Source organism: Nerophis ophidion, linkage group LG23 (assembly GCF_033978795.1).
Source record: "Nerophis ophidion isolate RoL-2023_Sa linkage group LG23, RoL_Noph_v1.0, whole genome shotgun sequence".
Taxonomy (NCBI): Eukaryota; Metazoa; Chordata; class Actinopteri; order Syngnathiformes; family Syngnathidae; genus Nerophis; species Nerophis ophidion.
This window is the reverse complement of record NC_084633.1, coordinates 43,239,957-43,361,553: the sequence shown is the minus strand read 5'-3', so window position 1 is coordinate 43,361,553 and position 121,597 is coordinate 43,239,957. Positions and strand designations below refer to the sequence as shown.

Genomic DNA, 121,597 nt, shown 5'->3' with positions numbered 1-121,597 from the left:
ACCATAACTCAACCTGTACTACTATCATAAGTCAACGTTACTATCATAACTCGAACCTGTACTACTATCATGAAGTCAACTTAACTACTACCATAACTCAACCTGTACTACTATCATAAGTCAACTTAACACCTACTCATAACTCAACCTGTACTACTATCATAAGTCAACTTAACGACTACCATAACTCAACCTGTACTACTATCATAAGTCAACTTAACGACTACCATAACTCAACCTGTACTACTATCATAAGTCAACTCAACTACTACCATAACTCAACTCTGTACTACTATCATAAGTCAACTTAACGACTACCATAACTCAACCTGTACTACTATCATAAGTCAACTTAACTACTACCATAACTCAACCTGTACTACTATCATAAGTCAACTTAACGACTACCATAACTCAACCTTGTACTACTATCATAAGTCAACTTTAACGACTACCATAACTCAACCTGTACTACTATCATAAGTCAACTTAACTACTACCATAACTCAACCTGTACTACTATCATAAGTCAACTTAACTACTACCATAGGTCAACTGTACTACTATCATAAGTCAACTTACTACTACCATAACTCAACCTGTACTACTATCATAAGTCAACTTAACTACTACCATAACTCAACCTGTACTACTATCATAAGTTAACTTTACTATCATAACTCAACCTGTACTACTATCATAAGTCAACTTAACTACTACCATAACTCAACCTGTATTACTATCATAAGTCAACTTAACTACTACCATAACTCAACCTGTACTACTATCATAAGTCAACTTAACTACTACATAACTCAACCTGTACTACTATCATAAGTCAACTTAACTACTACCATAACTCAACCTGTACTACTATCATAAGTCAACTTAACTACTACCATAACTCAACCTGTACTACTATCATAAGTTAACTTACTATCATAACTCAACCTGTACTACTATCATAAGTCAACTTAACGACTACCATAACTCAACCTGTACTACTATCATAAGTCAACTTAACTACTACCATAACTCAACCTGTACTACTATCATAAGTCAACTTAACTACTACCATAACTCAACCTGTACTACTATCATAAGTCAACTTAACTACTACCATAACTCAACCTGTACTACTATCATAAGTCACTTAACTACTACCCATAACTCAACCTGTACTACTATCATAAGTAACTTACTATCATAACTCAACCTGTACTACTATCATAAGTCAACTTAACGACTACCATAACTCAACCTGTACTACTATCATAAATCAACTTAACTACTACCATAACTCAACCTGTACTACTATCATAAGTCAACTTAACGACTACCATAACTCAACCTGTACTACTATCATAAGTCAACTTAACTACTACCATAACTCAACCTGTACTACTATCATAAGTCAACTTAACTACTACCATAACTCAACCTGTACTACTATCATAAGTCAACTTAACTACTACCATAACTCAACCTGTACTACTATCATAAGTCAACTTAACTACTACCATAACACAACCTGTACTACTATCATAAGTCAACTTAACTACTACCATAACTCAACCTGTACTACTATCATAAGTTAACTTTACTATCATAACTCAACCTGTACTACTATCATAAGTCAACTTAACTACTACCATAACTCAACCTGTACTACTATCATAAATCAACTTAACTACTACCATAACTCAACCTGTACTACTATCATAAGTCAACTTAACGACTACCATAACTCAACCTGTACTACTATCATAAATCAACTTAACTACTACCATAACTCAACCTGTACTACTATCATAAGTCAACTTAACTACTACCATAACTCAACCTGTACTACTATCATAAGTCAACTTAACTACTACCATAACTCAACCTGTACTACTATCATAAGTTAACTTTACTATCATAACTCAACCTGTACTACTATCATAAGTCAACTTAACGACTACCATAACTCAACTGTACTACTATCATAAATCAACTTAACTACTACCATAACTCAACCTGTACTACTATCATAAGTCAACTTAACTACTACCATAACTCAACCTGTACTACTATCATAAGTCAACTTAACTACTACCATTACTCAACCTGTACTACTATCATAAGTCAACTTAACGACTACCATAACTCAACCTGTACTACTATCATAAGTCAACTTAACTACTACCATAACTCAACCTGTACTACTATCATAAGTCAACTTAACTACTACATAACTCAACCTGTACTACTATCATAAGTCAACTTAACTACTACCATAACTCAACCTGTACTACTATCATAAGTCAACTTAACTACTACCATAACTCAACCTGTACTACTATCATAAGTCAACTTAACTACTACCATAACTCAACCTGTACTACTATCATAAGTTAACTTTACTATCATAACTCAACCTGTACTACTATCATAAGTCAACTTAACGACTACCATAACTCAACCTGTACTACTATCATAAATCAACTTAACTACTACCATAACTCAACCTGTACTACTATCATAAGTCAACTTAACGACTACCATAACTCAACCTGTACTACTATCATAAATCAACTTAACTACTACCATAACTCAACCTGTACTACTATCATAAGTCAACTTAACTACTACCATAACTCAACCTGTACTACTATCATAAGTCAACTTAACGACTACCATAACTCAACCTGTACTACTATCATAATCAACTTAACTACTACCATAACTCAACCTGTACCACTATCATAAGTCAACTTAACGACTACCATAACTCAACCTGTACTACTATCATAAGTCAACTTAACTACTACCATAACTCAACCTGTACTACTATCATAAGTCAACTTAACTACTACCATAACTCAACCTGTACTACTATCATAAGTTAACTTTACTATCATAACTCAACCTGTACTACTATCATAAGTCAACTTAACGACTACCATAACTCAACCTGTACTACTATCATAAATCAACTTAACTACTACCATAACTCAACCTGTACTACTATCATAAGTCAACTTAACGACTACCATAACTCAACCTGTACTACTATCATAAATCAACTTAACTACTACCATAACTCAACCTGTACTACTATCATAGTCAACTTAACTACTACCATAACTCAACCTGTACTACTATCATAAGTCAACTTAACGACTACCATAACTCAACCTGTACTACTATCATAAATCAACTTAACTACTACCATAACTCAACCTGTACTACTATCATGAGTCAACTTAACGACTACCATAACTCAACCTGTACTACTATCATAAATCAACTTAACTACTACCATAACTCAACCTGTACTACTATCATAAGTCAACTTAACTACTACCATAACTCAACCTGTACTACTATCATAAAGTCAACTTAACGACTACCATAACTCAACCTGTACTACTATCATAAGTCAACTTAACTACTACCATAACTCAACCTGTACTACTATCATAGTCAACTTTACTATCATAACTCAACCTGTACTACTATCATAAGTCAACTTAACTACTACCATAACTCAACTTGTACTACTATCATAAGTCAACTTAACTATTACCATAGGTCAACCTGTACTACTATCATAAGTCAACTTAACTACTACCATAACTCAACCTGTACTACTATCATAAGTCAACTTAACACCTACCATAACTCAACCTGTACTACTATCATAAGTCAACTTAACTATTACCATAGGTCAACCTGTACTACTATCATAAGTCAACTTAACTACTACCATAACTCAACCTGTATTACTATCATAAGTCAACTTAACTACTACCATAACTCAACCTGTACTACTATCATAAGTCAACTTAACGACTACCATAACTCAACCTGCACTACTATCATAAGTCAACTTAACTACTACCATAACTCAACCTGTACTACTATCATAAGTCAACTTAACTACTACCATAACTCAACTTGTACTACTATCATAAGTCAACTTAACTATTACCATAGGTCAACCTGTACTACTATCATAAGTCAACTTAACTACTACCATAACTCAACCTGTACTACTATCATAAGTCAACTTAACTACTACCATAACTCAACCTGTACTACTATCATAAGTCAACTTAACACCTACCATAACTCAACCTGTACTACTATCATAAGTCAACTTAACGACTACCATAACTCAACCTGCACTACTATCATAAGTCAACTTAACTACTACCATAACTCAACCTGTACTACTATCATAAGTCAACTTAACGACTACCATAACTCAACCTGTACTACAATCATAAGTCAACTTAACTACTACCATGACTCAACCTGTACTACTATCATAAGTCAACTTAACTACTACCATAACTCAACCTGTACTACTATCATAAGTCAACTTAACTACTACCATAACTCAACCTGTACTACTATCATAAGTCAACTTAACTACTACCATAACTCAACTTGTACTACTATCATAAGTCAACTTAACTATTACCATAGGTCAACCTGTACTACTATCATAAGTCAACTTAACTACTACCATAACTCAACCTGTACTACTATCATAAGTCAACTTTACTATCATAACTCAACTTGTACTACTATCATAAGTCAACTTAACTACTACCATAACTCAACCTGTACTACTATCATAAGTCAACTTAACACCTACCATAACTCAACCTGTACTACTATCATAAGTCAACTTAACGACTACCATAACTCAATCTGTACTACTATCATAAGTCAACTTAACGACTACCATAACTCAACCTGTACTACTATCATAAGTCAACTCAACTACTACCATAACTCAACCTGTACTACTATCATAAGTCAACTTAACGACTACCATAACTCAACCTGTACTACTATCATAAGTCAACTTAACGACTACCATAACTCAACCTGTACTACTATCATAAGTCAACTCAACTACTACCATAACTCAACCTGTACTACTATCATAAGTCAACTTAACTACGACCATAACTCAACCTGTACTACTATCATAAGTCAACTTAACTACTACCATAACTCAACCTGTACTACTATCATAAGTCAACTTAACTACTACCATAGGTCAACCTGTACTACTATCATAAGTCAACTTAACTACTACCATAACTCAACCTGTACTACTATCATAAGTCAACTTAACTACTACCATAACCCAACCTGTACTACTATCATAAGTCAACTTAACGACTACCATAACTCAACCTGTACTACTATCATAAGTCAACTTAACTACTACCATAACTCAACCTGTACTACTATCATAAGTCAACTTAACTACTACCATAACTCAACCTGTACTACTATCATAAGTCAACTTAACTACTACCATAACTCAACCTGTACTACTATCATAAGTCAACTTAACTACTACCATAACTCAACCTGTACTACTATCATAAGTCAACTTAACTACTACCATAACTCAACCTGTACTACTATCATAAGTTAACTTTACTATCATAACTCAACCTGTACTACTATCATAAGTCAACTTAACGACTACCATAACTCAACCTGTACTACTATCATAAGTCAACTTAACTACTACCATAACTCAACCTGTACTACTATCATAAGTCAACTTAACTACTACCATAACTCAACCTGTACTACTATCATAAGTCAACTTAACTACTACCATAACTCAACCTGTACTACTATCATAAGTCAACTTAACTACTACCATACTCAACCTGTACTACTATCATAAGTTAACTTACTATCATAACTCAACCTGTACTACTATCATAAGTCAACTTAACGACTACCATAACTCAACCTGTACTACTATCATAAATCAACTTAACTACTACCATAACTCAACCTGTACTACTATCATAAGTCAACTTAACGACTACCATAACTCAACCTGTACTACTATCATAAGTCAACTTAACTACTACCATAACTCAACCTGTACTACTATCATAAGTCAACTTAACTACTACCATAACTCAACCTGTACTACTAACATAAGTCAACTTAACTACTACCATAACTCAACCTGTACTACTATCATAAGTCAACTTAACTACTACCATAACTCAACCTGTACTACTATCATAAGTCAACTTAACTACTACCATAACTCAACCTGTACTACTATCATAAGTTAACTTTACTATCATAACTCAACCTGTACTACTATCATAAGTCAACTTAACGACTACCATAACTCAACCTGTACTACTATCATAAATCAACTTAACTACTACCATAACTCAACCTGTACTACTATCATAAGTCAACTTAACGACTACCATAACTCAACCTGTACTACTATCATAAATCAACTTAACTACTACCATAACTCAACCTGTACTACTATCATAAGTCAACTTAACTACTACCATAACTCAACCTGTACTACTATCATAAGTCAACTTAACTACTACCATAACTCAACCTGTACTACTATCATAAGTTAACTTTACTATCATAACTCAACCTGTACTACTATCATAAGTCAACTTAACGACTACCATAACTCAACCTGTATTACTATCATAAATCAACTTAACTACTACCATAACTCAACCTGTACTACTATCATAAGTCAACTTAACGACTACCATAACTCAACCTGTACTACTATCATAAGTCAACTTAACTACTACCATAACTCAACCTGTACTACTATCATAAGTCAACTTAACTACTACCATAACTCAACCTGTACTACTATCATAAGTCAACTTAACTACTACCATAACTCAACCTGTACTACTATCATAAGTCAACTTAACTACTACCATAACTCAACCTGTACTACTATCATAAGTCAACTTAACTACTACCATAACTCAACCTGTACTACTATCATAAGTTAACTTTACTATCATAACTCAACCTGCACTACTATCATAAGTCAACTTAACGACTACCATAACTCAACCTGTACTACTATCATAAATCAACTTAACTACTACCATAACTCAACCTGTACTACTATCATAAGTCAACTTAACGACTACCATAACTCAACCTGTACTACTATCATAAATCAACTTAACTACTACCATAACTCAACCTGTACTACTATCATAAGTCAACTTAACTACTACCATAACTCAACCTGTACTACTATCATAAGTCAACTTAACGACTACCATAACTCAACCTGTACTACTATCATAAATCAACTTAACTACTACCATAACTCAACCTGTACTACTATCATAAGTCAACTTAACTACTACCATAACTCAACCTGTACTACTATCATAAGTCAACTTAACTACTACCATAACTCAACCTGTACTACTATCATAAGTCAACTTAACTACTACCATAACTCAACCTGTACTACTATCATAAGTTAACTTTACTATCATAACTCAACCTGTACTACTATCATAAGTCAACTTAACGACTACCATAACTCAACCTGTACTACTATCATAAATCAACTTAACTACTACCATAACTCAACCTGTACTACTCTCATAAGTCAACTTAACGACTACCATAACTCAACCTGTACTACTATCATAAATCAACTTAACTACTACCATAACTCAACCTGTACTACTATCATAAGTCAACTTAACTACTACCATAACTCAACCTGTACTACTATCATAAGTCAACTTAACGACTACCATAATTCAACCTGTACTACTATCATAAGTCAACTTAACTACTACCATAACTCAACCTGTACTACTATCATAAGTCAACTTAACTACTACCATAACTCAACCTGTACTACTATCATAAGTCAACTTAACTACTACCATAACTCAACCTGTACTACTATCATAAGTCAACTTAACTACTACCATAACTCAACATGTACTACTATCATAAGTCAACTTAACTACTACCATAACTCAACCTGTACTACTATCATAAGTCAACTTAACTACTACCATAACTCAACCTGTACTACTATCATAAGTCAACTTAACTACTACCATAACTCAACCTGTACTACTATCATAAGTCAACTTAACTACTACCATAACTCAACCTGTACTACTATCATAAGTCAACTTAACGACTACCATAACTCAACCTGTACTACTATCATAAGTCAACTTAACTACTACCATAACTCAACCTGTACTACTATCATAAATCAACTTAACTACTACCATAACTCAACCTGTACTACTATCATAAGTCAACTTAACTACTACCATAACTCAACCTGTACTACTATCATAAGTCAACTTAACTACTACCATAACTCAACATGTACTACTATCATAAGTCAACTTAACTACTACCATAACTCAACCTGTACTACTATCATAAGTCAACTTAACTACTACCATAACTCAACCTGTACTACTATCATAAGTCAACTTAACTACTACCATAACTCAACCTGTACTACTATCATAAGTCAACTTAACTACTACCATAACTCAACCTGTACTACTATCATAAGTCAACTTAACGACTACCATAACTCAACCTGTACTACTATCATAAGTCAACTTAACTACTACCATAACTCAACCTGTACTACTATCATAAATCAACTTAACTACTACCATAACTCAACCTGTACTACTATCATAAGTCAACTTAACTACTACCATAACTCAACCTGTACTACTATCATAAGTCAACTTAACTACTACCATAACTCAACCTGTACTACTATCATAAGTCAACTTAACTACTACCATAACTCAACCTGCACTACTATCATAAGTCAACTTAACTACTACCATAACTCAACCTGTACTACTATCATAAGTCAACATAAGTCAACTTAACACCTACCATAACTCAACCTGTACTACTATCATAAGTCAACTTAACTACTACCACAACCTGTACTACTATCATAAGTCAACTTAACTACTACCATAACTCAACCTGTACTACTATCATAAGTCAACTTAACTACTACCATAACTCAACCTGTACTACTATCATAAGTCAACTTAACTACTACCATAACTCAACCTGTACTACTATCATAAGTCAACTTAACTACTACCATAACTCAACCTGTACTACTATCATAAGTCAACTTAACTACTACCATAACTCAACCTGTACTACTATCATAAATCAACTTAACTACTACCATAACTCAACCTGTACTACTATCATAAGTCAACTTAACTACTACTATAAGTCATGTTTCCTTTGATGTAAAGGTTGCAGAGCACTGTCATTAATGAAGGCATTTATATAATTTACATATTAGTTTTACATTTGTTCATACTTTGAGTACACATAAATCCCTCTCAGTTCATATTTACTGGTTCACATCCGAATCATCTTCCATCCATCCATCCATTTTCTACCGCTTATTCCCTTTCGGGGTCGCGGGGGGCGCTGGCGCCTATCTCAGCTACAATCGGGCGGAAGGCGGGGTACACCCTGGACAAGTCGCCACCTCATCACAGGGCCAACACAGATAGACAGACAACATTCACACTCACATTCACACACTAGGGACCATTTAGTGTTGCCAATCAACCTATCCCCAGGTGCATGTCTTTGGAGGTGGGAGGAAGCCGGAGTACCCGGAGGGAACCCACGCATTCACGGGGAGAACATGCAAACTCCACACAGAAAGATCCCGAGCCTGGATTTGAACCCAGGACTGCAGGACCTTCGTATTGTGAGGCAGACGCACTAACCCCTCTGCCACCGTGAAGCCATCTGAATCATCTTCTGGAAGCATTTTATTATTTACTTTATACATCATTTGAGCAGTGGTGTTTTATACAAGATCATTTAATTTAAAAATTTGACTTTTGAAGTAATGTTGCTGGGAAGTATAATAAATGAAAAAAGAGGGGGAGATACAGGCAGTGATTTAATAAATGTCTGTCAAAAGAACCCCAAACAATTGAAAAATGTGAACAAAATATCTGATTATTACAATTTGGAACAAATTTAAATCCTTGAGAAGATTCGTCACCAAAAAAAGAAAACTTACAGAAAAAATTTAATTTAAAAAAATGATTATTAGTAATAAAAACACTAGTATATGTACATATCATGTATAATTGTGTGTGTATACACTTTGGAGGTGTAAGAGAACAACAATAATATGATTATTAGTAATAAAAGACACTTGTATATGTACATATCATGTATAATTGTGTGTGTATACACTTTGGAGGTGTAAGAGAACAACAATAATATGATTATTAGTAATAAAAGACACTTGTGTATGTACATATCATGTATAATTGTGTGTGTGTATACACTTTGGAGGTGTAAGAGAACAACAATAATATGATTATTAGTATAAAAGACACTTGTATATGTACATATCATGTATAATTGTGTGTGTATACACTTTGGAGGTGTAAGAGAACAACAATAATATGATTATTAGTAATAAAAGACACTTGTGTATGTACATATCATGTATAATTGTGTGTGTATACACTTTGGAGGTGTAAGAGAACAACAATAATATGATTATTAGTAATAAAAGACACTTGTGTATGTACATATCATGTATAATTGTGTGTGTATACACTTTGGAGGTGTAAGAGAACAACAATAATATGATTATTAGTAATAAAAGACACTAGTATATGTACATATCATGTATAATTGTGTGTGTATACACTTTGGAGGTGTAAGAGAACAACAATAATATGATTATTAGTAATAAAAGACACTTGTGTATGTACATATCATGTATAATTGTGTGTGTGTATACACTTTGGAGGTGTAAGAGAACAACAATAATATGATTATTAGTAATAAAAGACACTTGTGTATGTACATATCATGTATAATTGTGTGTGTGTATACACTTTGGAGGTGTAAGAGAACAACAATAATATGATTATTAGTAATAAAGACACTTGTATATGTACATATCATGTATAATTGTGTGTGTATACACTTTGGAGGTGTAAGAGAACAACAATATATGATTATTAGTAATAAAAGACACTTGTGTATGTACATATCATGTATAATTGTGTGTGTATACACTTTGGAGGTGTAAGAGAACAACAATAATATGATTATTAGTAATAAAAGACACTTGTGTATGTACATATCATGTATAATTGTGTGTGTATACACTTTGGAGGTGTAAGAGAACAACAATAATATGATTATTAGTAATAAAAGACACTTGTGTATGTACATATCATGTATAATTGTGTGTGTATACACTTTGGAGGTGTAAGAGAACAACAATAATATGATTATTAGTAATAAAAGACACTAGTATATGTACATATCATGTATAATTGTGTGTGTATACACTTTGGAGGTGTAAGAGAACAACAATAATATGATTATTAGTAATAAAAGACACTTGTGTATGTACATATCATGTATAATTGTGTGTGTATACACTTTGGAGGTGTAAGAGAACAACAATAATATGATTATTAGTAATAAAAGACACTTGTATATGTACATATCATGTATAATTGTGTGCGTATACACTTTGGAGGTGTAAGAGAACAACAATAATATGATTATTAGTAATAAAAGACACTTGTGTATGTACATATCATGTATAATTGTGTGTGTATACACTTTGGAGGTGTAAGAGAACAACAATAATATGATTATTAGTAATAAAAGACACTTGTGTATGTACATATCATGTATAATTGTGTGTGTATACACTTTGGAGGTGTAAGAGAACAACAATAATATGATTATTAGTAATAAAGACACTTGTGTATGTACATATCATGTATAATTGTGTGTGTATACACTTTGGAGGTGTAAGAGAACAACAATAATATGATTATTAGTAATAAAAGACACTAGTATATGTACATATCATGTATAATTGTGTGTGTATACACTTTGGAGGTGTAAGAGAACAACAATAATATGATTATTAGTAATAAAAGACACTTGTATATGTACATATCATGTATAATTGTGTGTGTATACACTTTGGAGGTGTAAGAGAACAACAATAATATGATTTTTAGTAATAAAAGACACTTGTGTATGTACATATCATGTATAATTGTGTGTGTATACACTTTGGAGGTGTAGGAGAACAACAATAATATGATTATTAGTAATAAAAGACACTTGTGTATGTACATATCATGTATAATTGTGTGTGTATACACTTTGGAGGTGTAAGAGAACAACAATAATATGATTATTAGTAATAAAAGACACTTGTGTATGTACATATCATGTATAATTGTGTGTGTATACACTTTGGAGGTGTAAGAGAACAACAATAATATGATTATTAGTAATAAAAGACACTTGTATATGTACATATCATGTATAATTGTGTGTGTATACACTTTGGAGGTGTAAGAGAACAACAATAATATGATTATTAGTAATAAAAGACACTTGTATATGTACATATCATGTATAATTGTGTTTGTATACACTTTGGAGGTGTAAGAGAACAACAATAATATGATTATTAGTAATAAAAGACACTAGTATATGTACATATCATGTATAATTGTGTGTGTATACACTTTGGAGGTGTAAGAGAACAACAATAATATGATTATTAGTAATAAAAGACACTTGTGTATGTACATATCATGTATAATTGTGTGTGTATACACTTTGGAGGTGTAAGAGAACAACAATAATATGATTATTAGTAATAAAAGACACTAGTATATGTACATATCATGTATAATTGTGTGTGTATACACTTTGGAGGTGTAAGAGAACAACAATAATATGATTATTAGTGATAAAAGACATTTGTGTATGTACATATCATGTATAATTGTGTGTGTATACACTTTGGAGGTGTAAGAGAACAACAATAATATGATTATTAGTAATAAAAGACACTTGTGTATGTACATATCATGTATAATTGTGTGTGTATACACTTTGGAGGTGTAAGAGAACAACAATAATATGATTATTAGTAATAAAAGACACTAGTATATGTACATATCATGTATAATTGTGTGTGTATACACTTTGGAGGTGTAAGAGAACAACAATAATATGATTATTAGTAATAAAAGACACTTGTGTACGTACATATCATGTATAATTGTGTGTGTGTACACTTTGGAGGTGTAAGAGAACAACAATAATATGATTATTAGTAATAAAAGACACTAGTATATGTACATATCATGTATAATTGTGTGTGTATACACTTTGGAGGTGTAAGAGAACAACAATAATATGATTATTAGTGATAAAAGACATTTGTGTATGTACATATCATGTATAATTGTGTGTGTATACACTTTGGAGGTGTAAGAGAACAACAATAATATGATTATTAGTAATAAAAGACACTAGTATATGTACATATCATGTATAATTGTGTGTGTATACACTTTGGAGGTGTAAGAGAACAACAATAATATGATTATTAGTAATAAAAGACACTTGTGTATGTACATATCATGTATAATTGTGTGTGTATACACTTTGGAGGTGTAAGAGAACAACAATAATATGATTATTAGTAATAAAAGACACTTGTATATGTACATATCATGTATAATTGTGTGTGTGTATACACTTTGGAGGTGTAAGAGAACAACAATAATATGATTATTAGTAATAAAAGACACTTGTATATGTACATATCATGTATAATTGTGTGTGTATACACTTTGGAGGTGTAAGAGAACAACAATAATATGATTATTAGTAATAAAAGACACTTGTGTATGTACATATCATGTATAATTGTGTGTGTATACACTTTGGAGGTGTAAGAGAACAACAATAATATGATTATTAGTAATAAAAGACACTTGTGTATGTACATATCATGTATAATTGTGTGTGTATACACTTTGGAGGTGTAAGAGAACAACAATAATATGATTATTAGTAATAAAAGACACTTGTGTATGTACATATCATGTATAATTGTGTGTGTATACACTTTGGAGGTGTAAGAGAACAACAATAATATGATTATTAGTAATAAAAGACACTAGTATATGTACATATCATGTATAATTGTGTGTGTATACACTTTGGAGGTGTAAGAGAACAACAATAATATGATTATTAGTAATAAAAGACACTTGTATATGTACATATCATGTATAATTGTGTGTGTATACACTTTGGAGGTGTAAGAGAACAACAATAATATGATTTTTAGTAATAAAAGACACTTGTGTATGTACATATCATGTATAATTGTGTGTGTGTATACACTTTGGAGGTGTAAGAGAACAACAATAATATGATTATTAGTAATAAAAGACACTTGTATATGTACATATCATGTATAATTGTGTGTGTATACACTTTGGAGGTGTAAGAGAACAACAATAATATGATTATTAGTAATAAAAGACACTTGTGTATGTACATATCATGTATAATTGTGTGTGTATACACTTTGGAGGTGTAAGAGAACAACAATAATATGATTATTAGTAATAAAAGACACTTGTGTATGTACATATCATGTATAATTGTGTGTGTATACACTTTGGAGGTGTAAGAGAACAACAATAATATGATTATTAGTAATAAAAGACACTAGTATATGTACATATCATGTATAATTGTGTGTGTATACACTTTGGAGGTGTAAGAGAACAACAATAATATGATTATTAGTAATAAAAGACACTAGTATATGTACATATCATGTATAATTGTGTGTGTATACACTTTGGAGGTGTAAGAGAACACAATAATATGATTATTAGTAATAAAAGACACTTGTATATGTACATATCATGTATAATTGTGTTTGTATACACTTTGGAGGTGTAAGAGAACAACAATAATATGATTATTAGTAATAAAAGACACTAGTATATGTACATATCATGTATAATTGTGTGTGTATACACTTTGGAGGTGTAAGAGAACAACAATAATATGATTTTTAGTAATAAAAGACACTTGTGTATGTACATATCATGTATAATTGTGTGCGTATACACTTTGGAGGTGTAAGAGAACAACAATAATATGATTATTAGTAATAAAAGACACTAGTATATGTACATATCATGTATAATTGTGTGTGTATACACTTTGGAGGTGTAAGAGAACAACAATAATATGATTTTTAGTAATAAAAGACACTTGTGTATGTACATATCATGTATAATTGTGTGCGTATACACTTTGGAGGTGTAAGAGAACAACAATAATATGATTTTTAGTAATAAAAGACACTTGTGTATGTACATATCATGTATAATTGTGTGTGTATACACTTTGGAGGTGTAAGAGAACAACAATAATATGATTATTAGTAATAAAAGACACTAGTATATGTACATATCATGTATAATTGTGTGTGTATACACTTTGGAGGTGTAAGAGAACAACAATAATATGATTATTAGTAATAAAAGACACTTGTGTATGTACATATCATGTATAATTGTGTGTGTATACACTTTGGAGGTGTAAGAGAACAACAATAATATGATTATTAGTAATAAAAGACACTTGTGTATGTACATATCATGTATAATTGTGTGTGTATACACTTTGGAGGTGTAAGAGAACAACAATAATATGATTATTAGTAATAAAAGACACTTGTGTATGTACATATCATGTATAATTGTGTGTGTATACACTTTGGAGGTGTAAGAGAACAACAATAATATGATTATTAGTAATAAAAGACACTAGTATATGTACATATCATGTATAATTGTGTGTGTATACACTTTGGAGGTGTAAGAGAACAACAATAATATGATTATTAGTAATAAAAGACACTTGTGTATGTACATATCATGTATAATTGTGTGTGTATACACTTTGGAGGTGTAAGAGAACAACAATAATATGATTATTAGTAATAAAAGACACTTGTGTATGTACATATCATGTATAATTGTGTGTGTATACACTTTGGAGGTGTAAGAGAACAACAATAATATGATTATTAGTAATAAAAGACACTAGTATATGTACATATCATGTATAATTGTGTGTGTATACACTTTGGAGGTGTAAGAGAACAACAATAATATGATTATTAGTAATAAAAGACACTTGTATATGTACATATCATGTATAATTGTGTGTGTATACACTTTGGAGGTGTAAGAGAACAACAATAATATGATTTTTAGTAATAAAAGACACTTGTGTATGTACATATCATGTATAATTGTGTGTGTGTATACACTTTGGAGGTGTAAGAGAACAACAATAATATGATTATTAGTAATAAAAGACACTTGTATATGTACATATCATGTATAATTGTGTGTGTATACACTTTGGAGGTGTAAGAGAACAACAATAATATGATTATTAGTAATAAAAGACACTTGTGTATGTACATATCATGTATAATTGTGTGTGTATACACTTTGGAGGTGTAAGAGAACAACAATAATATGATTATTAGTAATAAAAGACACTTGTGTATGTACATATCATGTATAATTGTGTGTGTATACACTTTGGAGGTGTAAGAGAACAACAATAATATGATTATTAGTAATAAAAGACACTAGTATATGTACATATCATGTATAATTGTGTGTGTATACACTTTGGAGGTGTAAGAGAACAACAATAATATGATTATTAGTAATAAAAGACACTAGTATATGTACATATCATGTATAATTGTGTGTGTATACACTTTGGAGGTGTAAGAGAACAACAATAATATGATTATTAGTAATAAAAGACACTTGTATATGTACATATCATGTATAATTGTGTTTGTATACACTTTGGAGGTGTAAGAGAACAACAATAATATGATTATTAGTAATAAAAGACACTAGTATATGTACATATCATGTATAATTGTGTGTGTATACACTTTGGAGGTGTAAGAGAACAACAATAATATGATTTTTAGTAATAAAAGACACTTGTGTATGTACATATCATGTATAATTGTGTGCGTATACACTTTGGAGGTGTAAGAGAACAACAATAATATGATTATTAGTAATAAAAGACACTAGTATATGTACATATCATGTATAATTGTGTGTGTATACACTTTGGAGGTGTAAGAGAACAACAATAATATGATTTTTAGTAATAAAAGACACTTGTGTATGTACATATCATGTATAATTGTGTGCGTATACACTTTGGAGGTGTAAGAGAACAACAATAATATGATTTTTAGTAATAAAAGACACTTGTGTATGTACATATCATGTATAATTGTGTGTGTATACACTTTGGAGGTGTAAGAGAACAACAATAATATGATTATTAGTAATAAAAGACACTAGTATATGTACATATCATGTATAATTGTGTGTGTATACACTTTGGAGGTGTAAGAGAACAACAATAATATGATTATTAGTAATAAAAGACACTTGTGTATGTACATATCATGTATAATTGTGTGTGTATACACTTTGGAGGTGTAAGAGAACAACAATAATATGATTATTAGTAATAAAAGACACTTGTGTATGTACATATCATGTATAATTGTGTGTGTATACACTTTGGAGGTGTAAGAGAACAACAATAATATGATTATTAGTAATAAAAGACACTTGTGTATGTACATATCATGTATAATTGTGTGTGTATACACTTTGGAGGTGTAAGAGAACAACAATAATATGATTATTAGTAATAAAAGACACTAGTATATGTACATATCATGTATAATTGTGTGTGTATACACTTTGGAGGTGTAAGAGAACAACAATAATATGATTATTAGTAATAAAAGACACTTGTGTATGTACATATCATGTATAATTGTGTGTGTATACACTTTGGAGGTGTAAGAGAACAACAATAATATGATTATTAGTAATAAAAGACACTTGTGTATGTACATATCATGTATAATTGTGTGTGTATACACTTTGGAGGTGTAAGAGAACAACAATAATATGATTATTAGTAATAAAAGACACTTGTGTATGTACATATCATGTATAATTGTGTGTGTATACACTTTGGAGGTGTAAGAGAACAACAATAATATGATTATTAGTAATAAAAGACACTAGTATATGTACATATCATGTATAATTGTGTGTGTATACACTTTGGAGGTGTAAGAGAACAACAATAATATGATTATTAGTAATAAAAGACACTTGTATATGTACATATCATGTATAATTGTGTGTGTATACACTTTGGAGGTGTAAGAGAACAACAATAATATGATTTTTAGTAATAAAAGACACTTGTGTATGTACATATCATGTATAATTGTGTGTGTGTATACACTTTGGAGGTGTAAGAGAACAACAATAATATGATTATTAGTAATAAAAGACACTTGTATATGTACATATCATGTATAATTGTGTGTGTATACACTTTGGAGGTGTAAGAGAACAACAATAATATGATTATTAGTAATAAAAGACACTTGTGTATGTACATATCATGTATAATTGTGTGTGTATACACTTTGGAGGTGTAAGAGAACAACAATAATATGATTATTAGTAATAAAAGACACTTGTGTATGTACATATCATGTATAATTGTGTGTGTATACACTTTGGAGGTGTAAGAGAACAACAATAATATGATTATTAGTAATAAAAGACACTAGTATATGTACATATCATGTATAATTGTGTGTGTATACACTTTGGAGGTGTAAGAGAACAACAATAATATGATTATTAGTAATAAAAGACACTAGTATATGTACATATCATGTATAATTGTGTGTGTATACACTTTGGAGGTGTAAGAGAACAACAATAATATGATTATTAGTAATAAAAGACACTTGTATATGTACATATCATGTATAATTGTGTTTGTATACACTTTGGAGGTGTAAGAGAACAACAATAATATGATTATTAGTAATAAAAGACACTAGTATATGTACATATCATGTATAATTGTGTGTGTATACACTTTGGAGGTGTAAGAGAACAACAATAATATGATTTTTAGTAATAAAAGACACTTGTGTATGTACATATCATGTATAATTGTGTGCGTATACACTTTGGAGGTGTAAGAGAACAACAATAATATGATTATTAGTAATAAAAGACACTAGTATATGTACATATCATGTATAATTGTGTGTGTATACACTTTGGAGGTGTAAGAGAACAACAATAATATGATTTTTAGTAATAAAAGACACTTGTGTATGTACATATCATGTATAATTGTGTGCGTATACACTTTGGAGGTGTAAGAGAACAACAATAATATGATTTTTAGTAATAAAAGACACTTGTGTATGTACATATCATGTATAATTGTGTGTGTATACACTTTGGAGGTGTAAGAGAACAACAATAATATGATTATTAGTAATAAAAGACACTAGTATATGTACATATCATGTATAATTGTGTGTGTATACACTTTGGAGGTGTAAGAGAACAACAATAATATGATTATTAGTAATAAAAGACACTTGTATATGTACATATCATGTATAATTGTGTTTGTATACACTTTGGAGGTGTAAGAGAACAACAATAATATGATTATTAGTAATAAAAGACACTTGTGTATGTACATATCATGTATAATTGTGTGTGTATACACTTTGGAGGTGTAAGAGAACAACAATAATATGATTATTAGTAATAAAAGACACTTGTGTATGTACATATCATGTATAATTGTGTGTGTATACACTTTGGAGGTGTAAGAGAACAACAATAATATGATTATTAGTAATAAAAGACACTTGTGTACGTACATATCATGTATAATTGTGTGTGTGTACACTTTGGAGGTGTAAGAGAACAACAATAATATGATTATTAGTAATAAAAGACACTAGTATATGTACATATCATGTATAATTGTGTGTGTATACACTTTGGAGGTGTAAGAGAACAACAATAATATGATTATTAGTAATAAAAGACACTAGTATATGTACATATCATGTATAATTGTGTGTGTATACACTTTGGAGGTGTAAGAGAACAACAATAATATGATTATTAGTAATAAAAGACACTTGTGTACGTACATATCATGTATAATTGTGTGTGTGTACACTTTGGAGGTGTAAGAGAACAACAATAATATGATTATTAGTAATAAAAGACACTAGTATATGTACATATCATGTATAATTGTGTGTGTATACACTTTGGAGGTGTAAGAGAACAACAATAATATGATTATTAGTGATAAAAGACATTTGTGTATGTACATATCGTGTATAATTGTGTGTGTATACACTTTGGAGGTGTAAGAGAACAACAATAATATGATTATTAGTAATAAAAGACACTAGTATATGTACATATCATGTATAATTGTGTGTGTATACACTTTGGAGGTGTAAGAGAACAACAATAATATGATTATTAGTAATAAAAGACACTTGTGTATGTACATATCATGTATAATTGTGTGTGTATACACTTTGGAGGTGTAAGAGAACAACAATAATATGATTATTAGTAATAAAAGACACTTGTGTATGTACATATCATGTATAATTGTGTGTGTATACACTTTGGAGGTGTAAGAGAACAACAATAATATGATTATTAGTAATAAAAGACACTTGTATATGTACATATCATGTATAATTGTGTGTGTATACACTTTGGAGGTGTAAGAGAACAACAATAATATGATTTTTAGTAATAAAAGACACTTGTGTATGTACATATCATGTATAATTGTGTGTGTATACACTTTGGAGGTGTAGGAGAACAACAATAATATGATTATTAGTAATAAAAGACACTTGTGTATGTACATATCATGTATAATTGTGTGTGTATACACTTTGGAGGTGTAAGAGAACAACAATAATATGATTATTAGTAATAAAAGACACTTGTGTATGTACATATCATGTATAATTGTGTGTGTGTATACACTTTGGAGGTGTAAGAGAACAACAATAATATGATTATTAGTAATAAAAGACACTTGTATATGTACATATCATGTATAATTGTGTGTGTATACACTTTGGAGGTGTAAGAGAACAACAATAATATGATTATTAGTAATAAAAGACACTTGTGTATGTACATATCATGTATAATTGTGTGTGTATACACTTTGGAGGTGTAAGAGAACAACAATAATATGATTATTAGTAATAAAAGACACTTGTGTATGTACATATCATGTATAATTGTGTGTGTATACACTTTGGAGGTGTAAGAGAACAACAATAATATGATTATTAGTAATAAAAGACACTAGTATATGTACATATCATGTATAATTGTGTGTGTATACACTTTGGAGGTGTAAGAGAACAACAATAATATGATTATTAGTAATAAAAGACACTAGTATATGTACATATCATGTATAATTGTGTGTGTATACACTTTGGAGGTGTAAGAGAACAACAATAATATGATTATTAGTAATAAAAGACACTAGTATATGTACATATCATGTATAATTGTGTTTGTATACACTTTGGAGGTGTAAGAGAACAACAATAATATGATTATTAGTAATAAAAGACACTAGTATATGTACATATCATGTATAATTGTGTGTGTATACCCTTTGGAGGTGTAAGAGAACAACAATAATATGATTATTAGTAATAAAAGACACTTGTATATGTACATATCATGTATAATTGTGTGTGTATACACTTTGGAGGTGTAAGAGAACAACAATAATATGATTATTAGTAATAAAAGACACTTGTGTATGTACATATCATGTATAATTGTGTGTGTATACACTTTGGAGGTGTAAGAGAACAACAATAATATGATTATTAGTAATAAAAGACACTTGTATATGTACATATCATGTATAATTGTGTGTGTATACACTTTGGAGGTGTAAGAGAACAACAATAATATGATTATTAGTAATAAAAGACACTAGTATATGTACATATCATGTATAATTGTGTGTGTATACACTTTGGAGGTGTAAGAGAACAACAATAATATGATTATTAGTAATAAAAGACACTAGTATATGTACATATCATGTATAATTGTGTGTGTATACACTTTGGAGGTGTAAGAGAACAACAATAATATGATTATTAGTAATAAAAGACACTTGTGTATGTACATATCATGTATAATTGTGTGTGTATACACTTTGGAGGTGTAAGAGAACAACAATAATATGATTATTAGTAATAAAAGACACTTGTATATGTACATATCATGTATAATTGTGTGTGTATACACTTTGGAGGTGTATACACCTCCAAACAGACTCCGGTGTGGCAGAGACCCAGCAGCTGGTCTCCATGGCCAAAAGGCTCCCGGGAGGCAGATCCAGAAGTCCCCCAAAAAAGCACCACAGAGGTCACGAAAGTGCCACCCCTTGTCACACAGTCCCGAAGGGTCCTGGACCAAAAAGTAAAAAAAAATATAATAACACATGAAAACAAGAGGGAAACACAAAAGGATGACACAAGAGCACAGAGATCCTGCCAACAGCAGCCACTACAGCAGCGCCATCTTGGGAAAAAAAAAAAAAAAGCTCACATGTGAATCGTTTGAATACTGCAAACTTCAATACAGTAACACCTCATTTGTGTTTTATGTTCTGCAGACGTCCAGCAGGTGTCAGCAGAGAGTCAAGAAGAGATTCCCTCTAAGCAGCAGGAGTGGAGCTCCAGTGTGGGACAGAAGGAGCTACAGGCCCCCTCCCACATTAAAGAGGAAGAGGAGGAACTGTGGAAGCAGCTTCAAAGGTTGGTGGAGGATAATGATGAAGATGAAGCTCAGTCCTTACAGCTTCATCACAGTCAAAGTGAGGAGAACAGAGGGGCGGAGCTTGTAAGTCAACACATCACAGAAGCTGATGGAGAGCATTGTGAAGATATAAAGTCACAACCAGACAGCATCTTTGCTCCACTGTCAGACATGGACCACACGATGTCACACTCTTCTGATCACAGTGACCACATCCAAGAACCTTTGGAGAGTAAAAATTACTTTAAAGGTGATACGAGACATCACACTAACAACAAACACTTTGACTGCTCTGAATGTGGGAAATCATTTAGACTGAAGACTGATTTTACAAGACACATGAGAATACATACTGGAGAGAAACCTTTTACTTGCTCTGTTTGTAAAAAAAAGTTTCTCCACAAAGCAACACATGACCACACACATGAGAACACACACTGGAGAGAAACCTTTTACTTCCTCTGTTTGTAAGAAGAGTTTCTCCGTTAAGCCTGCCATGACCAGACACATGAGAACACACACTGGAGAGAAACCGTTTACTTGCTCTGTTTGTAAGAAGAGTTTCTCCAGAAAGTATAACATGTCCTCACACATGAGAACACATACTGGAGAGAAACCTTTGTCTTGCTCTGTTTGTAAGAAGCGTTTCTCCACGAAGCAACATATGATCACACACATGAGAACACATACTGGAGAGAAACCTTTTACTTGCTCTGTTTGTAAGAAGTGTTTCTCCAGAAAGCCTGACATCTCCACACACATGAGAACACACACTGGAGAGAAACCTTTTACTTGCTCTGTTTGTAAGAAGACTTTCTCCACAAAGTCTAACATGTCCTCACACATGAGAACACATACTGGAGGGAAACCTTTTACTTGCCCTGTTTGTAAGAAGCATTTCTCCACAAATCTTGTCATGACCAGACACATGAGAACACACACTGGAGAGAAACCATTTAGTTGCACTGTGTGTGATAAGATGTTCTGGCATAAGTATCAGGTCAGTAAACACAAGTGTGTAACAGTCATGGAAGCTGCAGGGATTTAAAAACACTTAGTGATTGTGCTAAATGTACTTTAAAAACACAGCATGTATAATATGAATGTATATTTGATGTTGTATGTAGTGCCTCTCATCTTCTACTGTTAAATATAAAGGCCTACTGAAAGCCACTACTAGCCACCACGCAGTCTGATAGTTTATATATCAATGATGAAATATTAACATTGCAACACATGCCAATACGGCCTTTTTAGTTTACTAAATTGCAATTTGAAAGGAGAACATTATCGCCAGACATATGTAAGAGTCAATATATACCTTGATATTGCAGAAAAAAGCCCATATGTTTTTTTAACGGATTTCCGAACTCTAAAAGGGTGAATTTGGCGATTTAAACGCCTTTCAATTGTTCGCTGTCGGAGCAATGACCTTTCACCTGTGACGTTACAACGGGAAGCAATCCACTATTTTCTCAAACACATTACACACACAAGTCAAATCAGCTCTGTTATTTATTTTTTTTTTACTACTGTTTTCCGTCCCTTGGAGACATCATGCCTCGTCGGTGTGTTGTCGGAGGGTGTAACAACACGATCAGGGACGGATTCAAGTTGACTTACGTGGCGTGTGCATCGATTAGCATGGCATGCTAATCGATGCTAACATGCTATTTAGGCTAGCTGTATGTACATATTGCATCGTTATGCCTCATTTGTAACTATATTTGCATCCAGCCTTTCCCTCCACCCACATTTAATGTCAAACAAACACATACCAATCGACGGATTCAAGTACACCAGTGGTCAAAAGATGCGAAAGTCCCTTGTTTGTTCTGCACATTTTACCGACGACAGCTATGCTACGACAGATGGCACAGAGATGTGTGGATATCCTGCGACACTCAAAGTAGATGCATTTCCAACGATAAAGTCTACGAAATCCCAAAGGTGAGTTTTGTTGATGTTATTGACTTATGTGCTAATCAGACATATTTGGTCACGGCATGACTGCCAGCTAATTGATGCTAACATGCTATTTAGGCTAGCTGTATGTACATTTGTAGCTATATTTGCCTGCAGCCTTTCCCTCCACCCACATTTAATGCCAAACAAACACTTACCAATCGACGGATTTAAGTTGCTCCAGTGGTCAAAAGATGCAATCGTCGGTTAGAAGGTGATCGCCGAATAGCTTACATAGCTATTCACTCAAAAGCTTCAGTTTCTTCTTCAATTTCGTTTTCGCTATCTGACTCCACACTCCACACAGTTTTTTCTTCAATACTTTCATACTCCAACCATCCGTTTCAATACATGCGTAATCTGTTGAATCGCTTAAGCCGCTGAAATCCGAATCTGAATCTGAGCTAATGTCGCTATATCTTGCTGGTCTGTCCGCCATGTTTGATTGTATTGGCATCACTATGTGACGTCACAGGAAAATGGACGGTGGATTTACAGATAGCGAAAATCAGGCACTTTTAAGCCTTTTTTCGGGACATTCCATGATTGGAAAAATTTGGAAAAAAACTTAGAAAAATAAAATAAGCCACTGGGAACTGATTTTTGTTGGTTTTAACTCTTCTGAAATTGTGATAATGTTACCCTTTTATATGAATGTATATTTGATGATGTATGTAGTGCTTCTCATCTTCTACTGTTATATGTTGTCCTGGAGTTTTTAAGTTGTGTGCATGTATTGAATATCATGTATGTAGCTACTAATTTATTTGATTTTCTCATTGTCATCTTTATTTCACAAAATGTGGACTCTAGTAGATTAGCAGCATTGTTACATCATGGATGTTAACTACTGCAAAACATCAACAAAGAAGAAAAAGGTTAGCAACACATCACTGAACTTTAGAGTCACCGTGACTGGAGTTGCTTGTTTTTATTGCTGCATTTGTACTTATTTCACCTCACATCTTCACTTTCAACCCTAAAGTCTTTTTCAAATATATTGTTGTATGCTTCTAAGATTGATGTTTACTATGTGTGTGTAGTCTGTGGAAAGGGTTGTTGTCCCTTGTGGATCCATTTGTTCACCTGAACAGATACAACAACATCATCATCATCATCATTATCAAAATACAGATTTAAGCACTGTATTAGCGTGCCTCTTGTAGTACTCCAACTCGCCACACTGAGAAGTGGGGGCAGTGGTGAGCTAGCAGATGCATGTTGCTATCATGTTTTATCAGCGAGGAAGACAGCATTTGTGTTTACTTTTTTGTCAGATCCAAGTTGTATTGCTCCGCTGAATAAATGAATCACTATGGCTGCCAATATGGAGGATTTTATTTACACACACATATATATATATATATATATATATATATATATGTATATTTAAAGGCCTACTGAAATGAGATTTTCTTATCTTAACGATGTGTCATACTTGATCATTTCGCGATATTGCCATATTTTTGCTGAAAGGATTTAGTAGAGAACATCCACGATAAAGTTTGCAACTTTTGCTTGCTAACAGAAAAGCCTTGCCACTACCGGAAGTCGCAGACGATGACGTCACATGTTGATGGCTCCTCACATCCTCACATTGATTTTAATGGGAGCCTCCAACAAAAATAGCTATTCGGACCGAGAAAATTACAATTTCCCCATTAATTTGAGCGAGGATGAAAGATTCGTGTTTGAGTATATTAATAACCAAGGACAAGAAAAAAAAAATAAGTTAAAAAAAAATCCGATTGCATTGGGACGGATTCAGATGTTTTTAAACACATGGACTTGGATAATTCTGGGAAATCCCTTATCTTTCTATTGTGTTGCTAGTGTTTTATTGAGTTTAACAGTACCTGATAGTCGGATGTGTGTGTTCACGGGTGTGTTGACGCCAGTGTCTCAGGGAAGTCGACGGCTGCTTTATGGGCGGCACAAGCTGACCTAAGAAGAGACTTTTTACCACAATTTTCTCACCGAAACCTGCTGGTTGACATTCGTGGCGCAGTGGTAGAGTGGCCGTGCACAACTTGAGGGTCCCTGGTTCGATCCCCACCTAGTACCAACCTTGTCACGTCCGTTGTGTCCTGAGCAAGACACTTCACCCTTGCTCCTGATGGGTGCTGGTTAGCGCCTTGCATGGCAGCTCCCGCCATCAGTGTATGAATGTGTGTGTGAATGGGTAAATGTGGAAGTAGTGTCAAAGCGCTTTGAGTACCTTGAAGGTAGAAAAGCGCTATACAAGTACAACCCAATTATCCATGTTCGCTGTGATCCATAGTAAAGTTTCACCTCCAGGATTTTTAAACAAGGAATCACTGTGTGTTTGTGTGGCTAAAGGCTAAAGTTTCCCAACTCCATCTTTCTACTTTGACTTCTGCAATACTAATTGAACAAATTGCAAAAGATTCAGCAACACAGATCTCCAAAATACTGTGTAATTATGCGATTAAAGCAGACGACTTTTAGCTGTGTGTGTGTGTGTGTGTGTGTGTGTGTGCAGCGCTCATATTTCCTAACAGCCTGTGACGTCAAGCGTACACGTCATCATTACGCGACGTTTTCAAGAAAAAACTCCCGGGAAATTTAAATTGCAATTTAGTAAACTAAAGCGGCCGTATTGGCATGTGTTGCAATGTTAATATTTCATCATTGATATATAAACTATCAGACTGCGTGGTGGCTAGTAGTGGCTTTCAGTAGGCCTTTAGGTCGGGGTCTGATCATGACTAGTCATTGATATCGACACCAACATCGCCCCCTTGTGGTGGAAAATTATAACAGTCATAACTTCCTTCCACATTCTCCAATCTTCCTGATTTGTTTTATGGTGGGTGAAGATCATCGTCATTCTACATCCTGTACGCAAATTCAAAATGACTTTTTTCATACTCAGCACATTTTCTAACAGAATCTTGTTAATATGCTCAATAAGGTTCTATTCAAATGTAATACAAGTAATACGTAAGACTTTATTTGCACACTTAAGGAGATAAGTTTCCAGGTAAAAAGGATTGTTTATCAATTTATTTTCCATGAATTAATTTAGATCCAGAACACACATTGTTATATATCTTATTATATTATAATCATTACTATAATTGAATGTAAGTTTGTGTAAAATATTTTCACACAACAAAGTGTGAATACATGTTGTAAAGTGTGGGGTTGAGTTATAATTGATATAATACAATTAGGTATGGCAAATGCATTTTGTTTACTTGCCAACTATTCAAATTATATTTAATATACATATTTATATAATGTCATGTAATATGACTTCAACATTATTTTTGTTAAAATAAGAGTTTATTTGCTAACCAGTTCTACTTCTGAGTATTTATTTTATTTTGTTATTGAACAATTAAACACACATAAACAATGTTTAGACACATTAAGGTACTTTCAATACAATATGAGTGTCAGGCCTTGACATGGATTGAGTGTGCTCCTTCGACGCAGCGGGATTACAGGACGAGCCAGGTGTGAATTCAGGTACATGTTTTTATTCAAACACTCTAATCAAAAATAATCAAACTAAGGGCGCTCACAAAGAGGAAGAAACTTGGCTAAACAGTACAAACGTGAAACAAAAACACCTGCTCAAGGGCATGAAAGAAAATTTAACTATAAACTTAAACAGCACGATGGCAAGACTAAAGACATGAAACAAAAGAGTGCCCTTTGGCATAAATATATAAACTTACTCGGCATGGAACTGTGGACAGGGCGTAAAGGTTTGGACAGCATGGGTAGGGTGCGTGTGAGTGTGAAGATCCCAGGACGAAGACAAGAAAAAGAGTGACTTAAATAGCTGTGACTATTAGTGAAAACAGGTGTGAGGCTGAGAACAGGGATGTGACAGGTGAAAACTAATGAGGTTGGCATGGAAACAAACAAAACCAGGAAGTGCAAAACGTGACTGATTGTCCAAAATCAAAAACATAACATGACAAAACAAAACATGATCCATAGGTGTGACAATGAGTCAATGTTTTTTCAATATTTTACTCAGCAATATAAAAAAAACATCACCATCCATCCATCCATCTTCTTACGCTTATCCGAGGTCGGGTCGCGGGGGCAACAGCCTAAGCAGGGAAACCCAGACTTCCCTCTCCCCAGCCACTTCGTCTAGCTCTTCCCGGGGGATCCCGAGGCGTTCCCAGGCCAGCCGAGAGACATAGTCTTCCCAACGTGTCCTGGGTCTTCCCCGTGGCCTCCTACCGGTTGGACGTGCCCTAAACACCTCCCTAGGGAGGCGTTCGGGTGGCATCCTGACCAGATGCCCGAACCACCTCATCTGGCTCCTCTCCATGTGGAGGAGCAGCGGCTTTACTTTGAGTTCCTCCCGGATGACAGAGCTTCTCACCCTATCTCTAAGGGAGAGACCCGCCACACGGCGGAGGAAACTCATTTCGGCCGCTTGTACCCGTGATCTTATCCTTTCGGTCATGACCCAAAGCTCATGACCATAGGTGAGGATGGGAACGTAGATCGACCGGTAAATTGAGAGCTTTGCCTTCCTGCTCAGCTCCTTCTTCACCACAACGGATCGGTACAACGTCCGCATTACTGAAGACGCCGCACCGATCCGCCTGTCGATCTCACCATCCACTCTTCCCTCACTCGTGAACAAGACTCCTAGGTACTTGAACTCCTCCACTTGGGGCAGGGTCTCCTCCCCAACCCGGAGATGGCACTCCACCCTTTTCCGGGCGAGAACCATGGACTCGGACTTGGAGGTGCTGATTCTCATTCCGGTCGCTTCACACTCGGCTGCAAACCGATCCAGTGAGAGCTGAAGATCCCGGTCAGATGAAGCCATCAGGACTACATCATCTGCAAAAAGCAGAGACCTAATCCTGCGGTCACCAAACAGGAACCCCTCAGCGCCTTGACTGTGCCTACAAATTCTGTCCATAAAAGTTATGAACAGAATCGGTGACAAAGGACAGCCTTGGCGGAGTCCAACCCTCACTGGAAATGTGTTCGACTTACTGCCGGCAATGCGGACCAAGCTCTGGCACTGATCGTACAGGGAGCGGACCGCCACAATAACAGAGTCCGATACCCCATACTCTCTGAGCACTCCCCACAGGACTTCCCGAGGGACACGGTCCAATGCCTTCTCCAAGTCCACAAAGCACATGTAGACTGGTTGGGCAAACTCCCATGCACCCTCAAGAACCCTGCCGAGAGTATAGAGCTGGTCCACAGTTCCACGACCAGGACGAAAACCACACTGTTCCTCTTGAATCCGAGGTTCGACTATCTGGCGTAGCCTCCTCTCCAGTACACCTGAAAACCTTACCGGGAAGGCTGAGGAGTGTGATCCTACGATAGTTGGAACACACCCTCCGGTCCCCCTTCTTAAAGAGAGGAACCACCACCCCGGTCTGCCAATCCAGAGGTACCGCCCCCGATGTCCACGCGATGCTGCAAAGTCTTGTCAACCAAGACAGCCCCACAGCATCCAGAGCCTTAAGGAACTCCGGGCGGCTCTCATCCAGCCCTGGGGCCTTGCCACCAAGGAGCTTTTTAACTACCTCTGGGACCTCAGCCCCAGAAATACGAGAGTCCACCACAGATTCCCCAGGCACTGCTTCCTCATAGGAAGACGTGTTGGTGGGATTGAGGAGGTCTTCGAAGTATTCCTTCCACCTATCCACAACATCCACAGTTGAGGTCAGCAGAACACCATCCGCACCATACACGGTGTTGATAGTGCACTGCTTCCCCTTCCTGAGGCGGCGGACGGTGGTCCAGAATCGCTTCGAAGCCGTCCGGAAGTCGTTTTCCATGGCTTCCCCGAACTCCTCCCATGTCCGAGTTTTTGCCTCCGCTTCCGCTGAAGCTGCACACCGCTTGGCCTGTCGGTACCTGTCCACTGCCTCCGGAGTCCTATGAGCCAAAAGGACCCGATAGGACTCCTTCTTCAGCTTGAGGGCATCCCTCACCGCTGGTGTCCACCAAGAGGTTTTAGGATTGCCGCCCCGACAGGCACCAACTACCTTGCGGCCACAGCTCCGATCTGCCCCCTCGACAATTGAGGTGCGGAACATGGTCCACTCGGACACAATGTCCCGCACCTCCCTCGTGACATGTTCAAAGTTCTTCCGGAGGTGGGAATTGAAACTTTGTCTGACAGGAGACTCTGCCAGACGTTCCCAGCAGACCCTCACAATGCGTTTGGGCCTCCCAGGTCTGTCCGGCATCCTCCCCCACCATCGCAGCCAACTCACCACCAGGTGGTGATCGGTAGAAAGCTCCGCCCCTCTCTCCACCCGAGTGTCCAAAACATATTATTGTACATGTTATACTGTACAATTGAATAAATCAGAAACTGATGACATAGTGCTGTATTTTACTTCTTTATCTTTTTTTCAACCAAAAATGCTTTGCTCTGATTTACTTGAATTAAAAAAATGTTCCCAGGGGGTACATCACTGAAAAAAGGTTGAGAACCACTGTTGTAGTAATTTGCTCCCTGGCCCCCAAAGTCCTAGTGGCAGGTGCTAACCACCGACAGGCAATCAGCCTAATTCTTACCTGTATGATAAGGCTATGGAACGCCTCTACCTTGGAAGTCTGGTGTTCACTCGACAGCATGGCGATATCTTTCAGCAGGGACTTGTTGTTGACAACCTCCTCCAGTTTCACTGCTGAGCGTGAGACTAAACATACATTTAAAATAGAACAATGTTTATACAAAATGTTCCAGTCAACTTGAAAACTGGTTATCTATTCACAAGTTTATCTGAATTTTTTGACTTTCAAAAGATCCATCCATCCATTTTTCTACCACTTATTCCCTTTGGGTTTGCGGGGGGAGCTGGTGCCTACCTCAGCTACAATCGGGCGGAAGGCGGCGTACAGCCTGTACAAGTCGCCACCTCAACGCAGGGCACTTTCAAAAGATGTGCAGTAAAATATTGCTATTCCCTCACTGCTTTCGGGCAACTTATTTGCCTACTTACTTGGTTTGAGACATTTCTTTTGCATACTTCTACCGTGCAGTTGTCCAAGAGCACAAATTGGGAAGAGGTGGCCATGGTCCTTGTGGATGTTCTGAATGTGTCTCTCCACAGACTTCCACTAAGCAACCAGAAGTTCCCCCTCTCCAGGCGGTGTAGACGCTGCACTCCCATGCTGTTCAGCACTTGCCAGAAGATCCGCCAGCCAAGAGAATGCCAGCAGATAGCAGGATGTTGCCCGCGGCATAAGGGCCAATGTTTGGCTGGCTGCTCCACCTACTCCTCCGGTCACATGATGTACATTGTATGGTCATGATCAGCTGTGTACCGTTCCAATCCCAAGAAGGGCTTATGTCCTGGCTGCCACAGGCTGGACAGTGACACCACTTGACGAGACTCTGGAGGCACGACTCAAAGATGATGTACTTCGGTACCTTGTGGGCGCCCTCTTCCCGCATCTTGGGAGTACGTGTGGGATCTGGCGGCCCGTCAGATTGACACGGATCCGACGTCGATGACCCACTCGGCACGTAGCTGACATCGGAAGAACCACTATCAGAAGGACTTGATGCTGGTCCTTCATCAAACAATGCAGGAGGTGGTCGTAGCTTGGCTTGCATTCCAGACACACCTGGAGATGCTATGTTGGGCTGCATCTCGGGGCTGCTGCACTTGACGATGGGACTTCACTAACCCTGGCTGGCCCAGCTCTAACCCTCTCGAGGATCTCTGGGGTCACCTGCTGTCCTAGCAATAAAATAAAACACAAGTTGTTTTATATAATCTGTTAAATTTGAACTAGAATCACATACTAATTATTATCTTTGAATCCACTGCTTTCCACCAACAACTTTCTTCTTCGTAGTCTCCATTATTAATTGAACAAGTTGCAAAAGATTCAGCAACACAGATGTCCAAAATACTCTGTAATTACGCGTTGAACAGAGACGACTATTAGCCGTGTGTGGACGTGAGCCAAGATGTCCCCAACAATTTGTGACGTCACGCGCACGCGTAATCATAAACGTCATCATTCCGCCACGTTTTAACTCCGCGGGAAATTTAAAATTGCAATTTAGTAAACTAAAAAGGCCGTATTGGCATGTGTTGCAATGTTAATATTTCATCATTGATATATAAACTATCAGACTGCGTGGTGGGTAGAAGTGGCTTTCAGTAGGCCTTTAAAGATGTTCTGTGAAAAACTCTAACAAAATAATGCACAATGAAGAAAAACAATTAATGTGCTCAGTTTGTAATAAAATATTTTCTGTGAAAAACTTGATAAACAAAAGTATGCGGATTGGAGAATAAACATTCAAAAGCTCAGTTTGTAAACAAGGATTCTCTGCGAATAATCTATTGATAACAGATTAAAAAAATACACACAGAAGTAAAAACATTATTGTGCTCAGTTCGTAATAAAATAGTCTTTGTGAAAAAACTTGATGAACAAAATAATGCACACTGAAGAAAAAACAATGTACTCAGTTTGTGATAAAAGATGCTCTGTAAAAAAAAGTGCTAACAAACAAAAGAATGCACACTCGGGAAAAACCATTAATGTACTCAGTTTGTGAAAAAGGATTCTGCGTGAAGAAACTTTTGATAACAGACAAAATAATACAAACTAAAGAAAAACCATTAAAGTGCTCGGTTTGTAATAAAAGATGCTCTGGAAAAAAACATGATAACAAGCAAAATAATGTACACTGGAGAAACACTCATGTGCTCAGTTTGTAAAAAAAAGGATTATCTGTGAAGAAACTATTGATAACAAATAAAACAAATTACACACTGAGTAAAACCATAAATGTGCTTAGTTTGTAATAAAAATATTATCTGTGAAGAAACGTATGATAACAGACAAAAAATTACACAAAGTAGAAAAACCATTAATGTGCTCAGTTTGTAATAAAAGACTCTGTGAATAAAATTTAGCTAACAAACAAAATAATACACACTGGAGAAAAACATTAATGTGCTCAGTTTGTAATCAAATGTTATCTGTGAAGAAAGTCTTGATAACAGAAAAAATTATGCACACTGAAGAAAAACCATTAATGTGCTCAGTTTGTTACAAAGATGCTGTGTAAACAAAACTTGATAAACAAACAAATTCACACAGGAGAAAAACACATTAATGAGCTCAGTTTGTAATACAAGATTCTGTGTTGAAGACTTTAAGATTCTATGCACACATGGAGACAAACCATTAATGTGCTCAGTTTGTGAAAAAAAAAAAAAAAAAGATGCTCTAAGAAAAACTTGATAAACAAAAGAATGCACACTGGAAAATCAAGTGCTCAGTTTGTAAACAAAGATTCTCTGTGAAGAATCTATTAATAACAGATTAGAGAAATTCTAAAGGAATCATAATTAAAGGGAGAGAGTATAAATTGGCCAGATGTGGATGACATTTTAGTCTTCCTCTGGCACCCAACATACTCTCTTCCTAAATGAATGCACTCATTTGAACGGTAGGGTCTATTATCAGGATATAAAATCAACATCGGTAAAACTCAACTCCTCTCGTATAATTATAACCCAGAAGCAGTGAAATTATGTACAAAAATCACACACAAAGGAATATTTTCTTATATTGTTTTTTTAATCTCTATAGTTCAAGTTTTACTTAGCTATTGTCTCCATCCAAAATGGATGGAGACTATATATATATATATATATATATATATATATATATATATATATATATATATATATATATATATATTTATTTATACCCCCTGATATGTCTTTTAAATACCTGGGCCTCATTTTATCAAAATATATAACAACATTATCAGTATAAAATGATCTACCCATACATAAGAAAATAAAAGATGACATAGCACGATGGAACTTAATTCCTTTTTTTCGCCTTAGCTGTAGAAATGATTGTATTAAAAGGAATGCACTTCCAAGACTGCTGTACCGATTTCAAACTCTGGCAATAGAGATCAACAAAAAATAATTCACCTTCATGTAGTGTAATGAAAGATTAAAAAATGCTCAGTTTTGAAACTATTAAAGGGGAACATTATCAGCAGACCTATGTAAGCGTCAATATATACCTTGATGGTGCAGAAAAAAGACCATATATTTTTTTTACCGATTTCCGAACTCTAAATGGGTAAATTTTGGCGAATTAAACGCCTTTTTGTTTATTGCGCTGGAGGCGATGACGTCAGAATGTGACGTCGCCGAGGTAATACAGCCGCCATTTTCATTTTCAACACATTACAAATACCAGGTCTCAGCTCTGTTATTTTCCTTTTTTTCGACTATTTTTTGGAACCTTGGAGACATCATGCCTCGTCGGTGTGTTGTCGGAGGGTGTAACAACACTAACAGGGAGGGATTCAAGTTGCACCACTGGCCCGAAGATGCCAAAGTGTCTGCCGCCAGACCCCCATTGAATGTGCCAGAGTGTCTCCACATTTTACCGGCGATGACAGACATGGCACAGAGATGTATGGATAACCTGCAGATGCATTTGCAACGATAGTCAACGAAATCACAAAGGTGAGTTTTGTTGATGTTGTTGACAAATGTGCTAATCAGACATTTTTGGTCGCGGCATGACTGCCAGCTAATCGATGCTAACATGCTATTTACTGGCGGTTGTAAAGCAGACATGGCACAGAGATGTATGGATAACCTGCAAATGCATTTGCAACGATAAAGTCAACGAAATCATAAAGGTGAGTTTTGTTGATGTTGACTGCCAGCTAATCGATGCTAACATGCTATGCTAATCGATGCTAACATGCTATTTACCGGCGGTGCTAAAGCAGACATGGCACAGAGATGTATGGATAACCTGCAGATGCATTTGCAACTATATTACGTTTCCTTCCACCCACATTTTATGCGAAAAAAACACTTACCAAGTTGCTCCAGTGTCACAAGATGCGAAAGTCCTGATCGTTTGGTCCGCACATTTTACCGGCAATGCTAACGCAGCTACTCGGCCATGCTATGGCTATGAATAGCGTCAATAGCTATTTGCTCAATAGCTTCAGTTTCTTCTTCAATACTTTCATACTCCAACCATCTGTTTCAATACATGCGTAATCTGTTGAATCGCTTAAATCGCTGAAATCCGAGTGTGAATCCGAGCTAATGTCGCTATATCTTGCTGTGGTATTCCCATTGTTTGTTTACATTGGCAGCACTGTGTGACGTCACAGGGAAATGGACAGTGGTTTCGAAGATAGCGAAAATAAGGCAATTTAAAGCTTTATTTAGGGATATTCCAAGACCGGTAAAATTTTGAGTAAAACTTCAAAAAATACAACAAGCCCCTGGGAACTGATTTTTATTGTTTTAACCCTTTTGAAATTGTGATAATGTTCCCCTTTAAAAGGACACATTTAAAAAAAAAAACAAGACTTCTATCAATATCTGCAGTTGCGGCATTTTGTTAATATGAAGGTGAAACATGTAACAAAGACAAGCATTTGTTTCATTGAACTATTTACAAAAGCATATAATTCAGAAACTATTGATAGAAGTGTTTCATGCTTGTATAAGAAATCATATTCAACTTTATATATTAAAACAAAATGGGAGAAGGAAGGAGGGATAACTACATCTGAGGAAGAATGGACAATGAAAAGGAGATATCAATGGACTTGTAGCAGCTCACCCAAGTGGAGAGTTTGGCTGGGAAAGTTTTATTCCACCTTCTCAGAAGTCTCAGTATGATAACAACTCCCCTGCCTGTTGGACAAATTGTGGGAATCTAAAGGCAAACCACTAGCATGTTTTCTGGGACTGCTCTGCCATAAAGGACTATTGGAAAGAGATACACCAAGCTCTACAGGATATTTTCAAATCACCCCTTGAAAGTAACATTCTGTTTTTCACACATCGCACCTCAGGATTGGCTGAAAAAAGAGAAATACTTCAAGAATATCCTACTAGTGTGTCTGCCTCACAATACGAAGGTCCTGAGTAGTCAGGGTTCAATCCCGGGCTCAGGATCTTTCTGTGGGGAGTTTGCATGTTCTCCCCGTGAATGCGTGGGTTCCCTCCAGGTACTCCGGTTTCCTCCCACCTCCAAAGACATGCACCTGGGGATAGGCCCCTCCCACCTCCAAAGACATGCACCTGGGGATAGGCCCCTCCCACCTCCAAAGACATGTACCTGGGGATAGGCCCCTCCCACCTCCAAAGACATGCACCTGGGGATAGGCCCCTCCCACCTCCAAAGACATGCACCTGGGGATAGGTTGATTGGCAACACTGAATGGTCCCTAGTGTGTGAATGTTGTCTGTCTATCTGTGTTGGCCCTGCGATGAGACGGCGACTTGTCCAGGGTGTACAACGCCTTCCGCCCGATTGTAGCTGAGGTAGGCAGCAGCGCCCCCCGCGACCCCAAAGGGGAATAAGCGGTAGAAAATGGATGGATGTTACTCTTTATAGTTAACTAATTAGAAAATTAAAAAAATATTTACTGAGTCAGCTGCTAGTTCACATTTTGTGGAGTCATTTTGCTACCTGTCAAGGAGGGAATTTGTTCTTAAATATATATAAATAATCCTTCATATTGCCAGCCATAGTGATTAATTTATTAATGAAAAGAACATTAAAACTTGAATCTGACAAAAAAGTAAAGACAAATGCTGTCTTCCTCGCTGATAAAACATGATAAAAACATGCAACTGCTAGCCCCCACTTCTCACAATGTGGCGAGGTGGAGTACTACAAGAGGCACTCTAATATGGTACTTAAATCTATATTTTTAGTCTTATTATCGAGGAATATTGAGGTCACACTTATATTAAAAAAAGTAATGTTAAAGTTTCATCCAGTATTCTGATGATGATGATGACGATGACGATGAATCTGTGTCCGAACTTAGGGTCCAAATTTTTTTAACAATGTTATTAATTCATACTTTTAATTGGAAAATAACATCAATAAAGTGCAATGGAGAAAATGTGTTGGAAAAAAAAATAAAAAATAAGATGACCTCTCTTTAACAATGGGAAAATAGAATAAAAATTTAGCAACATATATAATATTCAATAAATGCACACAACTTAAAAAGTCATTCCAGGACAACATATAAGAGTAGAAGATAAGAAGCACAACATTGAACATAAAATATACGTTCATATTAATCATGCTGTGTTTTTAAAGTACATTTAGCACAATCACCGTTTGAGTGTTTTTACATCCCTGCAGCTTCCATGACTGTTACACACTTGTGTTTACTGACCTGATACTTAAACCTGATTGTTTTATCACACAAACGGTTTCTCTCCATTGTGTGTTCTCATGTGTTTGGTCACACATTGCTTTCTGGAGAAACTCTTCTTACAAACAGGGCAAGTAAAAGGTTTCTCTCCAGTATGTATTCTCATGTGTGTGGTCATGTCAGGCTTCATGGAGAAACTCTTCTTACAAACAGAGCAAGGAAAAGGTTTCTCACCAGTGTGTGTCCTCATGTGTGTGGTCATGTGTTGCCATCTGGAGAAACTCTTCTTACAAACAGAGCAAATAAAAGGTTTCTCTCCAGTGTGTGTTCTCATGTGTGTGGTCATGTATTGCTTTCTGGAGAAACTCTTCTTGCAAACAGGGCAAGTAAAAGGTTTCTCTCCAGTATGTATTCTCATGTGTGTGGTCATGTCAGGCTTCATGGAGAAACTCTTCTTACAAACAGAGCAAGGAAAAGGTTTCTCTCCAGTGTGTGTCCTCATGTGTGTGGTCATGTGTTGCTTTCTGATGAAGCTCTTCTTACAGACAGAGCAAGTGAAAGGTTTCTCACCTGTGTGTATTTTCATGTGTAATGTCATGATACTCTTAGCGTTGAATCTTTTAGCACAAATTGAGCAAGCAAAAGGTTTCTCTCCAGTATGTGTTCTCATGTGTGTGGTCATGTCATTCTTTCTGGGGAAACTCTTCTTACAAACAGAGCAAGTAAAAGGTTTCTCTCCAGTATGTATTGTCATGTGTGTGGTCATGTATTGCTTTCTGGAGAAACTCTTCTTACAAACAGGGCAAGTATAAGGTTTCTCTCCAGTATGTGTTCTCATGTGTACTGTAAAATTACTCTTATGTCTAAAAGATTTTTCACATTCAGAGCAGTCAAAGTGTTTGTTGTTAGTGTGATGTCTCGTATCACCTTCAGAGTCATTTTTACTCTTCAAAGGTTTTTGGATGTGGTCACTGTGATCAGAAGAGTCTGACATCATGTGGTCCATGTCTGACAGTGGAGCAAAGATGCTGTCTGGTTCTGACTTTATATCATCTTCGTCATTAACCTCCTCCAACCTTGGAAGCTGCTCCCACAGTTCCTCTTCTTCCTCTATATGAGTGGGCTCGAGCTTCTTCTGTCCCACACTGGAGCTCCACTCCTGCTGCTTGGAGGGAATCTCTTCATGACTCTCTGCTGACACCTGCTGGACGTCTGCAGAACATAGAACACAAATGAGGTGTTACTTATTGAAGTTTGCAGTATTCAAACTATTCACAGGTGAGTTAGGCCAAATAGACAGCACTCCACGTTATGCATTTATTTAGTTTACCTTTTCTTTGGCCCACCCCTATAAAGTTATTCATTTTCTCCACCTACATTAAAAAGACAGCATCCATCTATATCTTGAAAAACAAAAACAATGATGTGTGTGGTGTTTGAGAACAGTTTGTAAGAGCTTGACAGTAAAACTTTTCATGAACTTTAACTCACCTTAATGTGCTGGACGTCTTTGATCATTATGATTTTGGTTTAGAGCAGGGGTCTCAAACATGCGGCCCGCGGGCAAAATTGCGTTCCGCGAAACGTTATTATGCGGCGCGCCCTTTGATGTGACAATTTTATGTTGGTGCGGCCCATGAATTTAATCTGAACGGCGCTTGATAGGTCATGCTTGCCCACGTCCCCAATTTTCCCGGGAGACCCCTGAATTTCAGGGCACCAATTCTCTCGAAGCCCCTGTCAATTTTTACCAGATCAACAATATTCAGGGAGTGCAATAAAGGCACTGCCTTTAGCGCCCCCTATATCCTGAATTGACAGCGTTCAAGCCCAATTAGAATAGAATAGAATATAATAGACTTTATTGTCATTATATTTGCATATAACGAGATTAAAGACTCCAACTTGAGTGGCGGTTGTGGGAACAAATATGGGGTGAAATAAATAACACAAGGGGTAATAAAGGAAAAACTAACAATTGAAATAAACAGACTACTATCCAATAAAAATAACAAGCAATCCTGTACAATATACAGCACACTGTAGAAATACAAAATACTGTACAATATACAGAACAAGACATGAGTACGGAAGTAATAAATAACAATCAGTATTGCACAGTAGGGTATTAGGGCATGATATTGTACAGGAGTGAATTATTATTATTATTAGAAGTTAGAGTTTAACATGGTGACAGCTCTGGAGAAGAAGCTGTCTCTGAGCCTCTTTGTTCTGGCTCTGATGCACCTGTAGCGCCTGCCTGATGGTAGCAGGTGGAACAGGTGGTAGCCAGGGTGTGTGCTGTCTTTGGTGATGGTTTTTGCTTTCTTGAGGCAACGGGAGTTATGTAAATGCTTCAGGGAGGGCAGGGGGCAGCCGATGATTTTTTGTGCAGACTTTATGACCCTCTAATTCGCCTGTTTGTCTGCTTCAGTGCAGCTGGCGTACCACACTGTTATGCAGAGTGGTCCAGAGTCCAGAAGAAAGCAAATTTTGTATTTCATTTGGAAGTCAAGGCGCTATAGTCTGGAGGAAAGCTGGAGAGGAGCAAAATCCAAGTTGCTTGAAATCCAGTGTGTTCCCACAGTCAGCAATGGTTTGGGGAGCCATGTCAGCTGCTGGTTTTTGTCCACTGTGTTTAATCAAGTCTAGAGTCAATGCAGCTGTGTACCAAGAGCACTCCATGCTTCCATCTGTTGTAAAGCTCTATGGAGATGATGACTTCATCTTCCAGCATGATCTGCCAGAACCAGCAGTAACTGGTGTACTGACCATGGCATTACTGTCCGCGATTGGCCTGCCAACTCCCCTGACCTGAACCCCTTAGAGAATTTGTGGGGTATTGTGAAGAAGAAGCTGTAAGACACCAGACCCAATAATGCAAATGAGTTTAAGGCCACTAGTGAAGCATCCTGAGCATCCATAACACCTCAGCAATGCCACAGGCCGATTGCCTCCATGCCACGCCGCATTGATGCAGTAATCCATGCGAAAGGATTCCCAACCAAGTACTTAGTGCATTATTTGACATTTTCAAATATTTGATTTTGTTTTGCTGTTATATTTTTTTTTTACTTGGTCCGAGGAAATATTCAAATTTTTTGAGATAGGATTTTTGAGTTTTCTTAAGCTGTATGCCATAATCAGCAATATTAAAATAATAAAAGGATTGCAATATTTCAGTTGATGTGTAATGCATCCAGAATGTCTGACATTTCCATGTTTTTGGTTTCATTACAGAAAATAATTTTCTGAGACAATCCTATACATATACATATACATATATATATATATATACGTATATATATATATATATACATACATAAGAGAGAGAGACATAGGTATTGTAATAACTTGAAGTAAATAATGAAGATTGAAAACCAATTACAAAAAACAGAATCCCAAACAAATTTACTAAAAGCTTACCTTTTTTAATTTGGCATAGTATGTATATATTATTAATGTTGTAAATAAACTCTTAATACATCTAGAACAGGGGTGGGCAACCCGCAGCTCCGGAGCCGCATGCAGCTCTTTGGCCACCCTGATGTAGCTCAGCTGCATAATCACCGACCCCCCTGGTTATTTCGGGAGGTTTCCTTATTTTGGTGCATCTCCCGGACATCAACCGGGGCTAATAGTCTCCGATTTTCAGTCGGACAACAATATTGAGGGTGTGCCGTGATGGCTTTACTTTTAACATCCTCTGCGAACAGAACAGAACGTGTGTCGCTTGAGGTGGGTGGGGTTGGGGGGCAGGGTTTGGTGCTAGCGGGGTGTATAATGTAGCCACGAAAAGTCACGGATGCATGGGATTATGGGTATTTGTTCTGTTCTGTTTATGTTGTGTTACTGTGAGAATGTCCTCCCGAAATGTGTTTGTCATTCTTGTATAATCTTGTATAATGTTGAGCTTACTTGGACTGTGATGAAGCTGTGAGGACTCAGGTGGTTTGTCTTCATGCTCTTCAGTCTTCACAGAGACAACAGTCAGTGGAAACTTGCTGACATCAGCCTCCTCCTGCCCTACAGGACACTCTCCCTCCTGACTGATCCACACTTCCTCCTCTTCCTCTTTCATGTGGGGGGGCTGTGGATCCTCCCCTTCCTCTTTAATGTGAGGGGGCTGCTGGACGTCTGTTGGGTAAATAAGTAAATAAGATAAAGAGAGTATAGAAATAGTTTTGAACTGACACTGTTAACACAATGACATGATTTGTGTTCTTTTGTGTATTGTGTTAAAAGTGTGTAGCAAAACAACCAATAAAAACACTGGAAATACCTACTTTTTTCCTAAAAATTATTCAAAAGTGGTAGTGAGTACACAAACAGACTCGGAAATTTGATGGGGGGCAATTTGAAAAGTTTGTATAAGTGTGAGGCAGCATTGATTGAAGCATTCTTAACTTCACTGATGTAAAGTGGGTAAATATTTAATTCTGTACACGGTCTGTTAAACCTACTCTTTATCTCTAAACTTAACCATAATATTATAATGACATTGTCATTACCATAACTTCAATATCATGGAAATAAAAAAATATATAATTCCAAAATCACAAAAAAAAAAAAAAAAACATTCATGGTATGTTTTTGTTATCATGCAACATACTTTCTTGAGGTCATTTTGTTGGCTGGGCCAAAATGAACTTTTACCAAAACATGTTTTACTATGTGCTGTTTTATGGAGTATCTCCATCAACAATTCCTCTTTAGGAATTGGAGACCATCTACGACACGCTGAAGGAAAGTCAGTCACCTTTATGTTCTTTTAATAAAACAAGTGTTGACTACTTTGGTTACTGAAAATAAATGTTTACTTTCACTTATTGATGCATGTAGGTCAGAATCATGACGTGAAATAATTAGATTTGATTACAGTATAAAATATATTTGGTGAGTGTGTGAGTTTAGTGTAAACATGTTGATACAGGTTTACATCTTCTTGGGGACTGGAACACAGATATGTCCTGAAAGGATGCACCCATTTTTAAAACCTTCACTAAGCTGTGCCACCAACATTGTCTCACTTAGCTCATTAAGCAAACTACCAGGGTGAGTGAGTCCTTTTAAACCTTCATAGACCTCCTTGTTACTTCTGACCAGTCTCAAATCACCACGAGTGGAACTACTGTATGTGGCGGCTTAAGTGATCATTCCATCATTTTCTGTACCCATGAACAACAGAACCGAGGCTAACGGCCACAAAACAAGAGAAGCTAGAATCCTCAAGACCAAGACTAGCAAGGCTTTCAATGACAAACTGCCGAAATAAGACTTGCCTCGGTACTTGCAAGTACACAGGTCTTTGGGTCAATTCCTAACCTCAGAAAAGTAAATAACTTCACACTCAAAGTGGGCGACAATATTATAACAAACAAAAATTAGATTAACTTTCTTGGCTGCATCGTAGAGACTAATCTCTCCAGTGAAAAAATGACTACTCAGGTAGTCAAAGAATCAACCGACAAATTATAATCTTACTAATGTTGTCCGATACCAATATTTTGGTACCGAGACCTGTACAAAAATGTATTTTGATACTTTTCTAAAAAAAAGGGATCACAGAAAAGTGCTTTATTGGCTTTCTTAAAATAACATTTTTTTTGGGGTACATTAAACATGTTTCCTATTGCAAGTTTGTGAACATACTGGACAACTTGTCTTTTAGTAGTAAGTATATAAAGAAAAACTCCTAATTTAGTCTGTTGACATATGCAGTAACATATTGTGTCATTTATATTCTATTATTATTAGGTCAAAATTATTAAGGACATGTGGTAAAATATGGATTATTAATTTACTTGTTCATTAACTGTAAATATCTGCTTATTTTCTGTTTTAACATGTTCTACCTACACTTCTGTTAAAATGTAATAATCACTTATGTTTCTGTTGTTTGGATACTTTACATTAGTTTTGGATGATACCATAAATGTGGGTATCAATCTGATACCAAGTAGTTACAGGATCATATATTGGTCATATTCAAAGTCCTCATGTGTCCAGTGACATATTTCCTGAGTTTATAAACATAATATAAATAAATACAAATAAAAAAACGGAAGAAGATGTGATGGCAAAACATTTTGATGTAAACATAGAAGTAGTACTTTTTAGAGGCGGTTTAGTACCGAATATGATTAATGCAGTTGAGATGGGGTCCAACACCCCCCGCGACCCCAAACGTGACAAGCAGTAGAAAATGGATGGATGGATAGTATCACGGTACTTTACCAATACCGGCATTCCATTCACCCTTACTTCTTATATAGTAGGATCACCCCGCTGGTGGGTAGAAATACACTTAAGACTCTAACACAAGCACTCATTTAAAGGCCTACTGAAAGCCACTACTAGCGACCACACAGTCTGATAGTTTATATATCAATGATGAAATATTAACATTGCAACACATGCCAATACGGACGGTTTAGTTTACTAAATTGCAATTTTAAATTTCCTGCGGAGTTTATTGGTGAAAACGTCAAGGAAATATTAGCGGTGCACCACACACAGCTAAAAGTTGTCTGCTTTAACGGCATAATTACACAGTATTTTGGACATGTGTGTTGCTGAATCTTTTGCAATTTGTTCAATTAATAATGGAGAAGTCAAAGTAGAAAGATGGAGTTGGGAAGCTTTAACCTTTAGCCACACAAACACACGGTGATTCCTTGTTTAAAATTCCCGGAGGTGAAACTTTACTATGGATCAGAGCGGTCAAGCAAACATGGATCCCGACCAAATGTCAACCAGCAGGTTTCGGTGAGAAAATTGTGGTTAAAAAGTCACTTCTTACCGGAGATCAGCTGAGCTTGTGCCGTCCATAAAGCTGCCGTCGACTTCCCTCAGAGACTGGCCTCAAGACACCCGTGGACACACCCCTCCAACTATCAGGTAATATTAAACTCACTAATACGTCACTTCCTGTTCACGAGAAAGGACACAAAAGAAAAAGGCTCCGCTTTTGCTACCGGACTTTTTATTTATTCTGAAGATTTTGACCACTGATTTGCGATCACAGCCACAGGAGAGTCACCTGGCATCCTTGACCTCATTTTGGTCAGTTGTGAGGCACTGATACGCTGAAATGAGGCAAGTTGGAAGAGCCGTTTGCCTCAAGCCATCGGCGCCTTACCGCAGCTCAAAGCGGTTGCCTAGCAACCAAAAGCTACGGCGAGTTTACAGCTGTTTTAAAGTGCTTCCAACGTCGCAGTGTTATAAGTTGACAGACTAACACCTGAAATCGATCTGTGAACAACGCAATGCACGCATTGTTGGAACAAACAAGTTAAACGTGCTGCAAGTTGCTAAAGTAACTGCCGTTTAAGACACAAGAGGCAATGACGTCATCGATCTGCCACAATGCCAAAAGTTAAAGAGAAGACTGAAACCCAAAACCTTCGGTGTCAGCCGACACAGGACACAACTGGGACCAAGATTTGAGACTGGAAACAGGACATGATGGGAATCAAGAAGGAGTACTACTAAAAATACTCAATGAATTAAAAGAAGATTGGAAAGAAATGAAAGAAGAAATGAAAGAAATAAAAAAAGCAATGGAAGAACACAAATAAGATGTGAAAAGTCTGCAAACTCAAATCATCACCAGAAAAAATGAAGTCTCTGATATGTGCCAACAATTGAAGACCTTTCAAGAAGATATGCGCCACCAAATGAAGACCCTTCAAGAAGACAACTCCATGCTGTGGAATATCATAGATGAAATGGAGCAGGATAAACGAATGAATGATATCATGGTGACAGGGCACCGAATTAAACCAAGATCCTATGCAAAGGCTGTGAATAATGAAGGTGAACCAGATGAAATGGACCTTGTCTCGGCAGAACAGCAAGTGGTCAACTTTCTGCAATCAAAGGAAATTGAAATCGACATTATTACCATCGAAACATGCATCCCACTGAACAGAAGAGACAACAACGCCACTCCAGTCGTGCTCGTGAAACTCGTAAACAGAACATCTACAATGGCATTGCTGAGACAGGGAAAGAAGCTGAAGGGAACAAATGTGTACATGAATGAGCATCTCACTAAACATAATGCTGGAATCGCCAAGAAAGCACGCAACTTGAGAAAGCAGGGAAAAATCCAGGGAACTTGGAGCGCCAACTGTAAAATCTACATCGAGCTGGATGGAGGTCCAGAAGCAAGAGTAATTGTTGTCAATGACATCAAAGACCTGGACAAATTTGAAGTTTACACAGCTTCCACAACAACGATGATAATGGACTCTGACAGAAAACAAGCACCTAAATTCAACATCAACACTACTACGCTGCAAGGGACGACTAAAAAAGAAGACCTAGATTCAGGACTGCATCCATCTACACTTATAGACATTATTGAAACGACATCAAAGATTGTTGAGCAAGGAAATATGGAACTACAAAACTTCTGCAACAAAGAGCACAAAAACAAGGATTTGGAAAACGATATAGATCCAGATACAATTTTTTTCCCCCACATTAGTAATAATTGTTTTTATTACAAAGATGAGCAATACAATAGCATCCTTAAAAGTGATAACAAATTGTCAATTGTTCATTTTAATAGCAGAAGCTTGTATGCAAACTACAACAACATTAAGAACTTTTTGAAATACATCAAAAAACCCTTCAAAGTGATCGCCGTCACAGAAACATGGATTGATGATAAAAAAAGGAATAGATTTTGATCTGGAAAGATATGAACTAAACTACATCAACAGAGCCAACAAAAATGAAGGAGGAGTAGTTGTGTATGTGATGAAGAACCCGAACCTCAAAGTGGTAAAAAACATGTCATTTGCTATAGATAATATCTTAGAATGTATTACCATTGTAATATGTCAGGAAAATAGCAAAAACATAGTAATCAGTTGTATATATAGATCACCTAAGTCAAGTATAGAAACATTTGAAGAATGGATCAAGGCAACTTACATGGACAATGGTCAAAAAATAATTTTCTTATGCGGTGACTTTAACATTGACTTATTGAACCCTAACAAGCAAAGGTCTATTGATGACTTCATTGATACAATGTACAGCATCAGTTTATATCCTAAAATCACAAAGCCAAGCAGCATCACAGGACACTGTGCCACACTTATTGATCATATCTTTACCAATGATTTTGATAATAACACCACAAGTGGTCTACTTATAACCAACAATTGTGATCATCTGCCAGTTTTTACAATATATGATGGAAACTGCAAAAGAACATGGAAGACAAAAGGACATTTCAAAGACTGTGCACAGAGAAGAGGATGATTGCTTTCAAAATGGAGCAACAAAAGCAGGATTGGGACAATGTGTACAATGAAGAAGAGGTTGATGAAGCATACGAACATTTCTTAAACAAGTTCATAATACTTTATGACAAACATTGTCCATGGAGACAACTCAGTAGTAAACTTAGAAAGAATAATCAACCATGGATGACAAAAGGATTAAACAATGCTTGTAAGAAGAAGAATACGCTATATAGAAAATGTATAGTACAAAGAACTACAGAGGCAGAAGTTAAGTACAAAAAGTATAAAAACAAGTTAACAAACATACTACGATCATGTAGAAAAGAATATTACATAAGAGCAACATGGGGCATTCTCAATAGCATTATTAAAAATGGCACTAAGAGGGATTACCCCCAATACTTCTTAGATCAGGAGTGTCAAACTCAAATACAGAGTGGGCCAAAATTTAAAACTGAACAAATCCGCGGGCCAAGGTTGAACACATTGCCTTTTAATAGGGACCCAAACAAGTTTTGCAATGAATATTAAACAAGCAAGGCTTAAATATGGCAGCATGGTGGAACAGGGGTTAGTGCATCTGCCTCACAATACGAAGGTCCTGAGTAATCCTGGGTTCTTTCTGTGTGGAGTTTGCATGTTCTCCCTGTGACTGCGTGGGTTCCCTCCGGGTACTCAGGCTTCCTCCCATGGAACAGGCAGAGCTTATATAACGTAATAGTGCAAAATCAACTTTTAAAAAACAAAGGAAAAAACATCAGTGGTATATTAAATAGAATTTAACTTAAAAAATGTATCCCTCTTTTCTATTTGCAGCCTTCTGAGGTAAATACCAACATTAACTTTTTCCACAGGCTAATAAATTTGAAAATAAAATTAAAATGAGGTGGGCGGGGATTTGGTGGTATATTGTAGAGTTGGTGCTGCAAAGGGTTCTTGGTATTTGTTCTGTTGTGTTTATGTTGTGTTACGGTGCGGGTGTTCTCCCGAAATATGTTTTGTTATTCTTGTTTGGTGTGGGTTCACAGTGTGGCGCATATTTGTAACAGTGTTAAAGTTGTTTATACGGCCACCCTCAGTGTGACCTGTATGGCTGTTGGCCAAGTATGTGTGTGTGAAAGCCGCATATATTATGTGACTTGGCCAGCACGCTGTTTATATGGAGGAAAAGAGGACATGACGGCATGTTGTAGAGGACGCTAAAGGCATCGCCTTTAAAGCACGCTACCAATATTGTTGTCCGGGTGCAAATCAGGAAAATGGTTGCCCAGAGAGATTTTCGAGAAGGGCACTAAACTTCGGGAGTCTCCCGGGAAAATCGGGAGGGTTGGCAAGTATGAGTATTAGCGGTGAATGTGGTGTTACCGGCGGGCCAGCTCTAATGTTAATTTGATATTGCCTCAAGGGCCAAATGAAATTAAACGGCGGGCCAATGTTTGGCCCGCGGGCCAGAGTTTCACACCCATGTCTTAGATGGAAATAAACATAATGACAACATAAAGGAAGTAGTCGAAAGCTTTAATAACTACTTTGTAAATATTGGACCAAAATTGGAAGAAAGGATTCCAGACCCAGTTTCAATTGAGGACTATAATGATACCATAGAGCGAAATCCCAACTCCATGTTCCTCAGAAATGTGACACAGGAGGAAATAGTTGAAATCGTGAAAAAATGTAAATCAAAGTCTTCAACTGATTGTAATGGAATTGATATGGATACGATAAAAAAGGTTATTGATGAGATCTCAGGACCATTAATGTATATTAGTAACCTATCATTTCAAACAGGTACATTTCCAAACAAAATGAAAATAGCTAAAGTTGCACCAATTTATAAGACTGGAGATAAACATCTATTTACAAATTATAGACCTGTTTCTTTACTTCCACAAATTTCTAAAATCATTGAAAAACTGTTCAATAAAAGATTAGAGAGTTTCATAAATAAAAATAGAATACTCGAAGAGAACCAATATGGATACAGAGCAAATGTTTCAACTTCAAAGGCTTTAATTGAAATCACAGAAGAAATTACCAATGCAATAGATAGTAAAAAATGTGCAGCAGCAGTGTTTATGGATCTAACTAAAGCATTTGACACAATTAATCACAATATTTTAATCAAAAAACTGGAACGATATGGCATCAGAGGGTTAGTCTTCAATTGGATAAGAAGTTATCTAACGAACAGGAAACAATACGTGAAACTAGGCGAACACACTTCTACAACACTAAATATATCCTGTGGTGTACCTCAGGGATCAATACTAGAACCTAAATTATTCAATCTCTATATAAATGACGTTTGTAAAGTTACAAGAGATGTAAAGTTAGTATTATTTGCGGATGAAACAACAGCGTTTTGTTCAGGAGAGAACACACAGAAGATAATACAAATAATAACAGAAGAAATGAACAAATTAAAAAAATGGTTTGACAAAAACAGACTATCATTGAATCTCAGTAAAACTAAAATAATGCTATTTGGTAACAGTAGAAAAGAAGTGTCAAACACAAATACAAATAGACGGAATAGAAATTGAAAGAGTAAATGAAACCAAATTTCTAGGTATAATGATTGATGATAAACTGAACTGGAAATCTCATGTAAAAAATATACAACATAAAAGTAACAAGAAATACGTCAATAATGTATAAAGCCAAAATATGTTCTGGACCAAAAATCACTTCATATTCTCTTTCTGCTCACTAGTGTTACCATATCTGAGTTACTGTGTAGAAATATGGGGAAATAACTACAAAAGTACACTTCATTCATTAACTGTGTTACAAAAAAGATCAGTTAGAATAATACATCATGTTGGATATAGACAACATACAAACCCTTTATTTATTGAATCAAAGATACTGAAATTCCACCACATAGTGAAATTGCAAACAGATAAAATTATACACAAAGCAAACTATAACCTGCTTCCCAAGAATATACAACGATTCTTCTCAACAAAAGAGAAATATAATCTTAGAGCAAAATGTAATTTAAAACATTTGTATGCACGTACAACACTTAAGACCTTCAGTATATCAGTATGTGGAATTAAATGATGGAATGGATTAAGCAAAGCAATCAAACAATGTACTAATATCATCCACTTCAAGAAACTCTTCAAACCTAAAGTGTTTACAAAGTAGAAAGAAAAAGAACCATGATAATAAACATTCTGATTTTATTCACCCATTCATTCTCAAAATAATCGTACTTATCTCATCGTATGGAATAAAACTTACTTCACCAATTATTTATTTATTTTTATTGTGATTACTTATTACTTATGGAGTATACATTGTGAATACATTGAGAACAGGAAGTGAACAAAAGTTTTAGCAACTGTTATGTAAAGAAAAGGGGTAAGCTCTGCTTCTTCCTACTCCTTTTCGAACATGTTGAAAAGAGAAACTGGAAATTGTGATGTATCATGTTGTATGTGTGATGTATCATGTCATATGTGTGATGTATCATGTTGTATGTGTGATGTATCATGTTGTATACATGCATGTGTGATGTATCATGTTGTATGTGTGATGTATCATGTTGTATGTGTGATATATCATGTTGTATGCATGCATGTGTGATGTATCATGTTGTATGTGTGATGTATCATGTTGTATACATGCATGTGTGATGTATCATGTTGTATGTGTGATGTATCATGTTGTATGTGTGATGTATCATGTTGTATACATGCATGTGTGATGTATCATGTTGTATGTGTGATGTATCATGTTGTATGCTTGCATGTTCCAAATAAACTCAAACTCAACTCACTAAAACACTAGCAACACAATAGAAAGATAAGGGATTTCCCAGAATTATCCTAGTAAATGTGTCTAAAAACATCTGAATCAGTCCCAATGCAATAACCTTTTTTTTTTAACTTGATTTTTTTTTTTTCTTTTCTAGTCCGTCGCTATCAATATCCTCAAACACAAATCTTTCATCCTCGCTCATATTAATGGGGAAATTGTCATTTTCTCAGTCCGAACAGCTCTTGCTGCTGGAGGCTCCCAGTAAAAAGAGTGTGAGGTTGTGAGGAGCCCCCACACTTGTGACATCATTGTCTGCGACATCCGGTAAAGGCAAGGCTTTTTTGTCAGCACCAAAAGTTGCGAACTTTATCGTGGATGTTCTCTACTAAATTCTTTCAGCAAAAATATGTCAATATCGCAAAATGATCAAGTATGACACAGAATGGACCTGCTATCCCCGTTTGAATAAGAAAATCTCATTTCAGTAGGCTTTTAACCCCACTTTGACTACGGAGTTCATGTTTGGTACCGTGAGGCCTTAAAAGCCCTGAAAAACAAACTCCAGACAGCCCAAAACCAAATGATTGGGCTTCTGCTTAACCGTCCATCTCGGGCTCACCTTTCAGCCAACCATTTCCTTAACATGGGGAGGCTCTTGGTGGCCGACAGAGTACATCTTCTTGCAGTTGGTCTGGTGTACAAGATACACCATACCACTAAAATACCCATGTACCTGTCTAGATACTTCAAAATATATTCACCATTATAACACCAGAGGTAGTTGTACAAATCACATTCAACCTAGATCTCACTCCAAAAAAGGTTCTAATGTGTTTGCCTGCCATACCACCAACATGTGGAAGTCCCTATCAAAAAGAAACATATTACTGCTTGCGGCTACTCGTAACTGGGAATAAACATAGCCTTTTATCTATTTGAAATTATATTTGCATGTATTTTCTTGCAGTATATTTGTATTTTAAATGGTACTTTCTACATAGTACTGTGTGAGTTCAAATATATATTTCAACTGAAAGCATCTCAGGCTTTCTTGTAGCAGTGAATGTGTACCGTGATGAAAGTGTACCCTTTCCTATGCAAACTTCTCATAACTCCTTCAATCAATCAATCACACATTGTTACAAACTGAGAGGAACATCAACCTCAAACTGTCCCCTTTTCGTGAAGAATCTAAGTCAGGGGTCTCAAACTCAATTTACCTGGGGGCCACTGGATGCAGAAACCGGGTGAGGCTGGGCTGCAAGAAAACATTTCTTAAAAAATCCAACATGCACTTTTTAATGAATTCACCTTCTTTGAATGGCTTTCCCGCCCTCGTAACATACTTGCCAACTGTGGCGATCTCTCCGGGAAACACCCGAATATCAGTGCCCCTCCCGACAATCCCCCGGGGCAAGCATTCTCCCGGTTTTAACCTGGACAACAATATTAAGGGCGTGTCGCGATGTCACAGTCTTTAGCGTCCTCTACAACCTGCCGTCTCGTCCGCCTTTCCACCATGGCGCACATTAGTAACAGTGTTAAAGTTGTTTATACGGCCACCCTCAGTGTGACCTGTATGGCTGTTGATCAACTATGTCTTGCAGTTGTTTACTGCATCTACAGAAGCCAAATACGGCATGTGGCTGGGCTGGCACGCTGTTTGTACAGGTTGTAGAGGATGCTAAAAGCAGTTCCTCCACGGTGCCCCCTTAATATTGTTATTTTGGATGAAATTCGGGAGAATGATTACCTCAGGAGGGGCACTGAAGAATTGGGAGTCTCCCGGAAGAATCAAGAGTATGCAAGTACACCGCTGTTAGGCGCCGTTCATATAAAACACGCGGGCCGCACTAACATTAATTTTTCATATTAATCAATCAATCAATCAATCAATGTTTATTTATATAGCCCCAAATCACAAATGTCTCAAAGGACTGCACAAATCATTACGACTACAACATCCTCGGAAGAACCCACAAAAGGGCAAGGAAAACTCACACCCAGTGGGCAGGGAGAATTCACATCCAGTGGGACGCCAGTGACAATGCTGACTATGAGAAACCTTGGAAAGGACCTCAGATGTGGGCAACCCCCCCCTCTAGGGGACCAAAAGCAATGGATGTGGAGCGGGTCTAACATGATACTGTGAAAGTTCAATCCATGGTGGCTCCAACACAGCCGCAAGAGTTCAGTTCAAAACGGATCCAAGACAGCAGCGAGAGTCCCGTCCACAGGAGACCATCTCAAGCGGATCAGCAGCGTAGAGATGTCCCCAACCGATACAGGCGAGCGGTCCATCCTGGGTCCCGACGAGCGGTCCATCCTGGGTCTCGACTCTGGACAGCCAGCACTTCATCCATGGTTATCGGACCGGACCCCCTCCACAAGGGAGGGGGGGACATAGGAGAAAGAAAAGAAGCGGCAGATCAACTGGTCTAAAAAGGAGGTCTATTTAAAGGCTAGAGTATACAGATGAGTTTTAAGGTGAGACTTAAATGCTTCTACTGAGGTAGCATCTCGAACTGTTACCGGGAGGGCATTCCAGAGTACTGGAGCCCGAACGGGTGCGGGCCGCAAAATAACGTCTCGCGTGCCGTGTTTGAGATCCCTGATCTAAATCAAAGCATTGCATCATCCCCACAAGACAAAGCATCTTCCTACTGAAGAAGTGTTAATAATGAAATGTAAAGTTAGTAAAGATGTGAGAGTAAGAAGTAAACAAACCTGTTCTGTGTAACACAACTTGACGTTTCTTGAAAACAGCGTCCAGTAGTTGATGTTGTCGCTCCTTCTCCTCTTTTGTAAGACAAAGTTCCTCCTCATACTTTGCTATAGTTCTTTCGCACATTTTCACACAATCACAACACTTTTCTCACACATTTGATCTCTACTTAGCGACGTGTTGATAACGTCCGCGTCTCTTTGTTAGCAGCTAACAAGCTAAGCTAACTAGCGAGCTAAGCTAACTAACAAGCAAAGATAGCACGAGAAGCGGCACAGTGCTTCTAGCGCATCGATACGACTTTATCCTTAAAGAAAGAATCAAAGATGTATTTTATACGACGTAAATATTTCAAACTGGATAACAAATAATAAGACTGTCTTTCTCCGTCCATGTGCTGCACACTTGACGTTACAAGGCAGTACTGCTCTCTTCTGCTGCTTTCCGTTTACACCGGAAGCTGGGAATGACGTCACAGCCGAGTTAACGAAGAGGTAGCTCTATATAAGATATTGCCTGCTGTCACTGTTACCATGCTTTTATAACCTGTAATATTTATTTGAACAGCAATGTGATACAAACGAGTGTCTTGTTTTTCAAAAATAAATTCAAAGTATATCAAACACAGCTTTAATGTTGGGGTTCAGTGGCGCCCCCGTGCGACATTCATTGCAATGACAAGAGTGAAAGTGCTAGAAATTGTAGCGATATTACTGCCTGATTCCACGTGTTTTTATTGTGGTTCCCTTTTACTCCTAGATAATCTATGTTCATACAAAACATTGATAAAACATTCAAATATCACAGAACGTGATGTCGCACGAACCAGAGGTGTGGACTCGAGTCACATGAATTGGACTCGAGTCGGACTCGAGTCATAAATTTGATGACTTTAGACTCGACTTGACCACATTTAAAAAGACTTGCAACTCGACTTAGACTTTAACATCAATGACTTGTGACTTGACATGACTTGCTACTTTCCCCGAAACCCAAAGATTAAAAAGTTATTCAGGAGCGCTCCGTATCTTTCATTTAGTATTTGTGTGTGTCTGCGTGTTGTTCCCGTCAGCTTGTATGCTCTCAGTACAACAGCCAATCACATTGCAGGTCAGCTTGTATGCTCTCAGTACAACAGCCAATCACATTGCAGGTCAGCTTGTATGCTCTCAGTACAACAGCCAATCACATTAGTACTGTTGTTTTGCTCCCACAGCACTCATCCAATCACATTGCAGGTCAGCTTGTATGCTCAGTACAACAGCCAATCACATTGCAGGTCAGCTTGTATGCTCTCAGTACAACAGCCAATCACATTGCAAGTCAGCTTGTATGCTCTCAGTACAACAGCCAATCACATTGCAGGTCAGCTTGTATGCTCTCAGTACAACAGCCAATCACATTAGTACTGTTGTTTTGCTCCCACAGCACTCATCCAATCACATTGCAGGTCAGCTTGTATGCTCAGTACAACAGCCAATCACATTGCAGGTCAGCTTGTATGCTCTCAGTACAACAGCCAATCACATTGCAAGTCAGCTTGTATGCTCTCAGTACAACAGCCAATCACATTGCAGGTCAGCTTGTATGCTCTCAGTACAACAGCCAATCACATTAGTACTGTTGTTTTGCTCCCACAGCACTCATCCAATCACATTGCAGGTCAGCTTGTATGCTCTCAGTACAACAGCCAATCACATTGCAGGTCAGCTTGTATGCTCTCAGTACAACAGCCAATCAAATTAGTACTGTTGTTTTGCTCCCACAGCACTCATCCAATCACATTGCAGGTCAGCTTGTATGCTCTCAGTACAACAGCCAATCACATTAGTACTGTTGTTTTGCTCCCACAGCACTCATCCAATCACATTGCAGGTCAGCTTGTACGCTCTCAGTACAACATCCAATCACATTAGTACTGTTGTTTTGCTCCCACAGCACTCATCCAATCACATTGCAGGTCAGGTTGTATGCTCTCAGTACAACAGCCAATCACATTGCAGGTCAGCTTGTATGCTCTCAGTACAACAGCCAATCACATTGCAAGTCAGCTTGTATGCTCTCAGTACAACAGCCAATCACATTGCAGGTCAGCTTGTATGCTCTCAGTACAACAGCCAATCACATTGCAGGTCAGCTTGTATGCTCTCAGTACAACAGCCAATCACATTAGTACTGTTGTTTTGCTCCCACAGCACTCATCCAATCAAATTGCAGGAAAACCAAGGAAGAATAATTCTTAAACAACGCGCCATTGAGAAAAAAAATATGCCAACGTTGGTTTCGTCCGGGTATAAAAACTACGACTTGGTCAACAAAAAACGAATTGCCGTATGCAAAACATGCAGTTCGAATATGTAGACGCAACAACTTCCAATTTCGTTCGACATTTGAAGATGCACAAAGAAGGGTAAGTTTTGATTGTAAGCTAAAGTTTATTGGCTGAGTAATGTGACTTTTATTTGCTGTGTAGTTAAATGAGTGAGGCTGTAAACTCACTGCTAACGTTATAACCATAGTCATCTTATAAGTAGACGCGGTATAGAGCACTTCTGCTACTGGCGCTGAGGAGACGAGACGCGCGTCGCCATCTTGGAGTGGTGATCCGCTTCACTCAGTGCAATTAATTTGTCAGGAGCAATGAACAGTCGGCCTCCATCTTGGAGTGGTGATCCGCTCCACTCAGTGCAATTAATTTGGCAGGAGCAATGAACAGTCGGCCTCCATCTTGGAGTGGTGATCCGCTTCACTCAGTGCAATTAATTTGGCAGGAGCAATGAACAGTCGGCCTCCATCTTGGAGTGGTGATCCGCTCCACTCAGTGCAATTAATTTGGCAGGAGCAATGAACAGTCGGCCTCCATCTTGGAGTGGTGATCCGCTCCACTCAGTGCAATTAATTTGGCAGGAGCAATGAACAGTCGGCGCATTTAATTAATCTTACCTCACTAAAAACCACTGATTTTCGTCATACGTGTAACTATGATAAAAGGACACATGTTTTGGTGTGTTTTATTATTCATAGTTTGCTTAACAGTAACAGAATATTTGTATATGCTATAAGTGACCAGACGTCCAAGATCAATACTGGGAATATAATCCCAGAGAAGGGGAAAAAAACATATGCATGTACATATGTATATACATGCATATGTTCTACATAAAAAAATGTATGAATACATTAGATATCTATGTATCTTACGGACCTATAGACTATCTCTGTTGCTGCAGCAGCAGGGAGTTCATTCTGTCTTGGCATTTTGTATTGATATTCTATTATATTCTTCCCCTAAATGATCATGTTTTCAGTGATTGTTTTATATGTATTTTTTATGTATGTCACTTTGGATAAATGCGTCTGCCAAATACTTCAACATAAACATATATTAACACGCCGAGTCATACCAAAGACTATAAAAATGGGACTCATTACCTCCCTGCTTGGCACTCAGCATCAAGGGTTGGAATTGGGGGTTAAATCGCCCAAAATGTTTCCCGGGCGCCCACTGCACCCCTAACCTCCCAGGGGGTGAACAAGGGGATGGGTCAAATGCGGAAGACAGATTTCACCATACCTAGTGTGTGTGTGACAATCATTGCTACTTTAACTTTAACCTGTAAGTTTTTATATCAGCTAAAACCACCAATCTGTTTGACTGGATTCAGAATAAAACTAAATTCTGTTGTACCCAACAATGTTAGTATTTGAATATTGTTACTTGAAAACTTATTCCTGGTTACATACATACTGTTAAGAAAGTATTGTCTTAGATTTTGCCTAAAATGAGAATGCATCATAATCATTGGCAACTGGTGAATTTTGTTTTAGGTGGGGCTGAAAGTTTGTAAAGCAAATACCTGTAGGGGCGTCATCCTCCTCCAGAAGATTTCTTTGTTATTTTCACATACAAATATTGAAGATCTTTGCTCCTTCACAACTCTGTTGTAATATTCTTTTCACAAAATACAACCATCCATCCATCCATTTTCTACTGCTTATTCCCTTTGGGTAGCGGGGGGCACTGGTGCCTATCTCAGCTACAATCAGGCGGAAGGCAATAGTACGTTAATGTTAAATCTTACTTGTGAAAAGTAATCCCCCAATTCCTATTTTCAACAGTCCGCTAATATTAACAGGAAAACGCTGAACACCGCCCGGCCTCTTTGTTTTCTACCTGTCAACTGTCAGTTTAAGCTGCTCGCCAGCTCCTCATCACCACTTCAAGATGGCGGCCAAATTGCTCGCGTCACAGCAGCCAATGCGGCGTCTACTTATAAGATGTCTCTGGTTATAACGTCATTGCAAACACGACAATCTGTTGCATTCACTGCAGTTTGCTACCATATTCATACTTTTTGTAAAGTGATTTTTTTCAAGCAGGGTTGCATGAGGTACCTACACATAGTGTTACGTTAGTCAGTGTATCACAAACTGTAACGTAAGGTTATACGGTGGTCAGCAGCACCGCATATTTTAGCCACCTACAAAAAGACAAACATAGTCAAATAAAGGTCAGTTAAAATGTACCCTATATTAAGAATATGTGTACAGATTGCTTTTGCATAGGGCCCTGAAATCTAAACAGTACATTGTTCATTGTTATTTTCATGTATTTGTTATGTTTTTCATGTGTACGCAGACATAAACACACAAACAGAATGAGATGAGATCAATGACATAAGGTAAGAACAGGATAGAAACTGCTGTGGAACTAACTAGCTACAATGCAATATGACATGGAAATACAATGTTAACACTTTGTTTACAAATAAGTACAGTTCAACTTGTTTTTCCAAATGTGTTTATTCTGTAAAGCAATGAGTTAAATGTTTAAAATGACTGGTTAATAGTGTTATTATGAATTGCAAGGTCAGCACTATTTTTTTTCCTGCAATTTCAAATGCACTTGGTTTTAATAAATAAATACAGCATTTTAAAAACATACATAATCTGTGTAAATGTATTAGTCTGTGATTAAAATGACCTGAAAGGACTCGAAACTCAAAATGCAGGACTTGGGACTTGACTTGAGACTTTCCAGTCTTGACTTTGGACTTGACTCGGGACTTGCCTGTCTTGACTCGAGAGTTGAGGGCAAAGACTTGAGACTTACTTGTGACTTGCAAAACAATGACTTGGTCCCACCTCTGGCATGAACTCTGACATAAAACCAATTGTAAGTCCAGGAAGTGACGTACTCTTCGCGCATGCGTGGATCGATCGTGTCGTGAATTTATATCAATTTTTAAAAAGTGTGAAACATTTGCTCTCATACACAAAAGTGTCTTTCTTAAAGTGAAATCCAAATTCTAACATTGTGTTAATGATTTGAATTTATTAATTCAATCTTGGAAGATTGTACAAAATAGAAAAAGCCCTTATTATATTTACTGAAATAATTTAAGTGTATCATTTATTTATATATATTTTATTTTAATCTTATTCGAATGGTCTCTCATATTTACTTTTACTTTCTTTAACGGGTTTTGTTTGTAAGAGGATTGGATTTAATGTGATGTTTTTTATATTGCTGAGTAAAATATTGAAAAAACATTGACTCATATTGTATTGAAAGTACCTTAATGTGTCCAAACATTGTTTATGTGTGTTTAATTGTTCAATAACAAAATAAAATAAATACTCAGAAGTAGAACTGGTTAGCAAATAAACTCTTATTTTAACATAAATAATGTTGAAGTCATATTACATGACATTATACAAATATGTATATTAAATATAATTTGAATAGTTGGCAAGTAAACAAAATGCATTTGCCATACCTAATTGTATTATATCAATTATAACTCAACCGCACACATTACAACATGTATTCACACTTTGTTGTGTGAAAATATTTTACACAAACTTACATTCAATTATAGTAATGATTATAATATAATAAGATATATAACAATGTGTGTTCTGGATCTAAATTAATGCATGGAAAATAAATTGATAAACAATCAATCTTTTTAGCGAGGTGGCATCTTTTTTACCTGGAAACTTATCTACTTAAGTGTGCAAATAAAGTCTTACGTATTACTTGTATTACATTTGAATAGAACCTTATTGAGCATATTAACAAGATTCTGTTAGAAAATGTGTTGAGTATGAAAAATGTCATTTTGAATTTGCGTACAGGATGTAGAATGACAATGATCTTCACCCACCATAAAACAAATCAGGAAGATTGGAGCATGTGGAAGGAAGTTATGACTGTTATCATTTTCCACCACAAGGGGGCGATGTTGGTGTCGATATCAATGACTAGACGATCAGACCCCGACCTAAAGGCCTACTGAAAGCCACTACTAGCCACCACACAGTCTGATAGTTTATATATCAATGATGAAATATTAACATTGCAACACATGCCAATACGGCCGCTTTAGTTTACTAAATTGCAATTTTACATTTGCGGAATGATGACGTATACGCGTTACGTTAAGGACTGTAAGGAAATATTAGCGCAGCGCACACACACAGCTAAAAGTTGTCTGCTTTAATCGCATGATTACAGATAATTTTGGACATCTGTGTTGCTGAATCTTTTGCAATTTGTTCATTTAATAATGGAGTCTATAGAGAAGAATGCTGTTGGTGGAAAGCGGTGGATTGCAGCTGTCTTTAGCACCGAGACACAGCCGGTGTTTCTTTGTTTGTTGTGAAGCAGAGCGGTCAAGTGAACATGTTTTCTCTACGTCGACCAGCAAGTTTTTGGATGGGAAAATTGTGATATATATCTTACTGAAGACATCAGTGGATTATTTGTCGTCCTGCAGCAGCTGTGAGCCTGGCTCCTCGGCTTCTCTCTTAGACTCGAGGTATGCCTTTACAATCTTTAAAACCTCACTAAAACACTATTAAAACAATAAGCAGATAAGGGATCTTCCAGAATTATCCTAGTAAATGTGTCTAATTACATCTGAAACGCTCACACTGCCATCGCCCGGAGCTGGTTCGCAGCCGAGTGTGAAGCGACCGGAATGAGAATCAGCACCTCCAAGTCCGAGTCCATGGTTCTCGCCCGGAAAAGGGTGGAGTGCCATCTCCGGGTTGGGGAGGAGACCCTGCCCCAAGTGGAGGAGTTCAAGTACCTAGGAGTCTTGTTCACGAGTGAGGGAAGAGTGGATCGTGAGATCGACAGGCGGATCGGTGCGGCGTCTTCAGTAATGCGGACGTTGTACCGATCCGTTGTGGTGAAGAAGGAGCTGAGCCGGAAGGCAAAGCTCTCAATTTACCGGTCGATCTACGTTCCCATCTTCACCTATGGTCATGAGCTTTGGGTCATGACCGAAAGAATAAGATCACGGGTACAAGCGGCCCAAATGAGTTTCCTCCGCCGTGTGGCGGGTCTCTCCCTTAGAGATAGGGTGAGAAGCTCTGCCATCCGGGAGGAACTCAAAGTAAAGCCGCTGCCCCTCTACATCGAGAGGAGCCAGATGAGGTGGTTCGGGCATCTGGTCAGGATGCCATCCGAACGCCTCCCTAGGAAGGTGTTTAGGGCACGTCCAACCGGTAGGAGGCCACGGGGAAGACCCAGGACACGTTGGGAAGACTATGTCTCCCGGCTGGCCTGGGAACGCCTCGGGATCCCCCGGGAAGAGCTAGACGAAGTGGCTGGGGAGAGGGAAGTCTGGGTTTCCCTGCTTAGGCTGTTGCCCCCGCGACCCGACCTCGGATAAGCGGAAGATGATGGATGGAATATATCACTATGTGTGTAATGAATTGATATAATATGTAAGTTCCACGTTCTGAATATAATTACTGAAATAAATCAACTTTTTCATGATATTCTAATAATATGAACAGCACCTGTATATATAATGACAGACACATGACTGATGTTAAAAAAGTAGGACAATGGCCAATAGGGCTGGCCGATAAAACTAGACACATAACTTAAGTGGGGGGAGGGGGCACCAGACTTTTGAATAGGGAACGTGCGCCCTCCTGTGGACTTCTGCTGCAACTGCACACACAACAAATTATTTATTTCCAAGTGTGCCTTATTTAGTGTCTCAGACTTCCAATTCCTCCTTTACATGTTTAGTGTCTAAGTATTAATTAAACAACTGTTTAATATACAAATATTAAAAACATGTTTAGTGTACAAATATTAAATACATGTTTAGTGTATAATTTAAAAAAAAGTATATATATATATATATATAGAGAGAGAGAGAGAGAGAGACCAGACTTGTGAAGAGGGAATGTGCGCCCTCCTGTGGACTTCTGCTGCAACTGCACACACAAAGAACTACATTACTTCCAAGTGTGCCTTATTTAGTGTCCCAGACTTCCAATTCCTCCTTTACATGTTTAGTGTATAAGTATTAACTAAACAACTGTTTAATATATGAATATTAAAAACTTGTTTAGTGTATAAATTATACATATATATATATATATATATATATATATATATATATATATATATATTGTACTGTGCTGGTTTGAAATAAATGTTTCAATTCAATTCAAACATTTAATTTATACGCTACACATATATTTAATATTTATACACTGAACAAGTTTTTATATTGATATAATAAACAGTTGTTTGTTTAATACTTATATACTAAACATGTAAAGGAGGAATTGGAAGTCTGGGACACTAAATAAGGCACACTTGGAATTAATGAATTTCTTTGTGTGTGCAGTTGCAGCAGAAGTCCACAGGAGGGCGCATGTTTCCTCTTCATAAGTCTGGTCTCTCTCTCTCTCTCATATATATATATATATATATATATATACCAGCACAGTACAACTAAACATAGATGTTTTTTTTTTTTTTACATTTTGGCAGAGATATTTATGCAAGGCTTGAAAAAGGGGTTGGATGAAGCAGATGCTTATAATAGTCCAACCCCTCTCACTCATTCCACATTCAACATAAATATAATACAAGAACAATACTCTATAAACAAAAACAAGAAAAACTCCTGTAAAACAACAATACTATGAGACAAGACAAGACGAGACAAGACACACACACACACACACACACACACACACACACACACACACACACACACACACACACACACACACGCACACACACACACACACACCTCTCTCCCATGGCTCTGTGCTGAGGGCATCACTCTCTTTCCTCCTCGTACTTCTTCAGTACTTCTTTTTGAAACAGTGTTTTGAATTGAATCATGCTAGAACACATTTTTAAGTTGTCCCCTAAGTTGTTCCACAGAGTGACTCCACACACTGAAATGCACATTGATTTGAAAGTGGTTCTACATTTAGGCAAATATAATTTGTTGTTTCCTCTTAAACTGTAACTATGGTGATCATCTCTATCATGGAATAGGTTCTGTAAATTGGATGGTAGCGAGTTTTGGGATGCACTAAACATCATTTGAGCAGTTTTAATGTTGATCACATGGTTCAGTTTAAGTCCATAAATAGTGGATTTGATTGATGTCTGTAGTGAACATTGGACACAATCCTGATGGCCTTTTTCTGCAGAGTGACTAAAGGTTGTAGATGTGATTTATAACAATTTCCCCAGACTCCAACACAATAGTTTAAATATGACATAATAAATGAATGAAACAATAACAACAGAGCATTGGTGTTCAATAAATGACATGATCTCCTCATCATTCCAACACATTTAGCAACGTTTGCCCTCAGGTAACTTATATGAGGTTTCCATGAGATATGTTCATCTACTATTACTCCTAAGAAGGAATTTTGTTGAACATATTCTATTGGTGTATCATCAATAACAATCCTAATTGGTATATTACTTTTGCAATTGCTAAAGAGCATTATTTTGGTCTTCTTTAAATTCAGAGACAATTTGTTTGTATTAAACCAAGTTTTTAGCTTCATCATCTCCTCAGTTACAGAAGTCAGAAGTTGCTTCACGTGGTCACCTGCACATGTAATTGTTGTATCGTCAGCAAAGAGGATGAACTCCAGCAGTGTTGATACTTGACATATTTTGTTGATATATATAATGAATAGTGTGGGTCCCAGTATGGACCCCTGGGGGACTCCACAGTTATGTTCATGAGTGTAGATTGATGTTGGTCCATCTGAACAATCTGCTGTCTCTCATTTAAGTCGCTCTCCAGCCATTTCCCTGCCAATCCCCTTATGCCGTAGTTTTCCAGTTTATTTACCAAAATCTGGTGGTCAATGGTATCGAAAGCCTTTTGCAGGTCAATAAAAATTCCTATAACAAATTTGTTCTTCTCCATGCCATTATTAATGTTCTCTATTAACCCTTGTGTGGTGTTCATATTGTTGTTACTCAGCCAGTGTTTGTGGGTCTGATGGACCCGCTGCATTTTGTGACTTTTAGTGTCTCACATTCAAACATTTTATGTTAAATTACTGAACAGATGTTTACCTTATCCCAATTACAAGGAGTATAAACAATACATATGGTTAATATTTGCCCTTTACCTTTGTTATGGCACATTTATAACGTATTATTTTAAACATAATAAAAAAAAAATTATTAAAATCAAGATATGAGTGGAAACAAATTTGCAAGTGAAGCAAGCTTTTTAGAAACTACTGACTTTTATTTTTTTGAACTTGAAATGTAAGCCATTCAGGTGCACAACACAAGCTGAACAACATGAACACAGAGTAAACATAGCAGTGAAGACAACACATTGAACACATGGCCTGTAGCCACTAGCCTATACAACACTTGAGGGGCAGAGCTTTACTGTGTGTGTGTGTTGCAGATATACGTGTTGTTTTCCTCTCCATCTTGGGTCCGCACACTTCTTCTTGTTGCTGGTGTTCACAACCCAGAATAATGAAAAGATCAGGAATTTTACTAAGACTTCTGTCTCTCTTTAAGAAGACATGAGTGGCAGACATGTATCAACAGCATCACACACTTACTTCAGGCTCTGCAGACAGGCCACCAGCATTCTCCTCCTGAATCCTCCTCACCATGGCTGCAGAGGCTGGGGTTCTGGGGACATAATCTCTTCTCTCCATTTGTGGTCTCACCAATGCCATTCCCAGATCCTCAAGAAAGGGCCGTCTTTTCTGGAGCTTCACTCGTTTCCACTCTGGGTTCAGTGCCATCCAAATGACAAAGGAGTTGTACGCTGAGATGTCCAACATGTCAAATATCACCAGTGGTCAGCGTAAAGTCCTCCGTTTGCAGCTGTAGGCCGTCACCAGCTTGTCCATGTTGTCTACCACTACTTTTGTGGCGTTATAATCCATGATGATCTCTGGTTTGTGATGTTCCTGGTCACAGATTCTTCCTTCCCCGTGCAGTGTACACATGAGCACCACATTCTTGCCTTTCTTCGGCACAAAGGATGTGTCAGCCGTGTATACAAACTTGGAAGACTTGACACGCCTGTTCTTTGAAGTCAGCAGTTGAGGTGGGAGCTCTGACCTGTTTTTCCTTATTGTTCCCACCATGGTCAGCTTCCTCTTCAGGAGCTCCTGTCCCAGTTTGTGCAAAGTAGAAAAAATAGTTGCATGTGTTGTTGTGTCCACGGAGGCACTGAGACATGTCGAGGACTACTCTCATTCCTTGTTTTTTCTCAGGGGCTCCTCCCTCAGGTTCCCTGTGTAGACTTGCAAGTTCCAAGCATATGAGGAAGTGACATCACTGGCAGCCCAGATCTTTATACCATACTTTGCAGGTTTAGATGGTATTTACTGCCGTAGTGTGTGAATGTGAGTGTGAATGTTGTCTGTCTGTCTGTGTTGGCCCTGCGATGAGGTGGAGACTTGTCCAGGGTGTACCCCGCCTTCCGCCCGATTGTAGCTGAGATAGGCGCCCGCGACCCAAAAAAGGGAATAAGCGGTAGAAAATGGATGGATACTGCCGAAAGGGGCCCTTAAATTGCATCAGCTGTTCATCAATGGTGACATTTGGCCCAGGGTTGTGCAGCAAGGGGAGAGCGAACAGCGTTTGCAGGTAGTGTTGCAACCTTGCGTTTGACCCTCTGATGTTCTGTGTACATACACTCTGTCCTCCTCCTGTCTAGGCCTGCTGTGTGTGTGTGTGTGTGTGTGTGTGTGTGTGTGTGTGTGTGTGTGTGTGTGTGTGTGTGTGTGTGTGTGAACAGAACATCAATTTCCACACTTCTATTAGCTCCAGGTCCAGGGGACCCCGAACATCCTATATGTAACAGAAATGTGTAGGGGGGTGTATGGTGTGTGTTCATTAAATATGTATTCTGATATATGTTCTTCACAGAAAATGAGCCAAAGCCAGTGAGTCTCAGTTTGGAAAATTCATTAATTGTATTATTTTTCTTTTAATAAACATTAAAAACGGGTCCCACAGAGCCGAACACCACACAAGGATTAAGACAACTGCTGAAATTATATATAAAGTAAATAATAATATGCTTTCAGAAGTGGTCCAGAAGATGTTTCAGATGTGAACCAGTAAATATGAACTAAGAGGGATTTAGGAGTACGCAAAAGCAAATGTATTAACAAATGTAAAACAAATATATACACCATATAATGTTAATCTATAACATCAATAATAATTAAAAATGATTTCTGAATATCTCTATACACGTATAAAAGTATTTTGTCCTGTTTATTCTCACCTTTACAGTCAAAGTGTTGTTTATTTTTGAATAAAGTACACAATGTTGTATATTAAAACATGTACTTGACTTAAAAATGCAAAATATCTAATCTATAAATGTTAGGATCTATGTGCTGATTTTGTTAGAAAGTCAAAGTCTGGACAGTTTATTTCAAATCCTGCAGTTTCATTTGCTGCTGCTGTTCTCACCAGCACACTTGTGTTTCTTACACTGCTACTTAGAAGACAATCCATCCATCCATTTCCTACCGCTTATCCCCCTTTGGGGTCGCGGGGGGAGCTGGTGCCTATCTCAGCTACAATCGGGCAGAAGGCAGTGTACACCCTGGACAAGTCGCCACCTCATCGCAGGGCCAACACAGATAGACAGACAACATTCACACTCACATTCACACATTAGGGACCATTTAGTGTTGCCAATCAACCTATCCCCAGGTGCATGTCTTTGGAGGTGGGAGGAGCCTATCCCCAGGTGTATGTCTTTGGAGGTGGGAGGGGCCTATCCCCAGGTGTATGTCTTTGGAGGTGGGAGGGGCCTATCCCCAGGTGCATGTCTTTGCAGGTGGGAGGGGCCTACCCCCAGGTGCATGTCTTTGGAGGTGGGAGGAGCCTATCCCCAGGTGTATGTCTTTGGAGGTGGGAGGGGCCTATCCCCAGGTGCATGTCTTTGGAGGTGGGAGGAGCCTATCCCCAGGTGTATGTCTTTGGAGGTGGGAGGAGCCTATCCCCAGGTGCATGTCTTGGGAAATGTCACGCTTGCCACTGACGGTTTGTGTTTTAGTTTCTCCTCTATGTGTTTGGAATATCCTGTCCTTAGTTCCTGTCAGCACTCTTATTTTGGTCCAGCTTCCTGTTTGTCTCCCTGTGTGCTGTTTTTCCCTCAGCTGTGGCTGATTGGCACCTGGCTACACCTGGCTACAATCAGCCCGCTCCTATTTTACCTGCTTTTTTCCTCCAGTCAGTGCTGAATTATTGCCGTTGCCACATGTCGCACTTGTCTTTGCTACCTGTCGTATCTTGTCTTGTCCATGCAGCGTTGCTGTAAGCTATGTTTGATTGCGGTTTTTAGCTTACTGCCTTTTGTTCCCTGCTTCCAGTTTGTTTTCTAAGTACAAGTACGACTTCTCTTTTCCAAGCTAAATTTCCTTTTTGTTTTCTAGCTCCCATGCTAGCTCTCTTGGGTTGTTATCCTCCCATGTGCGTGCTTTTTGTTTGTACCCTTTGTTTGGTTTTGTTCTAGTATTTTATATTAAAACCATGTTTCCTTATTCAATGCCTGACTCCGTCTCCGCATCATGGGGTTCGTCAACAACAAACTTTGACAGGAAGTGGGAGGAAGCCGGAGTACCCAGAGGGAACCCACACATTCACGGGGAGGACATGCAAACTCCCCACAGAAAGATCCTGAGCCCGGGATTGAACACAGGACTACTCAGGACCTTTGTATTGTGAGGCAGACGCACTCACCCCTCTTTCACCGTGAAGCCTAGAAGAGAATCTTTCACCACACACACTGCAACTCAACACTTACTTATCAGTGTGTATTCTCATGAGTCTTTTCAGAAGCAGACTTTGTATAAAACTTTTACAATATATGTATAATGTAGCCTGCATGTTACTTAAGTAAAGCACTGTACAAGTATTAAGTAAACAATGAATTATATAACTGGGCTACATCCGAAGAAACTCAATTCAGCTCTAGGAATGGAGAGTAATGAAGACTGAACACAGGTTTTATGTTTAAATGGTACCAAATTATATTAAAGAATTATAGGAAAAATAAACAACAACAAAAAGACATGTAAATTGGAATGGCCATTCACATTTTCAACATAAATTACAGAACGTTCAATATTTACAATGTGATACAGTACTTGATTCAGTCCTTGTTTTTACCAAAAATGGTATAGGCGCAACACGACACTTCATTAAACGACCTCGCAAAGTCCACGTTGTGGTGGCAGTGTCCAGAGGGGTTTTAGTGAAGGTAACGGGGTAAATGTGAAAGTTCAGGGAGGACAGAAATGAACTTGTTGACTTATGAAAAACCAAAGGGAAAAAACAGAGCGGCTGCTGAGGAGCCTCCTAGCCGCCCGGCTCGGTTGGGTGGATTCAGTTGGGTTGGTTCAGTTCCAGGCATAAAGCTTCAGGCTCTAGCTCGCCATCCAACATGGCCAATTCCGCAGATAAATCCCACTTAAACACTCTCGCACGACGACCCACGGCTTCAGTAGTTGGCTCCTGCAACAACGTCCCTCTCGCTCTTCCTGGAAGCAGCACACTACTGGATTTTATGCTTCCCGCAATAGGTCACGTGACCGCGTGACGCAATGACGCACGAGGTCACGTGACCGCGTGACGCAATGACGCACGCAAAGACACGAAAATAAATAGGATATTTAAGTAAAATGATATTTAAATAGAAAGATATTTAATTAGAAATAATATTCAATGGGGTTTTGAGAGGATATTTAAATACAATTATTTAAATAGGAAGATTTAATTACAAAGAATATTCAATGGGGTTTTAAAAGGATATTTAAATGAGGATATTTAATGGGGTTTTGTCACCCAGGTTACAATAAGGTATGTCTCCAGTGTGTGTTCTCATGGCTACTTTCAATGTGCTTTTTCACACAAACGCTTTAACACATTCTGAGCAGGAAAAAGGTTTTTCTCCAGTGTGTGTTCTCATGTGTACTTTCAAAGTGCTTCATTGTACAAAAGCTTCACCACATTCTTAACAGTGAAAAGGTTTTTTATTCATTGTGTATTCTCATATGTGCTTTGAAATGGTCCCTTCGGGTAAAATCTTTACCGCAGATTGAACATAAAAATGTTTTTTCTCCAGTGTGTATTCTCATGTGTGCTTTGAAATGGTCACTTCGAGTAAAAGCTTTACCACACATTGAACATGAAAAAGGTTTTTCTCCTGTGTGTCTTCTAATGTGTGCTTTGAAAAGGTGCCTTTGAGTAAATCCTTTACCACAGATTGAACATGAAAAAGGTTTTTCTCCAGTGTGTGTTTTTGTGTGGTTTACCAAATGTCCCTTCTGGGAGAATCCTTTGCCACAAACTGAGCATATGAATGGTTTTTCTCCAGTGTGTATTCTCATGTGTCTTTTTAACTCTGCTTTTCGCGCAAATCTTTTACAGCATTCTGAGCAAGTAAAGGGTTTTTCTCCAGTGTGTATTCTCTTGTGTGTGTTCAAATGTTGCCTATGAGTAAAATCGTTACCGCAGATTGAACATGAAAAAGGGTTTTCTCCAGTGTGTGTTCTCATGTGTCTTTTCAAATCGTACCTCTGAGTAAAATCTTTACCGCAGATTGAACATGAAAAAGGTTTTTCTCCAGTGTGTGTTCTCATGTGTCTTTTCAACTTACTAGGAGATTTAAATGTTTTGTGAGAGTGAGAAGATGTGAAGTGAGTGTTGTCAGTGTGACATGTCTTATCATCTTTAGAGTCTTCATCATCAGTGTCAGGAGAGTGTGACGTTGTGTCCTCACTATCTGATAGTGGAGCTAAGAGCTTGTCTGCTTGTGATCCTCCACAGTGGTCTCCATCAGCTTCTGTTGTCATGTGTTGTGTTGAGCTGCTGCTTGGAGGCTCCCCCCCTCCCCTCTCCTCACTTTCACCTTTCACCTCATCACCTTCACTCTTCACAGGGACACCAGTCACTGGCATCTTGGTGACATCAACCTCCTCCAGTCCTTCAAGATGCTCTCCCTGCTGATTGATGCTGTGTTCTTCCTCTTCCTCTTTAATGTGAGGGCTCAGTGGATCCACCGCTTCCTTTTTAAAATGGGGTGTCTGTGGGTCCTCCTCTTCCTCTTTAAAAATGGGGGTCAGTAGGTATTCCTCTTCCTTCTTAATGTGGAAGGGCTGTGGCTCCTCCGTTCGCATCCTGAAGCTCCACTTCTGTTGCTCAGGGTCAAGATGTTCTTCACAGATGTCTGCAAGACAAACACAGCATCTCTGCTCAGTCACACAACGCATTCAGTACTTTTACATGCACTTAGGAAAAACAAGTTATTGTAAGAACTGTCTTGAAATCTCAGTGACGCACAAACACGCTGCTCTTAACAACATTATTCACAGGAAAAGAAAAACAAACCAGGACAACAGGACTTTTTACTGTGGATAGGCGATATGGTTTAAATTAGATTTTGCGATTAAATTATTTCATATAGAATTACTAATAGAACTATCTTAAAACAGGTTACACAGGCTCCTAATTTAGTTGCTGAAATATGCAGTGAAATAATACATAATTTCCAGTATTTTTTTTCCTCGAATAAAGTAACCAGATATGTCTCCCGGCTGGCCTGGGAACGCCTCGGGATCCCCCGGGAAGAGCTAGACGAAGTGGCTGGAGATAGGGAAGTCTGGGCTTCCCTGCTTAGGCTGCTGCCCCCGCGACCCGACCTCGGATAAGCGGAAGATGATGGATAGATGGATGGATGGATGGATGGATGGGTTCGATAAAATAATACAATTGAAATTACACAATATGTTACTGCATATGTCAGCTGCCAAATTAGGAGCATTTTTTAACCCGCTTTGAAATTATTCTATTATCAATCATATATCAAATTATATATTGTGACATATATTGTAATTAGGATATATATTTGAGGTCATATCGCCCATACCAAACATTGGCTCCCCGAGTCATTTTGTTTGGCCCACCAAATATATGTATTTTTTATATTCTTCAGATGTGTGTGTATGTTTAAAATGTTGTACTCCTGTTCTACATCACGTGGAAGTGTCATGTCATGGGGATGGTGTGCTTTTAACTAAGGGTGTGACGATGAACATGATTCTTACACATGTGTGTACTTCATGTGTATATGAATGTACTTTCCCTTGTGTGCTTAGTTTGACTGTAACTTCATAGTGGATAATATCTATAAACAACCTAACTTGTTTTACATCTTTAATTTGAAGGACTGTTTACTTATCTGACAAACTCAAAGGAAACTGCACTTTTTTAAAATGTCGCCTGTCATTCATAATCCTTATGTGAGACATATTTTTTAAATATTTATGAATTCTAATTAGTAAATAAACATGAGCAGAAATCAGCTAATATTGGAGTCAATGGGAGCTCCTCTATTAGACCCACAAAGTCCCCCAAAAAACATCCAAAAACTGCCAACTATACTCATTTTACATTTTGTGACCTGAATATTAACCAAGTATTAGTGATATTGTTATTATAAGCGCTAACGTTAAAGGCCTACTGAAAGCCACTACTAGCGACCACACAGTCTGATAGTTTATATATCAATGATGAAATATTAACATTGCAACACATGCCAATACGGCCGCTTTAGTTGACTAAATTGCAATTTTAAATTTCCCGCGGAGTTTCCTGTTGAAAACGTCGCGGAATGATGACGTGTGCGCGTGACGTCACGGACTGTCAGGAAATATTAGCTTAGCATAACACACAGCTAAAAGTCGTCTCTTTTCATCGCATACTTACACAGTAATTTGGACATCTGTGTTGCTGAATCTTTTGCAATTTTTTCAATTAATAATGGGGACTAAAAAGAACAGTGCTGTTGGTGGAAAACAGTGTATTGCACCTTTGTTTTTAACACAGAGCGGTCAAGCGAACATGTTTCTCTACGTCAACCAGCATGTTTTTGGATGGGAAAATTGTGATATATATCTTACCGGAGACATCATTATTCGTCCTCCTGCAGTAGCTGTTTAAAAGGCAGCTGTGAGCTTGGCTCCTCGGCTTTTCTTTAAGACACTGGGTGTTCACCGCAGCCATCCGACCTCGAGGTATGTCTTTACAATCTCACTAAAACACTATTAAAAAATAAGCAGATAAGGGATCTTCCAGAATTATCCTAGTAAATGTGTGTAATTACATCTGAAACGCTCACAATGCCGGAGCCGTCGCTTTTTATTTTATTTTATTTAAAAAAAAAAATTATAGTCTTTCGCTATCGATATCATCATCCACAAATCTTTCATCCTCGCTCAAATTAATGGGGAAATTGTCGTTTTCTAGGTCCGAATAGCTCTTGCCGCTGGAGGTTCCCATTATAAACAATGTGAGGACGTGAGGAGCCCTCACCCTTGTGAGGTCATCGTCTGCGACTTCCGGTAAAGTCAAGGCTTTTTTATCAGCACCAAAAGTTGCGAACTTTATCGTGGATGTTCTCTACTAAATCCTTTCAGCGAAAATATGGCAATATCGCGAAATGATCAAGTATGACACATAGAATGGACCTACTATCCCCGTTTAAATAACAAAATCTAATTTCAGTAGGCCTTTGAGGACCTACTTTTAGCGGCGCATAGATCACAGAAGTAACTAGCTTATGCTGCTATATTGACATATTGAGCTGCTTTCTCGCCTCTAAGAGGGTGAAAGCTAATTCTAGATTATAAAGCATGCTTCTCACTTATGAAGTAGAAGGTTGTGGACATAAACCGAGAACTTGGTCAACTCTGACATCCAACTTAGACCTGGAGATGGCAAGAAAGATTCAAAAATACGCTATTTTGCACCCACCCTTTTTTAACCATTTGTGAGGATTAATTCTTCATCTAAACGGGAAGATATGAACATCCCATCAGTCGGCATCCCACTGAGAGCAGACATTGTATGCTTAAAATGAGAAAGATATGTAAATATGACATGTTATTAAGAATGTGACTACATTACATATATACTTACAGTGTGTATTTAAAGGGGAACATTATCACAATTTCAGAAGGGTTAAAACCAATAAAAATCAGTTCTCAGTGGCTTATTTTATTTTTGGAAGTTTTTTCAAAATTTTACCTATCACGCAATATCCCAAAAAACGGCTTTAAAGTGCCTGATTTTAACCGTCGTTATATCCGCCTGTCCATTTTCCTGTGACGTCACTGCGTGAAGCCAATACAAACAAACATGGCGGATAGAACAGAAAGCGACATTAGCTCGGATTCAGACTCAGATTTCAGCGGTTTAAGCGATTCAACAGATTACGCATGTATTGAAACGGATGGTTGGAGTGTGGAGGCAGATAGCGAAAACGAAATAGAAGAAGAAACTGAAGCTATTGGGCCATATCACGACAGACATCGGCAACGAGGACGAATTCGGCGATTGCCTTCTAACCAACGATTGCATCTTTTGAACACTGAGAAACTTGAATCCGTCAATTGGTATGTATTTGTTTGGCATTAAATGTGGGTGGAGCGAAAGGCTAGATACAAATATAGCTAAAAATGAGGCATAATGATGCAATATGTACATACAGCTAGCCTAAATAGCATGTTAGCATCGATTAACTTCCAGTCATACTGTGAGCAAATATTTCTGATTAGCACATAAGTCAATAACATCAACAAAACTCAACTTTGTGATTTCGTTGACTTTATCATTGTAAATGCATCTGCTTTGAGTGTCACAGTATATCCACACATCTCTGTGCCATCTCTGTCGTAGCATCGCTATCGTCGGTAAGGTGTGCAGAACAAACGAGGGACTTTCGCATCTTTTGACCACTGGTGCAACTTGAATCCGTCCATTGGTATGTGTTTGTTTGGCATTAAATGTGGGTGGAGGGAAAGGCTGGATGCAAATAAAGCTACAAATAAGGCATAATGATGCAATATGTACATACAGCTAGCCTAAAGAGCATGTTAGCATCGATTAGCTTCCAGTAATAGGTCTGATTAGCACACTCCACGTAAGTCAGCTGGTGTTGTTACACCGTCCGACAACACACCGACGAGGCATAATGTCTCCAAGGTACGGAAAACAGTCGCAAAAACGGAAAATAACAGAACTGATTTGACTTGGTGTGTGTAATGTGTTTGAGAAAATGGCTGATTGCTTCCCATTGTGACGTCACAGGTGAAAGGTCATTGCTCCGACAGCGTTTAAATCGCCAAATCCACCCTTTTAGAGTTCGGAAATCGGTTAAAAAAACATATGGTCTTTTTTCTGAAACATCCAGGTATATATTGACGCTTACATAGGTCTGCTGATAATGTTCCCCTTTAAAATGTTAAAGGTGGATTTAAAGGCCTACTGAAAGCCACTACTAGCGACCACACAGTCTGATAGTTTATATATCAATGATGAAATATTAACATTGCAACACATGCCAATACGGCCGCTTTAGTTTACTAAATTACAATTTTAAATTTCCCGCGGAGTTTCTTGTTGAAAACGTCGCGGAATGATGGCGCGTGACGTCCCGGGTTGGAGGGGACATATTAGCGCAGCACCATTTGCGGGCTGAAAGTTGTCTCTTTTCATCACGCAATTAAACAGTATTGTGGACATATGTGTTGCTGAATCTTTTGCAATTTGTTCAATTAATATTGGAGAAGTCACAGTAGAAAGATGGAGGTTGGAAGCTTTAGCCTTTAGCCACACAAACACACGGCTTTACTATGGATCAGAACGGTCAAGCGAACATGGTTCCCGACCACTTGTCAACCGGCAGGTTTCGCTGAGAAAATTGTGGTAAAAACTCTCCTCTTACTGTAGATCAGCTGAGCTTGCGCCGTCCATGCAGCTGCCGTCAACTTCCCTCAGAGACTGACGTCAAGACACCCGTGGACACACCCCTCCGACTATCAGGTACTATTTAACTCACTAAAACACTAGCAACACAATAGAAAGATAAGGGATTTCCCAGAATTATCCTAGTAAATGTGTCTAAAAACATCTGAATCCATCCCAATGCAATCGCCTTTTATTTTAACTTATTTTATTTTATTTTTTTTCTAGTCCTTCGCTATCAATATCATCATTCACGAATCTTTCATCCTCGCTCAAATTAACGGGGAAATAGTCGTTTTCTCGGTCCGAACTGCTCTTGCTGCTGGAGGCTCCCATTAAAAACAATGTGAGGACGCGAGGAGCCCTCACACTTGTGACATCATCGTCTGCGACTTCCGGTAAAGGCAAGGCTTTTTTGTCAGCACCAAAAGTTGCAAACTTTATCGTGGATGTTCTCTACTAAATCCTTTCAGCAAAAATATGGCAATATCGCGAAATGATCAAGTATGAAACATAGAATGGACCTGCTATCCCCGTTTAAATAAGAACATTTCATTTCAGTAGGCCTTTAAGATGTTATTTAGAGCACTTTGAAAGCAGAATAGAGCGGCTACCAATGACTCAATTGCTCAAGGTTTATTTTCTATTTAGGATGCATTAACCATCGACCTGCTCAGTGGCCTTTTGGTTAGAGTGTCTGCCCTGAGACTGGAAAGTCATGAGTTGAAACCCTGGCAGAGTCATACCAAAGACTATAAAAATGGGACCCATTGCCTCCTTGCTTGGCACTCAGCATCAAGGGTTGGGGGTTAAATCACCAAATGTTTCCTGAGGGCGGCCACCGAGGAGCTTTTAACTACCTCGGCGACCTCGGCCCAAGAAATAGGAGAGCCCACCACAGATTTTCCAGGAACTGCTTCCTCATACGAAGATGTGTTGGTGGGATTGAAGAGGTCTTCGAAGTATTCCCTCCACTGATTAACAACAGCCGCAGTAGAGGTCAGCAGCAAACCATCCTCACCATACACGGTGTTGACAGTGTACTGCTTCCCACCCTGAAGCGGCGGATGGTGGACCAGAATTGCTTCGAAGCCGCCCGGAACTCGTTTTCCATGGCTTCCCCAAACTCCTCCCATGTCCGAGTTTTTGCCTCCGCGATCGCTGAAGCCGCACTTCGCTTGGCCAGTCGGTACCTGTCCACTGCTTCTGGAGTCCCATGAACCAAAAGGACCCGATAGGACTCTTTATTCAGCTTGATGGAATCCCTCACTGCTGGTGTACACCAGCGGGTTCTAGGATTACCGCCACGACAGGAACCAACCACCTTGCGGCCACAGCTCCAATCAGCCGCCTCGACAATAGAGGCACGGAATATGGTCCACTCGGACTCAATATCCACTGCCTCCCTCGTGACATGTTCAAAGTTCTTCCAGAGGTGGGAATTGAAACTCTCTCTGACAGGAAACTCTTCTAGGCGTTCCCAGCAGACCCTCACAAGCTCACCACAAGGTGGTGATTGGTAGAAAGCTCTGCCCCTCTCTTCACCAGAGTGTCCAAAACATGAGGCCGCAAATCCGATGACACAACTACAAAGTCAATCATGGAACTGCGGCCGAGGATGTCCTGGTGCCAAGTGCACATATGGACACCCTTATGTTTGAAAATGGTGTTTGTCATGGACAATCCGTGACAATCCGATAACAAAGCACCACTTGGGTTCAGAGCCGGGCGGCCATTTTTCCCAAGCACGCCTCTCCAGGTTTCACTGTCGTTGCCAACATGAGCGTTGAAGTCTCCCAGCAGAACAAGGGAATCAGCGAGGGAGCACTCTCCAGTATTCCCTCAAGGGAATCCAAAAAGAGTGGGTACTCTGAGCTGCTGTTTGGTGGCTAAGCACAAACAACAGTCAGGACCCGTCCCCCCACCCGAAGCCATGATGTTGTGTGCCAGGCTTCACTAATATAAGAGTAGCTATCAGCTGGCAACAACCCTTGACTAGATAAGGTGAGTGCATTATCATCACAAAACTGTATTAGGTGTCTTGCATTATCAGAGCTGCCATCAGAAATATCAGCATTCCAGTCACCGACCACATAAATACACGTACAGTGATTATCCTGTATAAAAGAATTAATAAAAGCAAGTTTAAACATGGATTCATCCTCATTGTCTTTCCATTCATACGGAGTGTACACATTGAGAACAATAAACTCCCTATTGTCGGACTTATACTGAACAGCAATACACTTCGAGCCTAATAACACTAATAACTGGATCGTGCTTTTTGTGCCAGAGCACAGCAACACCTCCCGCTATCCTCCCTCATACAATTCCCATTATTAATATAATTCAACAGCCCCAGGTCTAGTTTTGGGAGGAATGTCTCTTGTAAGCCTAACATGTCAAAGTGGAGCAGCAGGTTGTCAACAACTACACGCCGAGCCCGGTCCCCGGCGCTGGATATTAGATTTTTGTTTTCTCTTTGGCCTCAGTCTGGATCCCCTCTCCAGGGTCCCAGGCTTAGACTGATTTTTTTTTTCTCACCTCTCCTTCTTTTTACCAGTTTCTCACCTTTTTTTTAAGGGGCGGCGGAAGTTGGCAGACCTGTTCTGTCTCCCTGTAATGTTTGTCTGCTCTTGAATGGGATTGTGCTGAAAATCTTAAATTATCCTCTGAGATTATTAAAGTGTTTCTGATTCTGATTGTGTTTCTATCAGCCATCTTCAAACATAATTAACTTTCCGGTACAATTTCTTAAATTTTGATTTGCCGAAAGTTTTATCAGTCACAAATACTGCCTCAGTTTGCAATCGGACAACTTTACCGCGAGGAGGCTATTGGAAGAAAGACTTTAGAAAGACAAGACAACTTTGCTAATTAGTACTAATAAACTAGATTGATTGAGACATTGCTGGACAGCAGAGAAGTAACTAAATCCACACAAACGTTGAAATTATTTTTTTAAGATATCTGGCTTGTATTTTAAGTAGGGATATAAATCGTTGGAAATGTATCGATATGATACCCTAATCGATACCAGTATTTGTCGGTACTTTTTTTGGTACTACATGTCATTTGTGGAAATAAAAAAGTGGAAAAAGTCATTTTAAATAGCATTCCTATTAGCACAAGAGGTTGAACACCTCCAACATGATGTTCTGTAACATCTCAGAGCAGGGAAGTCTTTAATCAGGAGCTGTTTATTTGAAGTCTTAAAGAAGTCAACTATGTGTGCAGTGCAAGGTGAAATGCAGTTATGTCATCTTCTTGTCAATAACACACACATCAAACTTTGGTTGCTTCCTTATTTGTCATTATTCAAAGCTGATTGTAATGTGTAGCAGCGGCAGCTGAACTCAATGTGACTCAGTCAGCTGGAATTAAAAATACAAATAGTTGTGTCTTTAATCCAAAATTTTCACGGTCCTCATGGACGACATAATTAGGAACCAGTATTAATTAAAAAAATGGTACTTGGTGTACATCTCTTATCTTAACCACTAAACCTTTGAAATATGCTGACATATGTGCTGCTAAGGTAAATAAACAGTAGCCATATTGAATGTTTGCCTTCATTTGACCACGTGAGGTAAGGAGGACGGCCTCTAGGTCACATGGTTACACCCCAGCAATTACACTGTTGATGATTGATGAGCATTCATTTTTAAATGGTGGTGTTAAAAAGCAAACATATCTTCATCTGTAGTGATAAATGTGTCCCCCGGATGAACATGTGTCACAAACATTGTATTAGATGATATGTGGATGTTGTGCTTACTTGGACTGTGATGAAGCTGTGAGGACTCAGGTGGTTTGTCTTCATGCTCTTCAGTCTTCACAGAGACAACAGTCAGTGGAAACTTGCTGACATCAGCCTCCTCCTGCCCTACAGGACACTCTCCCTCCTCTTCCTCTTTGAAATAAGAGGGCTGTGGCTCATCTTTGTCCCCTTTAAAATGTGAGGGCTGTGGATACTTTACAGTGAAACTGTCCCCCTGCAGATGAGGGAGACATTCTTCTTGGTGTCCAATCAGCTGATGGATGTCTACAGGACACAAACAAAACACATTTTAACTCCTACATGCTAAGTATTAAATTGTACATGAAATATAGGGCTGTGGCTAATGAAAATTGTATTAATCAAGTGTTCTAATGGAAATGTTTCCGATTAGTTGAGTAACTGGAAAAAACAGTGTTGCTTGGTTAAAGACAAATTTAAGCGACTATAAGACATTTCATTTAATAATGAACGGCCAATTGGTTTGAGATGGTATGAGATCAAGATGTCATCTTTAGATCAGGCTTTGTTTTTTTGCCAATCACAGCCACGTTAAAAAGTTAAAGTACCAATGATTGTCACACACACACTAGGTGTGGGGAGATTATTTCCTGCATTTGGCCCATCACCCTTGATCACACCCTGGGAGGTGAGGGGAGCAGTGAGCAGCAGCGGTGGCCACGCCCGGGAATAACTTTTATGGTGATTAAACGCCGATTACAACCCTTGATGCTGAGTGCAAGGCAGAGAAGTAATGAGTCCCATTTTTATAGTATTTGGTATGACTGGGTTGGGGTTTGAACTCACAACCTACCGATCTCAGGGAGGGTGCACCGACATGAAGGAAATAACAGGTCAGTATGCTTTTACACACATATATAACTTGTCAAACCTGCCAGCTATCAGGCTAGGTTTACAGCGTCAGTAACCATGGTAACTGACTCTGACTTTGTCTTACCTCTCTTATTTTTGGAGGTAAAACTCTCGAGCTTTACATACTCAGGACTTTGCACTTAACCTGCTCTCTGGAATATTCCCCCGGTGACTGTGTGAGTTTTGTGTAAACATGTTGATACACATTGTTACAAACATCAACCTCTCATAAATATTGTGTGTCTGGCACTGTCTCGTATTTATGAACAATGTAAAACAATCAGTGCATCATCCTCACATGACAATTAATCTTCCTGTAGACAATCTATTTAAGAATAGTGTTAATAATGAAATATAAAGTTAGTAAAGATGTGAGAGTAAGAAGTAAACAAACCTGTTCTGTGTAACACAACTTGATGTTTTTCATTTTGTCGCTCCTTCTCCTCTTTTGTTGGACAAAGTTCCTCCTCGTACTCTGCTGTCGTTCTTTGGCACATTTTCACACAATCACAACACTTTACACTCACACTTGATCTCTACTTAGTGATGTGTTTTGATCACTTCCGCCTCTCTTTGTTAGCAGCTAACAAGCTAAGCTAACTAGCAAGCTAAGCTAGCTCGAGAAGCACCAAAGTGCGCTCAGACTAATATAACCAGATGCAAACAGTTATTAACGATGTTTACTCTATTTACTAGAGTCTAATAAAGGACATATATGTGTACATGGAGGCACAGATTAAGAACATTGAACTGTGACGACTGCAATAACGTCTTCACCGTCAGACGCCATCTTGCTTTATCATCGCCGTGTTTGGTTCGCGCGCAGTGTTGTCAGATCTCGCGAGAGAAACAAGTAACCAGCTCTTTTCCAAATCAATCAATCAATCAATCAATCAATGTTTATTTATATAGCCCCAAATCACAAATGTCTCAAAGGACTGCACAAATCATTACGACTACAACATCCTCGGAAGAACCCACAAAAGGGCAAGGAAAACTCACACCCAGTGGGCAGGGAGAATTCACATTCAGTGGGACGCCAGTGACAATGCTGACTATGAGAAACCTTGGAGAGGACCTCAGATGTGGGCAACCCCCCCCCTCTAGGGGACCGAAAGCAATGGATGTCGAGCGGGTCCAACATGATACTGCGAAAGTTCAATCCACAGTGGCTCCAAGACAGCAGCGAGAGTCCCGTCCACAGGAAACCATCTCGAGCGGATCAGCAGCGTAGAGATGTCCCCAACCGATACAGGCGAGCGGTCCATCCTGGGTCCCGACGAGCGGTCCATCCTGGGTCTCGACTCTGGACAGCCAGTACTTCATCCATGGTCATCGGACCGGACCCCCTCCACAAGGGAGGGGGGGACATAGGAGAAAGAAAAGAAGCGGCAGATCAACTGGTCTAAAAAGGAGGTCTATTTAAAGGCTAGAGTATACAGATGAGTTTTAAGATGAGACTTAAATGCTTCTACTGAGGTAGCATCTCGAACTGTTACCGGGAGGGCATTCCAGAGTACTGGAGCCCGAACGGAAAACGCTCTATAGCCCGCAGACTTTTTTTGAGCTCTAGGAATCACTAATAAGCCGGAGTCTTTTGAACGCAGATTTCTTGCCGGGACATACGGTACAATACAATCGGCAAGATAGGCTGGAGCTAGACCGTGTAGTATTTTATACGTAAGTAGTAAAACCTTAAAGTCACATCTTAAGTGCACAGGAAGCCAGTGCAGGTGAGCCAGTACAGGCGTAATATGATCAAACTTTCTTGTTCTTGTCAAAAGTCTAGCAGCCGCATTTTGTACCAACTGTAATCTTTTAATGCTAGACATTGGGAGACCCGAAAATAATACGTTACAGTAATCGAGACGAGACGTAACAAACGCATGGATAATGATCTCGGCGTCTTTAGTGGACAAAATGGAGCGAATTTTAGCGATATTACGGAGATGAAAGAAGGCCGTTTTCGCGAGAGAAATAAGTACAACCAGTTTCCCACAACGGTAAAACTATTTTACTATATACTATTTACTTATTGTGAAAATAAAAGTAAACCTGTCGATTTCAAAATTTCTAAACAAAGACATACAACTTATTTTCGTAAAAATATTCAAATATTTAACAATGTATTGGAATTTAATTTTCCTAGTAGACATAACAGTTTGACAGCATTCTCGAATGGAACATTCTGGAGAACCATCCTGGATTTATTTGGATAGAAGTGAATTACAAAGGTAAACTTTTGAATGATTTAACTTCATTTGTGATGATTTATCTCTTAATTTGAGGGAAGTTGTCACCACCTGCTGCCACCTTGTGGTTTGTATTGTCAGTTTTCCTCTTTTGGTGCAGTTGATCTTGTTCTTACATTTCTCCTTCCTCCTAAAGTCCCTGTGTTGCCTTTGTGGGCGGAGTTGTGGGACGTGCACAGCTGCCTCCGATTGACCCTGGTGCTACTTAAGCAGCACATTGACAGCTGGATAGCACTCGGTTAATCCACTGCCAGTGCCATCCATCTTGGTGTTGTTTTGTATTGTGCACGTCTTGTAACTCCAAACCAAGTTTAGTTCATTTTTGTATATATGTATCTTTTGTTATTTTGTCCACAATACACATTTTGTCTTCTCTGTTTCGCACCGTCGCTTTTTGTTACCTCCTGTTTGGATTGTTTTAGTGAGTAGATTTCCGCAGAAAAAGAAGTGTTTTACTCAGTGTCCTGCGCATCCTTGGGTTCCTCTTTACTGTGTTGAACAGCACTCTGACAGAAGGAGTTTCTCCAAAACGCAACACCCTTTGGCGGACAAGTTTGTGATTAAATGCTATACATAAAAAATGAAAGGGACAAGTGGTAGAAACAATGGATGGATTGACTTTTATTGACTTTTCCCTAACAATCCAAACTTCCCCATGTTTTCTGAAATTGATAATGTTTGAGGGATTCTAAAAAAGGGGGAACAAAATCATAAACGACTTTTTTTTTTTAAATTGTCATGTGTAGTTTTTAAAAAAAATAAGAAATGTAGATTATTAAAAACAAAACTATCCTTCATAACCTTCCACATATAATGTTGCCATTTTCTCTAACCTACATATTGCATAAAGGGGACATACATATAAAACAATATTCATATTACAAAAGAGAGTAATACAGATTAATTAAAAAAAATTGATTATTGAGAGCCAACAAATGATTCATAAAGTCACAGATTTTAAAAGTAAATGATCTTGTATAAAAGACAACTGCTGAAAATGTATAAAGTAAATAATAATATGTTTCCAGAAGATGTCCAGAAGGTGTTTCAAGTGTGAACCACTAAATTTGAATTAAGAGGGATTTATGTGTATTCAAAAGCAAAGGTATGAACACATGTAAAACAAATATGTACATCATTTAAAGGAGTAACTCTACAACATCATTAAAAATCAAACATGATTTCTGAATATCTCTATACACATAAAAAGTATTCGTAACATGTTTTGTCCTGTTTATTCTCATCTTTACAGTCAAAGTGTTGTGTTCATTTTTAAATAAAAGTACACAATGTTGTATATTAAAACATGTACTTGACTGAAAAAAGCAATAATCTGAAATATCTAATCTATAAATGTTAGAATCTATGTGCTGATGTTGTTACAAAGTCGAAGTTAAGATTTGACAGTTTATTTCAAATCCTGCAGTTTCATTTGCTGCTGCTGTTCTCACCAGCACACTTGTGTTTCTTACACTGGTACTTAGAAGACAATCTTTCACCACACACACTGCAACTCAACACTTTCTCTCCTGGGTGTCTTCTCATGAGTCTATTCAAAATACGGACTTTGTATACAACTTTTACAACACACTGAACATGTTTAAGGTTTGTCTGCAGTGTGTCTTGTCATGTGTGCTTTGAAATGGTGCATTTGAGTAAAATCTTTACTGCAGACTGAACATGAAAAAGGTTTTTCTCCAGTGTGTATTCTCATGTGTCTTTTCAAATGCATACTTTGTATAAAACTTCTACAACATACTGAACAAGTATAAGGTTTTTCACCAGTGTGTGTACTCATGTGTATTTTCAAGTAGTTCTTTCGAGCAAAATATTTACCGCAGATTGAACATGAAAAAGGTTGTTCTCCAGTGTGTATTCTCATGTGTTTTTTGAAATGGTCCCTTCGAGTAAAATCTTTACCGCAGATTGAACATGAAAAAGGTTTTTCTCCAGTGTGTGATCTCATGTGTGCATTTAAACGTTCATTTCTTACAAAACTTTTACCACATTCTGAGCAGGAAAACGGTTTTTCTCCTGTGTGTGTTCTCATGTGTACTTTTAAACTTTGATTTTTTCCAAAACTTTTACCACATTCTGAGCAGGAAAAAGGTTTTTCTCCAGTGTGTATTCTCATGTGTATTTTCAAAATGTATCTTTGAGTAAAATCTTTACCGCAGATCGAACACAAAAAATGTCTTTCTCCAGTGTGTGTTCTCATGTGTTCTTTCAGAAGACTTGGGTATTTAAAAGTTTTGTGACAGTGAGAACAAGTGAAGTGAGTGTTGTCAGTGTGACATGTCTTATCATCTTTAGAGTCTTCATCATCAGTGTCAGGAGAGTGTGACGTTGTGTCCTCACTATCTGATAGTGGAGCTAAGAGCTTGTCTGCTTGTGATCCTCCACAGTGGTCTCCATCAGCTTCTGTTGTCATGTGTTGTGTTGAGCTGCTGCTTGGAGGCTCCCCCCCTCCCCTCTCCTCACTTTCACCTTTCACCTCATCATCTTCACTCTTCACAGGGACACCAGTCACTGGCATCTTGGTGACATCAACCTCCTCCAGTCCTTCAAGATGCTCTCCCTGCTGACTGATGCTGTGTTCCTCCTCTTCCTCTTTAATGTGAGGGGTCAGTGGGTCCTCCTCTTCCGCCTTAATGTGAGGGCTCGGTGGATCCACCGCTTCCTTTTTAAAATGTGGTGTCAGTGGTTCCTCCATCTCCTCTTTAAAAAAGGGTAGCCATTGGTGTTCTTCTTCATTTTTAAAATGGGGGATCAGTGGATATTCCTCTTCCGCCTTAATGTGAGGGGTCTGTGGATCCACTGCTTCCTTTTTAAAATGGGGTGTCAGTGGGTCCTCCTCTTCCTCTTTAAAATGGGGGATTAGTGGGTGTTCCTCTTCATTTTTAAAATGGGGGATCAGTGGGTATTCCTCTTCCTTCTTAATGAGGTTGTGCTGTGGCTCCTCCGTCTGCATCCTGAAGCTCCACTTCTGTTGCTCAGGGTGAAGATGTTCTTCACAGACGTCTGCAAGACAAACACAAGTTTGAGAAACATCCATATCTGCTCAGTCACATAATGCATTAAGTACTTTGACATGCACTTAGGAAAAACAAGTTATTGTATCAACTGTCTTGAAATCTCAGTGATGCACAAACACGTTACTCTTTACAACATTTTTCACAGGAAAAGAAAAACCAACTAGAACAACAGGACTTTTTACTATGGATAAACGATTTGGTTTAAAATTGATTTTACGATATATTATTTCATATTGAATTACTAATAGAACCATTTTAAAACAGGCTACAGAGTCTCCTAATTTAGTTGTTGAAATATGCAGTAAAATATTACATCATTTCCAGTATTATTTTCTCAAATAAAGTAACCAGATATTAACAGTAAATAAACAAGTACATTAAAAATATTTTTTTCAACAAAATAATACAATTATAAATGATACAATATGTTACTGCATATGTCAGCTGCCAAATTAGGAGCTTTTGTAACCCGCTTTAAAATTCTTCTAGTATCAATTATACACCAAATTATATATCGTGACATATATTGTAATTAGGATATATATTTGAGGTCATATCGCCCATACCAAACATTGGTTCGTCGAGTCATTTTGTTTGGCCCACCAATTTTATTTTTTAATATTCTTCAGATGTGTGTGTATGTCTAAAATGTGGGACTACTGTTCTACATCACGTGGAAGTGTCATGTCATGGGGATGGTGTGCTTTCAACTAAGGGTGTGACGATACGGTCAGCCCACCAAAGGATACTCGATATTGGCTTTAGGAGAACAAGACAATATTTTGGTGTTTAACATGATTCTTACACATGTGTGTACTTCATGTGTATATGAATGTACTTTCCCTTGTGTGCTTCGTTTTACTGTAACTTCATAGTGGATAATATCTATAAACAACCTCAATTGTTTTACATATTTAATTTGAACGACTGTTTACTTATCTGACAAATTCAAAGGAAACTGCACTTTTTTAAAATGTTGCCTATCATTCACAATCCTTATGTAAGACATATGTTTTAAACTTTTATAAATTTAATTATTAAATAAACGTGAGCAAAAATCAGCTAACATTGGAGTCAATGGGAGCTCCTCTATTAGACCCACAAAGTCCTCCAAAAAAATTGCCAACAATACACCATTTACATTTTGTGACCTGAATATTAACCAAATATTAGTGATATTGTTATTATAAGCGCTAACGCTAAGGACCTACTTTTAGCGGCGCATTGATCACAGAAGTAACTAGCTTATGCTGCTATATTGACATACTGAGCTGCTTCCTCACCTCTAAGAGGGTGAAAGCTAATTCTAGAATATAAATCATGCTTCTCACTTATGTAGTAGAAGGTTGTGGACATAAACCGAGAACTTGGTCAACACTGACATCCAACTTAGACCTGGAGATGGCTAGAAAGATTAAGTAATATGCTCTTTTGCACCCACCCTTTTTAACCGTTTGCGATGATTAATTCCTCATCTAAACGGGAAGATATGAACATCCCATCAGTCGGCATCCCAGTGAAAGCAGACATTGTATGTGTGGAGAGACACAGCCGACGGGCCGACAATGGGCGGAAAGCAGCAGCGCGGGCCCACCTGGAGGCCAGGAGGCGGGGCATGCGGCGGCGAGGAGAGGCATGACACACGCGAAGCGACACTGCAGCGGCAATCTGAGCCAGGTGCGTATATTACACACCTGCTTACAATCTGTCTATCTGCTGCTAGAGTACAAAAAGGGCGAGGGAGGAACGAGCGGGAGAGCAGCACGGAGGAGGAAACAACGGCCAGCAGACGAAGAGCGCAACGACCCACACCGAGAGAGCGATGACGCACCCCCCAGTGGACGCAAGCCCCGGACGCTGTTTAATATAGATTAGAATAGGCCGTGCAACTAATCATATGTCCTGAGTTCCAGTTGAAAGTGGGTGCAAGTTCATGCCCACGCACACACACTCTTATCGCCCACATTCTTCACACTGTTTACGTGGCTTCTTGGCCGAGGTCTGAGGGACAACACCAGATATGAAGTCAGAGTCCAGGGAGAAAAAAAGCACCAGTCAATATCGCACAGAAGGAACCTTCCTGGTGTTACCTGACGGCACGACCACTGAGCTGCGACACCACTACAAAGGCTCCTCCGTGCTCGTGCTCGTACCACCTGGCTTGGTAGCCTCGTACCCGCCTACCAAGCCAAAGACTTAGGTCCAATGATGAAACAGGGCGTAACTGCTGCTGATTGGACCGACACGCAAATACCACATTTTCAAAACTCCCCGTTGTCAATTAAAAACATAGTTATGGGCTGCACTTTGGACACACCTGCTGTAGGCTACGAGGAGCGAGCAGCTACACAACAGCTAAGCTAAAACAGCACTTTTAAGCATATCAAATAATTATAGTTGCTTAATACGTACACAAAGTCTCCAAAACAAAAGTCTGATAGAAAGTATCCAGTAACAAACAAGTCTGCGTTAGCCAACATTCTTTGCCATGAGCTTGACTTCATGAATTATTGTGGCCACCAGGTGTTGGGAAAGATCAAATAAAACAATTGCAAAAGCATCCGTCATAAGGTTAGTGTTTTCTATATATTTGTGTCAATATGTAGAAGCATCCTCAGCCTTCCCGGGAAGGTCCATTCAGAAGTACTGGAGAGGAGTTTATGCCGCATAGTCGAACCTCAGATTTAGGAGGAACAGTGTGGTTTTGGTCCTGGTCGTGGAACTGTGGACCAGGTCTATACTCTGGGCAGGGTTCTTGAGGGTGCATGGGAGGTTGCCCAACCAGTCTACATGTGTTTTGTGGACTTGGAGAAGGCATTGGACCGTGTCCCTCGGCAAGTCCTGTGGGGAGTGCTCAGAGAGTATGGGGTATCGGACTGTCTGATTGTGGCGGTCCGCTCCCTGTACGATCAGTGTCAGAACTTGGTCCGCATTGCCGGCAGTAAGTCGGACACTTTTCCAGTGAGGGTTGGACTCCACCAAAGCGCCTATTTTGTTCATAACTTTTATGGACAGAATTTCTAGGCGCAGTCAAGGCGTTGAGGGGATCCGGTTTGGTGGCTGCAGGATTAGGTCTCTTCATCTGGCCAGGAACTTTAGCTCTAACTGGATCGGTTTGCAACAGAGTGTGAAGCAACTGGGATGAGAATCAGAACCTCCAAGTCCGAGTCCAAGGTTCTCGTACAGAAAAGGTTGGAGTGCCATCTCCGGGTTGGGGAGGAGACCCTGCCTCCAAGTGGAGGAGTTCAAGTACCTAGGAGTCTTGTTCACAAGCGAGGGAAGAGTGGATCGTGAGATCGACAGGCGGATCGGTGCGGCGTCTTCAGTAATGTGGACGCTGTATCGATCCGTTGTGGTGAAGAAGGAGCTGAGCCGGAAGGCAAAGCTCTCAATTTACCGGTCGATCTAAGTTCCCATCCTCACCTATGGTCATGAGCTTTGGGTCATGACCGAAAGGATAAGATCACTAGTACAAGTGTCCGAAGGGGTCTGTTTATTTCAAGTGTTAGTTTTCCCTTATTAGCTCTTGTGTTATTTATTTGACCCTATATTTGTTCCCACTACCGCACCTTTAGTTGGAGTCTTTGATCTTGTTATACGCAAATATAATGACAATCAAGTCTATTCTATTTTAAATGAGTTTCCTCTGCCGTGTGGCTGGGCTCTCCCTTAGAGATAGGCTGAGAAGCTCTGTCATCTGGGAGGAACTCAAAGTAAAGCCGCTGCTCCTCCACATCGAGAACAGCCAGATAAGGTGGTTCAGGCATCTGGTCAGGATGCCACCCGAACGCCTCCCTAGGGAGGTGTTTAGGGCACGTCCGACCGGTAGGAGGCAACGGGGAAGACCCAGGACACGTTGAATAGACTATGTCTCCTGGCTGGCCTGGGAACGCCTTGGGATCCCCCGGGAAGAGCTGGATGAAGTGGCTGGGGAGAGGAAAGTCTGGGGTTCCCTGCTTAGGCTGCTGCCCCCGCGACCCGACCTCAGATAAGCAGAAGAAGATGGATGGAAGGCTGGATGTGTAACACAACTTGATGTTTCTTGAAAACAGCGTCCAGTAGTTGATGTTGTCGCTCCTTCTCCTCTTTTGTTGGACAAAATTCCTCCTTGTCCTCTGCTATCGTTTTTTTGTTTTTTTTCTAACATCACAAACATTTCTTCAATGGCAGCAGTTAGTCGCTGATTCAGCAACACTCACATCATTTGTAATGTAGACATGTTCACACAATAAAAACACTTTACACTTACATTGGATCTCTGCTTTGATGTGTCGATCACTTCCGCCTCTCTTTGTTAGCAGCTAACAAGCTAAGCTAACCAGCAGGCTAGGCTAGCACGTCAAAGTGCACTCAGACTAATGTATCCGCATACAAACAATTAATAACGACGTTTACTCCGTTAAACGACACACACGTGCACATGTACGTTGTAATTAAGACCTAGAAACCATAATAACCAAAACAACGTATTCTCCGCCAGACGCCATCTTGTTTTGTTCTTCCTCCTGTGTGACGTCATCAAGGGGTTGTCAACGGCGGAACATTTGTTGGCCAAACACGTGTTTCACTGGGACAATAGTGAGTGGTGCACACTTCCTTCAAACACGTGTTTCACTGGGACAATAGTGAGTGGTGCACACTTCCTTCAAACACGTGTTTCACTGGGACAATAGTGAGTGGTGCACACTTCCTTCAAACACGTGTTTCACTGGGACAATAGTGAGTGGTGCACACTTCCTTCAAACACGTGTTTCACTGGGACAATAGTGAGTGGTGCACACTTCCTTCGCCCGGCCACAGAAGACAAAAAAGAGTTGCTGGTGTAACAATAGGAAGAATATATTCCACTCCTCTCTTGTACACGCGGCTTATGAGGTAATATACATGATATATTTTCATATTATTTATCTTATTTACCTCATATGTTGTTCGAAGCTAACGTGCTAGCTTTAGCCCGCTAGCAGGCCTTTGTCGCAAATGCGAGCGTTTTTTTTTTGAGGAGTGTATTTTATATGTTCTCTATGAGAATTATATTGACTTATTTAATACTTTAACTGTTTTTTTTTTGTTGTATATTACAGTCACGCTTAACATCATTAAATATTTGTTATTAGAAAGAAACAAACGTCTTGTAATTTAAGTCTGGAATAAGTCACATGGTATTATAATAATAATAATAATAATAATAATACATTTTATTTGGTATAGCGCTTTTCAGTGTACTCAAAGATGCTTTACAGGATGAACAAAAAATATTATTGTTATTGTGATGACAGTGTAATATAATGTATTATTGCAGTGGTCTGCTTTATGTTGGTGTCAACTTTATTAGCAATAAATACAAATGATGTTTGCACGCACTTCTATTACCTTGATAACATCCATCCATCCATTTTCTACCGCTTGTCCCTATTTGGTGTTGCGGGGGGGTGTTGGAGCCTATCTCAGCTGCATTTGGTGGACATATCATGGAAATTAAATCAACTGATGTTTGTTATTATGAATACACTATTTGCACAGTTGTAAGTGATTAATGCTTATTCAGTCAGACTAAAATAAATATTTAATTAAATAAATGTTAAATATTAAAAATAGCTTTAATATACTGCACACAAAATGAATTTGCATCAATATTTTGTATGTAGTCGAAACATGAGGTACCCAAATATTCTAAATATTTGTTTACATTTATGAATTTGTATATATATATATATATATATATATATATATATATATATATATATATATATATATATATATATATATATATATATATATATATATATATATATATATATACATATATGTATATATTTATATATATACTCGCTGGCACTTGTTCCACTTGCTTCACTGCACTTCTGTTTGTTTTCTGTTGGGTTAAAAATGTTGCTTTCGCAGAAGAAAGTTAAAGTACCAATGATTGTCACACACACACTAGGTGTGGTGAAATGTGTCCTCTGCATTTGACCCATCCCCTTGATCACACCCTGGGAGGTGAGGGGAGCAGTGGGCAGCAGTGGTGCTGCGCCCGGGAATCATTTTTGGTGATTTAACCCCCAATTCCAACCCTTGATGCTGAGTGCCAAGCAGGTAGGTAATGGAGAACAAGGAGAGGATATTGTGTGTAAAAATAAAGCCAACCGACCACAGCTCTGTAGTCCTGGTCACCGTTGACGTGAGGTGGGACTATTTTGGAGGTGCACGTCAAGGTTGGCTGGTAGGTTGGTAGTGGGAGGAGCCAGTTGGCGTCACTTGATGCTGCAGCACAATGACACTTTTATACGTGCAGACTGACTTCATGCAGTCATGACGGTATTAAAATCCCAGCAGGAGGTTTTCTATAAGTTGTTACTTTTTAAACAATAATTAATGTAAATGCAGAAAATAGGATCAATGACACAATTCATAATAATCAATAACTGATGATTATTCCATGTGTAGAAGAACATCACCACAAAGTGGTGTCAGTCCACTTGGAAAATATTATATTTGATAGATTAAAAAATATTTGACACATCTGAGCTGAAGTTTGTTTGTGTTGTCTTGCGGACGTCCAACAGATGAACGCTCGTCAAGAAGAACGTCCCCTTCAGCAGCAGGAGGATCCACAGCCCCCCCACATTAAAGAGGAAGAGGAGGAAGTGTGGATCAGTCAGGAGGGAGAGTGTCCTGTAGGGCAGGAGGAGGCTGATGTCAGCAAGTTTCCACTGACTGTTGTCTCTGTGAAGACTGAAGAGCATGAAGACAAACCACCTGAGTCCTCACAGCTTCATCACAGTCCAAGTAAGCACAACATCCACATATCATCTAATACAATGTTTGTGACACATGTTCATCCGGGGGACACATTTATCACTAAAGATGGAGGTATATTTGCTTTTTAACACCACCATTTAAATATGAATGCTCATCAATCATCAACAGTGTAATTGCTGGGGTGTAACCATGTGACCTAGAGGCCGTCCTCCTTACCTCACGTGGTCAAATGAAGGCAAACATTCAATATGGCTACTGTTTATTTACCTTAGCAGCACATATGTCAGCATATTTCAAAGGTTTAGTGGTGAAGATAAGAGATGTATACTAAGTACCATTTTTTTTTAGTACTGGTTCCTAAAGGCCTACTGAAAGCCACTACTAGCGACCACGCAGTCTGATAGTTTATATATCAATGATGAAATATTAACATTGCAACACATGCCAATACGGCCTTTTTAGTTTACTAAATTGCAATTTTACATTTCCAGGGAGTTTCGTCTTAAAAACGTTGTGTAATGATGACGTCTACGCAAGACGTCACAGGTTTATAGGAAGTATGAGCGCTGCACACACACACAGCTAAAAGTCGTCTGCTTTAATGGCATAATTACACAGTTTTTTGGAGATCTGTGTTGCTGAATCTTTTGCAATTTGTTCAATTAATATTGGAGAAGTCAAATTAGAAAGATGGAGTTGGGAAGCTTTAGCCTTTAGCCACACAAACACATGGTGATTCCTTGTTTAAAATTCCTGGAGGTGAAACTTTACTATGGATCAGAGCGCGGTCAAGAGAACATGAATCACGACAGAATGTCAACCAGCAGGTTTCGGTGAGAAAATTGTGGTTAAAACGTCGCTTCTTACCGGAGAAAAGCTGAGCTTGTGCCGTCCATAAAGCTGCCGTCGACTCCCCTGAGACATTGGCGTCAAGACACCCGTGGACACACACCTCCGACTATCAGGTACTATTTAAATCACTAAAACACTAGCAACACAATAGAAAGATAAGGGATTTCCCAGAATTATCTTAGTAAATATGTCTAAAAACATCGGAATCCGTCCCAATGCAATCGTGTTTGTTTTTTTTCTAGTCCGTCGCTATCAATATCCTCAAACACGAATCTTTCATCCGCGCTCAAATTAATGGGGAAATTGTCGTTTTCTCGGTCCGAATAGCACTTTTTGTTGGAGGCTCCCATTAAAAACAATGTGAATATGTGAGGAGCCATCACACGGGTGACGTCATCGTCTGCGACTTCCTGTAAAGGCAGGGCTTTTCTGTTAGCGACCAAAAGTTGCGAACTTTATCGTGGATGTTCTCTACTAAATCCTTTCAGCAAAAATATGGCAATATCGTGAATGATCAAGTATGACACATAGGATGAACCTGCTATCCCCGTTTAAATAAAATCTCATTTCTGTAGGCCTTTAAATCTAATCGTTTGAATTTGGAGGACAACTGCACTTTTTGGGGGAATTTTTTCTATCCTTCACAATCATTATGAAATACATGACTATTGATATATATATTTTTAAATCACATTGTAACTCATAAATGTAAATAAAAGTCCACTTGCAATGGAGCCAATGAGAGGTCCTCTATAACCATCCAAAAAGCACCAACAATACTACATTTGCATTTTGTGGCTTGAATACCAACCAAGTATTAGTGATGTTGTTATTATAAGTGGCCTCTCACCTGGGTAGTAGAAGGATGAGGACGTACTCTGACAAGTTGATTCCCTTTGACAGCCAATTTAGGCCCGAAAAGAGGCTTGGCTTCACTCCCCATACCGTGCGACGATTATGAGTCTTTCCTCATCTAAACGGGAATATAACAAGATTCTATCAGTCTGCATCATAGTGACAGCAGACATTGTACAGTAAGTGATGTTTTATTATATTTGTTGGCTCTCAGGAAGTCTGCAGTGTGTAATATTCAGTGATGTTGAAAAAAAAAAGCACATGTAGTGATGCTTTTTTGAAAGTGATGCGCTAATAAGCAAAAATACATAAATAATCCATCTTTTTAAAAATGTACCTGTTACTAAATGACATATATACCTACTGCATGTACATAAAACCTTAATGGAGGTGTTTGGATGCTTTTTAAGTTATTTTTAGGCAGAATAGTGCGACTCTAGTAGCCTCTATTGTAAACAGATTTTGATCGCATTTATTACTATTTAGAATGCATAAAAAAGAAAAATATGTGTTCTTGATAGGCAAAATAAATTACAAAAGTGTGGTTTCCTTTTAAATGAAGTATATTTATTTAGTGCGTTTCTCTAGTGACTCAGAGCGCTTTACATAGTGAAACCCATGATCTAAGTTACATTTAAACCAGTGTGGGTGGCCCTGGGAGCAGGTGGGTAAAGTACCTTGCTCAAGGACACAACGGCAGTGAGTAGAATCGAACCTGAAACCGTCGAGTTGCCTTAGACTGTATTAAATTCTATCAAAATCTCGTAAAAATCGTAAATACATCCTAGAAATGTCTCAATAATTCCATGAAGAATATTTTTATTTAGGAACTTTCTAATGTAACGTGTTTCTATCTACACTTCTGTTAAAATGTAATAATCACTTAGTCTTCTCTTTTGTTCAAATGTAATAATCACTGTTTTTGTTGTTTGATACTTTAGTTTTGGCTGATACTACAAATGTTGGTATCGATCCAGTACCAAATAGTTTCAGGACAGTATCGGTCATACCAATGCGGATACTGGTATTTAAAGTCATCAGGATAATTGAATGATTACATTTTTGTTGGCAATCATAATCAGACAAAAACACAGGATGGTGGTGTTAGAATATCAATTGAATATTTAAATATGGCTCTGAATTAAATCATTAGGTTTATGCCCTTAAAGTCTTCCCTTTTACTGAGTTTGTAAACAGTAAAAAAACTCAACAAAATATATATAATACAAAATATCGATCAAACTGCTATAATTACCTTATATTGATATTATGCTTGGTAATGTTATTGTGGATTTTTGTATGGATCAGTCCACATTTGTTTAAATTTAAGAACTTTAGCAGGGTTTCTGTGCGTCATTAAAAAGCATTAAAAATCATTGAACGGACTTTGCCTAAATAAAGGCCTTAAATGGTGTTAAAAAGCATTAAAAACGAATTCCAGAGGCATTAAAATATTCACGCAATCGTAGGCCAGGACCGATATAAATGAAAATAAACCTAATAACTTAATTATTGCCCTCATCAATATATTGCTATATCCAAGTGTGTCCTTCTTGGTCTGTGGATTTTAAACTGGACTAAGAGGTCTCACTTTGTTTATCCCACAGTAGACTTACATGAACAAAGTGGGCCTCTTGTCAGTCATTCACAATCTTTGTTTCAACTACTTGCAATTCTCCTCCACATGATTTCCTGTGTGCAGTAGTGTTAGCGACACTCACTTTCATGTTGGAGATGGAAATAGTCATTTTAATACAACGCTGTAGTACAGACCTCCGTATAGCTGCCCAGGATATGCCTGTTTTATGATTCTTTAATTTTGGGCCTTTTAGAATCAGAATGTTTTCATCCCTTTGTGTCAATTAAGTGAAATTAGGTCTGACAACCTTTTGACAAGTTGACTTCATCTCCATTAGGACTTTTCAAAGTGTAAAATACCATCCACCTTAAACAGAATGTTATACTTTGAAAGTAAACTGGATCATTTATTTTGTGTTCATACATGACTTCCTGTCCCACACGAGCAGATTTTAGCTCAATTTTACAGCTTTGTTGTGTCGACCACTAAATATAGAAGCCAGCTGGTGGAAACTGACACATTGACTTGAAAACAAAAAACGGAACAAGTCTGTCGCTATGGGGGCGCCGTTCCACATCCAATGGAAATCCCCGGTTTCACATACAAACGTTGTTTGGTGAGATCAATGACGAAACATTACTTCAGGTTCAAGGCATGAAGCAAAAGGAAATACACTTTCAACCCACAGCCCTCGCAGTGAGCAAACTCGACCACAAGATGGCATCATAGCTGAGACAACAATACAGAATACAGATTTACACTGTAAACAACCTCATCTTTTCTCCAAGCTTATACATCAGTAACTGACATTAACATCACAGGGGGCGCTGGAGCCTATCCCAGCTGCATTCAGGTTAAAGGGAATTTATCACAATTTAGATTTTAGGCCATATTGCCTACCCCTCGTAAAAAGTGGTCTTCTATTCCTGTGAATAATGTTGTAAAGAGCAATGTGTTTGTTTTCAGGCCAATTAATATAATCACTTGTTATTTTAAGTACATGTAAACTTACTGAATGCCTCATGTGACTGAGCAAATCTGGACATTTCTCAAGCATGTTTGTCATTTTGTGTCCTGTAGACGTCTGTGGAGAACAACGTCTGCCTGAAAAAAAGGAGAGTAGCTTCAGGATGGTGAAGGAGGATCCTTCAAAGAGGAAGACCAGGCGCCACGGACCCTCTGGCGTCTCCTTTTCCTCTTTGACACAGACCCTTCCCTGTAAAAAGGAAGAGGAAGACTCACTGACGCCCCACATTAAAGAGGAAGAGGAGGAACACAGCATCACTCAAGAGGGAGATCATCTTGAAGGACTGGAGGAGTTCCCAGTGACTGGTGTCCCTGTGAAGAGTGAAGATGATGAGGTGAAAGGTGAAAGTGAGGAGAGGGGAGGGGGGGAGCCTCCAAGCAGCAGCTCAACACAACACATGACAACAGAAGCTGATGGAGACCACTGTGGAGGATCACAAGCAGACAAGCTCTTAGCTCCACTATCAGATAGTGAGGACACAACGTCACACTCTCCTGACACTGATGATGAAGACTCTAAAGATGATAAGACATGTCACACTGACAACACTCACTTCACATCTTCTCACTGTCACAAAACATTTAAAAACCATAGTCATCTGAAAAGACACATGAGAACACACACTGGAGAAAAACCTTTTATCTGTTCAGTCTGTGGTAAACGTTTTGTTCGAAGTCACAATGTGAAAGTGCACATGAGAACACACACTGGTGAAAAAGCTTTTATCTGTTCAGTCTGTGGTAAACGTTTTGTTCGAAGTCATAATGTGAAAGTACACATGAGAACACACACTGGAGAAAAAACGTTTTCTTGTTCAATCTGTGGTAAAGGTTTTATACAAAGTCAATATTTGAAAGTGCACATGAGAACGCACACTGGAGAAAAACCTTTTCCCTGTTCAACCTGTGGTAAAGGTTTTACACAAAATCAATATTTGAAAGTACACATGAGAACACACACTGGCGAAAAACCTTTTTCCTGTTCAATCTGTGGCAAATGTTTTGTACAAAGTAACAGTTTGAAAGTACACATGAGAACACACACTGGTGAAAAATCACATTCTTGTTCAATCTGCAACAGAAGCTTTTGTGACCGATCAAACCTTTTAGCACACATGAGAAGACACCCAGGAGAGAAAGTGTTGAGTTGCAGTGTGTGTGGTGAAAGATTGTCTTCTAAGTACCAGTGTAAGAAACACAAGTGTGCTGGTGAGAACAGCAGCAGCAAATGAAACTGCAGGATTTGAAATAAACTGTCAAGACTTTCATTTTGACTTTCTAACAACTTTATGATTCATTTGTTGGGTCTCTATAATCTATTTTATTCATTATCGTTATTACTCTGTATTATAATGATTGTGTTGTGATTGTTTTATATGTATGTCCCCAGACCTTTATGCAATATACAAGTGAGAGAAAATAGCAGATTTTTTTTTTGTTTTTGTGAAAGGATTTTGTTTTTACAAACTTACATTTGTGGATACATCAAATAAATCCAGTATTGTGTTCTAAACATTTTTTATGTATTTTTTTCTTTTTTCAACATCCCCAAAACAACATCAATATCAGTCAAAGTTTGGAGTGTCAGACAAAAGCCAATATTGTACATCATCCCACAGAGATTTACTTTGCATACATTCTTAAAATAAACTGTTTATTGTGTTTCCCAATCACAGAACCAACAAGTGCTGTCTTCAATTGCAAAATAACATCCATAATATAATTTTAAGTGGTCAATTCCATCCTTTTTTTAAATTTAGATTAACTCTTTTATCTCAGAAAGAATGGAAACTTTTAAGTATTTTTTTGTTTCAGAGAAAATAATAAGAAGAAAAAATAGAAAACAATTAAAAAAGATGCAGTAACTAGAATATTTTAAATAAAAGCCTATTTAAATGTTGTAATATTTCTTATTTGCAGGTCATACTTAATTAAATCTTGAAATATTAAAATATTTTTATCAGTCAATAAGTGCATCAGTGACCAAATGCCTTTTTCAAACCATTGCTGTACAAAGATGGATTTGTTTCTCATTTTAATATAAGAACAATTCCATAGTGGAGTATTGTGTGTGATGAAGTTGTGTTTGTAAATTAGTTTCCAGTACAACAACACTTGCTGGTAGGGATGGGTACTGTTCACTTCTAATTCCATGTTTTATGTGTTATATATGTCAATATATTGTGTGTTTGTATTTTGCCAACATGGTAGAATCACATGATAGGCAGGTTGTATCATGTTTTTCTGTCACCTTGAGGAAATGGCATAAAGAGGAAGATGACAATATAATGTCACTTGGACAATGATGTACAGAACAGAGGAGATTTAGTTCATTTTTATTTTTGCTTTTAGCTGATTCTTTTTTTAAATAGTATCATTTCACAAAACCTCTCCATTATCCAGCTATGGATTGTGGTAGCTGGTTGAAAAGAGATGGAAGGGGATAGTGAGCTGATGTATGAGGAAGGTATGGACATGGATAGGACTAGAGGGGAGAGAAGGTCATGAAGGTAAGTCGAGTGCTAAAAGAGTAGAAAAGAGTAGAAAGATTATAGTGGTGTCAGGTTCAAACACTGATGCGTCTATTAAACAGACGAGAAGGAAGAAATCATGCACAGACAGAGTTACATTTTGCTCAATTGAGGAGAGATGTGTTTTGGGCTGTACTCTAGTTACAGATCCAAACTACGTTCTAAAAGTCCAGCCCACGTGCTGCCTCTATTTATTTGGGAGGTCCCTGGTTACATCACTGAGGCTGTCGCTGAGGGAAGGGGGTCATCTTCACAGCTCCAGCTAGACACAATATATAATTATACAACAATGCAAATGTGCTGACAGTCGTGATATCACCTTGTCTCTGTTCTGTCTACGTCACGGTACTCGATGTTCGGTCTTGGCAGTCAGCAGGCCGGTTCTGGAAACAAACACTAATAAGAGACTTGCTTGCAATCTTGTGGATTGCCAGCTTTGCACAGACAAAGAAAAAATAATTTCAGCACACTTGATAATAACCATAGCAACAGCCTTTAAGCATAAGAGTTGTGTGATAATATACCGTAGTTCCTTGAATAGGCGCCGGGGCGCTAATTAATTTAAAACCTCTTCTCACCCGTGCGCTTACCAGTGGCATGCAGTAAAAAACTGACTGTGATTAAAAAATAAATAAATAAACATTTATTCTGTGGCCGCGGCCCGGTGGTTGGGGACCACTGCTCTACAAGGTTTCTCATTGTCATCCCATTGGGTTGAGTTTTTTCTTGCCCTGATGTGGGATCTGAGCCCAGGATGTCGTTGTGGCTTGTGCAGCCCTTTGAGACACTTGTGATTTAGGGCTATAGAAGTCAACTTTGATTGATTAATTGCTTGATAATAATGTGACTCAAAAATCAGAATTAGTATTGTTTGATCCTAACCTTCGATAGCTCAGTTGGTAGAGCGGAGGACTGTAGTTGCTCATGCTGAAATACTTAGGTCGCTGGTTCAAATCTGGCTCGAAGGATCACCCGTTACGCTTTTTTTTTTTTAAATTAAATCAATACAAACAACACAATATACACTTACAATTAGTGCACCAACCCAAAACGTCCCTCCCTCATTCTCACTCATTCATACATTACATTTCTGTGTGATGTGGTTCAAATAAAAATCAGAATAATGTCTTATATCCTGAGGATGTAAACTGTGTGTTGTTTTGGCGTAAGATATTTACGAAACACAACCTGTCCTACAGTAAGATGTTTCTTTCTGTAGGGATAGTGATGCAATGGATTATGTGTCTCACTACGGTCTAGAAGATTCTAGGTTCAACTCCTGGCCAGCGTGCTGTTGTTTGTTAACTCAACTGAAACAGTATTCTGTGCGATTTTTGGGGGGTGTTTACTTTGCTTTGGCTTTTCTAAATCTACAAACTGAAAAATGTGTTTTTTTTCCCTTTATTATTGTGAATGTATAACTGGTAGTTGTATCTGTTCTTATACTCGGGGCATTCAATCAGAATAAAGTGGGTGAGGAAAAAGGTGAGCACAACAATATAAATGTGACTATTTTACATCTTAGCAGTTGTTCTTTACACCACAATGGAGTAAAACCTAAATATTTCCCCAGAACATCAAGTATTAGCACACTGATTGAGATTCTCTTCCATGATGTCGTTCAAACAGAATGTGGCTTGAGCAGATGGTTTAACATTAGACATCAGGAGAGCAAACACATTATCAATCAAGATGAGTAGGAACAGCCGTGGTTAGTACTCTGTGTTGTGGTCACAGCAACCCTGGTTCAATTCCGGGTCATGACGCTTAAACTGCTTTTCTTTTCAGCATTTTTCATCTACACTTGAAGACTTAATTATTAGCCTGCTAAGAACTTTTGAACATTTCTGAAAAATCTGCCAAATGTTTGCAGTAATCATAACATTCTCGGTAGTAAAACATTCTTCAGAAGCATTTTGGTACATTTTTTAGAGACCCTGAAATGCTCAGTCATGGAGCGTGAGACATTCTTTTTGAGCTTCCGGGATTCAAGTACCTGTTCTGCTGACCAATACGAGACTTTGAGACCCCTTGGAAAGACCTCCTTCCACCCCTCAAAAGTCACCAATAGGGCAGACCTTGGTTACATTTGAATAAGTAAACCCAAAGCATTCGTATAGATGAAATAGCTCAGTTGGGAGAGAGTCAGACTGGAGATCTGAAGGTCCCTGGATCGATCCTGGGTTTCAGCATAAATATGTGTGCTTCTAAAATGGTAGCTATTGTTAATAAGCCTTCTGTGGCTCTTACAATACTGAAATGGTCTCCCTGGCCTGCCAGCCTTGCTGGTGGAGTCCTAGTATCAGTAGTTACAAACATTTCCTCCATTTTTAATTTGGACAAGCGTTACGCTGTTTAACGGTCTTTAACTGAGCCTTACATCGGGCTGTTTCAAACACAAATGTGTTGCCTTAGGGGTTTGTCTTGGACTGTATAACTTGAAACTGAGAGTAATAAAGCTAAGCTCAGTGTGAGGTGAAGGTGCATCTAACACACCTACAGCAAAATATTAACCACAACTTTTTCATACACATACACCGTCTAACAATTTGTGTTTAAGGTATTGTGGTTAAACCTTCAGATGATCACACTAACGCTCTCCCACCTGAACTAAAGTGGATGTGAGGGATGTTTTTGAATTTCAGTGTTTCAAATGAAATAGAGAAAAAACAATCATTTTTGAAAACTATTTAAATTAAATATAGATTCGAAGGACTGCTGCAGGGGGGCAAAGGGACATTTTTTGAGAAATGTATGGAGGTCAGCATCAGCCACTTAAACAGGGACTTGAACCCTGGACCCTCAGATTAAAAGTCTGATGCTCTGCCGACTGAGCTACCCAGGACCTTTGATGTGCTGATATGTCCAACATCTGAGAGAACATCCATATTGGCAATCTCAGGTGAAAGTGAATTAGTCAGCATGTTCAGTGACAAGCTGGGAACTGTCAAAGTTCAAGCTCCCCAAGTGCTTGAACCCAAAGCTCATTTTTGACAGATAGGCCAGTTTTACATCCTCATCAACAAAGAAGGTTTTGACCAAAAAAGAAGCTCCTCTCCCGAAGTTGCCAACTCTGAGCTGCATTTAACTTGGATGCTCCCCAACATATTGCCAGAAGCATTTTGTTTTATTTTTTAGTGGAGGTTAGCTGCAACAGGTAGAGCTGGTGAAGGCCCAGGCTGCAACAAATAGAAGGTCACTAGATTTTAAAGTCCAACATAAGCAGTCAGTAAAGCCCTGTTTTGGTAGTAAGCCTCATGTAAACTGTGTGTTCCTTTGGAGTAAGATGTTTACAATATACAACTTGTACTACAGTAAAATCAGGCTTCACATAGGGCTAGTGGTGCAATGGATAACACGTCTGACCACAGACCAGAAGATTCTAGGTTCAACTCCTGGGTAGCTCATTGGTTTTTGTTAATTGAACTGAAACAAAATTCAGTGCTGTTTCTTTGAGAGTATTTTTTTGCATTTAAAATAAATATCTACTAACTGGAACATGCATAATTTGTCTTTTTTATTGTGAATAGATAACTGGAAGATGTATCTGTTGGTATACTTGGGACATTCAATCAGAATAAAGTGGGTGAGGAAAAAGGTGAAACAAAACAAATCTTGCCTGAGCACGGCTTCCTCTTGTTAGAGTAAAACATGTTGGGGCTTGGTCACTAGCATTCAAACTAGATGTGACTATTCTGTCTATGAACATGAACAGGGAAGCAAACACATTCTCAGTCTGGATGGTTTGTTACAGCCGTGATGGTATAGTGGTTAGTACTCTGTGTTGTGGCTGTAGTAACCCTGGTTTGACTCCGGCTCATGGCACCATACCCTTCCTGTACTTTTTTGGATGTGTGGAGAGACGGAGCAGAGGAGCCAACAGCAGGGTCGGACAAATGCCGGTCCTACCCGCAATGGCGGCCAGGAGGCGGGGCGTGCGGCGGAGAGAGGAGGCGGGACGCACTCAGAGCGACGCCCCCAGCCAGCCAAGTCAGGTGCGTTCACCACACACCTGCGCTCAATCTGCTCGTCTATTGTTGCAGCACAAAAGAGGGGAAGGAGGAACGAGCGAGGAGGAGTAGGCGAGGACACCACGGCAAACAGAAAACGAGCACGACGATCAAGGACGAGAGAGTGAGATGACGACCCCCGCAACGGACGCAAACGCCGGATGCCGAAAGGCGTGCGGCGGCGGCAAGCAGGAAGAGCCCGCGCGCTGAAAAGTGACGCGATCGGATGGCCAGAAGAAGACTGCTTTATTGAAATAATAAACAGTCAAACCTGCTATGATGCGTCTTGTGTCCAGTGTCACGGCAACCCACCAGGTGACGGTGGCAGGATAACTTTTGAAAAAAGAGGTATTGAACAAGATGTGAAACCAACCAGGTACTCTGGCGAAATTGAAAATATCTATTTGATGTCATTACAGTATTGTCCTTGATGCATCATTTAATATGACTGATGTGTGCTTTGTGCTGTTACTTTATCACTTGGTAAAATTGCATTATAAGCTCATGGATCATATCAGTACAATGTTTAACTTCATTACTTAATCCATCCATCCATCTTCTTCGGCTTATCCGAGGTCAGGTCACGGGGGCAGCAGCCTAAGCAGGGAAGCCCAGACTTCCCTCTCCCCGGTCACTTTGTCCAGCTCTTCCCGGGGAAACCCAAGGCGTTCCGAGGCCAGCCGGGAGACATAATCTTCCCAACGTGTCCTGGGTCTTCCCCGTGGCCTCCTACCGGTTGGACGTGCCCTAAATCCTGACTAGATGCCCCGAACCACCTCATCTGGCTCCTCTCCATGTGGACGAGCCGCGGCTTTACTTTGAGGTCCCCCCGGATGACAGAGCTTCTCACCCTATCTCTAAGGGAGAGACCCACCACCCAGGCGGAGGAAACTCATTTGTGCCGCTTGTACCCGTGATCTTGTCCTTTCGGTCATAACCCAAAGCTCATGACCATAGGTGAGGATGGGAATGTAGATCGACCGGTAAATTTAGAGCTTTGCCTTTCGGCTCAGCTCCTTCTTCACCACAACGGATCGATACAGCGTCCACATTACGATCCGCCTGTCGATCTCACCATCCACTCTTCCCTCACTCGTGAACAAGACTCCTAGGTACTTGAACTCCTCCACTTGGGGCAGGGTCTCCTCCCCAACCCGCAGATGGCACTCCACCCTTTTCCGGGCAAGAACCATGGACTCACACTTGGAGGTGCTGAGTCTCATCCCAGTCGCTTCACATTCGGCTGCGAACCGATCCAGTGAGAACTGAAGATCCTGGCCAGATGAAGCCATCAGGACCACATCATCTGCAAAAAGCAGGGACCTAATCCTGCAGTCACCAAACCCGATCCCCTCAACGCCTTGACTGCGCCTCGAAATTCTGTCCATAAAAGTTATGGACTTGAATCCTGGAAGTCAGAATGAAAGTCTGATGTTCTTACAACAGAGCACTTCAGGGTTTCTTCACAACACGTAACAATAAATAAAAATGAAGCAAGATGCTTCTGGCAACATTTTGATTGCATATTTGACCCCGTTCTTGGAAATACTGGTAGATTTGATTGACATGTGTTGCTTTCTTGACACAGAGCCAGTTCAAAGCAATGTTCTCAAATGTTTAGCAGGGTTAAGGTCCAGTCTCTGGAACGGACATTCCAGAAACCGGCCTGAAACCCTTTGAAAACAGTTTTTATGTGTGTTTAATATTGTTGTCTTGTTGGAAAAGCTGCTTGTGTACAAAGATCAGCCTTTTCACTCTTGATTGGAGGTGAGGCAAAGTCTCATCTGACCAGTAAACTTTTCTCCCAAAACTGCCTTGGGTTCGAGCACTTGGCGGGCTTGAGGTTTGACAGTTTCCACTCTGTCACTAAACATCCATCCATCCATTTTCTACTGTTTATCCCTTAAAACCGGACAGTTCAAGGCATGAGCCGACTACAGCAGTGATGAACAAACAATATGAAAGTAGGTTTGAGGTTCTAGGTCACATGACTAAAGCTACTGACATTTGAAATCTTCTTAGTTGTAGGGACGGCGTGGCGCAGTGGGAGAGTGGCCGTGCGCAACCTGAGGGTCACTGGTTCAAATCCCACCTAGAACCAACCTTGTGTCCTGAGCAAGACACTTCACCCTTGCTCCTGATGGGTGCTGGTTGGCGCCTTGCATGGCAGCTCCCTCCATCAGTGTGTGAATGTGTGTGTGAATGGGTAAATGTGGAAGTAGTGTCAAAGCGCTTTGAGTACCTTGAAGGTAGAAAAGCGCTATACAAGTACAACCCATTTATCATTTATTTAGTGAGCCAATGTCAAGTACTTTATTGACGGTCCCTTAAACTAAAGCACTTGTCAGCAGGGACTGACAGACGTGGCATGAGTTTTCAGTGCCGGGAACAAACAGTCAGCCTGGCTGTATGTTGAATGTCTGTTGAATATCCAATTTGAAACTCATTTGACCTCTGTTTGGCATTTGGAGATCACTCCAGCAGCACTGAGAGCAGTCTGAGTCAAACTACGTTTAGGTAAATGTTGCAATCGTCAATGCCAACAAAGAAATTGACTCAAAAAAACGCTATAAAAGTTATGGTAGCTTGATGCTAATATAGATTGGCTTAGCTATTGACATGCTACTGGTTAGCATTAGCAATTTCTCATGACGTTAACACCCACAAAATGAGGTAATAAAAACTATAACTAAGATGAATGTTAGAATCAAACAGCTGGTGCATAATAAATCCAATATTTACAGTATTAACACTTTTTTGGGCGCAACAAAACACATTATGCATTTACACTACAGCCATCTAGCGTACTGGACTTGCAAATGTAAATAAAGCTACATGTAAATGATGATATGAAAACAAAAAAAAACAAAGGGTAGCAAAAGGACTGCAGTTATCAATAATAATCTTGTTTTTAAATGTTGCAATACAAATTTATCACAAACAATCAATATTATTAACTCACACAAAAGTACCAAGAAGTCGTACTGTTGAGGCTTGGTATTGATTTGGAGGTAGTGGAACACTTGATGCATATAATTCCGGTTGAACTTCCGGTTCCGGGTCAACGTGAATGACTGCTCGCTGACTGCTCTTGTTGCAAAAAAGCTAAGTATCGTTCTATTTGTGTGCTTTTAACTGTTTTGCAGCTTTATTTACAACTTCTCGAACATATTTAATATTTCAATTTAACTTGCAAATCACCCGATCTCTGTCTCACCACTCCGCCCTCAGCTAGCTAGCTGCTAAGCTAACGAGGCTAGCGGAGAAAGGCAGCACCGGTCTGAAGGAAGCTACTCCCCCGCCACCGTGACCACCACTTCCCGAAGACAGCTGGCACTCCACTTGGCGACGGAAAGTTTCTGTGAGTATGGCTTCCTGCGCTTCGTGCACTTTACTCATGGATAGGTCAGGGGCGTCGCCAGACATATTTTACTGGGGCACGTGCCCCACTGTTGATCTGCAGTGCCAGAGAACACTTGTTCGTTTTTGTGATAGGGATACAAAATAAACAGTTTATTTTAAGAATGTATGCAAAGTAAATCTCTGTGGGATGATGTACAATATTGGCTTTTGCTTGACACTCCAAACTTTGACTGATATTGATGTTTTGGGGATGTTAAAATAAAGCAAAAAAACATAAAAAATATTCAAAACACAATACTGGATTTATTTAATATATCCACAAATGTAAGTAAAAACAAAACCATCCTTCCACAAATAATTCAGTCATTTTCTCTCACTTTTATATTGCATAAAGGTCTGGGGACATACATATATAACAATCACAACACAATCATCATAATACAGAGTAAAAAATATAATGAATAAAATAGATTAAAGAGACCCAACAGATGATTCAAAAAGTCACACATTTTAAAATTGTATTGTTGAAATGATGTATAAAGTAAATAATAATATGCTTCCTGAAGTGGTCCAGAAGATGTTTCAGATGTGAACCAGTACATATGTATATCATATAAAGGTGATAATCTATGGGATTATTAACAATTACAAATACAAATATGTAATACTTCAATATTTCATATGAATAAGTCTAAAATTATATCTGGAATATACACAATATATATATACACACACACATATAAAATGTTTATTGCATGTAAAATATTTCCCGTACTATTTACTCCCACCTTTTTACTTAAATTGTTCTGTCCATTTTTTAATAAAAGTACACAATGTTGCATATTAATGCATGTGCTTGACTGAAAAAAGCACAAATATAAAATATCTAATCTATAAATGTAAAGATCATATTAAACAGATTGTTAGACAAACAACAATGTCACACATGTTATATGTGCTGAAGTTGTTAGAAAGTCAAAATGAAAGTCTGGACAGTTTATTTCAAATCCTGCAGTTTCATTTGCTGCTGCTGTTCTCACCAGCACACTTGTGTTTCTTACACTGGTACTTAGAAGACAATCTTTCACCACACACACTGCAACTCAACACTTTCTCTCCTGGGTGTCTTCTCATGTGTCTTACAAGGGTTGATCGGTCACAAAAGCTTCTGTTGCAGATTGAACAGGAATGTGATTTTTCACCAGTGTGTGTTCTCTTGTGTACTTTCACATATGTACATGTTGTAAAACCTTTACCACAGATTGAACAGGAAAAAGGCTTTTCACCAGTGTGTGTTCTCATGTGTCTTTTCAAATGATGATTTACAAGAAAACGTTTACCACAGGTTGAACAGGAAAAAGGTTTTTCACCAGTGTGTGTTCTAATGTGTCTTTTCAAATCGCGACTTTCTACAAAACCTTTACCACAGATTGAGCATGAAAAGGGTTTTTCTCCAGTCTGTGTTCTCATGTGTCTTTTCAGACTATGACGGTATTTAAAAGTTTTGTGAGAGTGAGAAGATGTGAAGTGAGTGTTGTCAGTGTGACATGTCTTATCATCTTTAGAGTCTTCATCATCAGTGTCAGGAGAGTGTGACGTTGTGTCCTCACTATCTGATAGTGGAGCTAAGAGCTTGTCTGCTTGTGATCCTCCACAGTGGTCTCCATCAGCTTCTGTTGTCATGTGTTGTGTTGAGCTGCTGCTTGGAGGCTCCCCCCCTCCCCTCTCCTCACTTTCACCTTTCACCTCATCATCTTCACTCTTCACAGGGACACCAGTCACTGGGAACTCCTCCAACCATTTAGGCTGACTGATGCCCTCTTCCTCCTCTTCCTCTTTAATGTGCGGCGGCTCTTGGAACTCTTCTTCCTTTTTAAAGCAGGGGGTCAGTGGGTCCTCCTCTTCCTTTTTAATGTGAGCGGTCAGCAGGTTCTTTTGCTCCTTAAAGTGAGGGGTCAGTAGGTCCTCCTCTTCATTTTTGATGTGTAAGTTCAGTGGGTCCTCCGTTTGCCCTTTAATGTGAAGGGTCAGTTTAACATTATGGGTCTGTGGCGTCTCAACTTCCTCTTTAATGTGGGGGGACTGTGGCTCCTCTTCCTGCTCACGAAAAAAATGTTCTTCTTCGACATCTACGGGACGGGAGGAAACAAACATTCTTTAGAAAAGACCAGCTTTGCTCAGTCACATGAGACATTGTCCTGCACCAACATATGATCTCTCAATCTCATCAGTTTCATATAAAAACATCCTAAAAGTCATTCCTGCAATCCTTAATGGTAGACGCCATACGTAAAAGTGTGCTGTTCTCCCTCTGAATAAGTCATACACACACAGGAAATAATGTACCACATGCCAGCCTCCATGCAGTAGTACTAGTGATGAGCTCCCCCTGCTGGTGGACAATAATTACAATGATTTTCACAATCATTTTTAGAGACATGTCTGCTCTAAAAATAGCATGAGCATAGTCAACATCCATCCATCCATCCATTTTCTACCGCTTGTACTGTTCGAGGTCAAGCATGTTGGCCAAAAAAAGATGACATCTGTTTTGCTTTCATTTAAAAAGCGTCACCACAGTTAAACTGGGAAAAAGTAATCAGATTACTGACTACTCTTTCAGAAGATAACTTGTTTACCTTATTAATAATGGTAATATTAAATTTTTTTTTGGAGTGTTTCTAGACACTCAAATTGCGTTACAGTGAGAACTGAGAAGACATCATTCATGCAGTCCACACATTCAATGTGGTAAGCTACATTTAATTATTATAATAATATTAACTAGATGAAGCAATTGCTGAAAGAATTGTGTTTGAATGCTCCAATGCTGAAGTTGAACTGAAAGGTTGACAGAATGTAGTATGAATGTAAGAATAGTTTGAATGTTGAAGAGTTTGAATCTCGGGAAAACCGGGATTTTTTTTAAGTTCATAAAACAAACATGCTTTTTTTGTCCTGACTCAGAGGAATGTTTTGACAGTGGAACGGTTGAAATGGGTTGAACAATGTGAAAGGAGTCATCGCACTAAAGAAGGTTGGAAATAAGGTTACAAAAAAACGGGAATTCTTGGAAATTTGTTGAATGTGGAAAACTGGTTGTTTGAATTTCCAGGATGAATTGAATGTGTTGAAGGAGGAATGGTTTGAAACATGTGGAAATTGTGGAAATTTGAAAAATGGATTATTAATTTTGAATGGGGATAATGTCCCTAACAACGGGGAATTCCAGAAAATCAGGGAATTTCTTTTAATAAGTGTTGAAAGGGAGCACACAATTCCTGAACACACTGAATATTTTGAAGTTGGAACGCTTTGAATCAGATGAAAAATGTGGGAGTTGTGGAACTTTTATTTTGTTCCTTTCAATGGGAATTTCATGGAAATTTTGGAGAATTACGGGGAAAGCGGGATTTTTTTTGAAAATGCTAAAAAAAAATGTGAATGTTCTGAATGAGTTGAAATGGGGGGTGTTGGAATTTTTCAAATCGGTTGAGAAATGTTGAAGTCGTAACATACTTGATTGAGAAATAATTTTGGGGAATTCCTTGAATTTTGAGAAAACTGGGAATTTTTCCAATTAAAAAAAAAACTTTGTTTTCTGTCCGGATTAAAAGGATTGATTTGACAGTGTGGAATAGTTTGAAGGTAGAATTGTTTGAATCGGTTGAAAAATGTGGAAATGGTGGCATTTTGAAAATTGGCTAATTAATTTTGAACGGGGAAAAATGTCACAGAAAACGTGGAATTCTGGGAATTTTTGGAATTGGTCAAGGAAACCCCGTGATTACCGAATAGGCTGAACAGTTTGACAATGGTGAATCAGATGAAAAATGTTGGAGATGTGGAACTTTGGAAAACGTACCATTATTTTCAATGAGAATTTCATTAAAATTTGGGAAAATCGAAATACTTTTAGAAAATGCTAAAATATATGAATGTTTTGAATGAGTTGGAATTTTTCAAATCGGTCAAAAAATGTTGCAGTAGTAACATTTTTTTGTTGTGAAATAGTATTATGGAATTCCTGGAATTTTGGGAAAATCAGGAATTTTTCCAGAGAAAAAAAAAAGTTTTTTGTCCTCATTAGGAAGAATTATTTGCTGATGGAACGGTTGAAGTGGTTCTAAAAATGTGGTCAACACAAAAAAAGGAGAAAAAATGGTTTGAAAAAACGGAAATTCTGGGTATTCTTGGAAATGTTTTGAACTTGGAAAAATGATAGTTTGAATGTCCAGGTTAAGTGAAATTTGTTGAAGATGGAATGATTTGAATCACTTGAAAAAAGTGGAAATGGTGGAAGTTTGAAAAACAGCCAATTCATTTTGAATTGGAAAAATGACTAAGCACTTATTTATTCTTGTTTCAAGCTACTTTAGTGGCTAGCTTAGCTCTTAGCTTGCCCGTCCTTTGTGTGTAACATGTTTAACCATGTTCTACAGTCCTTCAGTGATAATAATACCTGTAGGACATGTAATGTATTTGCTGCAATGGAGGATGGTTGAAGGCGTGATGGAAGAAGACACAGTTTGCTGTCGTGACAACTAATTCCTCTGCTCGGCCAACTGAACATCAAAAATACAAATCAGCGGTTAAAAATCTGGACGTTTGGGGTCTTTGTGAGTGGAAAAAATTTAATTTCACAATTTTGCGATACAAGAAGACCTGGCAATAATGTCCCATACTAAATCGGGGTTTTAAGATTTGATGGGCATGAAGGCCTAGTAGTACAAAGTTTAGTTTCTACACAGTTTGGTGAATATATGTATGTAAGTAAAAATGCCTGCGATGAGGTGGCGACTTGTCCAGGATGTACACCACCTCTGTTGTGATCCGATTCCCGGATCACATCATTTGTCTATATTTGAGTCTTTTGTGTTTCTTGTTTATGGTTTGATTCTTCCGATTCTTAGTTAGTGCACTTCCTAGTTTGTATTGGTCACCATAGCGACTTCATTTGTTCCAACTGCACTGGCGCCCGGCGCACACCTGTCTTTGATGACCATTTCTGTATTTATACCTGCCTTTGTTGGGTCTGAGTTCTTCACTTGCTTTATGCAACACTCACGTTTGGTTAAGTTTGTCCTGTTCTGGCTTGCTACGTTCCTCCTTAGCTTCTGTGCGCTCGACACGCGCTTCTGTGGACTTTTTACTCAGTGCGAGCGTTTAGCCTAGCTCCCCGTGAGTTGCACATGCTTTCTTTTGCCTTTGTATCAGTGTTATTTTATTAATTTATATATCAAATCCAGCTCCTACCTGCTAACTTGCTTGTCTGGTCCCGTGCATCTTGAGTTGACACCCCCACGCATCACAATGTGTTCCGAACGTGACAACCTCCTGCCTGATTGCAGCTGAGATAGGCTCCAGCGACCCCCGGATGGAAAATAGATGGATGGATGGAAGAACAATTCATCTGTTGACTGTTGTCTTATGTCACTTTTTTTAAACTAAAATATTACTTGTTAAACCTTTGTACAAGTTTAAAACGATCGCAATGCTAATTTTTGTTAGCCTATCAATGTGGTCGTCCATTGTAGGTTAGCATTAAGCTAGTGGCGCAAAAGCCAACTTTTTTCCTTTATGGTTGTATTGTTTTTTGTTTTTTTTAGGTTTATACCAAACCGTATTGTTGATTGAACAAGATTGTTACATGTATGTGCAAGTCTTTTGCAGGCTCCTCAAACACACGGCGGAGAGAGCGTGGCGTCACTCCGGTGGGTGTACGGATGTGTCCAAGGTACGTAGACACAGAAAACTCCCCCACAATAGTAATAAACTTCCTCGTCCTCTACACGTCACAACGACTATTACTGTGAAACATGCAACCGTCCCGTCCTTGAGGCGCCCATTTCTAGCGCATCCAGACGATGTTTATCCTTGAATAAAGAATCAAAGATGTATTTTATACGACGTAAATATTTCAAAGTGGAGAACAAAAATAAGACTGACTTATTAGCGTCCTGCTCACTTCTTTCTTCGTCGAAGTGCTTTCACGACAGTTAGCACACTTGACGTTAAAAGGCAGTGGGATATATATGAGCAGTACTGCCTTGTAACATCAAGTGTGCTAACTGTCGTGACAGCACTTTGACGGAGAAAAAAAAGACAGGACGCTTATAAGTCAGTCTTATTATTTGTTCTCCAGTTTGCAATATTTACGTCATATAAAATACATCTTTGATTCTTTATTTAAAGGCCTACTAAAACCCACTACTAGCGACCATGCAGTCTGATAGTTTATATATCAATGATGAAATATTAACATTGCAACACATGCCAACACGGCCTTTTTAGTTTACTAAATTGCAATTTTAAATTTTGTGGATGCCCATAATATTGTTTGTGTGTTTGTCCTATAATAATGTTTATTTTGTGTATGTCCTATAATCATGTTTATTGTGTGTATGTCCTATAATCATGTTCACGTATAAAAATATCATAGTTAAAGGTCAGTTATTTTCATGTTGTTGCTGACATTTAAACGTGTTCTCTTAAACCAGGGCACTTTTTTTTTTTTAAATGGAGATTTAATTGGATTTTTCTTATATTAATTTCAAGGCTTTTAATTTTGTTATTGTCTCAAAAGCCCTCTCTCTTAGTTTGGGATCCTATAATACAAAACCTACTTGTCTTTCTTGTTGGTACCTGTTTTTGTGTATTTGGATTCAGGAATGATCTTTTTTTAGAATGCTTTTTGATCCGAAACGATACAGTTAGTTAAAAATTCAGTGCATCAAAATTCAGTAAAAAAATGCAGTGCTGAAAAATGTACTGCTTCAAAAAGCAAGACTCACTTCTGTTAAAAGAAGACTGTCAGCCAATGAGGTGTCAAGTTTGAAGTCATGTGACACGGGTCTTGCAAAACAGCACAAACAAGGCAATTAACTTTGCTGCCTGGGGATAATACAACATAATTAACACTTAAATGCTGCCTGCTGGTTGTTTTCAAACTATAGAAATGATTCCAATGGTTCAAATCTGAACTTTTGAGTTAGTAGGTGTCATGGCATGCAGTTCAAGTGACTGTGAGCAGCAGTTGGTGCTGGATGATGATGTTCAAGTAAACGTAAGGAAGAAGACACAAGCGCTGTTTCAAGCCTTTGAGCATCCACTCGGCGCAGACGTGATCCCATCTACAAATATTGCCACATGCTAATTTAGCCGCTATCAAACAACAACCAGCCCGTCACTGCTGTTTTCATTTCAACAATTAAAAATAGGAACTTGATAGTAAATAAAGCAACGTTTCCACTGCTGGACGCTGTGTTCAATGGTGACGATTATGCTTGAACGTTTGGGGACGTGCTGTAATGAAATAAATCAAACATATTCCAGTGTTGGTGGTCAATGTCACTACTCCATAGGTACTGGAAGACTACGTCACTTCCTAGACTAGATTATGCCTGAACGTTTAGGGACGTGCTGTAATGAAATAAATCAAACATATTCCAGTGTTGGTGGTCAATGTCACTACTCCATAGGTACTGGAAGACTACGTCACTTCCTAGACTAGATTATGCCTGAACGTTTAGGGACGTGCTGTAATGAAATAAATCAAACATATTCCAGTGTTGGTGGTCAATGTCACTACTCCATAGGTACTGGAAGACTACGTCACTTCCTAGACTAGATTATGCTTGAACGTTTAGGGACGTGCTGTAATGAAATAAATCAAAGATATTCCGGTGGTGGTGGTCAATGTCACTACTCCATAGGTACTGGAAGACTACGTCACTTCCTAGACTAGATTATGCTTGAACGTTTAGGGACGTGCTGTAATGAAATAAATCAAACATATTCCAGTGTTGGTGGTCAATGTCACTACTCCATAGGTACTGGAAGACTACATCACTTCCTAGACTAGATTATGCTTGAACGTTTAGGGACGTGCTGTAATGAAATAAATCAAAGATATTCCGGTGGTGGTGGTCAATGTCACTACTCCATAGGTACTGGAAGACTACGTCACTTCCTAGACTAGATTATGCTTGAACGTTTAGGGACGTGCTGTAATGAAATAAATCAAACATATTCCAGTGTTGGTGGTCAATGTCACTACTCCATAGGTACTGGAAGACTACGTCACTTCCTAGACTAGATTATGCTTGAACGTTTAGGGACGTGCTGTAATGAAATAAATCAAAGATATTCCGGTGGTGGTGGTCAATGTCACTACTCCATAGGTACTGGAAGACTACGTCACTTCCTAGACTAGATTATGCTTGAACATTTAGGGATGTGCTGTAGTGAAATAAATCAAAGATATTCCGGTGGTGGTGGTCAATGTCACTACTCCATAGGTACTGGAAGACTACGTCACTTCCTAGACTAGATTATGCTTGAACGTTTAGGGACGTGCTGTAATGAAATAAATCAAAGATATTCCGGTGGTGGTGGTCAATGTCACTACTCCATAGGTACCGGAAGACTACGTCACTTCCTAGACTAGATTATGCTTGAACATTTAGGGATGTGCTGTAGTGAAATAAATCAAAGATATTCCGGTGGTGGTGGTTAATGTCACTACTCCATAGGTACTGGAAGACTACGTCACTTCCTAGACTAGATTATGCTTGAACGTTTAGGGACGTGCTGTAATGAAATAAATCAAACATATTCCAGTGTTGGTGGTCAATGTCACTACTTCATAGGTACTGGAAGACTACGTCACTTCCTAGACTAGATTATGCTTGAACGTTTAGGGACGTGCTGTAATGAAATAAATCAAACATATTCCAGTGTTGGTGGTCAATGTCACTACTCCATAGGTACTGGAAGACTACGTCACTTCCTAGACTAGATTATGCTTGAACGTTTAGGGACGTGCTGTAATGAAATAAATCAAACATATTCCAGTGTTGGTGGTCAATGTCACTACTCCATAGGTACTGGAAGACTACGTCACTTCCTAGACTAGATTATGCTTGAACGTTTAGGGACGTGCTGTAATGAAATAAATCAAAGATATTCCGGTAGTGGTGGTCAATGTCACTACTCCATAGGTACTGGAAGACTACGTCACTTCCTAGACTAGATTATGCTTGAACGTTTAGGGACGTGCTGTAATGAAATAAATCAAACATATTCCAGTGTTGGTGGTCAATGTCACTACTCCATAGGTACTGGAAGACTACGTCACTTCCTAGACTAGATTATGCTTGAACATTTAGGGACGTGCTGTAGTGAAATAAATCAAAGATATTCCGGTGGTGGTGGTCAATGTCACTACTCCATAGGTACTGGAAGACTACGTCACTTCCTAGACTAGATTATGCTTGAACATTTAGGGATGTGCTGTAGTGAAATAAATCAAAGATATTCCGGTGGTGGTGGTCAATGTCACTACTCCATAGGTACTGGAAGACTACGTCACTTCCTAGACTAGATTATGCTTGAACGTTTAGGGACGTGCTGTAATGAAATAAATCAAAGATATTCCGGTAGTGGTGGTCAATGTCACTACTCCATAGGTACTGGAAGACTACGTCACTTCCTAGACTAGATTATGCTTGAACGTTTAGGGACGTGCTGTAATGAAATAAATCAAACATATTCCAGTGTTGGTGGTCAATGTCACTACTCCATAGGTACTGGAAGACTACGTCACTTCCTAGACTAGATTATGCTTGAACATTTAGGGATGTGCTGTAGTGAAATAAATCAAAGATATTCCGGTGGTGGTGGTCAATGTCACTACTCCATAGGTACCGGAAGACTACGTCACTTCCTAGACTAGATTATGCTTGAACATTTAGGGATGTGCTGTAGTGAAATAAATCAAAGATATTCCGGTGGTGGTGGTCAATGTCACTACTCCATAGGTACTGGAAGACTACGTCACTTCCTAGACTAGATTATGCTTGAACGTTTAGGGACGTGCTGTAATGAAATAAATCAAAGATATTCCGGTGGTGGTGGTCAATGTCACTACTCCATAGGTACTGGAAGACTACGTCACTTCCTAGACTAGATTATGCTTGAACGTTTAGGGACGTGCTGTAATGAAATAAATCAAAGATATTCCGGTGGTGGTGGTCAATGTCACTACTCCATAGGTACTGGAAGACTACGTCACTTCCTCGACTAGATTATGCTTGAACATTTAGGGACGTGCTGTAATGAAATAAATCAAAGATATTCCGGTGGTGGTGGTCAATGTCACTACTCCATAGGTACTGGAAGACTACGTCACTTCCTAGACTAGATTATGCTTGAACGTTTAGGGACGTGCTGTAGTGAAATAAATCAAACATATTCCGGTGGTGGTGGTCAATGTCACTACTCCATAGGTACTGGAAGACTACGTCACTTCCTAGACTAGATTATGCTTGAACATTTAGGGACGTGCTGTAATGAAATAAATCAAAGATATTCCAGTGGTGGTGGTCAATGTCACTACTCCATAGGTACTGGAAGACTACGTCACTTCCTAGACTAGATTATGCTTGAACGTTTAGGGACGTGCTGTAATGAAATAAATCAAAGATATTCCAGTGTTGGTGGTCAATGTCACTACTCCATAGGTACCAGAAGACTACGTCACTTCCTAGACTAGATTATGCTTGAACATTTAGGGACGTGCTGTAATTAAATAAATCAAAGATATTCCGGTGGTGGTGGTCAATGTCACTACTCCATAGGTACCGGAAGACTACGTCACTTCCTAGACTAGATTATGCTTGAACATTTAGGGACGTGCTGTAATGAAATAAATCAAAGATATTCCGGTGGTGGTGGTCAATGTCACTACTCCATAGGTACTGGAAGACTACGTCACTTCCTAGACTAGATTATGCTTGAACATTTAGGGACGTGCTGTAATTAAATAAATCAAAGATATTCCGGTGGTGGTGGTCAATGTCACTACTCCATAGGTACCGGAAGACTACGTCACTTCCTAGACTAGATTATGCTTGAACATTTAGGGACGTGCTGTAATGAAATAAATCAAAGATATTCCGGTGGTGGTGGTCAATGTCACTACTCCATAGGTACCGGAAGACTACGTCACTTCCTAGACTAGATTATGCTTGAACATTTAGGGACGTGCTGTAATGAAATAAATCAAAGATATTCCGGTGGTGGTGGTCAATGTCACTACTCCATAGGTACTGGAAGACTACGTCACTTCCTAGACTAGATTATGCTTGAACATTTAGGGACGTGCTGTAATGAAATAAATCAAAGATATTCCGGTGGTGGTGGTCAATGTCACTACTCCATAGGTACTGGAAGACTACGTCACTTCCTAGACTAGATTATGCTTGAACGTTTAGGGACATGCTGTAATGAAATAAATCAAACATATTCCGGTGGTGGTGGTCAATGTCACTACTCCATAGGTACTGGAAGACTACGTCACTTCCTAGACTAGATTATGCTTGAACGTTTAGGGACGTGCTGTAATGAAATAAATCAAAGATATTCCGGTGGTGGTGGTCAATGTCACTACTCCATAGGTACTGGAAGACTACGTCACTTCCTAGACTAGATTATGCTTGAACGTTTAGGGACGTGCTGTAATGAAATAAATCAAACATATTCCAGTGTTGGTGGTCAATGTCACTACTCCATAGGTACTGGAAGACTACGTCACTTCCTAGACTAGATTATGCTTGAACGTTTAGGGACGTGCTGTAATGAAATAAATCAAACATATTCCGGTGGTGGTGGTCAATGTCACTACTCCATAGGTACTGGAAGACTACGTCACTTCCTAGACTAGATTATGCTTGAACGTTTAGGGACATGCTGTAATGAAATAAATCAAACATATTCCGGTGGTGGTGGTCAATGTCACTACTCCATAGGTACCGGAAGACTACGTCACTTCCTAGACTAGATTATGCTTGAACGTTTAGGGACGTGCTGTAATGAAATAAATCAAACATATTCCAGTGTTGGTGGTCAATGTCACTATTCCATAGGTACTGGAAGACTACGTCACTTCCTAGACTAGATTATGCTTGAACATTTAGGGACGTGCTGTAATGAAATAAATCAAAGATATTCCGGTGGTGGTGGTCAATGTCACTACTCCATAGGTACTGGAAGACTACGTCACTTCCTAGACTAGATTATGCTTGAACATTTAGGGACGTGCTGTAATGAAATAAATCAAAGATATTCCGGTAGTGGTGGTCAATGTCACTACTCCATAGGTACTGGAAGACTACGTCACTTCCTAGACTAGATTATGCTTGAACGTTTAGGGACGTGCTGTAATGAAATAAATCAAAGATATTCCGGTAGTGGTGGTCAATGTCACTACTCCATAGGTACTGGAAGACTACGTCACTTCCTAGACTAGATTATGCTTGAACGTTTAGGGACGTGCTGTAATGAAATAAATCAAACATATTCCAGTGTTGGTGGTCAATGTCACTACTCCATAGGTACTGGAAGACTACGTCACTTCCTAGACTAGATTATGCTTGAACATTTAGGGATGTGCTGTAGTGAAATAAATCAAAGATATTCCGGTGGTGGTGGTCAATGTCACTACTCCATAGGTACTGGAAGACTACGTCACTTCCTAGACTAGATTATGCTTGAACGTTTAGGGACGTGCTGTAATGAAATAAATCAAAGATATTCCGGTAGTGGTGGTCAATGTCACTACTCCATAGGTACTGGAAGACTACGTCACTTCCTAGACTAGATTATGCTTGAACGTTTAGGGACGTGCTGTAATGAAATAAATCAAAGATATTCCGGTGGTGGTGGTCAATGTCACTACTCCATAGGTACTGGAAGACTACGTCACTTCCTAGACTAGATTATGCTTGAACGTTTAGGGACGTGCTGTAATGAAATAAATCAAAGATATTCCGGTGTTGGTGGTCAATGTCACTACTCCATAGGTACTGGAAGACTACGTCACTTCCTAGACTAGATTATGCTTGAACGTTTAGGGACGTGCTGTAATGAAATAAATCAAACATATTCCAGTGTTGGTGGTCAATGTCACTACTCCATAGGTACCGGAAGACTACGTCACTTCCTAGACTAGATTATGCTTGAACATTTAGGGATGTGCTGTAGTGAAATAAATCAAAGATATTCCGGTGGTGGTGGTCAATGTCACTACTCCATAGGTACTGGAAGACTACGTCACTTCCTAGACTAGATTATGCTTGAACGTTTAGGGACGTGCTGTAATGAAATAAATCAAAGATATTCCGGTGGTGGTGGTCAATGTCACTACTCCATAGGTACTGGAAGACTACGTCACTTCCTAGACTAGATTATGCTTGAACGTTTAGGGACGTGCTGTAATGAAATAAATCAAAGATATTCCGGTAGTGGTGGTCAATGTCACTACTCCATAGGTACTGGAAGACTACGTCACTTCCTAGACTAGATTATGCTTGAACATTTAGGGACGTGCTGTAATGAAATAAATCAAACATATTCCGGTGGTGGTGGTCAATGTCACTACTCCATAGGTACTGGAAGACTACGTCACTTCCTAGACTAGATTATGCTTGAACGTTTAGGGACGTGCTGTAATGAAATAAATCAAAGATATTCCGGTAGTGGTGGTCAATGTCACTACTCCATAGGTACCGGAAGACTACGTCACTTCCTAGACTAGATTATGCTTGAACATTTAGGGATGTGCTGTAGTGAAATAAATCAAAGATATTCCGGTGGTGGTGGTCAATGTCACTACTCCATAGGTACTGGAAGACTACGTCACTTCCTAGACTAGATTATGCTTGAACATTTAGGGATGTGCTGTAGTGAAATAAATCAAAGATATTCCGGTGGTGGTGGTCAATGTCACTACTCCATAGGTACTGGAAGACTACGTCACTTCCTAGACTAGATTATGCTTGAACGTTTAGGGACGTGCTGTAATGAAATAAATCAAAGATATTCCGGTGTTGGTGGTCAATGTCACTACTCCATAGGTACTGGAAGACTACGTCACTTCCTAGACTAGATTATGCTTGAACATTTAGGGATGTGCTGTAGTGAAATAAATCAAAGATATTCCGGTGGTGGTGGTCAATGTCACTACTCCATAGGTACTGGAAGACTACGTCACTTCCTAGACTAGATTATGCTTGAACGTTTAGGGACGTGCTGTAATGAAATAAATCAAAGATATTCCGGTAATGGTGGTCAATGTCACTACTCCATAGGTACTGGAAGACTACGTCACTTCCTAGACTAGATTATGCTTGAACGTTTAGGGACGTGCTGTAATGAAATAAATCAAAGATATTCCGGTGGTGGTGGTCAATGTCACTACTCCATAGGTACTGGAAGACTACGTCACTTCCTAGACTAGATTATGCTTGAACGTTTAGGGACGTGCTGTAATGAAATAAATCAAACATATTCCAGTGTTGGTGGTCAATGTCACTACTCCATAGGTACTGGAAGACTACGTCACTTCCTAGACTAGATTATGCTTGAACGTTTAGGGACGTGCTGTAATGAAATAAATCAAAGATATTCCGGTGGTGGTGGTCAATGTCACTACTCCATAGGTACTGGAAGACTACGTCACTTCCTAGACTAGATTATGCTTGAACGTTTAGGGACGTGCTGTAATGAAATAAATCAAAGATATTCCGGTAGTGGTGGTCAATGTCACTACTCCATAGGTACTGGAAGACTACGTCACTTCCTAGACTAGATTATGCTTGAACGTTTAGGACGTGCTGTAATGAAATAAATCAAAGATATTCCGGTGGTGGTGGTCAATGTCACTACTCCATAGGTACTGGAAGACTACGTCACTTCCTAGACTAGATTATGCTTGAACGTTTAGGGACGTGCTGTAATGAAATAAATCAAAGATATTCCGGTAGTGGTGGTCAATGTCACTACTCCATAGGTACTGGAAGACTACGTCACTTCCTAGACTAGATTATGCTTGAACGTTTAGGGACGTGCTGTAATGAAATAAATCAAACATATTCCAGTGTTGGTGGTCAATGTCACTACTCCATAGGTACTGGAAGACTACGTCACTTCCTAGACTAGATTATGCTTGAACATTTAGGGATGTGCTGTAGTGAAATAAATCAAAGATATTCCGGTGGTGGTGGTCAATGTCACTACTCCATAGGTACCGGAAGACTACGTCACTTCCTAGACTAGATTATGCTTGAACATTTAGGGATGTGCTGTAGTGAAATAAATCAAAGATATTCCGGTGGTGGTGGTCAATGTCACTACTCCATAGGTACTGGAAGACTACGTCACTTCCTAGACTAGATTATGCTTGAACGTTTAGGGACATGCTGTAATGAAATAAATCAAACATATTCCGGTGGTGGTGGTCAATGTCACTACTCCATAGGTACTGGAAGACTACGTCACTTCCTAGACTAGATTATGCTTGAACGTTTAGGGACGTGCTGTAATGAAATAAATCAAAGATATTCCGGTGGTGGTGGTCAATGTCACTACTCCATAGGTACTGGAAGACTACGTCACTTCCTAGACTAGATTATGCTTGAACATTTAGGGACGTGCTGTAATGAAATAAATCAAAGATATTCCGGTGGTGGTGGTCAATGTCACTACTCCATAGGTACTGGAAGACTACGTCACTTCCTAGACTAGATTATGCTTGAACGTTTAGGGACGTGCTGTAATGAAATAAATCAAAGATATTCCGGTAGTGGTGGTCAATGTCACTACTCCATAGGTACTGGAAGACTACGTCACTTCCTAGACTAGATTATGCTTGAACGTTTAGGATGTGCTGTAATGAAATAAATCAAACATATTCCAGTGTTGGTGGTCAATGTCACTACTCCATAGGTACTGGAAGACTACGTCACTTCCTAGACTAGATTATGCTTGAACATTTAGGGATGTGCTGTAGTGAAATAAATCAAAGATATTCCGGTGGTGGTGGTCAATGTCACTACTCCATAGGTACCGGAAGACTACGTCACTTCCTAGACTAGATTATGCTTGAACATTTAGGGAAGTGCTGTAGTGAAATAAATCAAAGATATTCCGGTGGTGGTGGTCAATGTCACTACTCCATAGGTACTGGAAGACTACGTCACTTCCTAGACTAGATTATGCTTGAACGTTTAGGGACATGCTGTAATGAAATAAATCAAACATATTCCGGTGGTGGTGGTCAATGTCACTACTCCATAGGTACTGGAAGACTACGT

General features: G+C 38.5%; 3 protein-coding genes, 1 long non-coding RNA gene and 1 other non-coding gene across 9 annotated transcripts; 1 reads left to right on the top strand and 4 right to left on the bottom strand.

The window, feature by feature from the left end:
* Window positions 1-31,647: 31,647 nt before the first annotated feature.
* On the bottom strand, window positions 31,648-79,982 carry LOC133541361 (gastrula zinc finger protein XlCGF57.1-like). Of its 4 annotated transcripts, none has more exons than XM_061884750.1 (4): window positions 79,576-79,982; window positions 78,309-78,575; window positions 41,584-41,802; window positions 31,648-32,203 (listed from the first exon to the last, which is right to left on the bottom strand). In XM_061884750.1, exons 1-4 carry the CDS (start codon window positions 79,676-79,678, stop codon window positions 32,097-32,099), a joined length of 696 nt encoding a protein of 231 aa, XP_061740734.1. In that variant the 5' UTR covers window positions 79,679-79,982; the 3' UTR covers window positions 31,648-32,096. The 4 variants fall into 4 exon arrangements, with proteins under 4 accessions (XP_061740734.1, XP_061740731.1, XP_061740733.1 ...); XM_061884747.1 differs by lacking the exon at window positions 31,648-32,203 and adding an exon at window positions 37,443-38,877; XM_061884749.1 differs by lacking the exons at window positions 31,648-32,203; window positions 78,309-78,575; window positions 79,576-79,982 and adding exons at window positions 37,443-38,877; window positions 53,424-53,886.
* Window positions 79,983-82,030: 2,048 nt separating this feature from the next.
* Window positions 82,031-88,987, bottom strand: LOC133541364 (gastrula zinc finger protein XlCGF57.1-like). Its single transcript, XM_061884756.1, has 2 exons — window positions 88,718-88,987; window positions 82,031-84,454 (listed from the first exon to the last, which is right to left on the bottom strand). Exon 2 carries the CDS (start codon window positions 84,402-84,404, stop codon window positions 83,034-83,036), a length of 1,371 nt encoding a protein of 456 aa, XP_061740740.1. The 5' UTR covers window positions 84,405-84,454; window positions 88,718-88,987; the 3' UTR covers window positions 82,031-83,033.
* A 206-nt stretch (window positions 88,988-89,193) lies between these two features.
* On the top strand, window positions 89,194-97,052 carry LOC133541363 (gastrula zinc finger protein XlCGF17.1-like). Of its 2 annotated transcripts, none has more exons than XM_061884753.1 (3): window positions 89,194-89,343; window positions 91,032-91,254; window positions 95,594-97,052. In XM_061884753.1, the coding sequence occupies exons 2-3, from the start codon at window positions 91,032-91,034 to the stop codon at window positions 96,769-96,771; spliced, it is 1,401 nt and encodes a 466-aa protein (XP_061740737.1). In that variant the 5' UTR covers window positions 89,194-89,343; the 3' UTR covers window positions 96,772-97,052. The 2 variants fall into 2 exon arrangements, with proteins under 2 accessions (XP_061740737.1, XP_061740739.1); XM_061884755.1 differs by lacking the exon at window positions 89,194-89,343 and adding an exon at window positions 92,055-92,192 and having other exon boundaries at window positions 91,130-91,254.
* Window positions 97,053-100,842: 3,790 nt separating this feature from the next.
* Window positions 100,843-100,915, bottom strand: trnak-uuu (transfer RNA lysine (anticodon UUU)). The gene has a single exon. It is a non-coding gene; the product is annotated as a tRNA-Lys (tRNA).
* Window positions 100,916-105,724: 4,809 nt separating this feature from the next.
* LOC133541372 (uncharacterized) lies at window positions 105,725-112,298 on the bottom strand. Its single transcript, XR_009803854.1, has 2 exons — window positions 112,238-112,298; window positions 105,725-107,572 (listed from the first exon to the last, which is right to left on the bottom strand). It is a non-coding gene; the product is annotated as an uncharacterized LOC133541372 (long non-coding RNA).
* Window positions 112,299-121,597: the final 9,299 nt, after the last annotated feature.

Bases quoted from the DNA above. Each gene is read 5' to 3' on its own strand.
- LOC133541361 (XM_061884747.1), bottom strand. From the start codon at position 79,678: ATGTGCCAAAGAACGACAGCAGAGTACGAGGAGGAACTTTGTCCAACA. The intron at 78,576-79,575 runs GTTTGTTTACTT...TGTGTCCTGTAG, and splicing joins AGTTGTGTTACACAGAACAG to ACATCCATCAGCTGATTGGA. The intron at 38,878-41,583 runs GTAAGCTCAACA...TATGTTCTGCAG, and splicing joins ACAGCTTCATCACAGTCCAA to ACGTCCAGCAGGTGTCAGCA.
- LOC133541364 (XM_061884756.1), bottom strand. From the start codon at position 84,404: ATGCAGACGGAGGAGCCACAGCACAACCTCATTAAGAAGGAAGAGGAA.
- LOC133541363 (XM_061884753.1), top strand. From the start codon at position 91,032: ATGAACGCTCGTCAAGAAGAACGTCCCCTTCAGCAGCAGGAGGATCCA. The intron at 91,255-95,593 runs GTAAGCACAACA...TGTGTCCTGTAG, and splicing joins ACAGCTTCATCACAGTCCAA to ACGTCTGTGGAGAACAACGT.